Genomic DNA, 144,179 nt, shown 5'->3' on the forward strand with positions numbered 1-144,179 from the left:
GAGTGACCTTGATTTCCATATTTATGGAGACTCCAAAAGACACACATCAGAGTGTAGGAAAAAGAATTCTGAGATACATAACAGGAACTAGAGATTGTGGCATAATGTATGCAATCACGTAAAAGAAGGATTTGACTGGATACATAGATAGCGATTTTATAGGAAGTTTGGATGATAGGAAGAGCACTTCTGGTTTTGTGTCCCATCTTGGTTCATGTGTGATTTCATGCGCATCTAAGAAGCAACCCACTATGAAAAAAAATTCAGTAGAGGCAGAATATGTTGTAGCAACATGTCAAGTAGTTTGGTTGAGAAGAGTATTTGATGGAATGAAGAAGAAACAACAAGGATCAACAACAATATGTTGTGACAACATCTCAACGATTGCGCTATCCAAGAATATTGTGTTTCATCAAAAGAGCAAGAATATTGATACTAGATATCACTTTATTAGAGAACTTGTGAGCAATGGAGAAGTTCACATGAAGCCTTGTAAATCTAGTAATCAATTTGTTGATATATTTATTAAGTCATTAGAAAAATATGTGTTTGAGTTTCATAGAAGAAACTTGGGTGTTGTAAGCCTAGCTGAGACATAGACCAGCTGGCAGGTTTGAGTTGTTATGAGTCAGTTTTAGTTTAGAGGTCGTAATTAAGGGGAGGTGTTATAAGAAGATAACTACTCTTGCATGAGGAGTTGGATAAAATTAGAAAGTTGGTTAACTGAGTGTTGAGTGTTGAGTGTTGAAGCGTTGAGTCAATTCAAGTTAAGTCATAGTCAAATTAAGTGTGTGGTTGCAAGTCAGGATATTTTAGGCGAGTCGCTATTTGGAAAACGTTAAATACACTTCACCAGGTTCATTGTAATTATCACATTTTGTGTATTCAACAGAAGATGCACAGCTCATGTGTTTTGTGTGTGAATTTGTGTTTAAGCTCCTCTACCTTTCCAAGAGGTACATCTTAACCAATCCAATTTGAAAATATGTTGCATGTTCTTCTAAACCTATTCATTGACCAATTCACAGAGGAGACTTGAATGACAAAGGAATTTAATTGATTGGGTGAGATTAAAAATAAAAGGCCACCTTCTAGAAATGTACAAAAACAAAGATTGTATTATAATTTATTTTGATTTATTCCTATACATGAAAATAGAACAATTTAAGAGCACCAATTTAAGATGAAACATATAACAATGACAGAGGGCGTTGACTATCGAGGTGTGGATGGGCAGTGTTAGAAATGTGGTGGCAGAACGTTGTAAGAAAAAAAAACAACAAACTTTCACCATGGGAGAAACGTCAGAGCAGAGTCGAGGTGGAGAAGATGGCTTCGTTTTGGGGGGTGTGGTGGATGAAGAGAGATAGGAATTTAATGTTGATGAGAACAATCAGAAGCGGCAGAATGGGAAAGCAAGTGATGGGAAATCGATGAAGTAGTGAGGTGATGAGATGAGGTTGAACATAAATGGAACGGTGCGATGGTAGGTAGAGAATAGATGGCTATGATGTCATTGTAGCTACAAATGCCAAATTCCAAATTTCAAAGATAATTTGTATTTAAGTATTGAAAATTGAAAATTTTATTCAACGAAAAATATTGATGGATTACATTCCCTCACATCACTGGGATTGATTGGTCATGCTTTTTGAACTTTCATTTCAAAATTAATTTTTTAATGTTAATTAATTAATTAATTAATTCAATTAATATATATATTTTTATGAATTATTATGTCCCTACCTAGACAGTGAGATCTATGATCAATTGAAAGTTATTAGTTTTTTTGTATTGGTGTAAATTTTCAAATCTCAATAGTTAACATTAGACTTTTTGTTGAAATGTTTGATTGACATCAGCCCGTTGTCGTATTCTTAACTCCAGATTTTGAGGGTTGATGCCATCCTACCATGCACAGTAGAGCAAAAGGACTTCGATTGTATAGTGTAGGTACAGGGAAGGGTGATCCTTTGTATAGATGGGAGTTATCTTGAGCTACTCTGAGCTGTGGTAGTGTTAATTACATTTTAAGAGTGTTGGTGGAGAATTTATTATTATAGTTAATCGATTATCAAGAAGGCGATTTAAATGTTTTCGGTGTTCAAAGTGGTTGTTTTATTTTTTTCTTGGCATTGTGGCGCTCATTGAGCTTGGATTTCCTTTTTTTGTCCCTATATTTTCTATGTGGCATAACTCCTCATTGTCAAGTTTTGATTGTTACCAAGTGAGTGTTTTTTTTACCTCAAGGGATGCGACTAGTAAATTTTTTGTGCAGAACGCTGAAGGTGTTTGGTTATGTCGTAGGACATAAGTTTTCCAACCTCCTCGACAATGATTTGATGGGTAAATATTTGAAAATTATTTTCTTGTTTAATGTTCATGGTGCATAATTTGGAGTTCTAATGGTTCATTATTTCATAGAATTTGCAGGGGATACTTTAGAATTTAGAGCATAACAATTGTTTGGGTAAGCAAATTGTTGGCTTCTAACGACGGAAACCTGGTAAGTTTTTGAGTTCTCTCTATGAAAAACATTAGTTTAATGGGTGAGAAATGTTAAATGCATTGACAGCTTGAGTTTTGATGATTTGGATTAAATGTTGTAGGAATAAACCAGTATTGACTGACCACAGCTAGGTTGGAGGTCAACCCTTCTTTACATTTTCCAAAGTTCTGTGGGCAAGTTGTGGGCCCTGATTCCATATGTGTTGATTTTAAATTGTCTACTGACCCTGATTCAATGATTTTCTATAGCAATTATGACGAAGATTTCCTGGCATTCACTTTGAAACTTGCGAAGTCAGGAGAATAGGGATATTTGCATTTTTAGATAGTTGGGGGGTCAGCGTTTTATAGACATAAACATCTAGCTCGAGAAGAAAATAACTTCGACCTCATTCGATTGCGACGCATGGGCACAAATGTGTGTTAATTATTAAGTTTCTAGAATTTTCAATGTCGGAAGTTGACACATGTTTCCATTTTAGCAGACTTGTGTATGTGAGTTTTCTCATGTCTTTCAGGTTCAATCCATTTTCATAGACACATTGTTTCTATTAATTTTTTTTTCAAAACACTAAACCTATTGGAATAACAGTTATAGTTCAAGCAATAGGAGATTACAGTCTCAGATAGGTCCCAACTAGAAAAACAAAAACATAAAAGAATTGACAGAAAAATTCAAGTTTCAATATTATTGGAGAACTTTTGAAGCCAATGTTACTATTATTCTTAGTTTACAATGGTGGGATTTTTTAATGTACATTATTCCCAAATTTTATACATAGAGGAACATTTTTTAGCTACATTAAAAAAAATTCAAATTTATAATAAGGGCATCTCTCTCCATTTCAGTTTTTTGGGTTTCTTTGGATTCAGAGGAAACCCATAGTTAAGGTCAGGACCAACTTCATGGTTGGGCAAATGACGTGTCTGTGGAGAAGAATTATAAGGAAAATTTGAAGTTCTAAGACATCTTCGCAAAGGCTAGACTTCAAGCGGTCCTAAAATCACAATTGACATTTAAGTTAGATGTTTTTCACTTTTGTAATTTATGAACCATATTCACATTTTTTTTCATTTAGACGAGGCATGATGGTTTCATATCTTTTAAACATTTTAATCCTAATTTTGTTTTAATTTGTACATAGTATTTGGATTTGGTATCTTAAAATTTTAGATAGAAAGAATGATAATGTTTCTGTAAATTGCTTTAAATAAATGTCTTGTTAAAATAATTTTTTGATTTTATTTATTTGTTAATAAAAGAATAAAGTATTTTAAAATACGTTTATTAAATAATATGTTATGTGAAAAATAAAAATAATAAATTATAGACACATATATTTGTTTTGTGGGCCTTCGTAGAAACAAGTCAAAGGTTGCGTTGACTATGAGATCGAAGGTGGTAATTTTAAACTCGCATAACCATACGTACATATTTCTTTTGTGACTCGTACTGAAAGCATGTCGGAGGTCAGCCCCCACTATGAGATCAGAGGTTGGCATTGCCATTTGAATGGTATCTCTAGACACGCTCGACTACTGACACTCACCAACCAATTCGGCTCCAACTTTAATACTCCATGTGATTTTGTGCGAGGTCAAAAAAATTCAATGAAGGTTGAGATATATATTTTATTTAAATATTATTTTGATCAAAACGATTTCCGTATACATTAATATTGATGTTAGGTAAGATTGAAGTATTTTGTTGGAAATTTAGTTTTTCTTATTCAATATAAATGGAAAATACAATTTTTTGCGTTTTGTTTCTTAGAAGCTAGGTTCACTGTTTCTATTATTATTATTTCTTATAAATGACTTAAATGAGGTCTATGATTAAGTTTATCATTATTTGATATGTTATAAATTAAATCTAAAATGTCTTATAAAAATAATTTGTTGAATTTATTTCCTTGTGATAAAAGAATAAAGTATTTTAAATTACATTTATTAAATAATATGTTATGTGAAAAAAATAATAATAAATTATAGAGACATATGTTTGTTTTTTGGGCCTTCGTAGAAGCAAGACGGAGGTCATTCTGACTATGAGGTCAGAGGTGGCCCTTGTAAACACGCATAAATATACACACATATTTATTTTGTGGCTCCTACTAAAAGCAAGTTATAGGTCGGCCCCCACTATGAGATCGGAGGTTAGCATTGTCATTTGAATGGTATCCCTAGACACTCCCGACTACTAACACTCCCAAGTCAATTTAGCTCCAGCTTCAATACTTTCTTTTTTTCTTTAAAGAAGGGATAATGGGTTCCCAAATTTTAAACATTTTATCTTATAAGAATAATTTATTCAATTTATTTTTTATTGATAAAAACAAATATTTAAATTAATTTTATCAAATAATATGTTATATGAAAAACAAAATAATAAATTATAAAGAGGCAAATTATACATATATGTTTCTTTTATAGGCCTTGCCAGAAGAAAGTTGTTGGTCGGGTTGGCTATGAGATTAGAGGTTAGCATTGTATTTTGGATGGTGCTATGATATTCTGTGACCAATTGAGCTTCTTGTAAACATGACCAACTATATTTGCAGTTTTTTTGTGGTCCCTACTGAAAGAAGTCAAAATATGGGTCTGACTATTAGGTCAGAAGTCGAGCTTATTATTTAAATGGTCTTTATAGACACCCCTGACTATTGACAGAGCCCGACAAAATCATCTCTAGCTACAATACCGCATGGAAGCTAATGCGTGTGATGACAAATTTAACATAAGTTGCAATATGTGTTATATTTAAATTTTATTTTAATCAAAGCTATTCCTATATGCATTAATGTTGATATTAGGTGAGATTAAAGTGCTTTGTTGGTTTACAAGGAAATTAGTAGTAATGGTAAAATTATCTTGCTTCATGATTTTTATTGTTTATGTTGAGATTTCAAGGTAATGATACCATTTATTACCTATAAACTGTAACTTATTTGTCCGTGCATCTTTTATTTCTATTATGATACATATTTGGTTTGTAATGTACAATTTTATTCAATATAGATTGAAAAATATAATTTTTAGGTTTTGTTTTCTAGAATTTATTATTAATTTTTTGTATAAATTACTTAAATGAGATATATGATCATGTCTATCATTAGTTGGTATGTTATGAATTGAAAGTTAAATATCTAGTAGAATTGGTTGTTATTATACATTCACTGCCTAACATTTAGCGAAAAAAATGACTAAATTAAATTAATTTTTTTTTATAAATATAAATAGCCACGCAAATAGTTTTTATGTTTGAGTATTTTTTTTTCCTTTACTAAATCATTTTTTTTTAATTTGAAAATTATTTATTTAAATTACAATTTTAGACATTGGATTCTAATATATATATATATATATCTGTGTGTGTATGTGTGTGTGTGTGTGCTTGAGAATTAGCCAACCACCCCTGCGCGGGTTGTTGGGCTGCGTGGTTGCGGCAGAGGTGTTGGTGCCAAGCCACTATACCCTACCCTTGTGGCCCAACGACCGGCCTTAGTGGGGCAGGAGGGGTTGTTTGGAGTTCACTCCCGCCCCTCCCCCACGGGCCGGTTGGGCCACGGGGTTGGGTGTCGTCGATGAGCACGATCGGGCCCACCATGCCCACTGCAGATGTAGTGGCCTTCTACCTACCATGAGCCTATTGAGTAAATTTGGTTCATCTAAATTTTTAATTTCTAAAAAAAAAATTATTTCATTAAACCTATTGAATTTTAAATCTTGCACACAACAAAAGGGAAACTAACCTTTCAAATGTGATAATCTTTCGTTGAATAGGTTGTTTATAGCAATGTAGCTACTCCCCAAATTTGAAACAAGTCTTTTAACGAACCTCGAAAAACCTTGACGTGATGTGACGAATAGTGATAGTGAAATTTATGATATAGCGGAAATTACGGAATTGTTTTACCGTATGGTTAATGTGGGACTAGTTTGTTTTTATAAAATCTTTAACATGTAAATTTTGTTATGGCAATATAGGGAACTATGATAAAATGAACATTATAGAATTGTTTTGCCAGACGGTGAATGTGGGATTAATTTATTTTTATAAATACTTTAACATATAAATCTTGTTATGGCAATATAGTAAATCATGATAAAGCGAACATTACGGAGTTGTTTTACCACATGGTGAATGTGGTATTGATTTTTTTTTTTATATAAAAACTTAACATATAAATTTTCTTATGGCGATATAGCAATTTATTTTAAATGTGTGATAGAAGATTTAATAAAAATTAAAAAAACATTCAATTGTCCATTAAATGTTATATAGTTTAAGTAAAAAATTAATTTAGGTAAAAGATTTAGTTTACAATTTTAATTTAAAAATTTAGTTTAAAAGATTAATTTCATAAGAAAATTTTAGTTAAAATATTTCAATAAAGTGTAGAAGAAAATTATGGAGGAAAATACATGAAACTATTTTTTTGGAGGGAAACTTTTGAGGGAAATTTTTATTCTTTAAGATATATATTATTATTAGAGGAGAGTGAATTTGTATCACTCAACCTCTTTTGCTTGAAAGGCATGGATTCTTCTGATAGTGAACTTTCGCTTTGTGAAACATCAACATCTTCATCATGTAGAAACTCTATTCATATTGATGAATATAACGGAAATTCTTCCACTATGAATAGAGATTCAAATATTCCCCTTAGTCCTAATCCTAAGGACTATGAGAACAGCACTGATGAAAGATAGGATGAAGAATTTTAAATAAATAAAGAGTCACGGTTTCCAGTTAGTCCTAATCCTATGGATTATGAGAGCAATAGTGATGAAGAGCACGATGAAGATTTTCAAATAAATAAAGAGTCGCGATTTCCACTTACTCCTAATCCTATGGACTATGATAGCAATAGTGATGAAGAGCATGATGAAGAATTTCAAATGAATAGCGTGTCACAGTGTGCACTTAGTCCTAATCCTATGGACTATGAGAGTGGTAGTGATGAAGAGCATGATGAAGAATCTCAAATGAATAGAGTATCACAGTGTCCACTTAGTCCTAATCCTATGGACTATGAGAGTAGTAGTGATGAAAAACATGATGAATAATTTCAAAAGAATAGAGTATCACAGTGTCCACTTAGTCCTAATCCTATGGACTATGAGAGGAGTAGTGATGAATAGCATGATGAAAAATTTCAAATGAATAGAGTGTCACAGTGTCCACTTATTCCTAATCCTATAGACTATGAGACAAGCAATGATGAAGATCACGATGAATATTTTCAAATAAATAAAGAGTCACAGTTTCCACTTAATCCTAATCCCATGGACTATGAGAGTAGCATTGATGAAGGCCAGGATGAAGAATTTCCAATAAACTAAGAGTCACATTTTCCACCTAGTCCTAATCCTAAGGACTATTAGAGTAGTGGTTACGAAGGACAAGATGAAGAACTTAATCCTAATCCTAAGGACCATGAGGGCAACAGTGACAAAGGGTAGGATGAATAATTTTCAGGGAGAAAATAGTCACATCTTCAACGTAGTCCTAATATTATGGACTATGAGAGTAGCATTGACAATGCACATGATGAAAAATATCCAATAAAAATTGGGTCAAATTTTCCATTTATTCCTAATTCTAAGGACTATGAGGGTGGCACTGAATAAGGGAAATATGAAGAATATCCTTCAAGTCAGTATTTCAAAAGTACAGATGATCATAGTGAGGATAACATTCCTCATAGTGACAATGAAAATTCTTATACAAATGATGATCCAATGTTGGAGATGTTGCCAGGAAATATTGAATCGAGGAGTAGGAGAAGACCTTTTCATATCAATACAAGATGTTCTAGCTATACAAGGGGTATAACAGAATATCTAACAAGAATAAGTTCTATAAATTCTCTCATTTCAAGTGAATTTTGTCAAAAATATTACTTGAAACATATGGATTTCAAGTTTTCATTAGAGAAACGGAAGAGATATTTGTCAATGAAGAAAATCATGCCAAATTCATATTTAGTGGGGTGCATGAAATCTACATTAAGTTAGGATTATAATATTAGGGTTTTATTTATCTATAGAAAGGATTTCAAAATGTTTCATTCAATGGTTAATTTCCGTCTGTCAAGAATCCAAGAATATTTGGAAGAGGATCCCACATTTTATTCAGAAGTATGTCATAAACGATAGTTTGGGCCATTATCAAATACTGCAATGTCATGGATGAAAGATTTATTTTCAAATCATGGACAGTGTATGGAAAATAGAGAGATAATACAAATTCTAGATAAGTTCTCAAGATGAGAAATTCAAAACTTATATAAAGAATATGTAGAAGGTGCTCGGGGACATGGTTGATTTATTACATATCAATATTTTGTGAAGATATGGAAGAAAGTATTCAACAATGTCTATATTCCTAAGAAGACAAGGATGGGGATTTGTTGTACATGCACTTCTCTTAAATAAAAAATGGATAAATTTTAAGGGTCAAAAAGAGGTAAGTATTCATCACATTAACTTTTAAAATTGTATAGTCATCAACAATGAAAACATATTTCTTAATGACTTTGTTTTATGTTGTGTAGATTTCATTGTCAAAAAACTTCAAGAGCATCATAAACAACAAACAAGTGAAAGGAAAAAGTTGTACAAGCATCGAAAGAACTGTTACGATAATCCAAATAAATATTTTGGCTGGATAATTGATGGTATGGACTAGAAGAAAACTATTATACCACATTTTTTCGCACACCCAAAAATTTACAGGAGGAAAATTTTATTCAATATCACTTGGTCGGTGGTATGATCTTCAATGGGAAAATGTTGCCAAGGGTATACTTCACAACTCCAAATATTCATAATGATGAAAACCTAACAATAACCATAATTCACGATGTGCTTTCTCCTTGGTCTGGTAATCTTCCTGAAGTTTTGGATATACAATTGGACAACACTTTTGGTGAAAACAAAAATTAGACTGTTTTTGGATATCTAAACGTGTTTGTTGAATTGAGAATTTTAGAGAAAGTGAAGGTTGGTTTCCTTCTTGTTGGGCACGCTCATGACCATATTGATCAAATGTTCAGTCATTTTTCATTCACACTGGGGAGGAAGGAAGTTGGGATCTTTCCATTATTAATTGAATGTATTAAGAAATCATACATGCCAGAGCCTACTTTTGATGTGTTGGAAGAAACTATTGACATGTGAAGCTTTATTCTGGTATCACATGATGAGGAGAAATGCATTGAACAAATTAATGACATTAGCATCCAACATCGATTTCGTCTCAAAAAAATTGATGGGAAAACACTAATATGGGGCAAGAAGTATTCAACTACTACAGAATGGGCACCATCATCAGGTTTGGAATTTTTGAAGTTCATTCCAGTTCATCCAATATTTGCATAGAATATATTGTTTACAATTAGTTGTTGAAGTTCACAATGCACACAGGCAGAATAGAGATATAAATTATTTTGATTTCCTAAAAGAAATTAAAAAATGTATTAGATATACAAATGAGTACTTTGATATTGCTGATTCAGTTTGGTGGGAGTCTTTTTTCAATAATCAAAGTGAAATCATTTCAAGAACAACAAATGAATATATACCTTTGAAAAATCCATTTATTTGGCCACAAAATGTGTCAAATGAACATGAGGAAAGAAACATTGTTGAACAACAACAATCTCAAGGTATTATTAGTTATTCACAGGTAGAGGAAGGAGAAATGTATATTGGTTCCAAAATATCTCGTGCACAATGTGATGTGATGGAAGACATTTATAGGGGTTCAGTAGAGGATATTAAGGAGTGTAGCATGATCAAAGTGCTAGCAGATGAAGATCTGAATGGCTATCCATTCTGGGTTTCTAAGGTTATAAAGGTCGTTACAGAAAATGAAGATGTTGCAGGTGTTGAAGTACATTAGTATGCCACAAATACACACTCATTCAATGGTGTGTATAAGAGAGAGATGGTAGTTGATAAAAAATTGGCTGAAGGAGAAAAAGAAAGGGTACCAATATAAATCGTCACCGTACAGACCTCTTAAAATTGGAGGATGTTGACATACTTGTTTATGACTTCAATTTGACAAAGAGAGGAACTCTTCACTCCAAGATGATAGAGATTCTGAAGAGGTTGTTACCAAAAAGAACAGTGTTGAGATGGGAGTCTGTTGAAACCAGTTGTAGATCCAAAATAATTTTGAAGCATGAAATGGTGGGAATGAATGTGGAATCAGATGGGGCACTAGTTGATGAAAGAGAATAATATGGGACATCTTCATCTGCATCCAGTCGTTCATCTGAGGATGTGAATTCTGATGGTGTCCAAGAAAATATGAGTGGTTTTGAATAATTGTCTAAGATAGTTTATATAACTGATGTTTGCACCGTATCTTGAAATAAAAATTTTGATTTCCATATGGTGTTAAATTAAGTTCAGTCATTTTTATGTTTGTTGGATTATATGTTTTAATTATGATTATTTTTATTATTTAGAATATATACAATGCAGCAATAACTTAGAGGTATAATGTATGTTTGATTCAATCTAAAACTAATTTAGTCATGTAATTTTGATTAATTTAGTCATGTAATTTGTTCATAATGTCATGGATTTTTAATTTCATGGTTGAAAAATTTCCAATTTTTCCTGTATCTTCAATGTTATGGTTGAAAACAATTAGAATTTTAGCGATCTTTAGTGTCATGTTATTATATGTTTAACAAAATGGATGAAACCTGATAGAATTTTGATGTGTTTTAGATCCCATTATTTTATCTTTATCATCATTACTAAAAAAATGTTGAAATTATACCTAGGAAAGAAAAATGTTATACTACCAAAAACATTAGTGTGTTTTTTCCTCACAAACATCTACCTTTTGCACAAAAAAAATCGGTTTTTACTGCCCTTTTTAAAAAGTGTTGAAATTTGACCCTAAAAAAAAACATGTTTCCAATATACACACTTTTCGTTTTTAGCACTGTTTTTCATGTTCTTTTGGATAGAGTTCCCATTTTGAGTTTATTGTTCCTGTTTCAAATATTACATTGTTAATAATATTAATGTTTTTATGTAGCAATTATGTGTTTTTTTTCTTTTTCAAAACACGTGGAAAGTAATAAAAACACAAATGGGAACTAGAAGGAATTAAAGAACCTTACAACCTTTGTTATTTGCAATTGTGATGTTAATAATATTTAATGTATAGACACTTAGAGGCAATTATAAGGGTTTTCAAATACTTTTAGATATTTAGATTTGAAGTTTTGGGCCAACTGACATTTGGTATGATTTGAAGTACAATGTCTAATACGTTTACAATTAAACATCTTTTTCCTCATATTATTTATTGTAGTTTATACTAAAATGCCTTTAAAAAGTAGTATTATTTACATTGTTAAATCATTATTTGACTTGATGATGTACTAGATTCAAGTGATGTCTGCTAGTTTGGGTGGAATTTGTTATAGAAAACTGTTATGGAATTGTGAATGAATTTGAGTCATGAAATGTGTAGTTGTGGAATTGTCAAAGTCATTGCAAACTTAAAAAAGAGGAGGAGACTGATACTTAGAAATTACATTCTGCAAATAAAATAGAGAAGAGGAAAAACAATGAACGGTTTGAATGTAATTTTTGTGGCAAGTGGATTAGTTACAGTTATAATTGGTGCAAATGTTTGTGCTATTGCATGCAATATCTTTGTTGAAATCTAACAAACAATGAATGATTGTCAAAGGCCAAAACGCAACAATTTTTTTGTGTGATTTAAATGATAGTTTTTTGATTCACTATGTCTCAAGTGAGAAAGAATTTTCACAAAGTATAATGCTAAAATCATCATATAAAATTTTAGCTACCTAATGGACCAATCTACTAACGCTCTGTTCTGGAGAATGATAAAATTAAGAGGAATATTTATGAGCTATAGTAGAAAGGGAACATCAAGCCAAGTTCATCACCCTGTGGGAGCATGATCGTGTTGGTATAGAAGAAAGACGACACTTGGAGACTTTGTATTGACTATCTATAACTGAATAAGATCATTGTTTAGAATAGGTAATCCCACAGATTAGTGACCTTCTAAACCAGTGCAAGGGGGCCAAATATTTGAGCAAGATTGACTTGAAGTCCGGTTATCACCAGGTAGCAATTGAACCCTCTAATGTGTGGAAGATGACCTTCAAGTCGAAGGAGGGCCTTTTCAAATGGTTGGTCATGCCTTTCAGGTTGAGGAATGCTCCCACAACCTTCATGCGACTGATGGATGAAATCTTTTGTCCCTTTACCAAATCCTTCATGGTAGTGTACTTGGAAAACATCCTAATCTTCAACCGGAGTTTGGAAGAGCACATACGCTATATCTAGTAGGTCCTCCAAACCCTACAACAAAATAACTTATGAGCCAATTTGGAGAAATGCACTTTTGGTATGACCCAGGTTCAATTTCTAGGGTACATCATTAATTAGTAGGGTATGCACATGGAACCAACCAAGATACAAGTTATTCAAGATTGGTAAATCTAGACCACTCTAATAGATCTCTGCATCTTTTTGGGTCTTGCAAATTCCTATCGCAGGTTCATGTTGAGATTCTCTCATATCACAAGGCCTTTGAGTCACGTTTTGGTTTGAATCCCAACAGAAATCATTTGTTGAGTAGAAGCATTGCCTCTACTCTACACCAGTGCTCACATTACTAGAGTTGTAACAACCATTTGAAATTGATATAGACGCATCTGACTATGATATTGGTGCACTTTTTACCCCATAGGGGAATCCAGTGGAATATCATAGTGAGTCACTTTCAGATATAGTCCGAAAGTATCCCTCTTATGAAAAGGACATGTATTTTATTTTGTGGGTCTACCAACACTGGAAGCATTACATTATGGGGAAGGAAACGGTCATCCACACAAACCATTGAACCTTGCAATTCATATAGAAACAAGGGAAGTTGCAGAACGATCACCATCAGAAATGGTCCACAAATCTGCAACAATTCCATTTTAACATCAAGTACAAGAAGGGAAACACTAATAATGTTGCAGAATGTCTTAGTCGATCACCGGTTATGGCATTGACCACTGTGCTTGACTCTTGTGGACACAAGACTTCAGGATGGTCACATATTTAAAACACTGATCCAGAATTCGACAACACATATCAGATGCTCCTAGAAGGAAAACAAGTTCCATATTTTCACCTCCAGGGCACGTTATTATGCCATATGGGACACCTTTGTGTTTCTACAAGTGAGCATACCAAGATGATTTGGGAGGCACACTACAGTTGGGTCACTAGACATTTCAAAGCAGAGAAAAATGTGGTAGTGTTGCAGAGGTACTTTTATTGGATGAAACTTCAACAGGATGTTGGGAAGTACACCAAATCCTACACTTCCTTTTCCATTTCCAAAATAATAATAAAGAAGAAAGGCCTATATACTTCTCTTCCTACTCGTAGTCAGCCTTGGGAATCCATATCCATGGATTACATGTCGGGGATTCCTTCTACTAAGCATGGAAACAACCTTGTGTTCTTGGTCATTAAAATATTTTCTAATATGGTCATTTTGGTGGCCTGGAAGAAGAGTATCATAGTCGAAGCCACTCCTAAACTCTTCTTTGAACAAGTATGGGTACATTTTTGGATCCCGCAATTCGTTATCTCAAATCAGCACAGTAGGTTGTTGAGTAAATTTTTTTCAAGCCTTTGTCGATGCTTGATACGAAGCTCACTAAGTCCATGACCTTCCACCACCAAACTTATGGACAAACAGAGGTCATCGACAGAATGATCCTGCACATTTTTCAAATGTACAACTCAAAACATCCACGCGCATCAGATGAAAGTCTCCCCTATTTCTATCATAGATACAAAAAAGCACTCCATAGCTTGACTCATCACAAACCCTTTTCGGTGGGGTTGGGATTCCAGCCACTATGTCCTATTGATGTGGCCATACCTTTTGCAGCTACTCAAACATATTCTGCCCATGGATAGTTTGAAGCTGACCATGCTAACAACTTCATTAAGAACATTCAACATATCTTCGAGCAAGTCCATGACATATTGGACAGAGCCAATGCTAAGTACAAGCAACGTCATGGTTTGAATATCAATCATGGCCTAGAGATTCACCTTTTTAATAAGAAAATATCCATGTAGAAACATAAAAAAAGCATAGCTTGAACGTTAAAGAGGTTCAAGATCTTTCCATCCACGTAAACAATGTCAAAAAAGGTTGTCGAGATAAAGAAATGTTAAAATTACTAAAATATTATTATTATCTTAACACTCTATTATCACATGCAAGTTTCTAAAGCACATGCACATTTTTTGAATGCCTATTTAGTAGACAACAAGGTAGCCTCATTGGCAGTTTAGAGGTAAAGGAATGCATGTGCATTCTTGTGAGAGTGCATTTTATAATTCCCCATTTTCATTTTTTCACTCATCAAATTCATGTAAGGTATATATGACATGCCTATGAAAAATAATAAATTGGGAAGTTTCATCATTGGACCTACCTTTCCCATTCCATTAAATAATAATTTTTTCCTTATTTTGTAAGTCCTTTAAATTCACATAGAATATTACAGCATTTTGTCATGTAGAATATTCAAAAGGTATCATGTCACTTGAATTGATAGGTCAATGGTACCATTTATAAGAGACAAGAGAATCTTCAAATTCTAAGTGATATGGATTTTCTTAGCTACCAGAGTTAACCAAGATATTTTACTCCTGTGATGTTAGCATAATTGCATGTGAAAAAATACAAAAAACCACATGTGAATACTTTAAAGAAGAGGGAAAATAAAGGAAACCATCAAATAAAATAACACACACAAGTTTATAATGGAGTTCACCTAGTGTGGGTTATGTCTTCAAGCACGATGTCAACAAGACGATGATGAATACATGATGTGTTCTTCGTCAACATAAGGGAGAACTCCCTTGAATAGAGTGAGATGTGTCTCCACGAGATGCTCTTCTACAAGAACTCTCACTCATAAAATATCTCTTTTATCATGACAAAATATCTGACTGTCAGATGAGGTGGCATATAGGTATCCTCCAACAAAATGGCAAACAAGGATCTCGATAGTAAATCATTATCTGAACAAAAAATAAAAGAAGACATGGCATCAGTGCATCTTATACCTCCACTTCTGTGGATGGCCAAAAAATGCACACCTCTATTGAATAAATGAATTGCATGGTTTAATTCTTAGAAAAAAATCATGAAATCTCACTGTAAACTTGACCCATTTCTAACTCAGTGAAAGTTTGTCTCCCTGAAAATCTCAAAGATTCTCTTTGGTGGTCTAACATAAATTTGGCTAGTCATACCATGAAATCGATCAAATCATCTCGTTCCTTGTCAGAAACAAAGAAAAATGAGTATAAAGTTGGCTTGTTTCTAAAATCATCATTTTCGGGCCTCTAGGAAATCTTTCAGATTCCATGTAGATTCCTGTGTCAAGGTTCCACCTTCAGGGTTCTGCCTGCAAAATTCTGCTTCGAAAAAGCCCACTAGTCTGAACATAAAATTTATTATGCCACTAGACTCCTTGTAAAATTCTAGTTCATTTGAGTATAAACATGGCATAATTTTATCTCTAAAAAATCCGCTCCAAGGGAATCTTACAGATTCCTCAATATTCTCTTGTTCATCGTTCTGACCTCCTCGCTAGGTGTGTCTTCTTAGGATTACGCTGATGTATGCTCCTTCATCCTCCTGGTCGAATGGGAAAAATGAGTTTATATAAAATTTGGGTCAGCAGATTTACAAACGTCGACCGTTGACTCATTAGTTTAAATAAGGTGACAGTTTTTGTGGGGTTGGGGGTTCAAAACCCCTCTTGAAAGAAATTGAAGAATTGGTTTTTTTGTGTTAATTTTTTTGGCATGTGGTATTATATGTGATAGCACATGGCACCGCTGAATGGGGTGCAGCAGCCATCCAGTTGCCACAACTTCGATACCCTCTCGCCTCCATTTCTGGTTGGTCATTGGCCATATTAATATAAAACATATATATTATATGTTTAATAACTATGACCAAGGGTTGGGAAGTTCTGCCAACCCTTCCCACCCTATTTCTTTTAATATTTTTTATTTTAAAAACAATTTGGTAAAAAAATTTGCATCAAAATTTTGGGGTCACCAGAAATATTAAAGAGACAACAATTGTGCCCTTTGACACAGTTGGAAACTGTCACCATGAAGTGCCATTTTTTCTCCTCTTTAACTGCCATAAAATTTGGCGGGTTCCAAAAAATTTATGCAGGCCACCAATTTTAATTTTACTCCAAATTTAGTTTTCGCTCTGCCAAATTTAGCTGGTGGGTCTAGTTGAACAAAACATGGACTGTGAATATCTTGAGAATACAAACTCAAATTTGAGTTTCTTATATGTTGTTGGAATCGGGATGATGAGCTCTTCGATCTGGTCCTAGTCTTGACGAAATCTGAAGACTTTGATTTTTGATCTTTTCTGAGGCCACCTTTGAATTCTGAGTATTTCTCGAGCCACCTGGATCATTCCACCCCATTGGGGATATTTTGGTCCTCCAAAATCATAAAAACTATCTGCAATCTATTGTACTCCCTTGTTTGCACAACAAGTTCCCTAACATGCCACACTTCCTTCTCCTTCACTTTTGTAATTTAGAGCCATAAGTCATAAACTCACACATGTACTATATTCAAACCTGTAGTACATCTTTCAAAATACATGTCCAATTACATGACCCATCATGACCCAAGAAAACCACATACTTTCCAAGAGTTTATATTACACTCTTTGGTCATGTTTACATCAGAATCATAATGGAAACCAATACCCCAACTACCAACTAAAAGGACCAAAAATATTGTCATGTCGCTTTCATAAGTGATGGAAAACACTTCGTCACTTTTACAATCATTTCACAACATGCGATTTACAAAATGTGTCCATGCTTAACTACTTAAAAATGTTACCCATATTTTACCCAACCAAGTTTATGGGCTCTCTTGCTGTAGCTCTCGTTCTCATTGATTTTCTTAATTTCCAAGTTCATTTTTAGGTTCTTTTTGATCTTCCACTCTGAATGGAGCTCCCAACATGTCGCTCTTTGATGCCCATGCTTGCTACAATGGCTACAAAAAAAAATCTTATCTTGATCTACTTCCTAAACTAATGTGGACAAGGGTTTTCATATCTTGTCCTCTTTCTCTTTGCTACCATTCTCTTCCAACACTTGATAACCTTATGGTTATACAAGCCATAAAAAATATATGGTTTTTTATGCAATGAGTTTTGTTCATTATTACCAATTTTGTTGTAATCAAAATGACCTTTAGAATACTGAGAATTTTTATACCTTACTTTAGCTCTTTCTTTGGAATGCTAACTTCCATTTGTAAATGCCCTGCAATCACGATCACTAGAGGATTGTGATGTACTATCAATATCCTTCATTATCTCAATATTTTCACCAAAGATTCTCTTATCTCTCCCTTTCTGACATAGCCAATCCTACATGTTATGGTAGCTCCCCCAATTGGATGGGATTCACAATTCCTTTCCCATTAACTCCTAAGACCTTACCTTCATATCCCATATTCATGATTAATCTTAAATGAATGTATGTAGTGTTCTTTTCAAAAGTACCCAAATCATCATCATCATGTGAAAAGGAAATAGAAGAAATTCCAACATTGTTTATCTCTAAAGAAAGTGATGATGGCTTCGCTAATCCTTTTTTGCACTTCAACTTTTCCAAGGCCTCTTCAATGGCTTGTAATTGAAGCTGCAATATATGCTTATCCTATTTTTCTTCTTGTAGAAATCTCTTCAATTGAGAATTCTCTGCTTGAATGATTTCGTTGATCTCTTTATTTGAATTATGAGAAGAATATGAAGAAGAAGTATATTCACCTGAAGATGGAGATGGAGCATCGTCCTCTGCTCTCTCTTTCTCACATTCCTTTTTTCTCCATTTTCTCTTCATAGTCTACATATATTAATTCTGCCATGATTTCCATCTTGTAGAAGGCCTCATAGATATCTTTGTGATCCTTCAATTTACCTCTTCTTGTCGTTGAATCTTTTTTTATCATTCACACTTGCAATTTGCACTAGCAAGAAGACCGCTTTCATACCAAACATTATCTAGATTCTCTGAGCTACCAGAATTAACCAAGATCTTTTACTTTTGTGATGTTAGCATAATTTCATGTGAAAGAGTATGAAAAACCACATGTCCATACTTTAAGAAAGAGGGAACATAAAGGAAACCATCAAATCAAAGAACACACACAAGTTGATAATGGACTTCACTCAATGTGGGCTATGTCTCAAGGCTAGATGTCAAGAGTTGGGAAGTTGCTTCAATAATTGCTACAAGATGACGATGAATACATGAGGTGTTCTTTGTCAATACAAGGAAGAGCTTCCTTAATTAGAGTGGAATGTCTCTCCACGAGACAGTCTTCTATAAGAACTCACTCATAAAAGCTCTCCTTTAGCATCACAAAATATCAAACTCTCACATGAAGTGGCATACAAGGATCCTCTAACAAAATGGAAAATAATGATCTCAACATCAAATCATTATCTCGGCAAAAATAAAAAGACTACATAGCGTCAATGCATATTATACTTCCACTTCCAAGGATATCCTAAAAATATGCATCTCTGCAGAAGAAACGAACTGCATGGTTGAATTTATGGTGAAATGTTTTGAAATATGACTGTAAACTTAACCATTTTTTGACTCGGTCAAATTTGGCCTCCCCAGAAATCTCAAAGATTCATCAAAGATTCTCTTTAGAAGACTGACTGAAATTCATCTTCTCATACAAATAAACCAATTATACCATTGAGTTCCTTTCAAAAAACTAAGAAAAATGAGTACAAATTTGGCCTGCTTCTGAAATCATCATTTTCAAGCCTTCAGGGAATATTTTACTTTCCATGCATATTCCTTCATCAAGGTTACACCTTCAACATTCTTCTTCTGAAAAACCCTCCTCTCAGATGAAAAAACTAATTGCGCCATCAAACTCCTACTGAAATTCTAGTTCATTTGAGTACAAACATGGCATAATTTTGTCTCTGTCAAAAATCAGCTCCAAGGGAATGTTACAAATTCCTCAAGATTCTATTGTTCATCGTTCCACCCTCCTCAGTAGGGATGTCATCTCAGGGTTCAATTGTTGTATGCTCCTTTTCTATCTTGGTCGAATGGTAAAAATGAGTTTATATAAAATTTGGTTTAGTGGATTTACCAACACCTATCGTTGGCTCATTAGTTAAAATAAGGTGGAAATTTCTGTGGGGTTGGGGCTTCAAAACCGCGCTCAAGCAAACGTGGCAGATTGGTTTTGTTGTGTTAATTGATTTTTCACGTGCCATTATATGTGATAGCACATGGAGCCGCCGCATAAGGCGGGCCAGCCAGCCAACCGACCTCGGTTTGATCCCCATCGACCATCATTTTTGGTTATTCATTGGTCATATTAATATAACACACACACACACACACATATATATTATCTTTAACAACCCTGGCCAAGGGTTGGGTTGGTCTATTGGGCCTGCCCACCATATTTTCTTAATATTTTTTATTTTAAAAATAGTTTGGTAAAAAACTGTGAGCCAAAATTTTGGGGTCACTAGAAATTTTAAAGAGGCGACAATTTTTCCCTTTCCGATCACCAAAAACTGTGACGATGATGTTCCATTTTTTCACCTGTTTAAATACCACCAAATTTGGTGAATTCTGAAAAATTTGGCCAGTATGCCAATTTTAGTTGTACTCCAAACTTAGTTCACGCTTTGCCAAATTTAGCTAGTGGGTGTAGTTAACCAAAACTTTGAATGCGAATATATTTAGCATACAAACTCATATTTGAGTGCCATTTGTGCCCTTGGAATCAAGAAGATGAGATGTTCGATGTGGTCTTAGTTTTGAAAAAATCTGAAGAGTTTGAGTTTTAAGCTCTGCTGAGGCCATGTTTGACTTTTGAGCCTTTCTGGAGCCACCTAGAATGCTAAGGGACAGATTATGGAGTCATCTAATCTTATAAAAATGAATTCTTAGTTGTTAATTTTGGCGATAGAGTAAGTTATAGCTCCCATTTATCTAAAAATTTTGGTTAATTCATAATTGGGTAAAACATTAGAAACATTATGGAACTTTGCCAATTTCTTTTCATCAAGCAATAATGAATATAGCGATATGGACAAATAAAAATCTGAGAAGAATATTTATTTTTGATTTGAAAGAAAGCACAAATACAAGAAGTGGTGCAATCTGATGATATATTAACGCATATATAGAGAAGTAAGACATAATTACTCAATTCAAGATAAATCTATAAATAGCTTATATGACTCGTTAATTTTAGTAGCGAAACAAAATAAAATAATTATATTAAGGATATTCTAACGCATTGCCAAAAAATATGAATATTTTACAAATTGTGGTGTCCTTATAATAAGGAACCACTCCCTATAGGGGATAATAAGGGGAGAACAAGGTGGGAGGAGGACGTAGCTATTGTCACCGTAGTAAATGAATGAGCTCGACATGCCATACCACCCCTCACTCACTTGCAAGTATGTGTTCGTTTCCATCTAGCTTTAATTTTGATGGAAATTAAATTTAGTGACCTCACTCCGTTGTGTTCTGATTGCCTCATCTCGGTTCCTAATTATTCCTACATGGTACTTGGCTCTCTTCTAACTTAAATAATGATGCATACTTCCTCCATTTGTTATCCTTCTTTTACAAATATTTCTTTCCACTTATTCCTTTCCCTACTCTTTCTTTAGTAGGGGAGGAAAGATGTTTCCTTCTCATCTTCAGGTTCCTAGATTGGCTATAGTGCTAGTTCTTGGTAAGGTTTTTTATATCACTAGTTTCTTTCTCAACACAATCCCCTCTATATTATAACTATGACTAGGTATCAAGTGTAGAGACGCTCAGATAATTGAGGTTATGGTTCTAAAGGTAGTTTATGCACACAATTTAGAGTTGAATCCTTAGTATGGTTATTTCATAATCAAACTTCATTAAAGATACCACAAGAGATTAGATAATACAAGGAAGAGGTGGCTCAACAACAAGAATGTCACTCAAAATATGATGTATTTATTGAATTACTGGTATTGGTTCTAAACACTAGGCACACCAAGGGCCAAAAATATCAATATACATCATGTCAACTTTATTTGCAAATGAAGAACCTCCTTGCCAAGTTTCTCCTAGAGTGCAATGATGCTAAAAATGACATATAGTTAATTCTAGATGAAATGCAACTACAAATAAAGTTTCTTGGGAACAAGTTGGAGCATATTGAGGCCTTGGCATCAAATGCTAGTCCAAGAGTCAACAACAAAGATGATGTTACTCCCATTGAGGTGGATCACTCTATCTTTTTGTAGTGTTTAGGATGTATGGGAAACTATTGCCTTTTTCATGTTTCTTTGTGATGTTAGAATTTTAAGTGTTTAGACTCAAGAACTCTACTAACTCTTGTTTAATGTTGGACACAAATTAATTTTTGGTAAAATATTTATTACTCTACAGATAGTGTGGCTTTTTTACTAGCTAACCAAAATCCAACAATAACCCTCTACTTAACGAGGCCTAGAGGTCTATCTCCATTGTCCAAGGAATTACAATATTAACCATATTTCTCTTCAATAACGAATATTTCCTTTATAAGGTCTAGGAGCCCTAGAAACATTTTATAGAGCCAAATTCCCTTGTTTTCCTCTTACAATTATTAAGTCCCCAAAACCCATCTCTCGCATGAAAACCTACTAAGAACAAAAATATTATTACTAGAGGCGAAATATCGATTTTAACGGGACAATGTGATGGTTTGAATATCAATCATGGCCTAGAGATTCACTTTCATTTTTTTTAATAAGAAAATATCCATGTAGAAACATAAAAAATTCATACCTTCAACATTATAGAGATTCAAGATCTTTCCATCAAAGTATACAGTGCCAAAAGAGGTCATGGACATAAAAAATGGTAAAAATTAATAAAATATTATTATTATTATCTTAACACTTTATTATCATATTATTCACAGTTTGAGATTAAGGAATTCATTTGTATTCTTGCCAGAGTGCATTTTAGAATTCCACATTTTCATTTTTTCACTCATCAAATTCATGCAAGATGCCTATGACAAATAATAAATTTGGAAGGTTCATCATTGGACCTACCTTTTCCATCCCATTAAAGAATGTTTTTTTTGCCTTACTTTGTAAGTCCCTTTTCACATAGAATGTGTAAGTAGTTTGTCATGTAGAATAATAAAATAGTATCATGACACTTGAATTGATAAGTCATTTGTACCATTTATAAGAGATAAGAGAATCTTGAGATGCTAAGGGATAGATGATGGAGTCATCTAATCTTATAGAAAATTTACTTAGTTATCAATTTTGGCCATAGAGAAGCTTATAATTCTCATTGATCTAAAATTTTTGGTCAGTTCTTATTTGGGTAAAACCTTAAAAACATTATGGAACTTTGTCAATTTTATTTCATCGACCAATAATGGATATAGGTAGATGGACAAATAAAAATTGAGAAGAATATTTATTTTTTATTTGAAATCAAGCACAAATAGAAGATGCGATGCAAATGATATATTATCCTATGTATAGAGAAGTTAGACAATCACTCAATTCAAGATAAATCTATAAATAGCTTACATAACTCATTAATTTTACTAGGGAAACAAAAAATTAACTATCTTAATAATATTTTAAAGCATTGCCAAAAAAATATGCATATTTTACAAATTGTGACATCCTTATAATAAGGAAGCACTCCCCGTAGGGGGTATTAAAGGGAGAGAAAGTTGGGGGAGAGGGTCTGGCTATTGTCATCTTAGGAAATGAGTGTGCTTGACATGCCATGCCACCCCTCACACACTTGCAAGTGTGTGTTCTTTTCCCTGTAGCTCTGAATTTTGATGGCAATTAAATTAAGTGACCTCACTCCCTTGTGTTCCCATTGTGTCACCTCAGCTCCTACTTATTCCTATGTGGTACTTGGCTCTCTTCTACTTTAAATCATGATGGATACTTCCTCCACTTGTTATCCTTTATCTATAAATATTTTTTTCATCTATGTATTTCCCCACCCATTTTTTAGTAGGGGAGCATAAATGTTTCCTTCTCATCTCCGGGTTACTAGATTGGATCCAATGCTAGTTGTTGGCAAGGTTTGTAGCTCACTAGCTTCTTTCTCAACTCAATCCCCTCCTTATTACAAATATGACTAGGGATCAAGTGTAGAGATGTTGAGAAAATTGAGGTTATGGTTCTAAAGGTGGTTTATGCACACATTATAGATCCAAATCCGTAGGATGCCTATTTCATAATCAAACTTCATTAGAAATACAACAAGAGCTCATATAAGACAAGGAAGAGGTGCCTCAACACCAAGAATGTCACTCAAACTATGATGTATTTACTCAAGTAGTGGTGTTGGTTCTAAACACTAGGCACAACAAGGGACACCAATATCAATATACATTTTGTCACCTTTATTAGCAAATGAAGACCATCCTTGCCAAGGTTCTCCTAGAGCAAAATGATGCTAAGAATGACATATCGTTAACACTACGTGAAATGCAGCTATAGATAAAGGCTCTTGGGAACAAGTTGTAGCACATTGAGGTCTTGGCATCAAATGCTAGTCCAAGAGTCAACGAAAAAGATGATAAAAGATGATGTTGCTCCCCTTGAGGTGAATCCCTCTCCCTTTTTCTAGGTTTTAGGATGTATGGACAACTATTGGCCTTTTCTTTTTTCTATGTGATGTTAGAATTTTAAGTGTTTAGAATCAAGAACTCTATTAACTCTTGTTTAATGTTGGACACAAATTAATTTTTGGTAAAATATTTATTACTCTACAGATAGTGTGGTTTTTTTAGTAGCTAACCAAAAACCAACAATAACCTTCTACTTATGTAACCATCTTTTTTAAGAAAGAAGAAAAACATAAATATTGCAATTTGTGAATACAATAATGGGCGTAGTCTAACTTATAGACAAAATGACCTTTTTCACTACAAATTTTCTAGTTATTTTTAATGGAAATCAAAGAGAGATTTTTAAAAACTTGAGTTTAAGTTACTTAATAGAATTAAGCGCTCCTAAGTTTTTCACGGTGTTGAATCTATATATACATTCAAAAATACATTTGAAAAACAAAAAATCACATTATTTCTTGAAATTATTTATTTAAAACAAATTTATTCTATTTATAAATTATACTACACTTTTTTAATTGCATAAATTTAATTAAAAAAATAAAAATTAGTTTCACATAAAATTTCCATTACACCTTAAAATCTACGATTCTTATTAAATTTACAATGAAACAAATAATAATTATACCATTTAAAATTCAGCGATAATTTTTTTTGATTATTAAAAAAAATCCATTACAAATTTCGGATATAAAAATAGTCGGTCGATAGCATGCTAAATCCTAACACCTGCAGCTTCGAGTTGTAAGATATCGAGGTAGTGTGCAACATGTCCCATGATTACAACAATAGTTTCGCAAAACGAGGTGTGATGTTTCAACCCTAATATATGTTTTGTTGTGTGGAATCTGGCATTATTTTTAGCCAAATTTAAATTCGTATTAAACCCTCGTCTTGTGCACGATCAAATTGTGCGATTCCAATGTCATCCACGATATGTTTTAGCATTAGTCTAACTAGTCAGAAGAATTATCTCGAAAGTTAAGGAAATTTTAGTTATATTTAGAGAAAATCTGGCAGGGATTTTTGTAAATCTAAGTTATAATTGTTAAAATTCAAAATTTTAGGTGTGCTAGATGTTTTTGATGGTGTTGAATCTATTTCCATCATCAAAAACACTACTCAAACACTACCTCTACAAGATTTTTTGAATTTTTTTTGCTCGAATTCCCACCACTTTTCACTGTGTGGGTCATTCGTCAACCTCGGTAAACGACCCGTATGTTTTATTCGCATAACGAGGCTATGTTTCAATTGCACTCAATGTTTGGCTGCTTGGACTTTGTGTTGAGTTTTCCAGGAAATTTAAAAATGTTCTTTCAGAAATGGTGCCTGTCAGGAGACAGCCCTCATCACGCGTTTTGTGGAGGGTGCATGATTTCAGGAAACAGCCCCAACTTTCATACCTTTTCGGATGAAACTTCATGGAATAGCTGCTTGCTCGGTACTCTACGCGCCACTTACCAACCAAGTTGGCCCATGACTTGTTGTGCAAGAATTTCATCCCCTCTCTATTAAATACAAAATGGATTATCATTCAAAACCCTCTTTCTCATCGGCCTGGTCTGCGAGGTTTCATACCTCGCAGATGCTACAAGTCAGTCCACAAGTGGTCAGATTTATTCAGATCTCTTCCTCGCAGGCTCTGTATGTTTGATATTGTTGTTTGTGATCCACATCGATCGAATTTATTTTGTGTGTGTTTATATTATTACTACACCTTATGTGGTTTGATCAGAAAAGGGTTAAAAAAATAGAGGTCTATTCTAGTGTAGATCACGTTTCAGCAAAGCGTCTTTGAAATGTTTGACTGGTTGCCTTCTTTATGATGAGAAAAGAGCTCATCTCCAAACACAAGATGCTCATTGGCATGCATTTATTGATGAAGAGAGGGAAAGCCCGTGGAAGAAGCCCGAGGAATCTAGTGTTCCATCATTCCAGAGGCAAAATCGATGGAGGTTTTGGGCTCCAAGAATATGAATTTTCCTGCAGCAATAGCCCATCAAATCTCATTCCCTTACAGAGAGGCAAGAGATGTTGGAATTACTACACACTTATATGCGGACTCTTAGTTAGAGCATGGGACTACATGCAAGAGTCTTTCTACATGATTAACTCCTTGATTTGCTTCTTCTTTACCTCCACAACTGGTTAGTTCTTCTGCATGATTTACTCCCCAATTTGCTCCTTCTTTCACTCTGCAACTAGCTAGTTCTCTCTAGAACTTGTTGTAGGTGTTGAGTCTTCTCTTGATCACCACTATGGTGCCTTACCTTGAGATCTTCACCTAATAATGCTATATCATGAGCATTGTAATCTATTTTCTAATGAATCATTCTTTTGTTCTTACGATTTTCTTTTAGTGTTTTTTCTCTGCAAAGTTGTGTGTTCAACCTTTACTAGCTAGATTCATCTGTGCAGGTTTTCTAACATATTTACATGGTATCAGAACCCCCCTTTGAGGATTGGAGTGGCACTAAACCAGAGGTCACCCACTTCCATGTTTTTGGCTCCCGAGCATGGGCCATGATCCCCTCTGAAAAGAGGAAAGCTCTTGATCCACAAAGCATTGAGTGCATCTTTGTTGGATACCCTGATGGTGTAAAGGGATACCGACTCCTGATTTCCTCTACGGACAATCTCATCATTGAGTGAAGTGTCAAATTTGAGGAAAGTCTCTCGCATGCACCTCAATTGTCGCAAGCAAACACCTTTTATCTACCTCATGTCTGAGATGATGACTCAGTACACTCAGATGCAGATACAAAGAATGCAGATGTCGTGGTAGAGCATGCAGATGTAGAGACAGAGTCTTCAGATACAAATCTGATGCATGCATATGATGATCCACGTCCAAGCCCAGATCGGGCTTCCAGCAGTGAATCAACTTCCCCTGTCATAAATCATAGAAGAAGGAGCTTACGTGAGATATATGCACAAGACCACCCAGCTGCTAGAAATGGTCTTGTGGGGGATAATTCTGATCCGCGAAGGACTAGCTCAGAGTTTAATGAGCCTCCTCTTGCGCTCACTACCACTGAACCAACGCCATCCTGGCATTGTCATTTGGTTCAGTCTTCTGATCCAGAGTCTTATGCTGAGGCTGCTGGGCATCCATCTTGGGAGTTCGCCATGGAGGAGGAGTATAACTCCCTCCTCGAGAACCAGACTTGGGATCTGGTCCCCCTTCCTTTAGGAAGGAAACTTGTTCGATGCAAATGGGTCTACAGGAACAAGAGTGCTGTAGATAGGCAAATAACCAAACAGAAAGCTAGGCTAGTAGCAAAAGGCTTCCAGCAAGTGCATGGCATTGATTATGATGAGACCTTTGCTCCAGTACCAAAGATGGATTCCATACGCCTTGCGCTTGCCATTGCGGCTGCCCAGGGGTGGGAAGTACATCAGATGGATGTGAAGAATGCCTTTCTTCACGGAGACCTATCTGAGGAGATCTACATGGACCAGCCACATGGTTTCATTCAAGATTCATCTTTGGTCTGCAAACTGAAGAAATCTCTCTACAGCCTTAAGCAGGCCCCGAGAGCTTGGTATGCGAAGAGGGATTCTTTTCCGTTATTACAAAACTTTGAAAGATGTAAGTCTGATCCGAATGCTTACATGCTTAGGACACATGATTATCTTCTTATCTTAGTTTTGTATGTGGATGATCTCCTGATCACCAGCAGCTCGGCTTCAGCCATTGCTGCAGTCAAGAGGGCCTTGCATGATAGGTTCTTGATGATGGACATGGGTCCATTACACTTCTTTCTTGGTCTTGAGATTAGCCAGGATGCCAAAGTCATCAAACTCTCTCAGGCTAAGTATGCACAGGATCTCCTCGAGATATTTCACATGACTAACTGCAAGCCAACACTAACTCCTTTTTTGTGTGGGGTCCACCTTAAGGATGGAGGTGACACTCCATTAGTTGACAGTACTCTCTACCGACAACTAGTGGGGAGCTTATTGTACCTCACCCACTCCAGACCAGATCTGTCATATGTAATAGGGGCAGTTTCCAGATACAAGCAAGAGCCGCATGAGCTACACTTCAATGCTGCCAAGCACATCCTCCAATATGTGCAGGGCACCATCACCTTTGGGATTCACTATGCAATAGGTACTGCATTGAATCTCCTTGGCTTCACTGATTCTGATTGGGTGGGTGACAACATTGATCGCAAGTCCACCTCTGGATATTCACTCAGTCTAGGGTCTAGCCCTATCTATTGGTCGAGCAAGAAGCAGGCTGTTATTGCTCTCTCTTTAGCTGAGGCCGAGTACAAAGGAGTAGTCAACATCACCATTCAGGCTCTGTGGCTACAACACTTCCTCACTGAGTTGGGCATCCAATTCCACCAGCCCATTGTCATCTGGTGTGACAACCAGAGCACTCTCAAATTTTGCAGGGATCCAGTACAGCGGCAGCGGATGAAGCACATAGAGATCCATATGCACTACATCAGAGACTTAGTACATGATTAGGTCATTGATTTGCAGTTCTGTCCTTCAACGGAACAGACTGCAGACATCTTCACCAAGACATTCACTGAGCAGAAGTTTCACTTTCTACGTGATCGTCTTGGAGTGAAGGGCACAGTTGCTTAGCAACTATCTTTTCTTCCTCTTTTCTTTTGATTACATTTTATTTTGAGGGGGGGGGGGGTTTCCCATGAGGTTTTCCCTCTTTCCTCAATTTTAGTACAAGTTGCACTGTATTTTGGGTGACCTTTGGCCTTAGTTGCCAGGGCCCATTTTCTATTTTTCCCCGTAGTGGTGTTCAGGGGGGGTGTTGGAACTACTACACACCTACATGCGAACTCTTAGTTAGAGCATGCGACTAATGCAAGATTCCTTTTGCATGATTAACTCCTTGATTTTCTCCTTCTTTAAATCAGCAACTGGTTAGTTCTTCTGCATGATTTACTCCCTGATTTGCTCCTTCTTTCACTCCGCAACTGGCTAGTTCTCTCCTGAACTTATTGTTGGTGTTGAGTCTTCTCTTGATCACCACTATGGTGCATTACCTTGGGATCTTCACCCAGTAATGCTATATCATGATCATTGTAATCTATTTTCTAATGAATCATTCTTTTGTTCTTTCATTTTTTTTTAGTGTTTTTTCTCTGTAGAGCTATGTGTTCAAACTTTACTAGCTAGATTCATCTGTGTAGGTTTTCTAACACATTTACAAGAGAAAACGTCACCACCTTCCCACAAAATATTCTGCACTGTTCATGCATTCGTTTGCATCCAGTTGAAGATAAGAAGGAAGAGCTCAGTGCTTTTGTCCTTCCCCTCTTGGACTATGACAACGAATCCTTCAGCAAGAATTGCCTTGAACATAGTGATATGCCTTCCCTCGAGAAACTGATCCGCCCCTTATCTCCTCTGTCTCGAAGGATGTCGAATCCATCCGGTGAAGAAAATAACGACAATGAGGTGGATAGGTAGGCCGAAGAATTCATAGCTAAATTCTACGAACAATTGAGGTTGTAGAACCAGATGTCTTTTCGGTGATACCAAGAAATGCTTGACTGGGGTACATCTTAGCCAGTCCAACATGAAAATCTGGAATACCAGGTAAGCAAAGGTTGTCCGTAGAAATGAGGAGAATAAATTTCAAAATAAAAGCATTACATGAGGAATAACCAATTGGTGAAATATGTTGCAGGTTCTTCCAAACAAATTCACTGGAGGAATGGAATGGAGCAATTTGTAAAGGAGGCATGAATGACAAAAGAATTTAAGTGAATAAATGAGATTACAAACCAAACAGTCGGATCTTTTTCTATTATGCTGAACCAAAGAGTATTAGAATGTATTTGGCTTCATTCCATCCTTTAAACAATTAATTAAGTTGTAGAAAAAATTGTTCTCAATGGATATAGGGAGATGGAAAATTAAACATTGAGAAGAAAATTTTACACATTTAATTAAATGGTAGAAAAATTGTTCTCAATGGATATAGGGAGATGGAAAATTAAAAATAGAGAAGAAAATTTTGATTTGAAAGCAAACACAAATAGAAGATGTGGTGCATTTGATGATATGTTGATATATTGTCCTATGTATAAAGAACTAAGACATAATCACTCAACTCAAAATAAATATATGAATAACTGATGTAACTCATAAAAAAAATCTTGAGAATATTTTAAAACATTAACAAAAAAAATATGAATTATTATAAATCGTGAAATCATTATAATAAGAGAAGTGCAAGGTGGGGGGTAGACGTGGCCATTGAGCTCAAGGTTTCTTCCCACCCCTCACTCACTTCCAACTATGTGTTCTTTTCCCTTTGGCTTCTAGTTACTTTTCTCTCTTTTGCTTTAAATCATGATGGAGATTTTCTTCCTCCATTTGTTATCCTCTAGCTATAAGGTTTTATTTGCACCTTTGTCTTTCCTCTCTCATTTTTCAGCAGGAGATGATAGATGTTTCCTTCTCATCTTAGGTTTACTAGATTAGCTCCAATGCTAGTTCTTAGCAAGGTTTAATAGGCCATGAGTTTCTTCCTCAACTTAATCATCATCGTTCTCACTCCCCCTCACCCCCACCTTTGGCACAACCCCTCCTCCATATTACACTTATGACTAGGTACAAAGTGTAGAGACATTGACATAGGGGAGGCTTTTGTTCTAAAGGTGTTTTGTGCACACACTATAGAGGCAAAACCTTACCATGTTTATCTCATAATCGAACTTCCTTAGAGATACAAGAGCTTAAGTATGACAAAGAGGAGGTGGCCCAAGAGTGAGAATGTCACTAAAATTATGATGTATTTACTAAAGTAGCGACCTCGGATCCAAGGATTAGGCACACCAAGAGGCACAGAAATCAATATCTACATGTTGTAACCTTTATTGGAAAATGCAGACCCTCCTTGCCAAGGTTCTCCTAGAGAAATGATGCTAAGAACGAGATATTGTTCATGCTAGATGAAATGCAACTACAGATAAAAGCTCTCTAGAACAAATTGGAGCACATTGAGGTCTTGGCATCAAATTCTAGTCCAACAATCAACAAAAAGGATTATGTTGCTCCCGTTGAAGTGGATCCCTCAGTTTTTACCAATTATCTAGCACAGAAAAGCTCTATCATGTCACATTTTTAAGTGCTTAGACTCAAAAACTCTTCTTACTTTTCTTTAATTTTGGACTCAATTTTTTTGGTAAAAGTTTATTTCTCTACAACTAGTATGATTTTTTCAGTGGCTAACCAATGACCACCAACAACCTTCTACTTATGTAACTTAATTTAAAAAAATTATAAAATGAGAAAAAAATATATAAAATCAATACTTTTTAATTTCATAAATTTAATTAAAAAAGAAAATTATTCTCCAACAAAATTCCAATTATACATTAAAATATACCACAATCATATTAAATTTACAACCAACCTAGATCCATGTAGAGGGATCATATCTCTTTTCACTCTAAAAGAGTTTTGAGATGTGTTTTGCATCTCAGGATATTTGATCACTCTCACTACTTGGTAGATCTAGGTTGGTTTAATTTTCCCCTTTAAATAGATTATAATCCAGATCAATACCATGGTTTCTCATAAACGTGAAGCTCAAAAACTGTAGGCAATAAATTATAAAAATTAAAAAAAAAACCATTTTTATTTTTTATTTTATGTTGACTGAATTAAAATGTGTATAAGACATTACATTACAACATCTCTATTACACTAAACTATTTCTTTTTAAATTCACGAAAAAAAAGAACCTTTATCGTAAAAAATTAAATTATAATTATTTTTCTTAAATTAAAAAAAAATTACATTAATTTTTTTTTGGATATAAACATTATGTTTATAACCTCAGCTATCCTTCATCCGACTCTAAACCTCGCCCCCCAACAGCCTAGAGTTGTAAGATACCAAACTAGTCCACAACGTGTTATGATTACAGTAATAATTTCGCAAAAGGAAGCGATGTTTGAAGCCTAATATATGCCCGGTTGTCTGGACTTTGGTATAGCTTTCGAGAAAAGTTTAAATACATACTAAATCCTTGAATTGTGCACGATTTAATTGTAAAATTACAATGCTATCCATGATATGTCTTATGATTCAAATGATATCACATCACGAGGCGATGTTTGGATTCAAGTAGTGTTTTCAGTGTGATTTTTTTGGGGTTTTTTTTTGGTTATTTTTTAGGTTTTAATTTGTCTAGAATTTGATATGGTTTCATTGAAATTATCATAATTTTGACAAGTGAATTTTTCACAATCAAAATGTCTATGCCTAAGATTTTTAAAAATGTTGAATTTATGTATACAATGAAAAACCAGTTTAAACAACACAGATCAAAATTTGACAGCAAATTTTAAAGCTAATCCAACCTAAACTCAAAAATTCCACACTTAATCATTACTTCATATGAATTGCAATGATGTTTGGCTGGTTGGTCTACGTGTTGATTTTTCCATGATATTTAAAAATGTTCTTTCATACACGGTGGCTTTCAGGGCTACAACTCTCATCACGCATTTTGTGGAGGGTGAATGATTTCAAGAAACAACTCCAACTTTCTTATTTTTAAGAATGCATGATTTCGGGAAACAACTCCAACTTTCATATTTTTATGGATAAAACTTCGAGTTAAATTTTCGTGTGACACCTGCTTATTGGATACTCTACACGCCAACCACCAACCAAGTTGGCCCATGTCTTTCCATGTAAGTTTATTGACATTCCAAACCCTCTTTCTCATCGGCATAGTCTACGAGGTTTAATACGTTGCAGACGCTGCAAGCCAGTACACAATATGAAGATGACAAGGAAGAGCTCAGTGCTTTTGTTCTTCCCATGTTGGACTATGACAACGAAATAGGCAGCAAGGATTTCCCTAACAATAGCGATATGCCTTCCCTGGGGAAACTGAGTCAGTGGTTGTCTCCTCTATCTGGAATGACATCGAGCCCATCCTATGAAAATAACAACCATCACATCGACAGGCAGGCCGAAGAATTTATAGCGAAATCGATGGACAACTGAGGTTGCAGAACCCGATGTCATTTGGGTGATACTAGGAAATGGTTGATGAGGATATTGTTAAAATAAGTTAATTACATTCTCAGGAGTTCCATAAAATTAGAGAGTAAGTTAACTGAGTGTTGACTCAAGTTGAGTTAAGTCATAGTTGAATTAAAGGTGTAGTTGCATGTCAACATATTTTAGATAACTTGCTAGTTGGAAAAGGTTACATGCCCTTCACCCGGTTAATTGTAATTATAAAGTCTTGTGTAATCAATAGAAGAGCATCAACTTGTGTATTTTGTTTGTGAATTTATGTTTAATCTCTTGTGCTTTTCCAACAAATTGGCATTAGAGCTCCAATGAGAAACTGTAGTAAATCAAGTTTTGTGTAATCAATAAAAGAGCTGCAGCTGGCGCCGCAGCTAGTGTTTTGTGTGTGAATTTGTGCTTGGCCAGCTAGTGTTTTGTGTGTGAATTTGTGCTTAATCTCCTCTGCCTTTACAACACAGAGTAATCTTCAGATTTGATGTTATTTGCCGTAATGATAGAATTCCTTCGAATCATATTCTCCACCAAGATTGAACCACTCGTTTATCACAAATTTGAAACAGACAGCACCCTGCGTTTTCAACAAGATTTTGCCGTAACAGATTTTTACTGTAATTGCAGCTCGGGTAGCCATTAAATCTATTGAAAACCCTTGCTGAATCAAGGGGTTATGTTCGGAGGCAGTGTTTATTGAGATTTAGACGAAAAAGAGAATGGATAGGAAGAAAATTTCTGCAAGTCCGCGACCAAGCTTTGGCCGTCGCGTGGTGGACAGAAAACAGTGACAGGTAGATGATTGTCACAACTGTGCTTTGAATGATTGACTGGATTTCCAAATTTGAAAAACAAGCTGATCAATGTGACCACACATGTATTAAACCATGTCTATGTTGGAATGATAATTTAAACTGCCGTGGAGCAACAACAACCGCAGCGTTCTGTTTCCAGAAAACCTCCATTTGAGTTCCCTGTGATGCGATCAAGTCGCAGATCGCATATTGCACATTTCCTTGTCAACCTTCACTGCGTCCCTTCAATTGTCTGTGATTGCAATTTCGCGATGCAATCTGATCACATATCGCAAATCGCATGATTCAACGGTTATGGAAGCGGTGGCACATCTTTTCTCTTCCGCCGATGCGATGGTGCGATGTTGTGATAGGCCACGCATTAAATTCAGATAAGATATTTTCAGCCCTGTAATTAATGATATTTACCGTGGTTGGTAAATGTAGGTGAAATTTTTAATTTTATTATTTTCTATTTTACAGAAGTATGTGTTGTTCATTATATATAAAAAAAATGCAAGGGCAGACATAGCAGTGTGTAGATTTGAGAGAGAGTTTTGTAATTTCTGAAACGCACAGCAGTGCTGAGATAGTGAAATTAGTTTCTGGAACTGAAGCATTCCTGTTGTAACCCCTCTGAAGAGGAAGACTATTTTGTAACAGTTTCTTTTTGTTATGATTAAGATCCTGTATTAAAAAACAGAGTGTTGTTCTCTGTGCGATTTCTTTTGTGTTTGAAATTCCAACAAATTTCCAACATGGTATCATAGCTGGTCTAGGCACTTAGTGAGTCAAAAAACAGAGTTTGTTTTTTCACTGTAGGAGCTGTAAGAAGCTTATTGAGCAGATTTTCTCTAGCAGAGAAAGTTTTTTGCTTGTTTTTAATTATACAATTAGTATCCCTTCTTTATTTATACAGGTTAAGATGGCAGATGCTGGATCTGGTTTGAAAAATTCCCAACTGCCACAGTTTAATGGGAAAAATCACAGCTATTGGTCCATAACAATGAAAGCATTGTTTGCTTCTCAAGGAATATGGGAGCTGGTTGAAACTGGCTATGCTGAACCTGTAGATGCAACAGCATTGGCTGCTTTGACAGTAGCAGAAAGAGACCAGTTGAAGAGCAACAGGAAGAAGGATGCCAAAGCCCTCTTTTTTCTCTTCCAATCAGTACATGAAAGTGTTTTTCCACGGATTGCAGCAGCAACAAAATCCAAGGAGGCATGGGATATTCTCAAAACTGCCTATCAAGGCATGGAGAAGGTGAAGACTGCAAAGTTGCAGATGTTGAGGAGAGACTTTGAAACACTCAACATGAAGGAATCTGATACAATAGATTCATTCTTCACTCAGGTTATTGGGTTGATAACCCAGATAAGATCTCATGGTGAGATTCTTGAAGAAAGAAGGATTGTAGAGAAGATCTTGAGATGATTACCTTCAAGGTTTGAAGCTATTGTGGTAGCAATAGAAGAAACAAAGGACCTCTCACAGTTCACAGTAGATGAACTGAGTGCTTCTCTTATGTCTCATGAACACAGACTGAGTAGAGGAACATATTCCTCTTTTGAGCAAGCATTCAAGACTCAGATGTCTTTTGGCCAAGGAAAAGGTCGAGGTAGAGCAAATAATAGAGGTCGTGGAAGAAGCCGAAACAAAGGCAGAAATAATCCTACAAGCACAAGCGGAAGGAGTTGCAATCAGAACCAAGATGAAGGTTCAAGTAAACAACAAGCTCACGGACAAAGGTATGACAAATCCCCAGTCCAATGTCATTATTGTAATAAATATGGGCACTACGCCAATGAATGTAGGAAAAAACAAAATGACATGAATTGTAGGCAGAATGCTAATTTTGCAAATGAAGAAGATAAGAATCCAAATATTGTGCTGTTTACATGTAACATTGCACAAGACAAACAAGAAGATTTTTGGTTCTTAAACTTAGGTTGTAGTAATCACATGACTGGAAATATTGCAATGTTTTCCAATCTGGATGAAAATGTGGAATCTGAGGTAACAACAGGAACTAATAGTAAGATATATGTCAAGGGTAATGGTAGAGTCAGTATCCAAGCAAGAAATGGAGAACAGATGATTGTGCCAAAGGTATACTATGTACCTGGTCTGAAATGTAATCTCGTGAGCATTGGACAGCTCATTAACAAAGGTTACAATGTGTTCTTCAAAGATGATATGTGTACAATCAGAGACATACCTCCAAGTAACAAGATCATTGCATAGGTGCAGATGACCAGTAATAAAATGTTTCCTCTCAAACTCAGGGCAGATTTGAAGGAAGGAAGAACTATTGCAGCTATAACACAAGAAGTCTTTCAGGAACAAGTGAAAGATGAGAATTGGTTGTGGCACTTGAGATTTGGACATCTCAATTTCGGAGGCTTGAATCTGTTGCACAGAAAGGGAATGGTAAAGGGATTGCCATTGATCGAGAAACCGGACAGCCTTTGTGAAGGCTGCATCTTGGGCAAGCAACACAAAGAAAGCTTTCCAGCAGGAAAGAGTATAAGGGCAAAAGCACCCTTGGAAATTGTTCACTCTAATGTGTCTGGACCGATGCAAATACAATCATTTGCCGGAAATAAATATGTGTTAACTTTCATTCATGATTACACCAGAAATACATGGGTGTATATGCTAAAACAGAAGAGTGAAGTGTTTGAGAAATTCCGCCACTTCAAAACTCTTGTTGAGAAGTAGTGTGGGCATTATATCAAAGTGCTCAGAACAGATAGAGGAGGAGAGTACATCTCCAAATACTTTCTGCATTTTTGCAGAGAGAATGCCATACAAAAGCAGTTCACTGCGAGATATACACCTCAGCAAAACGGTGTTGCTGAAAGGAAGAATAGGACCATTCTTGACATGGTCAGAAGTATGCTGAAGGCAAAATAGTTGCCCCATGAGTATTGGGCAGAAGTTGTTACTTGCGCAGTTTACATCTTGAATAGATGCCCAACTAAAGTTGTCATGAACAAAATACCAGAAGAATCATGGAGTGGTCAAAAACAAACTGTCACTCACATGAGAGTATTTGGTTGTGTAGCATATGCACATGTACCGGATCAGCTAAGGAAGAAGCTTGACAGTAAGGGGGAGAAGTGTGTCTTTTTTGACTATTTTGATGAGTCAAAAGCATACAAACTCTATAATCCATCCACCAAGAAATTGATAGTAAGCAGAGATGTACAGTTCATTGAAGATGAAGCTTGAGATGGAAGCTTAGAGAAGACAGTGAATGTGAAGGCAATTGTTTCTCACGAAGAAGAAGAGGAAGGGACAACAACAAATAATCCTTCCTTGGTGGCTCCTCCTCCACCACAGAAAGTACAACAAACCACACCACAAGCTGGAATTCGAACAACCTTGAGAAGTCAAGGAACTGCTTCTCCAAGCACACCATAGGGATCAGAAATACCCTCAAGTTCGGATGGAACTCCAAGCACACCAAGAAGACCAAGATTCAGAAATCTGAATGAGATTTATGAACAAGGAGAGGTAAGTAACGATATCGGTCAGAATTCATTATTCGCTTTGTATTGTCATGTTGATGACCCAGTTCATTTTGAAGATGCTGTAAATGAAGATAAATGGATTGAAGCAATGAATGAATAAATTGGTACAATTGAGAAGAGTAGAACATGGGAGTTAGTGGACCTCCCTGAAGGCAAAATGCCATTGGAGTTAAGTGGGTCTATAAGACCAAAAGCAATGCTGAAGGCAAGATTGACAGGCACAAAGCAAGACTTGTTGTGAAAGGCTACAAGCAGCAACAAGCCAAAGACTATGATGAAACCTTTGCACCAGTAGCAAGGAAGGAAACAGTCAGAACAGTGTTGTATATTGCGGCACAACACAAATGGAAGATGTATTAGATGGATGTTAAATCTGCATTCCTAAATGGAGTGTTAAAAGAAGAGGTTTATGTTGAACAACCTCCAGGCTATGAAGTCGAAGGCCAAGAGCATAAAGTCTCCAAATTAAAGAAGGTTGTTTATGGGCTGAAGCAAGCTCCAAGAGCATGGTACAACAAAATAGATGCTTATCTGATTGAGAATGGGTTTGATAAGTGTGATGGTGAACCCACACTCTACATAAAAGAGAATGATGGTAAGATTCTTATTGTTGTTTTATATGTAGATGATTTTATTTTTACTAGCAATGATGCTTCTCTCATTGCTGATTTTAAAGCAGTCATGAAAAGTGAATTTGAAATGATTGACTTGGGCTTCTTAAGATATTTTCTTGGAATTGAAGTAGACCAAAGTGAAAATGGTGTTTTCATTTCTCAAGTTAAATATGTAGAAGAAGTGTTAAAGAGATTTAACATGCAAAACAACAAGGCAGCTGTGACTCCAACTGTAATGGGGTTGAAATTGACCAAAGAAGACAGCAGCAAGGATTTTGATCCAAAACTATACAAGAGCATAGTTGGTAGCCTTATGTACTTGACGGCATCTATGCCGGACATTATGCACGCTGTGAGTTTAATCTCCAGATTTATGGAAAGACCGAAAGAGACTCATTGGCAGGCAGCCAAGAGGATTCTAAGGTATGTGAATGGAACGAAGGGGTTTGGTATTTTATACTCCTCTTCTGAAAGTTTCATGTTGACAGGTTACACTGACAGTGATTGGGCTGGAAGTGTTGATGATAGGAAAAGCACATCGGGATATGTGTTTCATATGGGATCGGGAGCCATCTCATGGGCTTCCAAGAAGCAACCAGTTGTGTCTTTGTCAATAGCAGAGGCAGAGTATGTGGAAACAATAGAAGCAGCATGCCATGCAGTGTGGCTGAGAAGAGTTCTCAGAGATTTGGGTCATGAACAAGAAAAGGGCACAACCATTTACTGTGACAATAGCTCGGCAATAGCATTGTCTAAAAACTCTGCTTTTCATAAAAGGACAAAGCACATAGACACCAAATTTCACTTCATACGTGAATTGTTTAACAATGGTGAGATTTTTTTACAGCACTGCAGAACAGAGGATCAGTTAGCTGACATCTTGACAAAACCATTGGGAAAGAAAAGTTTTGATCATTTCAGGAAATGCCTGGGTATGCAAAAAAACCCAACAGTTGAAATTAAAGGGGAGTGTTGGAATGATAATTTAAACTGTCGTGGAGTGACAGCGACTGCAGCGTTCTGTTTCCAGAAAACCTCCATTTGAGTTCCCTGCGATGCGATCAAGTCGTAGATCGCATATCGCACATTTCCTTGTCAACCTTCACTGCGTCCCTTCGATTGTCTGCGATTGTGATTTTGCGATGCGATCTGATCGCATATCGCAAATCGCATGATTCAACGGTTATGGAAGTGGCGGCACATCTTTTCTCTTCCGCCGATGCGATGGTGTGATGTTGTGATGGGCCACGCATTAAATTCAGATAAGATATTTTCAGCCGTGTAATTAATGATATTTACCGCGGTTGGTAAATGTAGGTGAAATTTTTAATTTTATTATTTTCTATTTTACGGAAGTATGTGTTATTCATTATATATAAACAAAAATGCAAGGGCAGACACAACAGTGTGTAGAATTGAGAGAGAGTTTTGTAATTTCTGAAACGCACAGCAGTGCTGAGATAGTGAAATTAGTTTCTGGAACTGAAGCGTTCCTGTTGTAACTCCTCTGAAGAGGAAGACTATTTTGTAACAGTTATTTTTTGTTATGGTTAAGATCATGTATTAAAAACAGAGTGTTGTTCTCTGTGCAATTTCTTTTGTGTTTGAAATTCCTAGAAATTTCCAACAGTCTATTGCCTGCGTAGATCTCATTTCTCTCCTCGTCATAGAAAAGAGCAGTAATGTCTTCGAGAGGTTCTTGAATAGTGCTTCTGATGGCCAATGCATTTGGCTAATTCCCAAGACTAATCCTTACATTTGTATCATTTCCACGAATCTTAGCAAGACATTCTCCAGTTAAGATTTTGCTCATGTTTATCGAGCCCACATTTTATTTTTCATCAGATCCATCAGGATGGGCATTGCAATAAGAAATTATCAAATCCTGGTCAATAGTGATATAGATGTTATTTGTGTTGCAGTCAAGATGCCATAACAAGTGTTCTTCAAAACATGTTACAAACATTCCTCGGAAATTCCAAACAGCAACAGTCCAATTGCCGAATGTTAAAAATAATTGATTCTCATACAAGAAAATAAAGGCTGGCGGTGTCATAAACTATGTCCTACTCACTTCATCCATGTGAGAATTCCGAACATCTAGTATTTAGAGGTTCTTGCTTTCTTCTTTTACAAGGAGCTTTTCATTGAATTTCTCAAAGAAATCTAATTTTTTGTTGCGATCCAAGAAAAAATTGAAGGATTTTAAAACTGTACCATCTTCTATGGATAAGATCTTCAGAGGAACATGAACAAAAGTTCTCTCAACTATTAATAACATTATGCCTGGACTTATTTTTATTTCTTGAACTTGTTCATCAGATATTGAGTCAACATTTTATAATTCTTCAAATCAAAAACTTAAGGGCTTTTCCATTTACATCATCAAACTCTACAAAACCTGGCCACTTCAATGACTCTGACTCGAATAAAGAAAAACCTGCATCTGGTTTGCCCCTTCTAATGTATTCAATCGGTGTTGTTCTGCATTTCAGTGAACTGAAGTTATCTAAAGCATAAATCGATGGAGTGATAAGAGACTCATTGTTGTTATAAAACAGCGTGTGAATCACTTCATCTGGACTTATGTTCAGGAAGCGGACTTTTCTATTCGTCTCTCTACTAAATGCTGCACAAACACTAGATTGTGCCAACGAAAATATAATATCCCGTGCTGCAACTATTTCTATGATTTTCGATCTCTTCCTTAAGAACTACATCTCTAAAAACCAGTGTGCTTTTGGGTCATAGGTCTCAAACTCTTCCTGCAGCTGAAAATTCCAGAATTTTTCCTGTGCATTAGTGTTGTTGAAGGCCCTGTTGCCGATGGAACCGATCTCCCGTCTCTGAAAATTCTTCATGCAGTTGTGATACTCATCTACGCATCCTTGTTTTCCAGCCACCATGAGATGACCAAAACTTGGCCGCTGGCTCGCAGAAATTTTCTTGCCATCCGTTCTTGTTTTCGTCTAAATCTCAACAAACACTACCTTTGAACACAACCCCTCGATTCAGCAAGGATTTTCAATAGATTTAAAGGCTTCTCGAGTGTCAATTATAGTAGAAATATGTAACGGCAGACACTAATGAAAGGGTAGGGTAGTGTCTGTTTCAAATTTAAATTTAGGACGATTTCTTCACTATAAGAAAAAATTACGGTTTCTGAAGATTTTTTTTTTGTAGAAAGATGACTTTTTCAAATTTCCAATCTAATGTGTGGGCCTTTAATATTGCGACCACATTGCAAGATCATGATGTTTCAGATTATGTCCAGTTTGGGTTTTCAGAACCTAAAGATGAAACAAAAGAACAAGCACTCACTAATGCAAAGAGGGAACCATGGAAGAAATACAAGAAGAAGAATCCACAAATGTTGCAATTTATCCAGCAAGGAGTGGACCGAGTAGTGTTCCATAATATTATGATCACATCTTCAACGAAGGAAGCATGGGATACTTTGGTGACAAGCTATAAAGCTATGGCTAAAGTCAATATTGTTAAGTTGTAGATTACTAAGAGAGATTTTGAAAGTTTGTAGATGAAGGAGACAGAGGACATCGATTAATTCATGAATTGGGTTATGTCTATCATAAATCAATGAAAATTTATGGTGATGAAATTAAATATCAAACAATGGTTGAGAAGGTCCTCATATCTATGTCTACCAAATTTGATATTATGGAAGCAACCATAAAAGAACCCAAGGATTTGACATCCCTCTCATTTGATGAGTTGATGGGATCACTTCTATCGCTTGAGGCAACGATAGACAGAAATAAAGATTCCACTTTAGAGACCACTTTCAAAAGTCAGGTTTCTATTTCAAGAGACAAAGGTCGAGGCAGAAGTAGATCGAGAGACAGAGGATGAGGCAGAGGATATGGTGGTCAGAGAGATGGCCGAGAAGAGCATTAACAAGAATGTGGAAGCAATTGCAGAAGCTTCAATAATAATCAAAGAGTTGACAAATCAAAGGTGAGATGTTATTATTGCAATAAATTTGGTCACTATGCTCGTGATTGTAGGAAGAAAAGAGCTGATCAAGGGAACCTGAGACTTAATGTCACTAAAGAGAGTATTAAATCCATGTTCCTAGCATGTCATACCATGCATGAACCTTCAGATAATGTGTGGCTATTGGACAGTGGTTGCAGTATCCACATGACATGCAACAAGAATTTGGTTGAAAATTTGAATCAATCTGTGAAAATAGAGGTAAAGTTGGGGACTAACAAGACTATAGATATAGATGGAAAAGGAGTGGTCAACATTTTGACCAAGAAGAGGGAGACAAAGACAATCTTAGAGGTATATTATGTTCTTGGTCTCAAAAATTATTTGATAATTGATGGTCAATTGGCACACAAGGGATACAGACTCATTTTTCAAGGTCAAGAATGTGTTATATATGACAAGCCGCCAAGCAAGCAGTTGATAGAAAAGATGCAAATGACGAGGAAAAAAATCTTTCCTCTGGTTATGAATTCCAGTAACCAGGTCAATTCTTTTACAGTTGTGTGTTCTAATGATTATTGGTTATGGCACTTTCGATTTGAACACTTGCAATTTTCTGGTTTAAGATTGTTGCAATAGAAATGGATGGTGAGAGTTACCTCCCATCAGAGAACCTGCTAGTACTTGTGAGTGTCTCATCTTGGGAAAAAAACACTGTGAAATTTTTCTAAAGGGAGTTGAATACGGATCAAAGCAACCTTTTGAGCTAGTGCATACAAACTTTTGTGGACTTATGAGGACACAGTCAATTGGTGGAAGTTGTTACTTCCTCACGTTCATTGATAGTAGAAAGACTTGGGTTTACCTTTTGAAGAAGAAGTATGAAACTTTCCCAAAGTTCAAAGAATTCAAAGCCTTAGCAGAGAACCAATGTGATCGACAAATCAAGGTATTGAGGTCAGATCATGGTGGAGAATATGAATGAAAGGCTTTCCATAATTACTACAAACAACATGGAATGAGAAGACATTTTACAGCTAGATGCACATCACAACAGAATGGTGTAGCAGAGAGAAAGAACAAGACAATTATGAACATGGCAAGAAACATGTTGAAAGGAATAAACATGTCTAATGAGTATTGGGCAAAAGTAGTTGCATGTGCTATTTATTTGATCAACAAATCTCCTACAAAGAGCGTGATGAACAGAGTACTAGACCAAGCATGGTCAGGTATGTCTTGTAGCATATCTCATCTCATAGTATTTGGATGTGTAGCTTATGCACATGTGCCTAAATATCGAAGAGGAAAATTGGATGAGAAAAGTGAAAATTGCATATTTACTCGTCATAGCAAGCTGTCAAAAGCTTACAAATAGTATAACCGTATCACGAAGAAGACCATAACTAATAGAGATGTTGTGTTTAAAGAACAAGAGTCATGGAATGGGACTCTAGACAAAATATTTGATGCACAAATGCCACTAATGGAAGAAGATGATGTACCCAAAAAGGAGCAGCAAGAATCACAGGTGAAGACATCAAACAGAGACACACCAACAAGGACTCTAATAATTTTAGAGCAGCATGGATCTTCACGTAAATCAACATACCAAAATTCTCCTAACAATCAATCAAGTGATGAATCAAGCAATGGTAAGAGAAATATGAGAAGTTTGAAAGATATTTATGATGATTTGGATGTTAGTTCAATTTTTTTATTATTGTCATTACAACCTTCTTCTTTTGAAAAAGAAATCAGAGATGAAAATTGGGTGCAAGCCATGGACGAAGAAATTGAAGATATTGAAAAGAATGATACATGAGATTTGATTGATTTACCAAAGGAAAAAAATATCATTGGTGTGAAGTGGCTGTATAAGAAAAAGTTCAATGATAAGGTGAAATTGAAAGATTTAAAGCAAGACTTGTAGCAACCAGGAATAGATTTTGGACAACCATTTTCTCTTGTAGGAAGATTGGATACTGTAAGAATAGTTCTAGCCACAACAATTCAGAACAAGTGGAAAGTATATCAGATAAATGTGAAATCAGCCTTCTTGAATGGAATTATAGAATAAGAAATTTATGTGTAGCAACCTCCAGGTTATGGAGTTGAAGGTAATGAAGATATAATTTACAAGTTGAAGAAAGCGTTCTATGGACTGAAGCAAGCACCTAGAGCTTGGTATAGCATAATCGACAACTACATGACTAAGAATGGATTTTGCAGAAGCAACATTGAGCCTACCATGTACACAATGGTAAATGAGCATGGACATAATTTTGATTGTTTCTTATATGTTGATGACTTGATTTTTACAAGTGATTTTGAGTTAGATGAATTTAAAGCATCTATGGTGAAAGAATTTGAGATGATAGATATTGGTATCATGAAATATTTTCTTGGCATAGAACTTGAGAAATGTGAAAAAGGAATTCTTATTTGTCAAAATAAATATGCCAAATATTTGCTAAAATGATTCAGGATGGAAAATTTCAAACATATCCCTACACAAGTTCCAACAGGTATAACGTTAAGCAAGGATGATGAAGGATCAAATGTCAATCCAACTCTACTCAAAAGACTAGTTGGTAGCCTCATGTATCTCACATCTAAAAGATTAGATATCATGAAAGGACTGACTTTGATTTCCATATTTATGGAGACTCCAAAAGACACACATTGGAGTGCAAGAAAAATAATTTTGAGATACATAGTAGGAACTAGAGATTGTGGCATAATGTGTGAAATCACATAAAAGAAGGATTTGACTCGATATACAGATAGTGATTTTACAGGAAGTTTGGATGATAGGAAGAGCACTTCTGGTTTTGTGTCCCATCTTGGTTCATCTGTGATTTCATGGGCATCTAAGAAGCAACCCATTGCGACACTTTTGTCAGTAGAGGTAGAATATGTAGTAGCAACATCAACAGCATGTCAAGTAGTTTGGTTGAGAAGAGTATTTGATGAAATGAAGTCGAAACAACAAGGATGAACAACAATATATTGTGACAACATCTCAATGATTGCACTATCGAAGAATCAAAAGAGGAAAGCGTATTGGTACTAGATATCACTTTATTAGAGAACTTGTGAGAAATGGAGAAGTTCACTTGAAGCCTAGTAAATCTAGTAATCAATTGGCTGATATATTTATTAGGTCATTAGAAAAAGATTTGTTTCATTTTCATAGAAGAAACTTGGGTGTTGTAAGCCTAGCTGAGACATAGACCAGCGGGCATGATTTAGTTGTTATGAGTCAGTTTTAGTTTAGATGTTGTAATTAAGGGGAAGTGTTAAAATAAGATAATTACTCCTGCATGAGGAGTTGGCTAAAATTATAGATTTAGTTAACTAAGTGTTGAGTGTTGAGCGTTGAAGCATTGAGTCAAGTCAAGTTAAGTCATAGTCGAATTAAGTGTGTGGTTGCAAGTCAATATATTTTAGGTGAGTCACTAGTTGGAAAAGGTTAAATACCCTTCACGAGATTCATTGCAATTATCAAGTTTTATGTAATCAATAGAAGATGCACAACTCGTGTGTTTTGTGTGTGAATTTGTGTTTAAGCGTCTCTACCTTTCCAACAGGTACATCTTAATGAGTCCAATTTGAAAATATGTTTCATGTTCTTCTAAACCTATTCACTGACCAATTCGTAGAGGAGACCTGAATGAAAAAGGAATTTAATTGAATGGGTGAGATTAAAAATAAAATGCTACCTTCTGGAAATCTACAGAAACAAAGATTGTATTAGAATTTATTTCGCTTTATTCCTCTACATGAAAATAGAATGATGTGAGAGCACCGATTTAAAACGAAACATATAACAATGACATAGGGCATTGACTATCGAGTTGTGGATGGGGAGTGTCAAAAATGTGGTGGCAAAATGATGTAAGAAAACATAACAACAAGCTTTGGCCACAGGAGAAACATCAGAGCAGAGTCAAGGGAGAGAAAATTGCTTCATTTTGGGGGTGTGGTGGATGAAGAGAGATAAGAATTTAATGTTTATGAGAACAATCAGTAGTGGCAGAATGGGAGAGCAAGTTGTGGGAAATCAATAAAGCAGTGAGGTGATGAGATGAGGTTGAACATAAGTGGAATGGTATGATGGTAGGTAGAAAATAGATGGCTATGATGTCATTGTAGCTACAAATGCCAAATTCCAAATTTCGAAGATAATTTGTATTTAAGTATTAAAATTTGTAATTTCTATTGAACGAAAACTATTGATGGATTACATGCCCTCACATAACAAGGATTGATTGGTCATGCGTTTTGAACTTTCATTTCAATTTTTTTTTTATTTTCTTTTAGTGTCAGTTAATTAATTTATTCAATAAATATATATTTTTATGAATTATTATGTCGCTACTTAGACAATGAGATATATGATTAGTTTAAAGTTATTAGTTTGTCTGTAATGGTGTAAATTTTCAAATATCAATAGTTAACATTAGACTTTTGATTGAAATTTTTGCTTGACATCAGCTCATTGTCGTATCCTTGACTTTGGATTTCGAGAGTTGATGCCACCTTGCCATGCACGATAGAGAAAAAAGATTTCGATTGTACAGTGTAGGTACAGGGAAGGGTGATCCTTTGTATAGATGGGAGTTAATTTGAGCTACTTTGAGCTCTCGTGGTGTTCATTATGTTTTAAGAGTGTTGGTGGAGAATTTATTATTATAGTTAATGGATTATCAAGAAGTGGATTTAATTTTTTTCGTTGTTCAAAGTGGTTGTTTTATTTTTTTCTTGGTGTTGTGGCACTCATTGACATTTGACTTCCTTTTTTTGTCCTTGTATTTTCTATGTGGCATAACTCCTCGTTGTCAAGTTTTCAATGTTACCAAGTGATTTTTTTTTTTTAACTCGACGAATGTGACCAGTAAAATTATTGTGTAGAACGCTGAAGGTGTTTGGTTATGTAGCAGGACATGGGCTTTTCAACCTCCTCGACAACAATTTGATAGGTAAATGTTTGAAAAATGTTTTCTTATTTAATGGTAGTTGTGCATAATTTGGAGTTCTAATGGTTCATTGTTTCATAGAATTTGCAGGGGAGACTTTAGAATTTAGAGCATAACAATTTTTTGGGTAAGCGGATTGTTGGATTCTAACGAAGGAAACCTAGTAAGCTTTTGAGTGTTCTCTGTGAATAAAACTTTGGTTGAATGGGTCAGAAGTGTTAAATACATTGACGGCTCGAGTTTCGATGATTTTGATGAAAATTTGTAGGAATAAACGAGTATTGACCACTAGTAGAAAATGATAAATTAGTGACTAGGTGACTAATAAAGTTAGTCACCACAACTTCTCCAAGTGAAATACTACGAAAAATGAGCAATCCTAAGTGACCGAACTAAAAATGACTAAAATAAATCACTAATGTAGTCGCAGGTTAAAATATGTGACTAGCTAATAAGTAATACAACTAGAAATGACTAACATGAATGACTAATTCAATCTAAGAAAAAAAATACAACTACCTAACAAGTACTAAAATAATATGAATCAGTTTTTTATGTTAGTCATCTTAATTGTGTCAAGCAATCTAAATTTACAAGTGATAGGGGATTGAAAGGTTGTGAAACATTAGTTGATAGTTTATCCTTCCTTGAACACTTCTTCAACCTCACATGGTGTATAGGTGAGCCAACTTTGAATTATTTATCTCTAATAATTTGTAATTTTAAAAATATAATTTTTAATTAAAAAAATCTTTTTATGCATATTTTAAAAATCTATTCATTCAATCTAATTGGATCTATTTCCAATTTGAAGGGAAATTTTATTTTTTAAGACTATAATATCAAACAAAAACTACTTTAATTTCATATTAACTGACCTAGATCCATCTTAAACTCGGATCTATCAAGTACCGAGAGGGGTCCAATCCCTTGAGGTGCAAAAAATTTTTTCTACTGCAAAACTTGAGGAAATGTTTGCACCTCGAGAGATTGGATATCTCTCGGCACTTGATAGTTATACGGTTAATATTGATCTAGGTTATATATATATATATATATATATATATATATATATATATATATATATATATATATATATATATATATATATATATATATATATATATATATATATAGAGAGAGAGAGAGAGAGAGAGAGAGATATTTGTGTCTCTTTGTTATTCCCTCTCTCTATCTCACCCCCCAAACATACACACACTCTCTCTCCCTCTCTTCCCCTTATCTCCCTCTCTGTCTATATCCTTCTCTCTATTCCCTCCTTCTCTCATCTCTCCCTCATTCTCTCTCCATGACTCGCTTTTCACCCCCTATCTCTCTCCACCTTTCTCCCTCTATATTTTTTGTGTTCCCTCCCTCTCCTACACCCTCCATTTCCATCTCTCTCTCCTCATCTCTATCTTCTCTCCCCCCAAATCACCCTCCCTCTCTATCTCTCTTCCTTCCAAATCTATCACTATCTCCTCCCATCCATGTCCTTATCCATCTCCATGTGTCCATCTCTCTCCCTTCCCCTTCTCTCCCTATCTCTATCCTCTCCTTTTCTTTCTTTTCCCTCCTCTCCTTTCTCCCTCACTCTTTCTCCATTTCTCCCTTCTCACTCCTCTCTCTCTCCACCTTTATCTCTCTATGTCTTTTTTCTTTCCTGCCTCTCTCCCCCACTCAAACTCCATTTATCTCTCTCTCTCTCCCCTCTCTTCCTTCCTCTCACTCCCTCTCTCCCACCTCACTCTCTCTCTTCCCCATCACTCTCTCTTTCTCTCTCTCTCTCCCTCCTTCTCTCCTTCCCCTCCCCAACTCTCTCTTAAATTTGATCACATTGTATTGTGTTTAAGAAATTATCTAAATTAAAAAAAACTTAATTGGTTGTAAAATATTAAACATATATTTTGGATCAATCATGTCAAAGAAAATAAAATAATGAAAAACTTTAAAAAGTCATGCACTATATTTAATCTATTATAATTAGCCAATTTTCTTGCTTTTGCTTATTCTCATCCCATGGATCGTTAGCTAAGACATATATATATATATATATATATATATATATATATATATATATATATATATATATATATATATATATATATATATATATATATATATATATATATATATATATAGATCCATCTTAGCTTAATTTTATTAAAACCTTAATTTAATTTCTATGGGAATATTTTTAGTAGTCATGAGAATAGAGTGTTTAGATATATCTCAAATTGTAACATTTTCCCTTTTAGATTCAATTAAAAAAATATTGTAAAATTAAATTAAAATAAAATATTTTTACTATGAAATAAGTTATGGTTTTTTGGCATGTGGTATTGATAAGCCATGGTATTGGCCCATGGTATTAATATCCATCGTAAAGTGAGGGTGAATATCAATGGTTAACAATCTTGTCATATTGTTATAAAATATTTTGATTGTGAAATAATTTGTGTTTTGGGCATGTGGTATTGATAATCCATGGTATTTACACATGGTATTGTAACAATTGCTATTTTTTACAAGTTAATAATATATACCGTAATGTGGGGGTGAATATCCATGGTTAAGAATCTTGTCATATTGTTATAAAATATTTTGGTTGTGAAATAGGTTGTGGTTTTTGGACTTGTAGTATTGATAAGTCATGGTATTGGCCCATGGTATTGTAACAAAACCTATTCACAAGTTAATAACAAGATCAAAATATAACAAATTGAATTTTATTATTTTTATTAATTTAACTTTTTATTATTAATTGAGGTCATATTTAAATGTTTACACTCATCCCAATATCATTTTTAACTTATTCTTCTTCTTTTTAACTTAGCGTCTTATGCAAAAATAACAAATTCTTATTAAAAATAAATCATTTAACCCAATTTCAATTTATATATTTTATTTTATATTATAAATATTTCTTTTATTTTTTCCATTATAAATATTTATTTTCTTTTTCATTTCCAGTTTAGCTTTGGGTTCAAATAAAATATTCACAAATTACAACATCACATTGTAGCACTGCATTTTTCTCTGCCTTGTCTATATGTGCGTGGAAATTCTAGAAGAAGGAATACGATCTATGGATTTCATGGGATTCAAACCCCAAATGGAGTTTGCATGGGAAACACCTGAGGAGAGCATCAATGATTAGATGGAGGAAGGGCAAGGTCATTCGGCATGGAGATTTTAGTCATTTTTACATGGGTATGAATTTGGACTCTGGAGAGTTCTCCCTTTTTAAAGATGATTTTTGTTCTTATGGGTAAACAATTTTGAGGGTTTATATGATCAAAGCATAAATTTTATCTAGAGTTGAGGGTTTAATGATTATGATAAATCTTGAAAATTTTGGTAATTTTTATATGGGTATGAATTCAGACATTGGAGAGTTCTTCCTTTTACTAAAGATGATTTTTGTTCTTATGGGTAAACAATTTCAAGGGTTTATATCATCAAAGCATAAATTTTATCTAGAGTTGAGGGTTTAATGATTATCATAATGCGGATCTTGAAAATTTTTGTAATTTCTACATGGGTATGAATTTGGATAATGGAGAGTTCTTCCTTTTTACTAAAGATGAATTTTGTTCTTATGGGTAAACAATTTGGATGGTTAATATGATCAAAGCATAAATTTTATGTAAATTTGAGGGTTTAATGATTATGATAAGGCAGATCTTGAAAATTTTGGCAATTTCTACATGAGTATGAATTTGGACTCTTGAGAGTTCTTCCTTTTTACTAAATATGATTTTTGTTCTTATGGTTAAACAATTTCGAGGGTTTATATGATCAAAGCATAAATTTTATCTATATGTGAGCGTTTAATTATTATGATAATGCAGATCTTATTTGGGGCCAACAATTCATGAAAAGACAATGCACAAGTAAGCATTTTGCGTGTCCTTATTGAGATTTTGGTAATTTTTACATGGGTATGAATTTGGACAATGGAGAGCTCTTCCTTTTTAATAAAGATGGTTTTTGTTCTTATAGGTAAACAATTTCGAGGGTTTATATGATCAAAGCATAAATTTTATCTAGAGTTGAGGGTTTAATGATTATGATAATGCAGATCTTGATTGCGGCCAACAATTCATCAAAAGACAATGCACAAGTAAGCATTTTGCATGTCCTTATTGTACAAAGTGTTTAATGATTATGATAATGTATATCTTGATTGTGGCCAACAATTCATCAAATCACAATGGACAAGTAAGCATTTCGCATCTCCTTATTGTACATATTAGTTCGCTCCTCCCTAACTTTTCTAGGTTCAGAATGCATGAAATTTTATTTTTTCTTTTCACCTTCTTTTAGTGTTCGATTATTTGTGTAATGGAATATACCATGCCCAAATTCAGAGGGCTCGAGTGATGCAAACAAATGTTCTGGTAGGATGAAAATGCTAGACCTTCCTCAAACCTTGTTACATGAAATTAAAATTTCTTGTCATAATGAACATAAAATATTTTATGTTTCATCGTTAGATTCTAATATCAATGCCTACACTTTTAAACCATATTACTATATTTTAAGTAGAATATACTTATATCCATTAAAACTTACAACTCTCTAAGTCTTAGGTTAATTTCAGCTAAAAAGAATGAACCTCAATGGCTTTTACAGTCTAGATTCAATGCTTAAAGACAATGATCAAAAATGAAAGAACCCAAATGGTATGATAACTTTTACTCACCCATCAATTTCCAAGACCTTTCCTATTATTATGAACCTAAACATAGGGATTAGAAGAAGAAGAGCAGCTTGGATGAGATGGATCCTAACCTTCTTGATACTTTTCAAAAGTTTGGCATGCCCTTGACGAGAAGAAGAGATTGGCCAATGTTGTTGTAGATGTTGATTTTACAGTGTTTTCATTGCTACCATCCATAGGTAGACTGTATAGGTAGTTGATGTTATCTTTTGTTTGTTATAAGAGGTAATTCGAGAGTACCTTTGTGTAGTTAAGAAGTAGCTTGGTAGAGTTGTTCCTCCTACTAATAACTACTATGCTGCATTGTATTTTTTTGTTTCTAGGGATAGTTCCTTCTATTAAATCCCCAAGCACACTTTGTCACCCATGGAAATATCGACTTATTTCAGGATGAATGAGATGGAGACCAAGAAGTTTTAGAGGAATCTTATTATTGTAGATGAGAGGAGTTTTGTGAGGTGATAGGAAATCTGTGACATATATTGAAGGATGCAGTGCACCATTTTATGACAGCAATCATGTCCACGCCACAGTGGTGGATCTCCATTGCACCAAGGGAGCAACGATAAAGTATTACTATGTAAATAATTGGTATGTCAGGGACGAGGAATGCAGACGCATGATTTATAATTTTATTACAAAAAGAGTTTTGTGTGATGGAGACAAATCCTATAGGTAAATCATATCATAAATTTCTATGAAATATTGAAATGTGTTCAATACGGAAATATGTATGTACTCTTGAATTTATCTATGTTGTAATAAGATCAAGAATAAAGTTTTCATTGCAAATAATTGGGATCTACCATGTAAGTTTACTTTACTACATGGAATTCTTGATTTGTTAGATCCTCACTAGTTAGGGTTGAATTCATTTTTGTTGTAATCAGATTAAGAATAAAGTTGTTATTTTAATCACTGAAATATACCATGTAAAATTTAATGTATACAAGAAATTTTATATTTTTTAGAGCCTAACTTATTAGGATTATGAAGAGTCCTCTTTCATGACAATATTTATGAATGCTCTATTCTTGCTCAAAGAATTACATATTACAGAAAGGTGCAAAATAAATGAGATGCAATTGAATGGTTTATGTTCTAAAATGTGTGGAGGGAGTATAAAATCATTTTCAGTTGAATTCAAATATTTTGGAGCACCCACTAAAGTGGTTCAATTTCCTCCTAGTTAATTCCATTTCTATTACCCCAATGCTTCTAGAAGTTCTTGTCCAAATTGATCTCTTAACTATCTTGGAGGGAAATTGATTACTTGATTGGAACCCACAGATTACAATTTAATTAGGAGTAAGGGATGAGAAAGCTTCATATTCTTCAATATATTCTGCAAGTTAAAAGCATATTGAACGATTGCCTTTTTGTTTAATTGATACGACAATCACTCGACAATTTGTTAGGATTTTGAGACCTTTTTCAATGATTTTTATTTTTTGAAAGTTATGTTCTCAATTAAAGAAATTAAAGAAAAGGTGAAAATGATGCAATGGAAGGATTTTCTGTTTTAGTGCCTAAGAATGCCTTGCTAATGTGAAGGGCTTGGTATTTTCTTGAATCAAGGTTGGTTGCATTTGACTTCCTATCATTTCTTTTAATTTCACTTTTGTTGTGTTTATATTTCTATCCTTGAAGTTGGTGATCTACTGTGTGTGTAATAGGAAGTATTAAATACTAAACACTCTCAAAGGTGATATTGATGGATGACTAACTTTAAATGACCCTACTTGACACTTTAGTATTACATGATCATGGAAAGAAATTATTAATCAATATTAAAGGGAAGATGATTAATGTCTAATGTTTCTTGGCTTGTCATATAATTACTGCATTTTGGCCCCCAATAATATATTTGAGGCTACATTTTTGGTTGTTACTTGTGGAGCTTCCCTTTGCCTCAGAAATCATCGAGGATAAATGTCCACTGCATTGACATTGGACATCATCAAAGAGGAATTTGCCAAAATCAGTAGAGGACATGGGAGCAATTAGTACAGTGAGAGGATAACGCTAGAGAAACATCGAGGCACCATAATTTCTTGTGTATTTAGATTAACTTGAAATTAACTAGTCACAAAAAGAACCTTCTTTTCTGAATATTATCATGTATACATAAATACTAAAAACGCAATTTCAGAATAATTATTAAAACTAATAATTATCTAATAGTCATAATTTATAATTAAATATTATAATATGATTAATATTATCGTACACAACTATAGGGTCTAACAGTGAGGGGCATTGTGACAATATATGTACACTTCTCATTGTATTAGACAATCATCTCTTAGAGTGTGATATCCATCCAATGAAATGTACTCCAAGATACCATTATGGGATTGAAATTTTTTCCTTCAGTGGAAAAGTGGTGATATATTTTCTTAGGCCTTAGTGTTCTGCTTCCCTAAGGTTTTGAAACTACTCATAGCTAGCACCTTCATTCAACCAAGTCAGGTACTCATCTTGGAAAGTTGAATCATTTGGTCTCCACAATCCAATATGATGTTGGACCAATCTAATGATCCTAAAAACATAGGTCATACTAGCGATGAACTTTTACTGCGGGAAAAATAATATCCAAATTTAAGGAACATGACTCTTTTGAACAAGAAATAAGGATATTTTTTACATTGATATATTTTTCTTCCATCGTTTTTCACAAGTTATCTATTGTGTGATATTTTTAACATCTAACTTAGTTGGTATGATTGTGCCTAAGGTTTTGTTGAAGGTTGAATACTAAGTTCCTATGGTGTTATTTTCTATGGTGATGTTTTATTTGTTTTTTTTATACAGGTTATCTAGCCGCATAGTGGCCACTATCGAATGTTGAGGTATATGCTGTATAAATATTTTATAGTCTCCTTTATTTTATATTCAAGTATTCATCGTATTTCATGTCTTATACTCTGCATTGTATGCTCTTTCATTTTCAGGAGAGGAACTCAATATTGATGGTAAGAAGCAGAAATTGAAGAAAGAGGAGTAAAATAACACTCAAGTGACAAACGAAAAATGAGAGAGAGAAGAGAATTTTTTTAGTGATACCATTAGGGCCAATATCTTGCATAAGACACACTCATAGAGACTGATGGTCAATCCTTCAGAGTTGATGAATTCACTTGCAATGCTTTGGCGACACAACGATAATGTTTTGAAATGATAAAACAATTTCTCATGTGTAAATTGTAGCCCAAACGATATTAAGTTGGAAACTGATATTGTAATACTTAATATTTTATATAATAAAATTTATACGGTTGAAATTATTTTTATTTACACTTGATATTATTTAGTCTTGTAATTAACATATGTAACTTTGTGTTACCATATTAGATAAACATGCACATTGTATGACAATTTTTTTTTTAATTTAGTCACAAAATCATACTAATTAATTTATGTTGATTAATAATAAACACATAAAATCAATCCAAAACTACTAAATTAGTAGTTTATATTAATTAATGATGAACATGAATAAAATGAATATATGATTGAATTATTCGTTTATAATGATTACAAATGAAATTAAATAAAATGAATAGAAGCTACTAAATCATTCGTTTATATAATGAATATGAAAATACCCAAAAAATATAGATGACTACTGCAAATGATAAATTTTTATTAAAATGAAGACTAAATTTTTCATATATACGACTATTAGTAGTTAATTTATAGTATCTTATAATATGAATAAAATTTAGTCATATTTCTTTGTTCATTAATTAGTTTTAAATGATGACTGAATTTTGCATATATATGACTACTAGTAGCTAATTTACAATATTTCATAGCAAGACCAACATTTTGGTCATATTTATTTGGTCATTAATTTGTTTTCTCAAGGATTCATACAGTAATATATTTTGTTGTATACTTGGTCATTAATTGCGACAATTAATGACTAAACTAATGAAAAATTAATGACCAAATTTATGACTAAATATACTACTAGATGGTAAAATTGAAGAAACCAATTAATGACTAAGCTAAAAATGACTAAAAGTTGGTCACGTTATAAGATACTATAAATTAGCTACTATTGGTCACCGACTGAAAAATGATCGTTTATATGAAAATTTTAGTTGTTTTTTTAGTAACTAATTGGTCATTTTGTACTAGTGGACTGACCACAGCTAGGTTGGAGGTTGACCCATCTTTGCATTTGCAAAAGTATTGTGGGAAAGGTGCAGAACATAATTCCATATGTGCTAGTTTTAGATTATCTATCAACCCTGATTCCATGATTTTCTATAGCCGTCATGATGAAGATCTCCTGGAATTCACTTTGAAACATGCGAAGTCGGGAGTATAGGGATATTTTCATTTTTAGAAGTCTCGTGAGCAAGGTTGGGGCTCTGACTGTATATCGTGTTGTTTCAAATAGCAAGGGGGAATAGTTCTATAGACATAAACATCTAGCTCGGGATGAAAATAACTTCGACCTCAGTCGAGTGCGATGCATAGACACAAATGTGTGTTAATTATTAAGTTTCTAGAATTTTCAATGTCGGAAGTTGACGCATGTTTCGGTTTTAGCAGGCTTGTCTATGTGAGTTTTCTCATGTATTTTACGTTCAGTCCATTGTCATAAGACACGTTGTTTTTATTATTAATTTTTTTTCAAAACACTAAATTTATTGCAATAAAAGTTTTAGTTCAACCATGGGAGATTACAATCTCAGATAGGTGCCAACTAGAAAAACAAAAACATAAAAGAATCGACAGAAAAATTCAAGCTTCAACAGTATTGGAGAACATTTGAAACCAATGTTACTAGTATTCTCAATTTACAATGGTGGGATTTTTTAATGTACATTATTGATTATTCCTAAATTTTATTCATAGAGGAACATTTTTTAGCCACATTTAAAAAAAAATCAAATTTATAATAAGGGCATCTCTCTCCATTTTAATTTTTTGGGTTTCTTTGGATTCAGAGGAAACCCATAGTTAAGGTCGGGAATGACTTCGTGGTTGGGTAGATGATGTGTTTGTGGAGAAGAGTCATAAGGAAAAGTTTGAGCTCTGAGCCATCTTGGCAAAGGCTAAACTTCAAGCGGTCTTGAAGTTGCAATTGATGTTTAAGTTAGTTGTTTTTTACTTCTGTAATTTATGAACCATATTCACATTATTTTTTGCTTTAGACGAGGCATGATGGGTTCATATCTTTTAAACATTTTAATCCTAATTTTGTTTTAATTTGTACGTAGATTTTGATTTGGTATCTTAAACATTTAGATAGAAAAAATAGTAATCTTTCTATAAATTGCTTTAACTAAATGTCTTGTAAAAATAACATTTTGATTTTATTTCTTTGTTGATAAAAGAATAAAGTATTTTAAATTGCATTTATTAAATAATTTGTTATGTGAAAAAATAAAATAATAAATTATAGACACATATATTTGTTTTGGGGGCCTTCGTAGAAACAAGTCAGAGGTTGGGCTGACTATAAGATCAAAGGTGGTCATTGTAAACTTGCATAACTATACATACATATTTCTTTTGTGAATCCTACTGAAACCAAGTCGGAGGTCAGCCCCCACTATGATATCAGAGGTTCACATTGTCGCTTGAATGGTATCTCTAGACACACTCGACTACTGACACTCCCCAACCAATTCGGCTCCAACTTTAATACTCCATGTGATTTTGTGCGAGGTTAAAAAAATTCAAAGAAGGTTGAGATATCTGTTTTATTTAAATATTATTTTGATCAAAATGATTTCTGTATACATTAATATTGATATTAGGTAAGATTGAAGTATTTTGTTGGTAATTTAGTTTTTTTTTTATTCAATATAAATTGAAAATATATTTTTTTTGAATTTTGTTTCCTAGAATCTAAGTTCTCTGTTGTTATTATTATTTATTCTTATAAACAACTTAAATAAGGTCGTCGATTAAGTTTATCATTAGTTGATATGTTATAAATTAAATCTAAACTATCTTCTAAAAATAATTTGTTGAATTTATTTCTTTGCGATAAAAGAATAAAGTATTTTAAATCACATTTATTAAATAATATGTTATGTGAAAAAAAAAATAATAAATTATAGACACATATGTTTGTTTCATGGGCCTTCGTAGAAGCAAGTTGGAGGTTTTGCTGACTATGAGGTCAGAGGTGGCCCTTGTAAACACACATAACTATACACACATATTTATTTTGTGGCTCCTACTAAAAGCAAGTCGAAGGTTAGCCCCCACTATGAGATCGGAGGTCAGCATTGTCATTTGAATTTTATATCTAGACTCTCCCAACTACTAACACTCCCACACCAATTTAGCTCCAGGTTCAATATTTTCTTTTTTTTCTTTAAAGAAGTGATAACAGTTCCCATATATTAAACATTTTATCTTATAAGGATAATTTATTCAATTTATTTTTTTATTGATAAAAGTAAATATTTAAATTAGTTTTATCAAATAATATGTTATATGAAAACCAAGTAATAAACTATAAAGAGGCCAATTATACATATATGTTTCTTTTGTATGCCTTGCAAGAAGAAATTTGGTGGTCGGGCTAGCTATGAGATCGGAGGTCAGAATTGTCTTTTGGATGGTGCTATGACATTCTGTGACCAATTGAGCTTCCTGTAAACATGACCTACTATATTTGCATATTTTTTTGTGGTTCCTACTGAAATAATTCTAAAGATGGGTCCAACTATGAGGTCGGAAGTTGGCCTTATCATTTAAATGGTCTCTATAGACACCCCCGACTATTAACAGTCCCTGACCAAATCATCTCTAGCTACAAAACTGCATGGACGCTGGTGTGTGCACTGAAAAATTTAACATTATTTGTGATATGTGTTATATTTAAATATTATTTTAATCAAATTTATTCACATATGCTTTAATGTTGATATTAGGTGAAATTAAAGTGCTTTGTTGTTTTACGAGGAAATGAGTAGTAATGGTAACATTATCTTGTTTCATGGTTTTTATTGTTTGCGTTGATATTTCAGAGTAATGATACCATTTATTACCTATAAATTATAACTTATTTGATCGTGCATGTTTTATTTCTATTACGATGCATATTTCGTTTGTAATGTACAATTTTATTCAATATAGATTGAAAATATAATTTTTAGGTTTTGTTTTCTAGAATTATTATTATTATTTTTTGTGAACGACTTAAATGAGGTCTATTATCAGGTATATCATTAGTTAGTATGTTATGAATTGAAAGTTAAATATCTAGTACAATTAGTTGTTATTATACATTCACTTCCTAACGTTTAGCAAAAAAATGATTAAATTTAATTTAATTTTTTTTATAAATATAAATAGGCAAGAAAATAGTTTTTATGTTTGAGTTCTTTTTTCTTTCCTAAATCATTCTTTTTTAAATTTGAAAATTATTTATTTGAATTACAATTTTAGACAATGGATTCTAATATATATAAGGCTGATTCTCGAACATAAACTAATATGTATGTATATATATATATATATATATATATATATATATATATATATATATATATATATATATATATATATATATATATATATATATAGATATATATATATATATATAGACATCAAAATTAACCATTTAATGAAACATTTTGAAATCCTTTTTATAGATAAATAAAAACCCAATATGTTAATCGTAACCTGACAATGTAGATTGTATGTGCCCCACTAAATATGAATTTTGCATGATTTCATTGACAAATATCTCTTCCTTTTCTCTAATGAAAACTTGAAATCCATATGTTCCAAGCAATATTTTTGACAACACTCGTTTGAAATGAGAGCACGGATAGAACTTCTTCTCATTAGATATTTTGTTATACCCCTTGTATAACTAGAACATCTTCGATTGATATGAAACAATCTGCTCCTACTCCTTGATACAGTATTTCTTGGACACATCTCCATCATTGGATCATCATTTGTATAAGCATTTTCATGAAGATTATGAGGAATGTTATCCTCACTATAATCATCTATGTTTTCGAAATACTGACTTGGAGGATATTCTTCATATTTCCCTTATTCAGTGCCACTGTCATAGTCCTTAGAATTAGGGCTAAATGGAAAATTTGACTCTATGTTTATTGTATGTTCTTCATCATGTGCATTGTCAGTGCTGCTCTCATAGTTCATGGGATTAGGACTACGTCGAAAATGTGACTCTTTACTCACTAAAAATTATTCATCCTACCCTTCATCACTATTTCTCTCATAGTCCTTAGGATTAGGACTAAGTGCTTCATCTTTTCCTTCATCACTACTGCTCTCATAGTCATTAGGATTAGGACTAGGTTGAAAATGTGACTCTCGATTTATTGGAAATTCTTCATCTTGACCTTCATCACTGCTACTCTCATAGTCCATGGGATTAGGATTAAGTCGAAACTCTGACTCTTTATTTATTTGAAAATCTTCATCATGATCTTCATCATTGCTTCTCTCGTAGTCCATAGGATTAGGACTAAGTGGACACCGTGACACTCTATTCATTTGAAATGAGTCATCACATTCTTCATCACTACTACTATCATAGTCCATAGGATTAGGACTAAGTGGACACCGTGACACTCTATTCTTTTGAAATTCTTCATCATGTTCTTCATCACTATTGCTCTCACAGTCCATAGGATTAGGACTAAGTGCACACTATGACACTCTATTCGTTTTAAATTCTTCATCATTCTCTTCAGCACTGCTACTCTCATAGTCGATAGGATTAGGACTAAGTGGACACCGTGACGCTCTATTCATTTGAAATTCTTCATCATTCTCTTCATCACTATTGCTCTCATTGTCCATAGGATTAGGACTAAGTGGAAACTGTGACTCTTTATTTATTTGAAAATCTTCATCACGCTCTTCATCATTGCTTCTCTCATAGTCCATAAGATTAGGACTAAGTGGAAACCGTGACACTTTATTTATTTAAAATTCTTCATCCTATTTTATATCAGTGATGTTCTCATAGTCCTTGGGATTAGGACTAAGTAGAATATTTGACTCTCTAATCATAGTGGAAGAATTTCTGTTATATTCATATATATGAATAGAGTTGTTAGGCGATGAAGATGTTGATGCTTCACAAAGTGAAACTTCACTATCAAAAGAATCCATGCCTTTAAAGCAAAAGAGCTTGAGTGATACAAATTCACTCTCTCCTAATAATAATATATGTCTTAAAGAATGAAAATTTCCCTCCAAAGTTTCCCTCCAAAAATTTTCGTAGAATTTTTTCCCTCCAAAAAATTTGTTTCATGTATTTTCCTCCATAATTTTCTTCTATAATTTATCGAAATATTTTAACTAAAATTTTCTTATGAAATTAATCGTTTAAGCTAAATCTTTACATTAAAACTATAAACGAAATATTTTCGCTAAATTAATTTTTTACTTAAACTATATAACATTTACTAGCCAATTAGATGCTTTTTTTTTTTAATTTTTAATAAATCTTCTATCACACATTTAAAATAAATTGCTATATCACCATAACATGATTTATATGTTAAGCTTTTATATATATCTAAAAAATTAATACCACATTCACGATGCAGTAAAACAATTCTGTAATGCTCGCTTTCTCATAATTTAGTATATCGCCATAACAAGATTTATATGTTAAAGTCTTTATAAAAACAAATTAATCCCACATCCACCGTGCAGTAAAACAATTCTGTAATGTTTGTTTTATCATAGTTCCCTATATTTCCACAACAAAATTTACATGTTAACTTTTTTATAAAAACAAATTAATACCACATTAACCATGGGGTTAAACAATTCCGTAATTTCCGCTATATCATAAATTTCATTATGACAATACCTCAAATCACATCAAGGATTTTCGAGGTTCGTTAAAAGACTTGGAGAAAATTTGTGGAGCAACTACATTGCTATCAACAACCTATTCAACGGAAGATTATCGCATTTGAAATGTTAGTTTCCCTTTTTCTGTGTGCAAGTTTTAAAATTCAATAGGTTTAATGATTTATTCTTTTAGAAATTTAAAATTTAGATGAGCCAAATTTATGCAACAGGCTCATGGTAGGAATAAGGCCACTACGTCCGTAGTGAGCATAGTGGGCTCGATCATGCTCACTGATGGCACCCAACCCCATAGCCCAATGGGCCCGTGGGGGAGGACGGGAAGGAGCTATACGTAGCCCCTCCCACCCTACTATGGCAAGCCGTTGGGCCATGATGGTGGGGCGGAGGGGCTGGGCGATAGCCCCTCTGCCCCAACCGGGTGGCCCAACGGCCCGCTGAGGGTGGCAGGATATATATATATATATCTATATATATATATATATATATATATATATATATATATATATATATATATATATAGTGGCGAGTTGATTCTGAAACATAAACTAATATATATGTATATCTATCTATATATATATATATATATATATATATATATATATATATATATATATATATATATATATATATATATATATATATATATATATATATATATATATATATATATATATATATATATATATATTAGTTTATGTTTCAGAATCAACCTGCCACCCTCAGCGGGCCGTTGGGCCACGCGGTTGGGGCAAAGGGGCTATCGCCCAGCTCCTCCGCCCCACTGTCGTGGCCCAATGGCTTGCCGTAGTGGGGTGGGAGGGGCTACGTATAGCTCCTCCCCGTCCTCCCCCACGGGCCCATTGGGCCGCAGGGTTGGGTGCCATCGGCGAGCATGATCGGGCCCACTATGCCCACTGCAGACGTAGTGGCCTTCTTCATACCATGAGCCTGTCACATAAATTTCGCTCATCTAAATTTTAAACTTCTAAAAGAATAAATCATTAAACCTATTGAATTTTAAAACTTGCATACAAAAAAAGGGAAACTAACATTTCAAATGCAATAATCTTTCATTGAATAGGTTGTTGATAGCAATGTAGTTGCTCCACAAATTTGCTCCAAGTCTTTTAACGAACCTCGAAAAACCTTGATGTGATATGAGGTATTGTGATAATGAAATTTATGATATAGCAGAAATTACGGAATTGTTCAACCGCATGGTTAATGTGGTATTAATTTGTTTTTATAAAAAATTTAACATGTAAATTTTGTTGTGGAAATATATGGAACTATGATATAACAAACATTAAAGAATTGTTTTACCGCACAGTGGATGTGGGATTAATTTGTTTTTATAAAGACTTTAACATATAAATCTTGTTATGACGATATACTAAATTATGATAAAGCGAGCATTATAGAATTATTTTACCGCATGGTGAATGTGGTATTATATATATATATATATATATATATATAAGCTTAACATATAAATCATGTTATGGCGATATAGCAATTTATTTTAAATGTGTGATAGAAGATTTATTAAAAATTAAAAAAAAAACATCCAATTGGCTAGTAAATGTTATATAGTTTAAGTAAAAAATTAATTCAGCGAAAAGATTTAGTTTACAGTTTTAATTTAAATATTTAGTTTAAAAGATTAATTTCATAAGAAAATTTTAGTTAAAATATTTCAATAAATTATAGAAGAAAATTATGGAGGAAAATATATGAAACAAAACTTTTGGAGGGAAAAAATTTGATGAGAATTTTTGGAGGGAAACTTTGGAGGGAAATTTTCATTCTTTAATATATATATTATTATTATTAGGAGAGAGTGAATTTGTATCACTCAACCTCCTTTGTTTTAAAGGCATGGATTCTTTTGATAGTGAAGTTTCACTTTGTGAAGCATCAACATCTTCATCACCTAACAACTCTATTCATATATATGAATATAATGGAAATTCTTCCACTATGATTAGAGAGTCAAATATTCCACTTATTCCTAATCCTAAGAACTATGAGAACATCACTGATAAAAGATAGGATGAATAATTTTAAATAAATAAAGAGTCACGGTTTCCACCTAGTCCTAATCTTATGGACTATGAGAGAAGCAATGATGAAGAGCATGATGAAGATTTTCAAATAAATAAAGAGTCATAGTTTCCACTTAGTCCTAATCCTATGGACTATGAGAGCGGCAGTGATGAAGAGCATGATGAAGAATTTTAAATGAATAGAGTGTCACGGTGTCCACTTAGTCCTAATCCTATCGACTATGAGAGCAGCAGTGATGAAGAATTTCGAATGAATAGAGTGTCATAGTGTGCACTTAGTCCTAATCCTATGGACAGTGAGAGCAATAGTGATGAAGAACATGATGAAGAATTTCAAAAGAATAGAGTGTCACGGTGTCCACTTAGTCCTAATCCTATGGACTATGATAGTAGTAGTGATGAAGAATGTGATGACTCATTTCAAATGAATAGAGTGTCACGGTGTCCACTTAGTCCTAATCCTATGGACTACGACAGAAGCAATGATGAAGATCATGATGAAGATTTTCAAATAAATAAAGAGTTAGAGTTTCGACTTAATCCTAATCCCATGGACTATGAGAGTAGCAGTGATGAAGGTCAAGATGAAGAATTTCCAATAAATCGAGAGTCACATTTTCAACCTAGTCCTAATCCTAATGACTAGGAGAGCTGTAGTGATGAAGGAAAGGATGAAGCACTTAGCCCTAATCCTAAGGACTATGAGAGAAATAGTGATGAAGGGTAGGATGAATAATTTCTAGTGAGTAAAGAGCCACATTTTCGACGTATTCCTAATCCTATGGACTATGAGAGCAGCACTTACAATGCACATGATGAAGAACATCCAATAAACATAGAGTCAAATTTTCCATTTAGTCCTAATTATAAGGACTATGAGGGTGGCACTGAATAAGGGAAATATGAAGAATATCCTCCAAGTCAATATTTCAAAAGCACAGATGATCATAGTGAGGATAACCTTCCTCATAATGTTCATGAAATTTTTTATACAAACGATGATCCAACGATGGAGATGTTTCCAGGAAATATTGTGTCAAGGAGTAGGAGTAGACCTTTTCATATTAATCCAAGATGTTCTAGTTATACAAGCGGTATAACAGAATATCTAACGAGAAGAAGTTCTATCAGTGCTCTCATTTCAAATGAGTGTTGCCAAAAATATTGCTTGAAACATATGGATTTCAAATTTTCATTAGAGAAAAGGAAGAGATATTTGTCAATGAATAAAATCATGCAAATTTCATATTTGGTGGGGTGCATACAATATAAATTGTCAGGTTACGATTAACATATTGGGTTTTTATTTATCTATAAAAAGGATTTCAAAATGTTTCATTCAATGGTTAATTTTCTTCTTTCAAGAATCCAAGAAAAATTGGAAAAGGATACCACATTTTATTCAGAAGTACGTCATAAACGACAATTTGGGCCATTATCAAATACTGCAATGTCATGGATGAAAGATTTATTTTCAAATCACGGAGAGTGTATTCCAAATAGAGAGACAATCCATATTCCAGATAAGCTCTCAAGACGAGGAATCTAAAACCTATATAAAGAATATGCAGAAGGTGCTCAGGGACATGGTCAATTTATTACATATCAATATTTTGTGAAGCTATGGAAGGAAGAATTCAACAACATTTGTATCGCTAAGAATACAAGGATGGGGATTTGCAGTACATGTGCATCTCTTAAATAAAAGAGGGATAAATGTGTAGGGTCAAAAAGAGGTAAGCATTCATAACTTTAACTTTTAAAATTGTATAGTCATCAACTATGAAAATGTATTTCTTAATGAATTTCTTTTATGTTGTGTAGATTCGATTATCAAAGCACTTTAAGAGCAATGCGAACAACAAACAATTGAAAGGAAAAAGTTGTACAAGCATCAAAAGAAGTGTTATGATAATCCGAATAAATATTTTGGCTTGATAATTGATGGTATGTACCAAAAGAAAACACTTCTACCACATTTTGTTCACAAACCGAAAAATTTACAGGAGGAAAATTTTATTCAATATCACTTGGTCAGTTGTATGGTCTTCAATGGGAAAATGTTTCCAAGGGTATACTTCAGAACTCCAAATATTCATAATGATGTAAATCTGACAATAACCATAATTCATGATGTGCTTTCTCATTGATCTGGTAATCTTCCTAAAGTTTTGTATCTACAATTGGACAACAGTTTTCATGAAAAAAAAAATCAAACTGTTTTTGGATATCTAAACATGCTTGTTGAATTGAGAATTTCTCATAAGGTAAAGGTTGATTTCCTTCTTGCTGGGCACGCTCATGACCATATTGATCAAATGTTTAATAGTTTGTCATTCACATTCAAGAGGAAGGATGTTGGGAGCTTCCATCCTTAATTGAATGTATTAATAAATCATACATCCCAGAGCCTACTTTTGATATGTTGGAAGAAACTGTTGACATGTGAAGCTTTATTCTGGGATCGCATGGTGAGGATAAATGCATTGAAAAACTTAATGACATTAGCATCCAACATCAATTTCGTCTCAAAAAATTGATGGGAAAACATTAATATGGGGAAAGAGTATTCAACTACTACATAATGGGCACCATCATTAGGTTTTCCATTTTTGAAGTTCATTCCAGATCATCCAATATTTGCATCCAATATATTGTTATTACAATTAGTTGTTGAAGTTCACAATGCACACAGGAAAAATAGAGATATAAATTATTCCGATTTCCTAGAAGAAATTAAAAAATGTATTAAATATCCATATGAGTACTTTGATATTGCTGATTTAGTTTGGTGGGAGTCTTTTTTCATCAATCAGAGTGATATCATTTCAAGAACAACAAATGAATATATACCTTTGAAAAATCCATTTATTTGGCCACAAAATGTGTCAAATGAACATGAGGAAAGAAACATTGTTGAACAACAACAATCTCAAGGTATCATTAATTCTTCACACGTAGAGGAAAGAGAAATGTATATTGGTTCCAAAATATCTTGCGCACAATGTGAAGCCATGGAAGACCTTTATAGGGGTTCAGTAGAGGATATTAAGGAGGGTTGCATGATCACAGTGCTAGCAGATGGAGATACCAAGGGATATCCATTTTGGGTTGCTAAGGTTATAAAGGTCATTACAAAAAATGAAGATGTTCCAGGTGTTGAAGTACATTGGTATGCCACAAATACACACCCATTCAATGGTGTCTATAAGCCAGAGATGGAAGTTAATAAAAAATTGGTGGAAAGAGAAAAAGAAAGGGTACAAATATAAATCGTTGTCGCACAAACCTCTTAAAATTGGATGATGTTGACATACTTGTTTATGACTTCAATTTAAAAAATAGAGGAAATCTTCACTTCAAGATGATAGATATTTTGAAGTGGTTGTTAAGAAAAGGAAGAGTGTTAAGATGGGAGTCTATTGAAACCATTCATAGATCTAGAAGAATTTTGAAGCATGAAATGGTGGGAATGCACATGGAATCAGATGGGGCACTAGAGTATGAAAGAGAATAATATGGAACATCTTCATCTACATCTAGTCATTCATCTGAAGATGTGAACTCTGATGGTGTGCAAGAAAATATGAGTGATCTTGAATAATTGTCTAAGACAGTTTATATAACTGATGTTTGCATCATAACTTGAAATAAAAAATTTCATTTCCATATGGTGTTAAATTAAGTTATGAGTCATTTTTATGTTTGTTGGATTATATGTTTTAATTATGATGATTTTTATTTTTTAGAATATCTACAACGAGAAATAGCTTAGAGGTATAATGTATGTTTGATTCAATCTACAAGTAATTTAGTCATTTAATTTGTTCATGATGTCATGGTTTTTAAATTTTATGGTTGAAAATTTTCCAATTTTTTTTGTATCTTTAATGTTATGGTTGAAAAAAATTAGAGTTTTAGCAATCTTTATTGTCATGTTATTATATGTTTAACAACATGGATGAAAACTGATGGAATTTTAATGTGTTTCAGATCCCATTTTTTAATCCTTATCATCATTACTAAAAAATCTTGAAATTATATCTAGGAAAGAAAACAGTTATTCTACCAAAAACATTAGTGTGTTTTTTCCTCAAAACAACTACTTTTTGCACCAAAAAAATTGTTTTTACTGCCATATTTTTAAAATGCTGAAAATTGACCCGAAAAGAAAACCATCATTCTAGTATACACACTTTTCATTTTTAGTATTGTTTTTCATGTTTTTTTTGGGTTTTTTTGTTGGAAATAATACTAAGAGGGGGGGGGGGAATCAATATTAGAAAATCAATAATTTTTCATTACCATAATCAGCTTCATATATGCTACTTTAGTTAAGGGAACTCGTGTGTACATGCAACTGTGTTTAATGAAACTAGCATATATCCAACAATCTTATGATTCAGTTAATTCATCATATGTTGATCTTTAATCAGTGCATCAAAACTTCATTAACCACATGAATAGTAACCAGGTGCAATAAAACATAACAGATCATCACACATAAGAAACACACATGAAGGCCAAGATATAAGGTGGAAACCCAATGCAGGACAAAAACCATCTGTTGTTGTTTTCTTTAATATAAGAAAAACTTGTTTACAGTCTTGTAATGGCGCAGACTCATACCAGTATGTAGGCACCCACCTGTAGAAGGCAACAACCTTCTCTCATTCTCCATCTTCTACTGGAAGGGAGCTACAACCCCCTAGCTCTTGTACAAGCCGATATATTTACTAGTATGTAGGTGACGACCTATAGAAGGCTACGAGCTTCTCTTTTCTTCCAGGGACAACTTTTCATAAATTTTCAGACTAGATCCATCAATAACATCAAAGCACAAAATTAATCACCTCTGCAATACAACCATTAACTATATCTACATCATCAATCTCTGAATCACCCAGCAACTGAATCACTGAAACCATGTTATCGAAACACAGTCACCAGAACACAGAGCAGAACCAAGAACTCGGCAACAAACACTTGAACCAAAAAAAACCTCAAATGTCAATTCTCATAATGTATACGCTACTTGGTTGTGTCAAACCAGTGTGTATACGCCCTTTCACCAGAGGGAACCAGCGTATAGATCTGAAAATAATTACTTATACCTTCACTACAATTTACTACTTCATATATACCCAAATCATCAGATATAAAGGATAAGATATGTGTCAGTATTCAAATATGAACTAATCATGATCATACCATATAATGATAATGCATTTTAGTCTTCATGATCCTGGTCCATCAACCTTCATTCACCACATAGGTGCATCCTTAGCAAAGCATCACATACCCATAACCTACATAATAGATCTCTCACTTCATCAGATATTCATCACTTGCGTGCCTTAGCCTAATGATCTTCTCCTCCTTTTATAGTCTTAGGCCTTGCTCAATACCATGGACCAAAACCACTTAGGATCAATACATGTGATCTAAAACATGGGGTCAATACCTCAGACCCGATACCTTGGACCAATACCATAGATCAAATACTTCGGACCAAAAACTTAGTTTTCCAAGGTATACATGCTTTTCCTCTTGTGAAAGTGCATGTGTACGTATATGCAACTTTGTATATAGTGAACCTGTGTGTATACGTGACTTGGTCAATGGTGAACCTACATATACCTTGTTCGTATACGCAACTTTGTATACAATGAACCTCCGTGTATATGTGGCTTGGTCAATGGTGAACCTGCGTATACCTTTATTTCTTCATTCTTTGTTGATTACCTGCTATACTATGATCTTTCATTTGAAGAGAGTTTCAATCAAGGACAAAACCTGTGTCATAATGCCAGCAATCTTCCCCTTTGGACTTGATGGAAACAACCACACCAAGTCACTCTCCCCCTTTGACATCAAGGGCAAAGATTCATGCTCCCCCTGAGTGCATGCTGAATTCTCTGATATGCTAAGATGTACTAATTCATCCATGCTCCCCCTGAGCACGTGCAGAGTCTGCAAAAATATTTTTCAAAAGAATAACATGACTCTACAACTCAACTAAGTGAGTATGACATTCGTATCACCAATGACTCATCATCTCCCAACCAAGTGGGGGTACACCATTTTGACCCATCCACCCAACCAAGTGGGGATATACCAAATGTTTATACATGACTGAGGTAGAAATTATTACATCATATGACTCATGGGTATTTTAAAAGATATATATGACCTTTAGACCAAAGACCTAAACAAGACCATGATAGTCATCAGCTACTATCATACACCATATATGATCTGCACCATAAGCATCTATTACCGCATCCAGACTTGTAACCTGCAATACCATTCTCTTGACCAACCAACAATAAGTAGCAAGATGTATCATTCAGCCATATAACCATCACCACCAAAGACTTCTAGCCATAATGCCAAAAATTCATTATTCGAAGCATATGCTCCCCCTGAACCTGTGCCATACCATAACCAAACAGAGTAGATAAGTGGCTGAACCATGTCAGACTCCTTTGCCGTAGTCTAAACCACTGATTTTTCCTCATAACACCATATATGTGACTGTGCAACGTCTACCTTGCATATATACATGACTTCTCTTCATAATAGGTGCGTATGTAAATTGGAATACTGAAGTTTTACACTTTCAGCTTCCCCTGGGTCTGTTATGTCTGCTAACTGAGTTATGCCACATCTTTCTGACAATAATTTTGTCTTCTTCAATACTTGGGATTGGGATGATGTATGGTCCTTTTGCTTCGGTGTCCGAATTTTTCTCCTACATTGCTTTACTTTATGTCCAAACTTGTTACACGCATAACATCTTACATGTTTCATATTCCTTTTATTGCAATCAATAGCTTTGTGACCAAACATATTGCAAGCAAAACAATATCCCTTAAAGTACCTGGAATTTGATGATTTTTCTGTGTGATGGTCTTGAACCATTCTACTTCTACACTTGGCTGCAACATGTCCAAAATTATGGCATATAAAACATTCAACATCATTCTTTGAAGAAAATAACCGACTATTACTTCCACAGTTAGGAGTAAAAGATTTTCTTTGAAGAATTTCTTTCCTTGGTAGTTGATGGGGTTGTCCTCTCATCTCCTTGTTGAGCATTTCAGATTTCTCATTAGAGTTCCTTGCCTCACCTTGTGAGCTAGATTCCCCTTCAATAGATTCATGAAAACCAAGACCAGTTTTGATGGTAGGAGACCTTTGACTACTAAGAATATTATCCAAAATCTTAGTACTGTCTTGTAATCGTAACAGTTTATCCTTTTCTTCTAACTTATCTTTTAAGATATTTACCTCAACCTGATGTTGTTCTTCCTTTTCCAGATATTGCTTCTTTATGTTTTCTTCATCTTTTCTTCCTTTTTCCACTTGTTGCCTTAATTCGAGAACTTCATGATCTTGTTCTTCAAGAGCTTCTTCATTCTGCTTCTTTGATGCTTCAGGATCTTCCTTTAGAGAGAGGGTCTTAGATTCAAGTATTTGGATTGTTATGCTCTAAGCATTTATTTCATTTCTTAATGATATCACTACATCTTGCAATTGCTCCCTTACTCTGGTTACTGTCTCCAGCTGATCTTTTAATCTGGTAACTTCTTCTTTTTCTACGTCATTATTTTCATATGCCATGAGAAGTTTAATTTCCTGATTATCTTCATCACTATTGGACAAGCCATCACTATTATCATGAGTATAATAACTTATATTACCTTCTATAGAAATCTTTCCTTTGTTATGAGGTCATCTAGCACCATAATGACCAACTCTACCATAAGAAAAGCATTTGAAAGTTAGCTTACCTTTGAACCTTCCGGAACCCTATTGAAGCTTCTTGACAAAATTTACCTCATATTCTTCTTCTGAAATGTATCCTGATTCATTGAGTTTTTATTTTTCCTTTGTTGATACTTTAAATGCGGCTTCTCTCATATCTGATGGTCCTCCTTTTCTCATTTCAAAAGCAATTAAGATTCTGTGAAGCTGCGTCATAGTGATATTCTGGAGATCCTGCTTTTCTTCTATGGCAGACAATTTGAGTTCAAATTTAGCAGACAAGGATCTCAAAACTTTCTCAACTAACTCAACTTCCTTAATTTATTCACGTAGATTCTTCATGCAATTGACAACCTCAACTATACATAAGAAGTAACTAGGCATGGTTTCATCACTATGCATCCTAAGAGTTTCATATTATATTCTGAGAGTTTGAAGCTTAGCACGTCTTACCTAAGAGTCTCCTTCATAGCTTAGAATGATTTTGTCCCATATTTCTTTGGTTGATTTGAGCTACATGACCTTGAAAAACTCTAATTTTGACAAACTTACCAATAAAGTAGTAACATCTTTGGCATTGGTTTCATATTTCTTTCTACCTACCATATCTGTAGGAATTGCTGATGGAAATGTATATCCTCCTTCCACAATTTCCCAAATATCTGTTCCAAGCGATTGTAGATAGGTTGTGGTTCTTATCTTCCAGTAAACAAAATTGTTCCCATCAAAGATTAGTCTTCAGATGGATACCTCTTTTTCTTGATTACTCATGGTGATGGATCTTCCTTCAAGCGATCAAGCTTCTTCTGAAGTACCTATTCTGATACTAATTGTTGGAAGTAATAATGAGAGGGGGGTGAATCAGTATTAGAAAATCAATAAATTTTCATTACCATAATTAGATTTATATATGCTACTTTAGTTAAGGGAACTCGTGTGTACATGTAATTGTGTTTAATGAAACTAGCGTATATCCATCAATCTTATGATTCAGTTAATTCATCATATGTTGATCTTTAATCAGTGCATCAGAACTTCATTAACCATATAAACAGTAACCCGGTACAGTAAAATATAACTAATAATCACACATAAGAAGCACACATGAACACCAAGATATAAGGTGGAAACCCAATGCGGGACAAAAACCACCTGCTGCTGTTTTTTTAATATAAGAAAAAGCTGTTTACAATCTTGTACTGGCGCAAATTCATACCAGTATGCAGGCACCCACCTGTAGAAGGCTACAACCTTCTTTCATTCTCCAGCTTCTACTGGAGGGGAGCTACAACCCCACAGCTCTTGTACTATCAGATATATTTACTAGTACGTAGGTGCTGACCTACAGAAGGCTACGACCTTCTCTTTTCTTCCAGGGACCACGTTTCATAAATTTTCAAACTGGATCTATCAATAACATCAAAGCATGAAATCAATCACCACTGCAATACAACCATCAACTATATCTGCATCATCAATCTCTGAATCACCCAACAACTAAATTACTGAAACCCTGTTATCAAAACATAGTCACTAGAACACAGAGTAGAACCCAGAACTCTGCAACAACCACTTGAACCAACAACAACCTCAAATATCAAATCTCATAATGTGTACGCTACTTGGCTATGTGAAACAACTGTGTATACACACTTTCACCAAAGGGAACCAGCGTACAGATCTAAAAATAATCACTTATACCTTTGCTACAATTTACTACTTCAGATATACCCAGATCATCAGATATAAAGGATAAGATATGTGTCAGTATTCAAATATGAACTAATCATGATCATACCATATAATGATAATGCATTTTAGTCTTCATGATCCCGATCCATCAACCTTCATTCGCCACATAGGTGCACCCTTAGCAAAGCATTACATACCCATAACTTGCATACTAGATCTCTCACTTCATCAGATATTCATCACTTGCGTGCCTTGGCCTAATGATCTTCTCCTCCTTTTATAGTCTTAGGCCTTTCTCAATACCATCGACCAAAACCACTTAGGATCAATACCTTGGATCTAATACCTTGGATCAATACCTCGGACCCAATACCTTGGACCAATACCATGTATCAAAATAACATGGATTAAATACTTCGGACCAAAAACTTAGTTTTCCAAGGTATATGTGCTTTTCCTCTTGTGAAAGTGCGTGTGTACATATACATGAATTTGTATATAGTGAACCTGCATGTATATGCGACTTGGTCAATGGTGAACCTTCTTATACCTTGTTCGTATAGGTGACTTTGTATACAGTGAATCTGCATGTATACGCAGATTGGTCAGTGGTGAACCTGCATATACCTTTCTTTCTTCATTCTTTACTGATTACCTACTATACTGTGATCTCTCATCTGAGAGAGTTGCCATCAAGGACAACACCTGTGTCATAATGCCAACATTCTTTGCTAGAGTTCCCATTTTGAGTTTATAGTTCCCATTTCAAAGTTTACATTGTTAATAATATTAATGTTTTTATGTAGCAATTATGTGTTTTTTTTTTCAAAACAAATGGAAAGCAATAAAGACACAAATGGGAACTAGAATGAATTAAAGAACCTTAGAACATTTGTTATTTGCAATTGTGGTGTTTAATAGTATTTAATGTATAAAAACTCAAAGGCAATTATAAGGGTTTTCAAATACTTTTAGATACTTAGATTTGAATTTTTGGGCCAATTGACATCTGGTATGATTTGAAGTACAATGTCTAATACGTTTATAGTTAAACATCTTTAACTAACAAAATTAGCTTTTAGAACACTTTTTCCTCGTATTATTTATTGTAGTTGATACTAAAATACCTTTAAAAAGTAGTATTATTTACATTGTTAAATCATTATTTGACTTGATGATGTACTAGATTCAAGTGATGTATGCTAGTTCGGGTGGAATCTGTTATATAATAGTGCTATGCAATTGTGAATGATTTTGAGTCATGGAATGTGTAGTTGTGGAATTGTCAAAGTCATTGCAACAAATCGAAAAAGAGGATGATACTGATAATCAAAATTTACATTCTGTAAATAAAACAGAGAAGAGAAAAAAAAATGAGCAGTTCGAATGCAATTTTTGTGGCAGGTGGATTACTTGCAGTTATAATTGGTGAAAATGTTTGTGCTATTGCATGAAATATCTTTGTTGAAATCCAACAACCAGTGAATTATTGTCAAAGGCCAACATGCAAACAGTTTTTTTGTGTGATTTAAATGATAAATTTTTTGATTCACTATGTCTCAAGTGAGAAAGAATTTTCACAAACTATTATGTTAAAATCATCATATAAAATTTTAGTTACCTAATGGACCGATCTACTGACGCTCTGTTCTGGAGAATGATAAAATTAAGAAAAATATTTAAGAGCTATCATAGAAAGGGCACATCAAGCCAAGTTCATCACCCTGTGGGAGTATGATCATGTTGGTATAGAAGAAAGATGACACTTGGAGACTCTGTATTGACTATCAAGAATTGAATAAGATCATTGTTTGGAATAGGTATCCAATCCCACAGATTGATGATCTTCTAGACCAGCTCAAGGGGCTAAATATTTCAGCAAGATTGACTTGAAGTCCGGCTATCACCAGGTACCAATTGAACCCTCTAATGTGCGGAAGATGACTTTCAAGTCCAATTGGGGCCTTTTCGAATGGTTGGTCATGCCTTTCAGGTTGAGGAATGCCCCCATAACCTTCATGCAGTAGATGGATGACATATTTTGTCCCTTTACCAACTCGTTCATGATAGTGTACTTGAACAACATCCTAATCTTCAATCAGATTTGGGAAGAGCACATACAATATATCTGGTAGGTCCTCCAAACCCTACAACAACATAACTTATGTGCCAATATGGAGAAATGCACTTTTGCTATGACCCAGGTTCAATTTTTGGGGTGCATCATTAATGAACATGATATGCACGTGGACCCAAACAAAATATAGCTTATTTGAGATTGGTCAATACTGACCACTCTAATATAGCTCTGCAGCTTTTTGTGTCTTGAAAATTTCTATCCCAAGTTCGTGTTGGGATTGTCTCATATCTCTTGGGCTTTGAGTCACATTTTGGTGTGAAACCCAACCAAAGTCATTTGTTGAGCAGAAGCATCGCCTCTACTCTACACCAATGCTCACATTACCAGACTTGTAGCAACTATTTGAAATTGAGATAGACACCTATGACTACGGTATTGGTGCAGTTTTTACTCCATAGGGGAAACGAGTGGAATATCACAGTGAGTCACTTTCAGATACAGTGTGAAAGTATCCCTCTTATGAAAAAGAGATGTATTTTATTTCGTGGGTTTGCTAACAATGGAACATTATGGGGAAGAAAACTGTCATCCACACAAACCGCCGACCCCTGCAATTCATACAAGCACAAGGGAAGTTGCAGAATGATCAGCATCAGAAATGGTCCACAAATCTACAACAATTCCATTTGAACATCAAGTACAAGAAGGGAAACACTAATAATGTTACAAAATGTCTTAGTCAACCACCGTGATGGCGTTGACCACTGTGCTTGACTCTTGTGGACATGAGACATTGGGGTGGTCACATCTTTACAAGAGTGATGCAGAATTCGGCAACACATATAAGATGCTCCTAGAAGGCAAACAAGTTCCATATTTTCACCTCCAGGGAACATTATTATGCCATATGGGACACCTTTGTGTTTCTATAAGTGAGCATGCCAATATTATTTGGGAGGCACACTACAGTTGGGTCACTAGACATTTCAAAGTAGAGAAAATGGTGGTAGTGTTGCAACAATACTTTTATTGGCCGAAACTTCAACAAGATGTTAGGAAGTACATCAAATCCTACACTGCCTGTGTCATTTCCAAACCAAAAATAAAGAAGTTGTTGGAAATAATACTAAGAGGGGGGTGAATAAATATTATCAAATCAAGAATTTGTCTTTTTCATAATTAGATTTATATACGCTACTTCAGAGAGAAGAACTAGCATGTACATGCAACTGCCTTTAAGGAAACCAACATTTATGCAGTAAACTTATGATTCAGTTAATTCATCATATGTTGATATTTAATCAGTGCATCAATACTTCATCAATCATTAAATAGTAACCGTGTGTAGTATAAACATAAAAAATCATTACACATAAGCCACACACATGAAAACCAAGATTTAAGGTGGAAACCCAATGTGGGTGAAAACCACCTGCTGATGTCGTCTCTGTCTTCTTTTAATAATAAGAAAATATGTCTACAATCTTGTACTGGTGCATACTCATACCAGTACGCAGGCTTCTACTTGCAGAAGGTTACAACCTTCTCTCATTCTCTAGCTTCTACTAGAAGGGAGCTACAACCCCCTAGCTCTTGTACTAGCCAATATGTTTACTAGTACGTAGGTGCCAGCCTATAGAAAACTCCACTCTTCCACCAGGGACCACGTTTCATGAATTTTCAGACTGGATGCTCCTGGCACATATCAAGACATATGAAGACCTTGACTCATTAATAACCCATCAAAAATTTAGAAACTCAAACTTCATCAACCAACATGCAGTTAATATGAAACAATCAGATCACTGTCATCAGAACACTGTGTTGAACCCAAAAACCTGTATCAACATTCAAAACCAACTGAAACCTCAAAAATTCATGTGTCAGACTATATATGTTACTTTAATGAAGACAACCTGTGTGTATACGCTACTTCCTTCAGCCCAACCTATGTATACCTCTAAATATTTTGAATCATAAAGTCTATGAATCACAAATAATACCAACCAACAATGTACTGGACATCTAATGTTAACTTACAAAACTTTACACAAGCAGGAAATAGAAGACACTTCTTCTCACTTATATAATCAATCAAATATAAACCTCCTTATGCATTCAGATTTACATTCAGATCTAAGAAGACTTCATTGACAGACAACAGTAAAATAGTAGGAGCAATAAATCAGCAATACTGATCTGATAGATCAATCATCTCTAAACATCAAGCCTTTATTTTATAAACGCTACTTCAAATAATAGAACCTGTGTGTATACGCTCTTTTGCCAAGGTGAATGTGCGTATAGATTTGCAAATATTGACTCAAAACTTTGTTGCAATTCCAGATTTCAGACAAACCCAGATCATGATAGATAACAAATAAAGAAGATTCAAAACATGATATCCAGCCTCAACCAATATCAGATCATTCAAGAATAAGTTATTTTAGGTCTCATGATCCTGATCCAATATTGAACTCAAGGTGCACATAAATATTTCAGATCTACTCCCAAACATAACACTGTAACATAAAATATACTTCATATAGAAGTATTCCTTAGGATCTTATTTAATTCCACATTTGGCCTTTCGATCATGTCTTCCTTATATAGTTTTTGGCCTTTCTCAATACCATTAACTGAATCCACTTAGGACCAATATCTTCGATCAAATACCATTGACCGAATACCTCAAACTAAATACCTAGGGTCAATATCATGGTCCAAAGATAGCTTGGACTAAATACCTTAGACCAAAACCATGGTTTTCGACATGTATGCGCTTTGCCTTCTGTGGGAGTGCATGTGTACGTTATACACTATTTCTATTCCAAGTACCTGTGTGTATACGCTGCTTGGACTAAGTGAACCCGTGTGTATCTCTGAAACTGCTCTTACATCATCTTCTTCCTTCAACTTGTTTATTTTGATCAATAGACCTTAGTTCCATCTTCCTGATCCTCACTACCACTACGCTATTGCCTCTAAATATTCCTGTTAGCCTCTTATCAAAACTAAGTTGACCTATAGAGTTTCCATCAAGGACAATACTTGTATAATAATGCCAACAGTGTCCCCCTTTAGACTTGATGGCAACCATGATGGTCTTGACTACTGCAAGCTGTAAAGACTGTTAGAGATACCATACAACACCAAAATACCAAAATACTCTCCCCGTTTGACATCAAGGGAAAAGGGCAGACCACTCTACTCTCTGCCTTTGAATGATGCTATCCATCCTCCCCCTGAGTACATGACGAATCTGTAGGGAGATGATTCAATATAATAACATGACACTATAGCTTAATAGAGTGAGTATGACCTCCCTATGGCCATGAACTCATGCATACATCAATCACCCAACCAATTGGCGATATACTAAAGTTTATACATGACAAAAATACAACAATTCTTACATCATCCATTCCAAGGATATTACGGAAATAAATTACATCATATTACCAATACAACTGATTGAAATATAGACCATGACAGAAGAAGTTATGTCACACTAATGATTGATGCAACTAAGAAATAGCTGAGTTCAACAACCATAATTCCAACAATGTGGAATGTGAACGCTCCCCCTAAACCTGTGCTACCACTGTTTTTTTTTGTTAGAAAAACATATATGTGGTTTCAACCAAGGAAACCCACGTGTACCCGTACATATACTTCACGAAACCAGCGTGTAGTAAACTTCCTCTGAAAGAACTAGATTAAACAACAGGATGATACAACAAAAACTCCCAACTTTTGTCTGAGATATTGAAATGTTTCCCTGGGCAATGGTTTAGTAAATATCAGCAACCTGTTCTTTGGAGGGGACATAGTCCAATTTGACCTTTTGTTCAAGCACTTGTTCTCGTAGAAAATGGCACTTGATGGGTATGTGCTTGGTCTTGGAGTGCATGACTAGATTCTTTGAAATACTAATGGCACTTGTATTATCACATACAATGGAGATAGGTGGAGTACATGTGATCTAAATGTCTTGTAAAGTTTACATCATCCAAAGTAGTTGTGTGCAGCAAGATGCAGTAGCTACGTATTCTGCTTTAGCTGTAGATAAAGCAATTGAACCTTGTTTCTTGCTGAACCAAGATACTAACCTAGAACCCATATAGAATGCACCACCACTAGTGCTTTTTCTATCATCAACACTTCTTGCCCAATTTGCATCTGTATATGCATGAAGAGAAAGATTTGCATCTCTAGGATACCATAGTCCAACGTCCTGAGTTCCTTGAAGATATTTGAAAATTCTTTTGACTGCCTAAAGGTGTGATTCCTTTAAATTTTCTTGGAATCTTCCAGCTATTCCTACTGCATGCATGATGTCAGGTCAGGTACCTGTTAGATAAATTAGACTGCCAATCATGGATCTATAAGTTGGTTGATGTACTACTACTGATTCATCATTTGAGCTAAGACCGCATCCATCTTTAGTTTGTTGAACTTGTAGACCAAGAAAATAGGTAAGTTCATGAAGCAAGGACATTTCAAATTCTTGTTGCATTACTGAAGCAAAATTCTGACTCATGGATTCTTCATTGCTACCAAAAATGATATCATCAACATAAAAAATAATAATTAGCAATTTATCATTTTCAATATTTGCATATAAATTGCTATCCGTAGAACCTTTTGTAAAACCTTGTTGTTGTAGATATTTGTCAAGGCAGTAATACCAAGGCCTTGCAGCTTGTTGCATACCATAGAGAGCCTTTTTGAGTCTGCATACAAGTTTTGCATCATTTACAAGAATGAATCCTTCTAGCTGTATAATATAAACTTCTTCTTCTAAATCTCCATTAAGGAAGGCTGATTTTACATTAATTTGGTATACTTTGAATTTCCGAAAACTAGAACGAGCAAGAAACATTCTTATGGCTTCAAGTCTAGCAACAGGTGCAAAAGTTTCTTCAAAATCTATACCTTCCTATTGAGCATACCCTTTACAAACAAGTCCGGCCTTGTTTCTAATGACTTCTCCATTTTCATTCAGCTTGTTCTTGATCCATTTAGTTCCTATAATATCTTTATCATGAGGTCTAGGAACTAATTGCCAAGTGTCATTCTTTTCAATTTTCTCAAGTTCTTCATCCATGGCCTTGACCCAACATTCATCTTTGCATGCTTCATTTAAATTTTGAGGTTCAGTGGAGGATAGTAATGCTAGATAGCTTGGCGTCCCTGTAATAGTTCTCCTTGTCTATACACTAGCCTCCCTTTCTCCTAAAAGTTGAGTTTTTGGATGACTTTTCTAAACATACTTGGACAAAGTCTTTTCTTCTACCATTATATCTTATTCTAGTGCTTCATTGGTTTCTTCTTCAATATAATTTCGATTTGTTGTGGGAATGTAATCCCCATCTTCCTCATTGTCATAATCTTCTATTGATTTTATTTGTTTTGGATATCTGCATGCTTCATCAACTACAACATCAATGCTTTCAACAATTTTCCCAATTCTTTTATTATAACGTTTATATCCTTTACTTCTGGAAGAATAACCAAGAAGAATCCCTTCATCTGCTCTGGGTTCAAACTTACCAAGTTTTCATCAATCCTTTTGATAAAACATTTGCTTCCAAAAACTTTAAAGTATTTTACAGTAGGAGTCTTACCATACCAAAGTTCATGTGGAATTTGAGTGCTATTTACCCAAAAAAATTCTTTGTTGAGAACAATCACAACAACAAATGCAGCTTCACCCCAGAAGGTTGCGGGACTTCCAGATTCATATAGCATGGCTTGAGCCATTTGTCGAACTGTTCTGTTCATCCTTTCTACTACACCATTTTGCTGAGGTGTTCTTAAAGTGGAGATTTCCATTTTTATTCCATGTTGTTCACAAAAGTCAAAGAATTCATCCGATATAAATTCCCCTCCTTGATCAAATCCGAGGCATTTGATTTTTCAATCTGATTCATTTTCAACCAAAGCTTTGAAGGCTTGGAAATTTTCAAATGCTTCATCTTTATGCTTTAGAATACCTATCCAAAACATTATGGAAAAATCATCAATGAACAAAATAAAGTACTCTTCTCCATGATGTGACTTTTTCCTTGTTGGTCCACATAAATCAGTATGGATAAGTTCAGGAGGCATACTAGCTGACCCTTCTTTTTCCATGAAGTGAACTCTGGTTTGCTTACCGATTTGACATGGTTTGCATATTGTATTTTCTGGGATGCTGATATCTGGAAGATCATGAATAGCCTTGACTCTACATGCTTTTCTTATTTGAGAAATGCTTAGATGTCTCAATCTTCTATGCCATAGCCAGTTTTCATTATTTTTCTTCAATAGCACTGTTTTTGTCCTCCTTTGAGTATGTATAAGTTTTTTGGAATTATTTTACCTTTCATCATGGTATCTCATGTATCAAGCTCACGAAAAACACATCTGTTTGATCGAAACACCACTTCATTTTCTTGATCACACATTGACTGACACTCAACAGGTTATGCTTTAAGCCATCTACATACATAACATTTCTAGCTTTAACCTTTTCTTTGAAGAAAACAAAACCTTTACCTTTTATGGCAGCTGGAGTTTCATTTCCAAATGAGACATTCTTTTCCTTTTCTAAGGCATTATGTGAGTGAAGTTTCTCTTTGTCACCTACCATATGTTTGGAGCATCCACTATCGATGTACCACTAATTTCCTTCTCCTTCTACATACAAGGCTATACTACATCTTTCTGTTTGAGAGTCTTTCCTTCTCCATATCTTGGGATTTAATGGTGTTTTCTTCTTCTGAGGTGTTTGCTGAAATTTTCTCCTGCATTCAGATTATTCATGACCAAAGTTGTTACAAATTGAGAATTCTATTTCATTTTCAAGAGGAGAAAAGTTATTATAGAAACTTCTCTTGATCCCTATTACATTCTTTTCATTTCATGCTTCTCTAGTCATGATGGTTTTGTAAGAAACACATTGAGCATCTTTGTGCCGAAAATTATGACATGAAAAACATTGCCCATTAAAGAAGTTTCTATGACTATCAAATCTATTTACCTGTTCATTGTAGTTTCTATTGATACCCATATTTGGAGCAAATTGAGTATGATTTGCCTGAGGTTGGTTGTGGCTTCTGTTTATATTCATCCTTCAAGAAAATTGAGTATGATTTACCTGGTGATCAGCTTTATGCCTTTGTTGACGATTGTCATACTGTTCACTAGTCTTTGCTGCATCAAGATAGCTTTGGGTGGAGGTTGATAGCTTCTGTGATTGAGATGCTTCTTCAGTATATCCAAGATCTATGTTTATCAAGGGAGAACAGTGAACTTTGATAATTTCATTTAGAGTTTCTGATCCTTTAGCAAATCTAAGATTTAGAGATTTTGTTTTCTCAAGATATTTTCTTAGACCCACAATTTCACATTCTAGTTTTTCATTATGTTTTTCTTTTTCAGCAAGTTGGTATGTCAAGGTATCTATGATCATATTCTTTTCTTGTAAACAAATTTTGAGTTTAGAGATTTCTTCATGAAATTTTTGCTCTTCTAAAGCATCCCAAAAATCATCATTGTCATAAGCCATGAGAATTCTATAATCATCACTATTAGATAAACCATCGCTATCCTCTTCTAAACTATCCCAAAAATCATCGCTCTCATAAGCCATGAGAAGTCTGTAATCTTGACTACTTTCATCTTCATCACTAATAGATAAACCATTGCTATCTTCATGAGTATACTAACTCCTATTCACAACTTGTTTCCTATTCCATTTTCCATATTTCTTTCCTTTTTCATATTTATCTTTATGAGGACATCTGGTAGCATAATGACTGACTCTAGCACAAGCAAAGCATTTGAAAGGTAGCTTACCTCTAAACCTTCCAGAACCCCACTGAAGCTAATTGACAAAATTTACCTCATCTTCTTCTTTTAAAATGTGTCCTGATTCATTATGTTCTTCCTTTTCTTTTCCTTTTGTTGAAGCTTTAAATGCAGCTTCTCTCATATCTGATGGACCTCCTTTTCTCATCTCAAAAGCAGTTAGGATTCTGTGAAGCTATGTCATAGTGATATTCTTCAAATCCTATTTTTCTTCTCTGGCAAACACTTTTGATTCAAATTTAATAGAAAAGGATATCAAAATTTTCTCAACTAAGGTAACTTCCTTTATTTCTTCACCCAGATTCTTCATACAATTAACAACCTCATCTATACGTAAGAAGTAAGTAGCTATATTCTCATCACTATGCATCTTAAGAGTTTCATATTGAATTCTGAGAGTTTGAAGCTTAGCACGTTTTACCTAAGAGTCTCCTTCGTAGCTCTGAATGGTTTGTCCGATATCTTCTTGGCTGATTTGAGTTGCATGACTTTGACAAACTCTGATTGTGACAAACTTCCAAATAAAGTATTGACAACTTTGGAATTGGTATCATATTGCTTTTTACCTGTCGTGTCTGTAGGAATTGTTGTTGGAAATTTATATCCTCCTTCCACAATTTCCCAGATGTTTGTTCCAAGAGATTGTAGATAGGTTGTGGTTCTTATTTTCCAATAAACAAAGTTGCTCCCATCAAAGATTGGCAGTCTGATGGATCCCATGCTTTCGTGATTATTCATCTTGATGGATCTTCTTCAACCGATCAAGCTTCTTCTGAAGAACTTGCCTTTGAAACCAATTGTTGGAAATAATACTGAGATGGGGTGTGAATCAATATTATCAGATCAAGAATTTTTCTTTTTCATAATTAGATTTATATACACTACTTCAGAGAGGGGAACTAGTGTGTACATGCAACTGCCTTTAAGGCAACCAACGTTTATGCAGTAAAACTATGATTCAGTTAATTGATCATATGTTGATCTCTAATCAGTGCATCAGTACTTCATCAATCATTAAATAGTAACCATGTGGAGTATAAACATAATAAACCAATACACATAAGCAACACATATGAACACCAAGAATTAAGGTGGAAACCCAATGTGGGTGGAAACAACCTCCTGTTGTCGTGTCTGTCTTCTTTTAATAATAAGAAAATCTATCTACAATCTTGTAATCATGCAGACTCATACCAATACACGGGATTCTACCTGCAGAAGGTTACAACCTTCTCTCATTCTCCATCTTCTACTAGAAGGGAGCTACAACACTCTAGCTCTTCTACTAGCCAATATGTTTACTAGTACGTAGGTGCCAACCTACAAAAAACTCCACTCTTCCACGAGGGACCACGTTTCATGAATTTTTAGACTGGATGCTCCTAGCACATATCAAGACATATGAAGACCTTGAATCATCAATAACCCATCAAAAATTTAGAAACTCAAACTTCATCAACCAACATGTAGTTAATTTGAAACAATCAGACCACTGTCATCAAAACATTGTACTGAACCGAGAAACCCGTATCAACATTCAGAACCAACTGAAACCTTAAAAATTCATGTGTCAGATTGTATACGCTACTTCAATGAAGAAAACCTGCGTCTATATGCTACTTCCTTTAGCCCAACCTATGTATACCTCTAAAGATTATGAATCATAAAATCTATGAATCACAAACTGTACCAACTAGTAGTGTATTCAACATCTACTGTCAACATATAGAACTTTACACAGGAAGGCAACAGAAAACACTTCTTCTCACTTATATAATCAATCAAATATCAACCTCCTTATGCATTCAGATTTACATTGAGATCTAAGAAGACTTCATTGACAAAAAACAATAAAATAACAGCAGTAATAAATCGGCAATACTGATCTGATAGATCAGTCATCTCTGAACATCAACCCTTTCTTTTGTATACGCTACTTGAAAGAATAGAACCTGCGTGTATACGCTCTTTTGCCGAGACGAACCTGCGTACAGATCTGCAAATATTGACTCAGAACTTTGTTGCAATTCCAGACTTCAGACAAACCCAGATCATGATAGATAACGAATAAAACAGACGCAAAACATCAGATCTAGCCTCAACCAATATCAGATCATACAAGAATAAGTCATTTCAGGTCTCATGACCCTGATCCAATATTGAACTCAAGGTGCACATAAATATTTCAGATGTAGTCCCAAACATGACCCTGCAACAAAAAATATACTTCTGGCCTGATGATCCTCTCTTCTTTATATAGTTTTTGGCCTTTCTCAATACCATGGACGGAATCCACTTAGGACCAATACCTTGGATCAAATACCACAGACTGAATACCTCAGACTAAATACCTAGGTTCAATATCATGGTCCAAAGATACCTTGGACCAAATACCTCAAACCAAAACCATGGTTTTCAACATGTACCTGCTTTTCGTTCTATGGGAGTGTGTGTGTACGTTATACGCTATTTCTGTTCTAAGTGCATGCGTGTATACGCTGCTTGGACTAAGTGAACCTATGTGTATCTATTAAACTGCTCTTACATCATCTTTTTCCTTAAACGTGTTTATTCTCATCAATAGACCTTAGTTCCATCTTCTTGATCCTCTGTACCACTGCCCTATTGCCTCTGAATATGCCTGTTAGCCTCCTATCAAAACTGAGTTGACATGTAGAGTTACCATCAAAGAAAATACTTGTATCATAATGCCAAAAAAAGCAAGGCCTATATACTCCTCTGCCTACTCATATTCAGCCTTGGGAATCCATATCCATGGATTAGATGTCAAGCCTTCCTTCTACTAAGCATGGAGAGGACTTTGTGTTCGTGGTCATTAAAATATTTTTCAATATGGACATTTTGGTGGCCTACAAGAAGAGTATCATAGCAGAAGCCACTCTTAAGCTCTTCTTTGAACAAGTGTGGGTACATTTTTGGATCCCACAGTTCATTATCTCAAAGCGGCACAGTAGGTTCCTAAGTACATTCTTTTCGAGCCTTTGTTGATGCTTGATACCAAGCTCACTAAGTCCATGACCTTCAACCCCAAAACTAATGGCCAAACAGAGGTCATCGACTGGATGATTGTGCAATTTTTTGAAATGTACAACTTGAAGCATCCATGCACATTGGATGAAAGTCTCCCGTATGTCTATCATAGATAAAAAAATGCTCTCCATAGCTCGACTGACCACAAACCATTTCAAGTGGGGTTGGGATTCCTACCACTATGCCCTATTGATGTGGACATACCATTTGTAGCTACTCAATCATATTCGGCTCATGTCCAGTCTAAAGCTGACCAGGCTAACAAATTCATTAAGCACATTCAGCAGATCTTCCGAAAGGTCCATGACATATTGGATAGAGCCAATGCTAAGTACAAGCAGCGTCATGATCAACATCGAGTGTCGCATAAGCTACAGGTGGGAAACAAATTTTGGTTACATTTACCAAAGGAGTGCCTCACTGGGCCATAGTGAAAGCTTCCCCTGCTTTGATATGGGTCGTACACAATCACTAAGGCTATAAAGGACAATTCCTTCGAGCTCAACATTCCATCGTTTATTCGTTTGCACCAAATATTCAATGTGGACTGGTTGTGACCATACTTTCCTCGATTATTAGACACATCTGATTTTGTCGAGCAATTGACACCAACAGAGCTTAACCCAAGCTTCATAGAGAAATCCAAAACTAACGAGATCATGGACACATAGAGCAAAAACACTCTCTAGCAGAGGATCTAGCTATATCGAGTTGTGAAAGCAAGCTAACTCTTGCACGAGGGCAAGTGGTTCATGAGGGACCAGGTTCAACAAAAATTTCCTCACCTCATTGAGGCTCCGCATGCAATGGGGACCATTTTTTCCTAGGGGGGCGGACTGGTCCAGGTGGATATTGGTGGCCACCTACCTATTCCAGCTAGACCTCTAGTCTATTTCATCTGTTTCCTTGATTATATCAACATTTACTATTTTTAGTAGTTTTTGAAATCCTAAACTTCCAGAGTTGTTTTAACCCCCTAAACAGTGTTTTTTTTAGGTTTGTGGCAAGCTATGTGGCATGTGGAAATTGTTATGGTAATCAGAGAGATATTTCCAACAAGGTATCAAACACGCCAAACAAAGATCATATGACCAAGTTACTACCCCAAGACGTTGGCTACCCAACTAACCCTAACAGGGCCCACAAACTCTTGGTGTTTCATCTCTTAGGGTTAGGGTTTTAGTTGTTTATGATTTTCCTTTGTTGTTCAATAATAAAAAATTTCTTGAGACTCATTGTAACACAATTCAAAGGCACATAGTCTCGACATCTCTTCTCACAGATAAGCTACCATTTCCCAAGCTAGTTTATTTCCATTATGTATGTAAGAATATTTTAGTTCTTTGATATTAATGAAATGGATTTTTATTTTCACCGCATCTCTATGTTTATGTTTATATCCGTATCTTTTTGCATTCCTACATAAGTCCATATTATTTTCCTCTTACAATTTTTAAGTCCCCAAAACCCATCTCTCACATGAAAAACCATGTAACAACACAATTATTATTACTAGAGGCCAAATATCCATTGTAGAGGGACTATGTGATGGTTTGAATATCAATCATGGCCTAGAGATTCACTTTTTTTAGTAAGAAGATATCCATGTAGAAACATAAATAAGGCATAGCTTGAACATTACAGAGGTTCAAGATCTTTCCATCAAAGTAAACAATGTCAAAAAAGGTCATCGAGATAAATAAATGGTAAAAGTACTAAAATATTATTATTAGCTTAACACTCTATTATTACATGCAAGTTTCTAAAGCACATGCACATTTTTTGAATGCCTATTTAGTGGACAACAAGGTAGCCTCGTTGGCCGTTTAGAGGTAAAGGAATGCACGTGCATTCTTGTGAGAGTGCATTTTAGAAATCCCCATTTTCATTTTTTCAATCATCAAATTCATGCAAGGTATCTATGGCGCGCCTATGAAAAATAATAACTTGGGATGTTTCATCATTGGTCCTACCTTTTCCATCCCAGTAAAGAATGTTTTTATTCCTTATTTTATAATTCCTTTAAATTCACATAGAATATGTAAGTATTTTCTCATGTAGAATATTCAAAAAGTATCATGAAACTTGAATTGATAGGTGATTGGTACCATTTATAAGAGACAAGAGCATCTACAAATGCTAAGTGCTCTAGATTCTCTTAGCTACCAGAATTAACCAAGATCTTTTATTCCTGTGATGTTAGTAGAATTGCATGTGAAAGAATACGAAAATACACATTTGAATACTTTAAATTATATGGAACATAAAGGAAACCATCAAATAAAATAAGACACACAAGTTGGTAATAGAGTTCACCCGGTGTGGGTTATGTCTTTGGGTACGATGTTAACAGTGGGGAGCTTTCTTCATTAATTGCTACAAGATGATGGTCAATACATGATGTGTTCTTCTTCAATACAAGGAAGAACTCCCTTGACTAGAGTGACATGTCTCTCCATGAGACGCTCTTCTATAAGAACTCTCACTCATAAAATTTCTCCTTTAGCATGATAAAATATCTAACTCTCACATGAAGTGGTACACAAGTATCCTCCAAAAAAATGGCAAACAAGGATCTCAACAGTAGATCATCATCTCAACAAAAAATAAAAGAAGACATGGAATCAATGTATCTTATACCTCCACTTCTGGGGATGGACAGAAAATGCACACCTCTACTGAATAAATGAATTGCACGGTTTAATTCTTACCAAAAAATCATGAAATCTAACTGTAAACTTGACCCATTTCTAACTCAATCAAATTTGGGCTCCAGGGGAATCTCAAAGATTCTTTTCTGTGGGCTAGTAGAAATTTGGCTACTCAGATCACAAAATTGATCACATCATCATGTTCCTTGTCAAAGACTGAGAAAAATGAGTATATAGTTGGGTTGTTTATGAAATCGTCATTTTCAAGCCTCTAGGGAATCTTTTAGATTCCATGTAGATTCCTATGCCAAGGTTCCACTTTCATGGGTCTGCCTTCAAAATTTTTCTTCTAAAAACCCCACTGCTCTTAACTTCATTTGAGTATAAACATGGCATAATTTTATCTCTAAAAAATCTACTCCAAGGGAATCTTACAGATTCCTCAATATTCTCCTGTTCATCATTCTGCCCTCCTTGATAGGCATGTTTTGTTAGGATTTCACTGATGCATGCTCCTTCATCCTCCTAGTTGAATGGGAAAAATGAGTTTATATAAAATTTGGGTCAATGGATTTACCAACGTTGACTGTTGGCTCATTGGTTTAAATAAGGTGGTAGTTTTTGTGGGGTTGGGGGTTCAAAACCCCTCCTAACCGAAATTGGAGCGTTGGCTTTTTTGTGTTAATTTTTTTGCCATGTGCTGCTACATGTGATAGCACATGGGGCTACCACATGGGGTGGTCTGGCAACCTAGTTGACACAACTTCGATACCCTCCAACCTCCATTTTTGGTTGGTCGTCGGCGATATTAATATAAAACATATATAGTATATGTTTAACAACTGTGACCAGGGGTCGGCCATGTCTGCCAGCATTGCTCGCCCTATTTCATTTAATATTTTTTATTTTAAAAACAATTTGGTAAAAAAAAGTGAGTCGAAATTTTGGGTTCACCAAAAATCTTAAAGAGGTAACAATTGCGCCCTTTTCCACTATCAGAAACTGTCACCGTGAAGTGCCATTTTTCTGCCGATTTAACTGCGACAAAATTTGGCGGGTTCTGCCAATTTATCTAGTCCACCAATTTTACTTTTACTCCAAATTTAGTTGACACTTTGCCAAATTTAGCTGGTGGGCCTAGTTGACCAAAACGTTGACTATGATTATCTTGAGCATACGAACTCAAATTTGAATTTCGTATACATCGTTGGAATGAGGACGATGAGTTGTTCGATCTGGTCCCAGTCCTCACGAAATCTGAAGACTTTTATTTTTGAGATTTTCTGACACCACCTTTGAATTTTGAGTCTTTCTCAAGCCACCTAGAACATTACTCCCCATTGAGGAGATTTTGGTCCTCCAAAAGCGTGAACACTATCTGCAACTTGTTGTACTCCCTTGTCTGCACAACAAGTTCTCTAATGTGCCATGCTTCCTTGTTGGGTCCCTATAATACTAGTGATTACCCCATTACTATTGTAGTTATACCCCCTATTTATATTGTTGTGCCCCTATTATCTCCATATTGTTATTTCTGTGCCCCATAGAATCCCTCTATTGTTATTTTTGTGGCTTTATATTATTATTGTTAGGTCGGCTGGATTATATTGTGACTCCTTAGACTACTATATATAGAAAGGAGGTTTTTTCATTTGTATAATCCAAGAATTGTCCATTTATGTAATGTAAAGGAGGTTGCCCCCTCGAAGAGGCTGAATTCTAAGGCGTGGATCTCTCTTTTCTATCTTTTTGTGAGCTGGTTTCATAACATTTGGTATCAGAGCTTTGGATTCTAGGGTTTCGCTGCTCCAAACAGGTCATCGTGGCATTTTTGATATAACTTTTTTTCTGTGACGTTTCAGAAGTCGCAAAAAAAACCCATTTGAGAAGAATTGGTGCTGAACCTTGGGTCCGAATTTCAGAGATTTTCGCGTGATATGTTCGGAGATATAGTCTGAGGAAGTTGGCCTTTTTGCAGACTTCTGAATTACATTCAAAACAGGTGACTTGGGGAAAATCGTCATAACTCTCTCTCTGAGGATCGGATTGAAATTTCGTCAGACGTTACAGAAAGAGGACGGACTTTAGTTTCTTTTGTGTGTGTTTTAGATTCAAAGTTTGAAACAGGGACTCGTGGCACATCGTACAAGTTCGCTCTACTGAACCAGTCTAAAAGCAAGTCACTGTGGGAGATTTCACATAACTCTTCCTTGGAGAATCCAATTTGGCTCAGACTTGTGGCATTGGAAAGAGGACGCAGAAGGCTACTACAGGTAGCAATTTCAGAATTGGATGATCTGATATTACAAAGATACATCAGATTCAATATCAGGCTTCTCTACAGTGAAAAAAAAGGTGTGTAGTTTTTTTTTTATTTTTGTGTAAGCTTGGTTTAACGGAATTCAAAGGGCATAGTAAAGCATTATTATTGGTAACTGATGCCCCGAGGAAAGAAAATGCAAACACCTAGTAAGGAACCTGAAAGCTCTAGCATGACTCATGAAGAAGAGGAAGAAATGCTACATGATATATCAAAATTACAAGAACAAGTGCAACAAATGTCACGCTCACAAAAGCTAACAGAAGCTAAGGTAAATTGCGTGGAATCTAAGATAAAGGGTATGGAAGCTAAGATGGAGGATTCGATGGCAAATTTGAAGATAGATTTGAAGACAGACATGGAAGAATTGAAGAAGTTGCTACAAGAAAGGGTCACTAATGGTGAAAAGGTAGTAAAGGAAACTCATGATGAGAACAAAAGAAATGTTAATCATGATTCCATAGACTCTAATGTTGGATCGAAGACTCACCATGTTCCAAAAATCGATATGAGGAAGTTTGATGGCAAGGATCCCGCCACATGGATATTACAGATGGAGCAATTCTTCGATCTCAATAATGTGCAAAACACACAAAAGGTACGTATGGCAACTTTATATTTGGAACCAAATCAGTTTGTATGGTATCAATGGCTTTGTTCTCGTAAACAATTTATCACTTGGGCAATTTTTACGGAAGAATTGATAGCACATTATGAGGATACAAAAAGCAACACTTTTTTTAGCCAATTGATAAGTCTCAAACAAAAGGGTTCAATAATGGAGCACATTGAGGAGTTCCAAAAATTGAACATAAGGGTAAAAGATATTCCAGAGGAGCATAGGATTGATGTGTTCATAGGGTCTTTAAAGGATAATATCCAACATGATGTGCGCCTTTGGGAACCTGATTCATTAGAGAAGGCATTCAGGTTAGCAAGAAAAATGGAAAGCAAAATTATGGCAACTAGGAAGCATACCATTCACAACTATAAAGACGGAAGTGTTGTTGCCCATAGTCTTCCACAACCTACAAGGTTGACACCACAACAATTGGAAGAAAAAAGAGCAAAAGGGCTTTGTTACAATTGTGATAGCAAATACACAAAAGGTCATAAGTGTGCTGAGAAGAAATTATTCTACATAGATTGTGAAGAGGAAGAAGAAAAGGAGCAAGAAAGGTCAAAAGAAGAGGATATATTCCAGGAACAAAGCCTAGATGAAGAACAAATAAATCCGACCATATCTTGTAATGCATTGGCGGGAATTACCACTCCTCAAACCATCAAGATAGAAGGACAAATCAAGAAGAAAAAGGTAATAGTGTTGATTGATTCAGGAAGCACCCACAATTTTATTCATTGTAGGGTAGCAAAAGAATTGAATTGCTTCCTATATCCAGCACCAGAGTGTCAAGTGATGATTGCAAATGGAGGAACAATAAATTGTTCTGGAAAGTGCCATAATATCAAGCTATCCATGGGAGAATATGTATTGACTAGCCCAATGCTTTCCATTCCAATGGGAGGTTGATGTTGTACTAGGAGTCCAATGGCTACAATCCTTGGGTACAATAGCTTTTAATTTTCAAGAACTTTTCATGAAATTTTCTGTGGAAGGAAAGGAAGTTGAATTAAGGGGTATTGCAGGGAAACCAGGAAAGATAATCAGCTCTAATGGCATGACAAAGCTTCTAAAAAAGGAGCAAAGAGGTGTAATTGCACAATTATGTTCGCTAGATGTTTCCACATTGGAATCATCTATTTCTCCAGATCTCCAAAAAGTCCTGGACAATCATTCCAAGGTATTTGAGACTCCCAAAGGTCTCCCACCTATGCGTGATCATGATCATGCTATTCATCTGATTCCAGGAAGTGTTCCTCCAAACATCAGGCGTACAGATATCCATATGTCCAAAAAAGTGAAATTGAACGTATGGTTGCAGAAATGCTAGAGGCTGGTATAATTCAACCAAGTCAAAGTTCTTTCTCAGCTCCAGTAGTATTGGTGCACAAGAAGGATGGATCATGGCGCATGTGTCCAGATTATAGGGAGCTCAACAAGCTCACTATTAAAGATAAGTTCCCCATTCCTGTTATTGATGAATTACTGGATGAATTGCATGGATCAATTTACTTCACCAAGTTGGATCTTCGTTCGGGATATCATCAAATCAGAATGAAGATTGAAGACATTTCGAAAACGGCATTTAGAACTCATGAGGGTCATTATGAATTTTTGGTCATGCCTTTTGGCCTTACCAATGCACCTTCAACATTTCAAGGTTTGATGAATTCAATTTTCAAACCATTCCTTAGAAAATTTGTGTTAGTATTTTTTGATGATATACTAATCTACAGCAAGTCTTGGAAGGATCATGTTGAACATGTTGACAGGGTGTTACAACTATTGGAGGAGAAACAATTATATGCAAAAAGATCCAAATGTTTCTTTGGAGTCCAGGAGGTGGAATATTTGGGTCATATTGTATCTCATGAAGGAGTTAAGGTAGACCCTAGCAAAATTAAAGCCATTAAGGAATGGAAAATCCCCACATCCATAAAGCATCTGCGAGGATTTCTTGGGTTGACAGGGTATTATCGCAAGTTTGTTAAGAATTATGGGAGAATAGCAGCACCTCTAACAACATTATTGAAGAAAGATTCATTTTCATGGACTTCGGAAGCAACAAAGGCCTTTGAACATCTTAAAGAGGCAATGTGCCAAGCACCGGTCTTAGCTACACCGGACTTCACAAAAACCTTTATTGTGGAATGTGATGCTTCAGGAAATGGAATTGGTGCTGTTCTAATGCAAGATGAAAGACCCATTGCTTTTGAAAGTCGTCCAATCAAGGGAAAGTTTTTAAGCAAAGCTATTTATGAGAAGGAAATGTTGGCAATACTCCATGCACTTAAGAAATGGCGACCCTACCTAATGGGAAGACACTTCAAGGTAAAAACGGATCATGATAGCCTTAAATACTTTTTAGAACAAAGATTATCCTCTGAAGAGCAACAAAAGTGGGTCACAAAGATGTTGGGTTATGACTTTGAAATCATCTACAAAAAAGGGAAGCAAAATGTGGTGGCAGATGCACTCTCAAGAAAGGATGAGGATGTGGAAGCATTGTTGTGTGCCATTTCTATTATCCAACCAGATTGGATAAACGAAGCAAAGGAGGAATGGAAGAATGACGAAGAAGTGTGGGCACTTATTCAAAAGCTACAACAAGATTCCAGTACTTCTGATACATTTAGCTGGCAAAATGATTCGTTATGGTACAAAGATCGCTTATACCTCTGTAAGAATTCCCAGCTAAAACAAAAGATTCTTATGGAATTGCACACTTCTCCCTTAGGAGGGCACTCAGGATTTTTAAAAACTTACCACAGGGTTAAGAAGGAATTTTTTTGGGATGGCCTTAAATCAGATATTCAAAAGTTTGTGGCGGAATGTTTGGTTTGCCAGCAAAATAAAGTTGAAACAATTAAGACACCAGGTCTATTACAACCTTTATCCATTCCAAGCCAACGTTGGGAGGAGGTTTCAATGGATTTTATCACAGGTTTACCCAAGTCTGAGGGAAAGAGTGTCATCATGGTGGTAGTTGACAGACTTACCAAGTATGCACACTTTTGTGCATTATCACATCCATTTAAAGCCAGTACAGTTTCTACTGCATTTATGGAAACAGTTCAAAAGCTACATGGAAACCAAAAGATTATTGTAAGTGACAGAGATCCCATTTTCACTGGAAATTTTTGGACAGAATTATTTTCTTGTCTTGGTACTCAGTTAGCTCATAGCTCATCTTATCATCCTCAATCTGATGGGAAAACTGAGATAGTAAACAAATGTTTGGAAGGATATCTTCGTTGCTTTGTATCTGATAAACAGACACAATGGGTCAAATGGTTGCCTCTGGCTGAATGGTGGTATAACACTTCCTTCCATACAGCAACAAAAATGACCCCATTTATGGCACTTTATGGGTATCAACCACCATCCATCACATCATATTTAAGAGAAAATTCTAAGGTTCAGGCAGTGGAACATCACATCGAACATCAACAACAAGTCCTCCAACTCTTAAAGGATAACCTTGTGTTGGCACAAAATAGAATGAAACAACAGGCAGATCAACATCGCAGTGAAAGAAATTTTGATGTAGGTGATTGGGTATTCCTACGGCTACAACCATATAAGCAAATGTCCCTAAAGCAAGCTAAGAAGGATAATAAATTATCACCAAAGTATTATGGTCCGTACAAGGTGTTGGAAAAGATTGGTACTATGGCATACAAATTGGAGCTTCCTGCAGCTTCTCGATTGCACCCAATTTTCCATGTTTCATGTTTAAAGAAGGTTATAGGTGACAAGCTCCCAATTCAAACAATATTGCCAGAACTTGACGAGGAAGGAAAAATTATATTGGAACCGGAAGCAATCACAGAAACAAGAACTCGACAGCTACGAAATCGATCAATTTCAAAGTATCTTATCAAGTGGAAGAACTTATCCGCTGAAGATTCCACATGGGAGGATGAGAATTTTATGCAGAAGTATCCAGAACTGCTCAAGCGTTGAGGACAACACTTTTTTGAAGGAGAGGGGCATGTTGGGTCCCTATAATACTAGTGATTACCCCATTACTATTGTAGTTATACCCCCTATTTATATTTTTGTGCCCCTATTACCCCCATATTGTTATTTCTGTGCCCCATAGAATCCCTCTATTGTTATTTTTGTGGCTTTATATTATTATTGTTAGGTCGGCTGGATTATATTGTGACTCCTTAGACTCCTATATATAGAAAGGAGGTTTTGTCATTTGTATCATCCAAGAATTGTCCATTTATGTAATGTAAAGGAGGTTGCCCCCTCGAAGAGGCTGAATTCTAAGGCGTGGATCTCTCTTTTCTATCTTTTTGTGAGCTGGTTTCATAACATTCCTTCTCCTTCACTTTTGTAATTTAGGGTCATAAGTCATGAACTGACACTTGTACTCTATGCAAACTTGTAGTACATCTTGCAAAATACATGTCCAATTACGTGACCTATCATGACCCAAGCAAACCCCTTATATTGGACACCTAATCCTCAATGGGTTAGTGTGGAAGCCGAATCGACAAAAGGATTGCCAGAGACCTTGGGATGTGGAACCCAATGGTCAAACCATGTACTATAAATCTATATCATTTGTTAATAAAAATGTATTCTCATGTTTTATCTTTCAGATTATGTTGCTGCCCATGTGTGTTTAACATGGTATTAAAGCAGGCATAGTCCTGCCCTACATAATTTCTTTGAGCCATTTGTTTTATGGTCTTTATGAGAAGGTCCTATTTTTAGTATTCCTGCCTTTGTAACTCCTTGTATCAGTCTTTCTACCATATTTTCTCTCTGCGCCCTCTGATCTCCGTGGGTTGTGCATAATTTTCCTTTTTGCGGTCTCTGGGCTCTCTTCATAACCATTGCATGCATGACTTAATGCTCCACTAATTTGGCCTCTGTCAGAAACACATTTTCTCATTTTTTGGCATTGTCTGCAATTGTCAGTGCTCTTTCTTTGTAAAATCCATTTTTCGTTTGGCCATTTCATTAATTATAACCCTTGTCCCGATTTTCTGTGCATTGAATGCTCTATTGCAATTGTTGGTTCGACTGAACAGTGCTGGCTTGCTGCTAGGCAATCTGCTGCAACTGTACTATGTACATTTTTGTGGCCTTACAACCACTGAATTTAAAAGCACTATCGAGCTATAATGACACTAGGATATAAGCCAAAAACCCGTGTGGTGCATTGAATGCTCACCGTTCACTATTTTCTGATCAAGGACTGTCGTTCCGATTTGTGGACTGAATTTGGCTTTGCCTCCCGTTCAGTGTGAGCATTTCTTTCGAGAATTTCAAGTGCGACCCCAACGAAGCTATTATTTGTTCACCCGTGCAACTCTCCTCATTCACCCGTGCTTGCTTTGACCCTATCCATTTGCCTATAATTGATTTCTGCGTTGATATTCGCTTCGCTACTTCTGGCCGACCTGTGCAATTTCTAATTTAGGCACAGGGCTTTCCATATTCTTTCCTTGTTCCGCGCATGATTCTTGGGTGTAATCAAAGCTATTATCCAGTCTCTCCATCGCCTGTTATTACCTTTCACTGAAGCAACATTACAAGGCAGCAATTGATAGAATGGTGGAGGCTCGTTGGAACAGAGAGTGAAACACTGATCATTGTTGCATTGTTCATAAATTTTATGAATTATGAATTAATCATTGCTGCTTTTGCAATGAACCTAAACCTGAGCTAAGTCATTCTGTTAATATTTGAAGGTCAAAAGCGTCAATATGGAATTGAAATCAAGTCTCAGAGGAGCAAGCCATGATCGACGAAGAATTTTCACCTCTTCTGTTGTAGCCCGATAAACATCCACACCACCCATCTCTTGCAGTGGCTTCAGCCCACCTGTGGCGACCCTAGCATTGGTGAAAATCTTGCATATGTTGTACGCAAGAACTCTCTCCACGCTGATATATATCACGCTACTCCCTCCATGTATATATATGCTACTCCATAACGCTATCCTGGTATATATCACGTTGCTCCATATATATATGTATATATATATATATATATATATATATATATATATATATATATATATATATATATATATATCTATATATATATATATATATATATCTATATATATATATATATATATATATTTATATATATACGCTGCTCCATTCTTGTATTACGTAAAAGAATTTACGCTGTCCCATATTTTGTTTAACACTATCACTTCTCTTACTTTGTCCCTTTGCATTTTATCAACACATTTTCTATTGAATAATCTCTGCACTGGTCCTTTTACACTGAACGTCGTACTTTATATGCTACGTTGGTTCATATATATCTGTACATGCGTTAAAATGCATTGAAGCCATTTCCTATCTTGTGAATATTATTGAACAATGCGTTTGGATAGTTCTGTTGATTAGGCACATCACCACATTATGTTGTTTGCCCTGATTCGCATCGCCCTATTATGTAATGAAATTATATAACACCGTTCACTGCATCTGGTTGGAATTTTATGTCAAGTGGACTGTCAGTAATTAAATCCACTTAGCGCTCTAAAGTTGGTCTTACCTACAATGAAGTCTTGCTTTTAGTTGTGACTCTGTTTCTATTTCCATATCAATGATGTAATTATATGAGCCCGAGAGGTGAGAGAACCATCACCCACACAAAATGACTACAATGACGAAATCAGGCACGCAATATGGATCCTGCAGCAAGAGAGGTGGATTATAGCTGGTGTTTTGCAAAAGGGTACACTGAGTTTTGTCATTCGGATTTTCAATTGTTGCATACTTGTTTTGTGTATTCTATCATCTATTTTTGGCATAGTCCATGGTTGTTTGAAGCAGGAGATGCAGTCTCTCTTGGTTTTTAAAGGCGGTTTACATGATCCTGCCGGGCGTTGAAATGTCCATGGAGACCATGCTAGTTGTGCATTAAAATTTCTTCAAGAGCTGTGCTAGATGGTCCATTGGAATGCTACATTGAATGATGAGATGAGTTTTGGGCATGAGTGATTGATGAAGTCACCAATGAATGAACTTCAACAATATTGCATGGCTTTTCTGAACATGGTCACTATTTCAGAAGAGGATGTGTTGGTTATACTGAGGTGCGGATATATGTTGAAGAGGTAGCCAATGCTGAAGCAAACCGTGAGTTAATGCCATCATAGACAGTGCATATATATATATATATATATATATATATATATATATATATATATATATATATATATATATATATATATATATATATAGATATATATATATATATATATATATATATATATATATATATATATATATATATATATATATATATATATATATATATATATATATATCAGATTTTGTTTGTGTACTAGCTCTCCCCTTTATCTATTAAAATAGTTAAATGGTTGCTAGCATCTACAACACGATTGTGTAAATTGTGAACATGTATTTCAATGAAGAGTGAAGAAGTTTGCAGTTGTTGCTGCCCCAGTGTGGCATTGTATTTAAAACTCATTATAATGCATTGATTCCTTGATTCGATTGTTGCATAAGAGTATGGTGGGCTGCATAAAGGCTGTGATTGTTTTGACAAATAAAAGTAATCTTTTGTGGAGAAAAGTTTAGTCGGTTGTATTATCAGAACATAGTGCTGGTCATTTTTATATAATGGATTGTAATTGGTGCTTGCTGGTTGTACACTGATCATTTGCTGCACATTTATAAAGGATATTGTTATGTACTATGAGTGATATTACTTTTCTGCATTGAGTAGTAGTTGTGTTCAATTTTTTAAGGTGTAATTCTGACATTGAAGAAAAAAAAATGGCCAGAATCAATGAAGCATTAGAGTTCCTCAAAAATCTCATATTGTCTACTACTCATGATACATTAAAAATCAGCAAAGTTTCCCTCACAGACATTCAAGTCTGTCTACAAAATGCACAAAAGAAAATTGATTTTTTTCTCCTCGAATCTTAGCTACATCAAGAAGAGTTAAAATAGAGGAGTCATTCTGAACATGTTTCTATTCAGAACATTGAGACTGCAACCCATAAAAAGCAAGTCAATAATGTTACAGTTGTTTCAGATTTAGTACCCAATAAAGCAGTAGTTGTACATGCAGATGCAGAAACTCAGTCTGCACTTCCTAAGCCCATCATCAGACCTTGGGTATAGCTTGTCCAAAAGAAGCACAGAACTGGTCTTGGATATGACAAGGACTTGTTCTTCATATTTCAGACTACTCAAAGCCCATTTAGTTTCAGAGTGCTGGATTCATTCATGACATTTCACCTACTCCTCATGACAGTTCACCTCCAGCTGTTCCAGATTCTGCCCCTCATCAACAACCACCGGAACAGATTGTGAAATGCCAACACTGTGATTGAGTTGGTCATTTGAAAGATCATTGTTTTGATCTTCATCCATGTAAGCACTGTCATAAAACCACCCGTTCTTCATACAGATGCTTCAAAAACAAACGCCCTGCAAGAACAAAGATTCATCTTGGATGGATCACTTCTTGGTAGTGGGCATCAACAGCCAGGAAAATATTCCAATCACATGTCAGAACTTGCTCCAGAGTAGTGAACAGTCTTGTAGTTGAGTTTTCTCCATCATCTCACCTTGTATCTGACAGGGGTGGAAATGATGGTCATCTACAAGCTTCAAAGCCACATCAAGCAAGCCTGAGCCACAACCTATCACACTAGATTTAGAGTTGTAGCCAGAGACAAAGATGCCCCTAAGCATGCCTTCAGTTGGTAATCTGGGACATTACCTCTAGTAGAAGACTTCAGCTTCTTTCCAGTTTCGGAAGAGTTCCAGGAATATAATTAGGGACACTTCCTCTAGCAGAAGACTCCAACTTCTTGCAAGTTTTGGAAGAGTTCTAGGAATTACATTAAGCATTCCAGAGCTGTTGGTCATCCTTAAACCATCACAGTTTGAGACTTCCCTTTTCAGGTTGAATTTCTCCCTTTTATGCGGGGTGAGACCTCCCTTTCATGGTTGAAGGTTTCCCTCTTCAAAACAATAGGAGCACTTACTCTAGCAGAAGACTTCAGCTTCTTGCCAATTTTGGAAGAGTTCCAGTGTCGGTGGTCATCCTTAAACCACCATCCTTTATACCAATATTTCAGAGAGCACATTCAACCTAGCGCTGCCATGCATTTTTGCACATTTTGTATTACAACTCTCTTCTTGGACTCATACATAACCCTTCAAATTAAGGGGAGAATGTTGGACACCTAGTCCTCAATGGGTTAGTGTGGAAGCCCAATAGACAAAAGGAGTCCAAGAGACCTTGGGATGTGGAACCCAACAGTCAAACCATGTACTATAAATGTATATCATTTGTTAATAAAAATGTATTCTCATGTTTTATCCTTCAGATTATGTTACTTCCCATGTGTGTTTAACACCATACTTTCCAAGAGTTTATAACACACTCTTTGGCCATGTTTACATCAGAATCATAATAGAAACCAATACCCCAACTACCAACTAAAAGGGCCAAAAATATCGTCATGTCACTTTCATAAGTGATGGAAAACACTTCATCACCTTTACAATCATTTCACAACATACTATTTACAAAATGTTTCTATACTCAACTACTTAAAAATTATACTCATCTCTTACCCAACTAAGTTGATGGGATCTCTTCCTGTAGCTCACTTTCTCATTGATTTTCTTCACTAACAAGTTCATTTCAGGTTCTTTCTAATCTTCCACTCTAAATAAAGCTCACAACATGTGGCTCTCTGATGCCCATGCTTGTTACAATGGCTGGAAAAAAAAATTCTTCTTCCATACCATCTTGATCTTCTTCCTGCACTGATGTGGAGAAGGGTTTTCATGTCTTGTCTTCTTTCTCTTTACTGTCATTCTCTTTGAACACTTGGTAACCTCATGTTTATACAAGCCATAAAAACAGCATGGCTTTTATTCCATAAGTTTTGTTCATTATTACCAATTTTCTTGTAATCAAAATGACCTTTAGAATACTGATAATTTTTATACCTTACCTTATCCCTCTCTTTCGAATGCTAACTTCCATTTGTAAATTCCTACAATCGCGATCAATAGAGGATTGTGATGTACTATCAACATCCTTCATTATCTCAAACTTGTCCCCTAAAGATCATCCTATCTCTTCCTTTCTGACATAGCCCAATCCTCCAAGTCATGGTAATTCCCCCAATTAGATGGGATTCACAATTCCTTTCCCATTAGCTCATAATACCTTACCTTCATATCCCATCTTCATCATTAATATTGAACGAATGTATGTAGTGTGATTTTCAAATGTACCCAAATCATCATCATCATGTGAAAATGAAACAGAAGAATTACCAATATTGTTTACCTCTGAAGCAAGTGATGATGGCTTCACTAATCCTTTGTTGCACTTCAACTTTTCCAAGGCCTATTTCATGGCTTTTAATTGAAGCTGCAATATCTGCTTCTCCTATTGTTCTTGTTGTAGAAGTCTCTTCAATTCAGAATTCTCCACTTTAAGGCTTTCGTTAATCTCTTTATTTGAAGGATGAGAAGAATATGAAGAAGAAGAAGTATATTCACCTGAAGATGGAGATGAAGCATCACCCTCTACTCTCTCTTTCTCTTGTTCCTTTTTTTCCATTTTCTCTTCATAATCTACATATATTATATCTACCATCCTTTCCATCTTGTAGAAGGCCTCGTAGATATCTTGTGATCCTTCAATTTACCTCTTATTTCATGTTCAATCTCTTGTTATCATTCACACTCGCAATTCGCATTAGAGAGCAGACCTCTTTGATACCAAACTTTGTATGGATTCTCTCAGCCACCAGAATTAACCAAGATTTTTTACTCTTGTGATGTTAGCATAATTTCATGTGAAAGAGTATGAAAAACCACATGTTCGTACTTAAAGAAAGAGGGACCATAAAGGAAACCATCAAATCAGAGAACACACACAAGTTGATAATGGAGTTCACTCCATGTGGGTTATGTCTCAAGGCCAGATGTCAAGAGTGGGGAGGCTGCTTCAATAATTGCTACAAGATGACGATGAATACACGAGGTGTTCTTTGTCAATACAAGGAATAACTTCCTTAACTAGAGTGGAATGTCTCTCCATGAGACACTGTTGTATAAGAACTCTCACTCATAAAAGCTCTCCGTTAACATGACAAAATATCAAACTCTGACATGAAGTGGCATCAGTGCATATTATACTTCCACTTCTAGGGATATCCTAAAAATGCACATCTCTGTAGAAGAAATGGACTGCATGGTTGAATTTATGGTGAAATTTTTTGAAATATGACTGTAAACTTAACCCTTTTTTGACTCGGTCAAATTTGGTCTCCCCAGGAATCTCAAAGATTCATCAAAGATTCTCTTTAGTATGCTGAGTGAAATTCAACTACTCAAACAAATAAACCAATCAAACCATTGAGTTCCTTGCAAAAGCTAAGAAAAATTAGCACAAAGTCGGCCGACTTTTGAAATCATCATTTTCAGGCCTTTATGGAATCTTTTAAACTCCATGCATATTCCTCCATCAAGGTTCCACCTTCAACATTCTTCTTTTGAAGAACCCTCTTCTCAGATCGAAAAACTAATTGTGCCATCAAATTCCTAGTGAAATTCTAGTTCATTTGAGTATAAACATGGCATAATTCTGCCTCTGTCAAAAATTAGCTCCAAGGGAATCTTACAAATTCCTCAAGATTCTATTGTTCATCATTCTACCCTCCTCGATAGCCATGTCTTCTCAAGGTTCGATTGTTGCATGCTCCTTTTACCTCTCGGTTGAATGGGAAAAATGAGTTTATATAAAATTTGTGTCAGTGGATTTACCAACACCTATCGTTGGCTCATTGGTTAAAATAATGTGGAAATTTTTGTGGGGTTGGGGATTCAAAACCCTTCCCAACTAAACGTGGCGCATTGGTTTTGTTGTGTTAATTGATTTTGCGCATGCCATTATATGTGATAGCACATGGGGCAGGCTAGCCACCCAGCCAATGTGGGTTTGTTACCCGTCGGCCGTCATTTTTGGTTAGTCGTTGGCCATATTAATATAACACATATGTATATATATTATATCTTTAACAAATTTGGCCAAGGGTTGGGTTGGTCTGTCAGGCCCAGCCCACCATATTGTTTTAATATTTTTTATTTTAAAAACAATTTGGTAAAAAACTGTGAGCCAAAATTTTGGGGACACCAAAATTTTTAAAGAGGTGACAATTTCTCCCTTTCCTATCACCAAAAAACATCACCATGAAGTTCCATTTTATTTACTATTTAAATACCACCAAATTTGGTGGATTCTGAAAAATTTTGCAAGTCTGCCAATTTTAGTTGTACTCCAAACTTAGTTTGCGCTTTGCCAAATCTAGCTAGTGGGCCTAGTTAACCAAAACTTTAAATACGAATATCTTTAGCATACGAACTCAAATTTGAGTGGCATTTGTGTCATTGGAATCAGGATGATGAGATGTTCGATCTAGTATTAGTTTTGAAAAAATCCGAAGAGTTTGAGTTTTAAGCTTTTCTAAGGCCACCTTTGACTTCTGAGCCTTTCTAGAGCCACCTAGAACACTAAGGGATAGATGATGGAGTCATCTAATATTATAAAAGTAAATCCTTAGTTGTTAATTTTGGTGATAGAGAAAGTTATAGTTCCCATTGATCTAAAAATTTTGGTAAATTCATAATTGGGTAAAATATTAGAAACATTATGGAACTTTGTCAATTTGTTTTCATCAAGCAATAATGGATATATGGATATGGACAAATAAAAATTTGAGAGGAATATTTATTTTTGATTTGAAAGAAATCACAAATACAAGAAGTGGTGCAATCTGATGATATATTAACATATGTATAGAGAAGTAAGTCATAATTACTCAATTCGAGATAAATCTATAAATAGCTTACATAACTCGTTAATTTTACTAGTGAAACAAAAGAAAACAATTATGTTAAGCATGTTTTAAAGCATTGCCAAAAAATATGAATAGTTTACAAATTGCGACATCGTTATAATAAGGAACCACTCCCTATAAGGGATCATAAGGGGAGAACAAGGTGGGGGGAGGACGTAGCTACTGTCAGCCTAGTAAATGAATGAGCTCTACATGTCATGCCACCCCTCACTCACTTGCAACCATGTGTTCTTTTCCATCTAGTTTTGATTTTGATGGAAATTAAATTGGGTGACCTCACTCCCTTGTGTTCCCATTGCCTCATCTCGGCTCCTAATTATTCCTACATGGTACTTGGCTCTCTTCTACTTTATATAATGATGGATACTTCCGCCATTTCTTATCCTTTTTCTACAAAGATTTTTTTCCACTTATTCCTTTCCCTACTCTTTTTTTACTAGGGTAGAAAAGATGTTTCGTTCTCATCTTCGGGTTACTAGATTGGCTCTAATGCTAGTTCTTGGTAAGGTTTTTTTTATCACTATTTTCTTTCTCAACTCAATCCCCTCCGTATTATAACTATGACTAGGTATCAAGTGAGATATTTGAGGTTATGGTTCTAAAGGTACTTTATGCACAAAATATAGAGTTGAATCATTAGTATGGTTATTTTATAATCAAAATTCAGCAGAGATACCACAAGAGCTTAGATAATACAAGGAAGAGGTGGCTCAACAACAAGAATGTCACTCAAACTATGATGTATTTATTGAAGTAGTGGTTTTGGTTCTAAACACTAGGCACACCAAGGGCCACAAATATCAATATACATCATGTCACCTTTATTTGCAAATGAAGACCCTCCTTGCTAAGGTTCTCCTAGATTGAAATGATCCTAAAATGACATATAGTTAATGCTAGATGAAATGAAACTACAAATAAAGGCTATCGGGAACAAGTTGAAGCATATTGAGGTCTTGGCATCAAATGCTAGTCAAGTGTCAAGAACAAAGATGATGTTTCTCTCCTTGAGGTGGGATCCCTCTATCTTTTTCTAGCTTTTAGGATGTATGGGAAACTATTGGCTTTTTCGTTTTTCTCTGTCATGTTAGATTTTTAAGTGCTTACTCAAGAACTCTACTTACTCTTGTTTAATGTTGGACATAAATTAATTTTTGTTAAAATATTTATTACTCTACCGATAGTGTGGTTTCTTTACTAGCTAACCAAAAGCCAACAATAACCTTCTACTTATCTAACTTATATATATATATATATATATATATATATATATATATATATATATATATATAAGAAAGAAGAAAAACATCAATATTGCAATGTGTGAATACAATAATTGGTGTAGTAATGGTCCTTTTCACGACAAAACTTCTGTAGAATTTGAGTGTTCCTAGGGTTTTTCACGGCGTTGAATCCATTTATGCATTCAAAAATGCATTTTAAAGAATAGAAAACCACATTTTTTTCTTTAATCACATTTTTCCTTAAATTGTTTCACGATGAAAAATTTTATTTCATCTATCCATTTGTGCATTCAAAAATACATTTTAAAGAATAGAAAATCACATTTTTCTTTAATCACATTTTTTCGTTAAATTGTTTCACCTTATTCTGGTGAAAAATTCTATTTCATCTATAAATTAGACTAGACATTTTTAATTACATAAATTTAATTAAAAAAATAAAAAAATTATTATCCAATAAAATTTCCATTACACCTTAAAATCTAGGATTCCTATTAAATTTAATAATCCTTTTACCATTTAAAATTCAGCTACAATATTTTTTATTATTAAAGAAATTCCATTACAAATTTCGGATATAAAAATAGTGGGTCGATAGCATGCTAAATCCCGACACTAACAGCCTCGAGTTGTAAGATACCGTGGTAGTCCACATCATATGCTATGATTACAACAATAATTTCGCAAAATGATGTGATATTTCAATCCTAAAATATGTTTTCTGTTGTATGGAATCTGGGGTAATTTTTGAGGAAAATTTAAATCGTTATAAACCCTCGAATTGTGCACGATCTAACTGTGAGATGTCAATGTCGTTCACGCTATGTTTTACGATTCTAATGATTTCGCATCACGAGGCTATGTTTCAATTGCACTCAATGTTTGGCTGCTTGGACTTTGCGTCGAATTTTCCGGGAAATTTAAAAACGTTCTTTCAGAAAAGGTTCCTGTCAGGAGACAGCCCTTATCACGCGTTTTGTGGAGGGTGCATGATTTCAGGAAACAGCCGCAACTTTCATACTTTTCAGGATGAATCTTCGAGTTAAATTTTCCTGGAACACCTGCTTGCTCGGTACTCTACGCGCCACTTACCCATGACTTGCTCTGCAAGTATTTCATCCCCTCACTATTAAATACAAAATGGATTATCATTCAAAACCCTCTCTCTCATAGGCCTGGTCGGCGAGGTTTCATACCTCACAGACGCTGCAAGTCAGTCCAGAAGTGGTCAGATTTCTTCATATTTCTTCCTCCCAGGTTCTGTATGTTTGATATTGTTGTTTCTGATCCGCATCGATCGAATTCATTTTGTGTGTGTGTTTATATTATTGCTACACCTTGTGTGGTTTGATCAAAAAAAGTTAAAAAAATGGAGGTCCATTCTGGTGTAGATAACGTTTCAGCAGAGCGTCTTTGGAACGTTTTACGAGTTGCCTTCTTTATGATGAGAAAAGGGCTCATCTCCAAACGCAAGATGCTCATTGGCATGCATTATTTGATGAAGAGAGGGAAAGTCTGTGCAAGAAGCCTGAGGAATCTAGTATTCCAACATTCCAGAGGCAAAATCGATGAAGGTTTTGGGCTCCACGAATATGAATTCTCCTGCAGCAACAGCCCAGCAAATCCCGTTCCCTTACAGATAGGCAAGAGAAAACGTCACCACCTTCCCAAAAATATTCTGCACTGTTCATGCATTCGTCCGCATCCAGATGAAGATGACAGGGAAGAGCCCACTGCTTTTGTCCTTCCCCTGTTGCACTACGACAGCGAAACCTTCAGCAAGAATTTCCTTGAACATAGTGATATGCCTTCCCTCGAGAAACTAAGCCGCCACTTATCTCCTCCGTCTCGAAGGACGTCGAACCCATCCGATGAAAAAAATAACGAGCATGAGGTGGACAGGCAAGCCGAAGAATTCATAGCTAAATTCTACGAACAATTGAGGTTGCAGAATCAGATGTCTTTTCGGCAATACCAAGAAATGCTTGACCGGGGTACATCTTAGCCAGCCCCCCACGAAAATCTTCAATACCAGGTAAGCAAAGGTTGTGCGTAGAAATGAGCGGAAGAAATTTCCAAACAAAAGCATTACATGAGGAATAACCAAGGCCAAATATGCTGCAGGTTCTTCTAAACAAATTTACTGGAGGAACGGAATGGAGCAATTTGTAAAGGAGGCATGAATGACAGGAATTTTAAGTGAATGAATGAGACTACAAAGTAAACAGTGGCGTTTTTTTTTAATGTACGAAACCTAAGAGTGTATTAGAATTTATTTGGCTTTATTCCTGTACACGGATTTTTAATGTACCGAGAATTTATTTGGCTTCCTATAAACGGAAATAGAATGATGAAGGAGCGCCCAGTGAAAGTGGAACTTATAACTATGTTAATAATCCGGCAAAAAAATATAATAATCCAGTCGAGTTTTTTTTCAAGTTAATTTTATTATTGTTACTGTTATTTTATTTTTCAAACCAAGCTTGTTTATAGCCATTTTTAATTTGAAAGTTTTTAGAATTTTAATTTGAAAGTTCGTAGAATCTGGTAATTAAGATTATGAGAAACTTTCTCGCCAGTATTTCTTCGAAATAAAATGTTACATGAAAATTCTGATTAATATTAGGTTTATTTTTTTCGAGTAGAGAAAAACATTTCATTTCCGAGGAGGTACAAATATCATGTATTTTAGTATTTTTGTTGTTCTCTACCCATCTCATTTACAAAAATATAATTCTACAAAATAAACCAATTCTTCCTGTACCATTATCTTCTGCTACTATTTTTACCATTATTCTCATAGTCTCCCAGTATTATGGTAGATGGGTTGTTCTCTACCCATTCATTTACAAAAATATAATTCTACAAAATAAACCAAATCCTTTTGTACCATTCTCTTCTGTGCTACTCGACTTTTACCAGGTTTTATGGTATATGTTTCCCAGTTTTATGGTATATGGCCCTTTTTTCCAAGTATACTTTCCAATCAAAAGTTTATAAATTAACTCCTCATATGCTAGTCTAAATAAATAGAGTACTTCAAAAAAATATATTACAAAAAAACTTGTCCATGACATGACATCTACGGGAAATGATCAAAGCTTGTAATTTCACAGAAATTTATGTAGTCTTCCCTGATCTTAACATGGTTTTCAAAAACTGCATATAAGATCTTACTAGGTTCCACCTTCAAACCTCTTTTGCATAGGAGGTCAGTCGTTGTATTTTGTTCCCTGAATAAATGTTCAAAATGGATGTGATGGAAGTAATTTACTATATGCGATTTGAAAACATTGTGATCCTTGAGCCAATCGATGATGTTTTTTCCATCTCCATATACTTGTAGTTTCTCAATTCCCAACCACTTTGCAACAAATAACACACCCATAACGCAATAATCACTAGAAATGATAGTAGAAAATTGGTCTGATTTTAATGAAAACCCCATATCCACATTTCCTCTTCTTGCAGGCACCATCAAAGAAACCCACTAGGAAAACCCTCCATATATTTTTGGATTTGACCTATCTATGTTTCACCTTTCTTTTTATATGGTCAACCTCATTGAAAAATGCCATTGTTAATGATGTCCCTATGTACAAAAATTGTTTTCTGTTCAAATAATCTTGCATTCTTGCTTCTCCAAATCGACCAGAAAATATAGATTGGGAGAAAATGATATTTATTGTGGTTCTTGTACCAATAAAGTAAACAAGATCTCACTGTAATATAACTTCGATAGGGGAGATTATATTTACCAATAACTCCTTTCTAGATAGCGAGGGCATGTGTACATAATAGGAATAAGTGTTCCACATCCTCCGATTCATTTTGGCATAGAATGCAAAAGCTCGGGCAAACAAAACCCTGTTTTTGTAAATTATACCATGTCAGTATCTAGTCATTAAGTACCAACCAACTAAATACCTTTAATTTGTTTGGCAAATCCCCTTTCTAGGTTACTTGAAACCAAATGTTTTCATCAATCACCTTCTCATACCTGGGGATTCTACGATAAATTTCCTTTACCTGTGGTTGCCCCTTCATAAAAGTTCCATCCCATACCATACGATCCTCCCCAGTGGTGATCACAATACCTACTTGTCTAATTTGAAGTAGATATTGGTCCCATTCTGCTGCATATGGCCCATCAATTTCCAGCATATGGCCCATCAATTTCAAACATATCTTTGATTACCACCCTTGTAATGCAAATCTATTGCTCTGATCATCGATACACTGATGGAGAGTATAAATTCCCTTTTGGTGGATGATTTCCAGTAAATGAAACGATAAGGAATGGTTCCCTATCATCCCCTTCAGGGCATCTAGTCCCACCTCAATTTGGGTTCCATTTCCAACTTCCCATCTCATGAATAAAAAACCAGTACCAATTTTTCCTCATGCTGCCCCAAATAGCCAACTTATTTGTCAAGATTTTTGGCTCCATTACTAATCCAAGAAGAAAGTGTTAGACCACACATATATTTTTCTCTCATGATGGCAGACCAAAGGCTTGAACTAGTCAACACCCTCCACATGTTCTTTATTACTAGCGATTTGTTGAAAGAGCCCATATCTAATATGCCCCAACCACCCTCCTCGATTGTCCTTGCCAGAATTGGCCATCTTACCAAGTGGAGCTTTCTCATTTGTTTGTTGCCTGACCACAAGAAGTTTTCCATGATAATTTCTAACCTATGCAAAACCTCCCTCAATAGTATGAATAGCTGCATCCAGTAGACTGATATGCTTTGTAGTATTGATTTCAGCAGTGTCAACTTGCCCCCCTTCGTAAGCCACCTGTGATACTAGCCCAAAAGTCTTTTTTCCATTCTCTTAACTAGTGAGTCTCAATATTTGTTTTTATAACTATTGGACTTTATTTTATGTTGTAGTGGCTACAAGCACCGTCCAAAATTTTTCCTTAGCTTCATTTTGGAGCCTCCCTACCGACCATCCTTTGAAGCATGTCTTTCATTGTCACGTACATCAAGTTCAGTTGTTTCATAAAGTCTTGTTAGCCCGTGCATGCAAGTTTGTTCCACCTCCTTCACAGGATGCTTTCCAGACTTAGTGTCAGTTGCTAGTTGAGAAACTCCCTCTAGGAATTACACAATTATGCAGGGGAACCAATCTTCACTGTGGAAATTGTGCAAACCCAGATGGGCTCCAGAATTGCGAATTATTTGTGACAGTATTCCTCTCAAAAATTTCGCAATTCATCCGAGGAAGGTTTCTCAGCCCAAAAATCATGTAATTCTCGACAGTAGTCACCTACTACTCCCAGAAATTGTGCAATCCCTTTGGGATAGCAAATTGTGCAAATCAACGAGGTACCCTGTTGGGCTCAGAAATTATGCAATATAGTCAGAGAGGCTTCCTTCTGAAAATTGCGCAGTCTGACCCAAGACAGCTTCTCAGCCCACAAATTGTGAAATCCTAGGAGACAGTCACATGTTCCTCCTAAAAATTGCGCAATACCTCTAGGACAACCATCTTTTCTCAACCCATAAACTGTGCAAATCCCTCTCCCTAGCTCACAGACCAATGCATGTGCCTTCAAGTTGACCGGTTCCCTCCGGGACTGAGCAAACCTGATTTTCATGCATGGAATATTTTTCCCAAGGCACCATGCAAAGACATCCCTAGTTTTAGGGATCTGTTTTTGTTAGCTAGAGGTTACATAAAAAGATCATTTCAGAAACCTCTTGCCAAGTGTCGTTTTTCCTAGATTTGTGGCATGCGTGTCATAACATCGATTTTATCAAAACATACAAAACAGACACTGTATAGCTCATTTTGCACATCGATCTTGTAGTTCTGACATCCCACATCACATCTAGGAGTTGTTGGCACATTCAGTTCAGTTGTTTCGGGGTAAGCTCGCTTTGCATGTCTTGCACTGTGTTTATGTCGCTTTTTGTGTTTCTACTTGCGTGAGTGTTGTCTGATTGATTTCAGTGAGTGCTTGCTGTAGTTTTGATGTATGTTAGCTTTTAGAAGCATCATTTCCTTTTTCATTCGCATCTTATTGTTGTCACATGCATGACACTTTTTTTGCACTGACAGTTGTTATTGCGGCGACTTGCTTCACACACATGGATGCTTTCCCATTTTTTGAATCCTACACTTGTTGTTTTCATGGATGACCATTCACTCTTGTTTAAACTCAGTATCACCATGCATTCATACTTCTCATGTTTTCAGTCGCCCATCATCGGGTCTAGGCTACCTTGGCCCGGACCTTGTCCTACCCAACTAGCATTGCGCATTTCCAGAAACGAAGGCTTTACTTTCCCCCCAAAAATTGCACAACTCTAGCCTAGCACCAACCTCTAGGCATTCATTGCACAATTCTTAGAGCCAGTGTCGTGTTGGCCCCAGAAAATGCATATTCCAACAATTAGTCAACCTCCTGATAGCTCGGACTATGCCTTGCACAATTTTGGTACTTAGTCTCCAGCCTCCTGGTGAAAATTGCGCAATCTTCACAGACAACCACATAAGTATGTTGCATGTCAATCCTCTAGTTTGTTTTGGTTTTCGACCGACAATTTTCTTACCATGAGTGTTGTTATTTCTCTAGGTATCACAGGTGTTCATCTGCCTCTGAGTAGTACAATTACAATGGATTCCAGGAGAGCAAAGTCGAAGACACCGTTCGGAGCACAACTGGGGATGTAATCGATCATGTGTATATGAACTTGCCTATCTATGAAGACATCAAGTTGTTCATGGACAAGGCTATCAAGATGAAATGGTGGCAATGCCATACCGAGTAGAACGATCAGCAGTAATAGAAGGTAGCAAATCTGCATGCGACAAGTGTAAGAGGAAGGTTTTTAACAGCACAGAGGCGGAACAAAGTTGCTAGCTCAAGCAGATCCACTTGTGATGAAAGAAACTTTGGAGACTGAGACTATGAGGTGACCACTCGACAAGAGGATCGCACAAAGGAAAAGAGAGAGAAATGGAGAAGGAGTTGTAGGTTTTTAAGTGACAACTGAACGAAAAACATGAGGTGCACAGATAAGAGAAGGAGTTGCAGTGGGAACAGGCACAATAAGAGGCGCAACATACACAGACCGATGAAACTAAGCCCATACACATTATGGACCCATCCAGCAATTGGCATGGAGAAGACAGTGTGAGAAGTGATGTTGATCACATGCAAGGGTATTTAGGAGCATGGATGTCATTATGCACACACATGTTATCCCACCCTTTTGGTACACTCACTGAGGTGAAGAAAACAAGCAAGTCCGAGTGGAGCTGAAAATGTATGTTGACAAGTTAATCTACATGGTCACCAACACACACTTGGAGATCAACACAGACACTATGCATCAGTACGTTTCTAGTCTAGCTGCACTCACGATAGTGACGCACATATTATCAAACATGTTTGACAGAGGAGCCATATCAATGTACCCAGATGCAACGGAGGCAAGAGTTCACTTTCAACAAGATGTCACCATTGAGCGCATGGAGACCATCACGGATGACCAAGCTTGGCATCAGTTTGCCACTATCAACCATAACGAGGATGTTGAAGAGTTGGTCTGACCACAACAATCTGAGTATTAGTGAAGTATTGCATGGATTTCTCAAGCCATTTTGTCTCACATCAGCACAGGTGCAGATTGTATGTAATGTCTTGTCAAGTGGAAGGTCAAGTGTCATAGTTGAATGTAATAGTCATAGAGTAGTTGAAGAGTCATAAGGGTAGATGAACAGTCACAAAGGGGAATGTTAAGGGTCACCCCACCCTCTCCTATTTATAGTACCTCATAACTCATTGTAAATTCTTTTGGTCAGCCCAACTTCTGATAGGAGTATCTTAGAGAAATCTTGGACAGAATTGTAACAAGCCTTGGCTTCAGCACTGTGCATAGCTAGTATATCTCTTTGGAGGAGTAGGTGGAAGTGACTCTAACATTCCGTTGTCAGAACTAGTGCTTGGTCATGGTTATATTGTATAACTGGAACTTTGACTTCTTAGTGTAATAGAGCCAACATGTTTCATGCATATGTCGTATTGTATTATAGCTATCTTGTTTACTCTAAATTATATATGTGTATGTTTTCTTATGCATGCATGTGTAGCTATTTTCAGTATATGTATGTAGGAATCTTACTGAAATGTGTTGTTGGTTTAATCACTTTGGATTGTTATCCTACTTTCCTTCCATGTTGTGATGCATCTTTGCTCATGTGTTCCCTTCTTAACTTCGTGCTTTCACAAGTTTCCAAGGGGCGCACTCACCTCACCCTTCGTGTGTTAGAACCACTCGTGCACCTTCCTTGACTTGCTACAAATGTCACACCCTTGGTACCAAAAGGGACATCTTACTTGCCTCTGTTGGAAATTGTGGTCTAGGTGATATGGTATGACCCACTGTTGGGATTCCTACACCAAAAAATCTGAGGTCTAGTTGGGACTTCTTACTTGGGAGATCCCCTGACATGTTGGCAGGTCCAGTACCATCAACATTTTGGTGCTAGAAGGAGGTCCAGATGAAAAGATGAGTCCTCATAATATGTTTTTTAATCTCCGCATATCTATCATGACTAACTACAGAGTTTCTCTTCTGAATTGTATGTCTTATGTAAATGACTTCGTTATCTCGAAAAAACTCTCGAATAACTTGTCACATAAAACATACGATGGTGGAGGCCACATAGCCTTGGTTAGGCACGTGGTCGGAATTGCAGGCTCATGCGCAAGACATAGAATCTTCGAAGAATACATGACCTACGTGTTGTTCGTCTACACGCTTTGAGGGCACCCCATGCGCTGGTGTGCCATCCCACCTAAAAAATATATTCATTCTCTCTCTCATCTGGTCACAGAGATAGACCATGCCTTCAATCACTTAGACTGTAAAGCACTCAACAAAGAAATTATGGAATTACGAAAAGTGCCTGATGAATCCGTTGAATAGTTTCACACACGTTTTTTTAATATTACATACCGATTTCCTGAAGATGAAATTGATTGGGAATTTCTCGATGGAATATTTGAGAATCTTCTTCACATATCTAAAAATCCGCAATTCTTGAAATCATCTAAACCCCACCCAAAACACTTCATTGATGGATTTTTGCAATCACATGCAGGCACAGTTGCTGCCACAAGTGATTGTCCACCTTCACCTCATTAAGCAGCTCCACCACCGCATATTGTTGTGGGAGATTATGCACACACATCTATTGAACATGTCACATCCTCCCACCCCACCTGCTCTTGATATCTGCAAATATTTGGCTTGCAAGCCTATTCATTGTCATGTGGATTTATTCCCTCAACCTCTATCACCTCAATTTGTTGATCCTCTGGATTGTGTTGTCTTGCGTTCTTCCATTCCGGACTCCTGACCTGTTGTGAATGAGGATCAAGTTGTTGATGGAGTTAGTGTTGTGCAACCAACCTGAACCATCATTCATGATGAGTATGTGGACGAATATAAAGAATAAATCACGGTGAAGGATGAATCCCTTCCAACCATGCCTCATCTGCTTTACCCTGATATCCCTTATGATTCTGCCACAGCTGATTTCCCCTGTGAAAACTCATTTATGAATGTCTCTAATTCCAATCATTCATAGGACACATCAGATGTCAGTCTGTCATTAAAATTGCGAAGATAACACATCTTCCTCAGAAAATTCGTCCATTCTGTCATCTGTCATTTTTGAAAACATAGAGGGTGAACATGATTTCTTCTCATCTACCCCTCTACATGATTCATCAAATCATAAGTATGACAATGAACATCCTTGATTTTATGATATTGGTTGTTATGGTCTCTTTACTTAATCATATGATCGCGATGTTCATTCACTCGTTGTTAACCCATTTAAGCCACTGGTCTATGATGATATATATGTTGACAAAGTCAAAACACCGCAGACTGTCGAGGCACATCAGCCCGAGATGGTGGTTATGTGAGGCCCTCGCTGTCCTGAGGTTGGCTTCACTTCTGATCAGGAAACTGTTATAACATGCAAGGCTCTTCATCACACTTTTCTTTTCATTCAAGATCAATCTAACACTCAGATTTTACTTCCTCCACTCGAACTACATGATCCCATCACTCATGCATTGAAGGAATATTACACAACAAGCACACTTGCACAACATAAGTGGTCTACCTTTCTCACAATTTCTTGTATGTCACAGTCAATAGAATGCATACACTTAACATCTGCATTGAGTGTAGGACACCACCATGGCAAGTCCATAGAGTGCATGTCATGTGCTTTCACTCTTGTTTTGTGGATGCTTGTAATCTCAAAGTGTGTACGTCTTCATTGTTATATCTTTCATGCTTGGTGGTTTGTGCAACTACGACTTTTGCAAACCATGACTTCACCAACACGGGTCAACCAATGTGTCGGTGGTTGCATTGGAAGTATCACTTCACATGAGACAACCCATGTACTTTTAGCTTATGAGTAGGAGTAGTTGTTTCTTTGAGTTGTTTTCTTGCATGCATGTTTGCTTCTTTCTTTGTGTGTTTGCTTACTTGCTTGCTTGTTTGCTTACTTTCTTTACATACATGTATTCTTCTACTTCTTTCTTTGAATTTTGTTTTGTTTTTGTGTTTTTGGTCGTAGGTTAGTTTCGCATGGCCCGTGTGCAACTCTTGAAACAAGCCTGAGTAAAGTACAAGAGGACTTGTACAACTATTAAAATTTGGTTATTTGTTGTCCACTCTCTCATGGAGAACTTATTAATTTCAGTCAATGATAAATCAATGGAAAATACCTAATTTTTGAAGTGAACCTTGGTGAAAAAACAACACTTTCATGCGAACTAGTATCACCTACTCTAGTCGGTTGTTTTTGGGTTAAGCCTTGTCAGCTCAGTCAAGTAGAGTAAGGTGAGTGGGAAAACCTTAACAAGCACGTCAGGGGTATATATAAACTACCTCTCTGAAGGAAAAACCTCTTCTACTCTCAATAAGTTGGGATCCCTCTTCTACCTCTGAAATGAATAAGTGTTATGCATAGTTATGAAAAAATAAAATAAAAATGTGAAAATGTGAAAAAAATTAGAAAGAAATGAAAAATTATTAAGGCAAAAGAAGATAAATGCTTCCTACGCAGAGAGGTGATAAAAGTAACTCTATCAAGCTACTAACGAGGCTTGCTGAAAGTGGAGCGATGCTTGTGTTCGTGAATGAATCCGTCGGGGTATTGTCTAGGCCTGCTGGCAGTGGAGCAACACTAGAAATGAAACTTAAAATCTAACGACCAATATGCTTGTGCACCAACATACCCCTCATCCCCAATCAAAACACCTACGTTGGCTTGGCTTAGAATGTGTGTCAATCAACCAAGAGCTTGGCTGATGATACATCTTACAACCAATAAAGTGTGAAAATCAAGATGAAAAGAGAACTGAGCAATACTTCTAGAGGTGTTAGAATTGTTTTTCACGAACAAGGTCCATTTAGAGAGATGGCACTCTACCATTGTGTTGCCAAGTGTTGTAGCGACTACAAGCACCCTCCAAATTTTTTCCTTAGCTTTGTTTTGGAGCCTCCCTACTGACCATCCTCAACAGCATGTATTGCACTATCAAACACATTAGCTTTAATTGTTTCACAAAGTCTTGTTGGCATGTGCATGCAAGTTTATTCCACATCCTTCACAGGCTACTTTCCATACTTAGTTTCAAATTTTGGTTGATAAGTTCCCTCTGGGAATTACACAATTATGGAGGGGAACTAGCCTTCCCTCCATAAATTATGCAAACCCAGCTAGACACCTAGCCGGGCTTGAGAGTTGCACAATTCATCCCAGGACAGCGGCTCAACCCAAAAATTACACAATTCTGGGTAGTAGTTAACTGCTACTCCTAGAAATTGTGCAATCCCTTTGGCACAGCTAGTCTAATAGCTAACGAAAATTTCAAAATCAGCTAGGCAGCCTGTTGGGCTTAGAAATTGCACAATGCAGTAGATAGGCTTCCTTGAGAAAATTGTGTAGTCTGACCCAGGACAATTGCTCAGCCAATAAATTATGTAGTCCTCGGACACAGTCACCTGTTCCACCTAGAAATTACACAATCCCTATAGGACAACCATCCCTTCTCAGCCTAGAAACTGTGGAAATCCATCTCCCTGGCTCGTAGACGGATCCCTGTGCCTTCAAGTTGACTAGTTCCCTTTGGGACCGAGAAAAACAGATTTGCATGCATGGACTCCTTTTCCCAAGGAAACATATAAAGGCATCCCTAGATTTAGGTATCTATTTTTAGCATTTGAAGGTTACATGCAAGGATCATTTCAGAAACCTCCCGCCAACTGTCACTTTTCCTAAACTTGTGGCATGCACGTCATAACCTCGATTTTATCAAAAGATACGAACTAGACTTTGTAGATCTCATTCATCACATTGATCTTGTAGCTCTAACATCCCTAATTGCATCTCGGAGTCGTCAGCACATTCAGCTCAATTGTTTTAGGGTAAGCCCACTTTGCATGTCTTACGTTGCGTTTTTGCCACTTTTTGTGATTAATCTTGTGTGAGTGTTTTCATTTAGATTTTAGTGAGTGCTTGTTTTCATTTTTGATGTATGTTATCTTGTAGAAGCATCCTTTTAGTTTTCGATCGCATCTCACTGTTGTCGCATGCATGATAGTGTTTTTGCACTCATAGTCATTGTTGCGGCGACTTGCTTCACACACATGCATGCTTTCTCATTTTCTAAATCCTACACTTCCTATTTGCATCGATGATCATTCACTCTTGTTTACATTTAGTATCGCCATGCATTCAGACTTCTTATGCTTTTAGTCGCCTGTCATTGGGTCTAGGTTGCCCTTGCCTGGACCTTGTCCTACCCAGCTAGCACTGTGCATTTCCGTGTGTGAAGGCTCTACCTTCCCCAAAAATTTGTGCAAGTCTGGCCCAACACTAACCTCCAGGCTTGCATTTATCAATTCTTGGAGGCAGTGTCTTGCTGGCCTTGGAAACTATGAAATACAGTTTGTTGGTTACATGTCAGTGCTGACTGAAATTTCGCATTGCGTAATTTTAGTCCTCAGCAAGCTAGGCTGGATCGTGCATTGTGTATTTTCAGTAGTGAGTCATCCTCCCAACAACATGCACTATTCCTTGCGTAGTTTTGGCAGTCAGTCTCCAGCGCCCCGGTGAAAATTTCACAATCTTCACAGACAACCACACAAGTATGTTGCATGTCAATCCTCCAGTTTTTTTTCGTTTTGACTGACAGATTGCTTGTCATGAGTGTTGTTTTGTCTCCAAATATCAGAGATGTTCATCTGCCTCTCAGCAGCATAGGTACAATGGATTCCAGGAGAGAAGAGTCGAAGACACCATTCAGAGCACAATTTGGGATGTTGTTGATCAAGTTTCTATGTATCACACTGAGCAGCACCATCAACAGCAGTAGAAGGTAGCACACCTGCATGCGACAAGTGTAAGAGGAAGGTTGTTCATATCAAAGAGGCAGAAAAAAGTTGCAAGCTCAAGAAGATCCACTTGTGCTGAAAGCAACTTTGGAGAATGAGGCTATGAGGCGACATCGCGACAAGAGGATTGTGCGAAGGCAAAGAGAGTGAAATGAAGAAGAAGTTGCAAGTGCTTAAGTGACAACTCAAGGAAGAACATGATTTGGCTAGACAAGAAAAGGAATTGCAGTGGGAACAGACACACTGGGAGGAGCAACATACACAGAATGATGATACTGCATCCATACAGTTTGTGGACCCATCTAACTGCTTGCATGGAGCAGATAGGGTGAGCAGTGTTGTTGATCGCATGTATGGGTATTCAGGAGCATGGATGTCATTATGCACACACATGCTATCCCACCCTTTTTTCACACTGACCGAGGTGAAGACAAGAAGCAAGTCCGAATCGATCTGAACATGTATGTTGACAAGTTGATGGGCATGGTCACCAACACACACATGAAGATCAACACAGATACTATACATCGGTATGTTACTAGTCCAGTTGCAATCAAGACAGTGATGCACCTATTATGAAATGAGTTGGAGAAAGGTGCCATATCAATGTACGCAGATGAAATGGAGGCAAGAGTTCACTTTAAGCAAGATGTCACCATTGAGCACATAGACACCATCACAGATGACAAAGCTTGGCATTAGTTCGCCACTGTCGACCATTATGAGGATGTCAAAGAGTTGGTCTCACCACAACGATCTGAGTGTTAGTAATGTCTTGCTCCACTTTCTCAAGCCATTTTGTCTCACATGGGTACGTGTGCAGATTGTATGTAACGTCTTGTCAAGTGGAATTTCAAGAGTCGATAGTTGAATTTAACAGTCGTAGAGTAGTTGAAGAGTCATGATGGTAGATGAACAGTCACAAAGGGGAATGGAAAGGGTCACCCCACCCTTTTCTATTTATACTCCCTCGTAACTCATTGAAAAGGATTTTCGTCAGCCAAGCTTCTAATAGGAGTATCTTAAAGAAATATTGGAGAATATTGTAATGAGCCTTGGCTTCTCCACTATGCGGAGCTAGTATATCTCTTTGTTGGAGCAAGCGACAGTGACTATAACGTTCCACTATCAAAACTAGTGGTTGGTCATGGTTGTATTGTATGACTCGAACTTTCACTTCCTAATATAATAGAGCCAACATGTTTCATGCATATGTAATATTGTATTTCAACTATCTTGTTTACTCTAAATGATATATGTATTTTTTTTCTTACGCATGTATGTGTAGCTATTTTATGTATATGTATGTATGAATCTTACTAAAATGTGTTGTTGGTTTCACCGTCACTTTGGATTTCTAGCTTACTTGCCTTCCATGTTGTGATGCATATTTGCTTATGTGTTCCCTTCTTAACTCTGTGCTTTCATAGGTTTCCAAGGGGCACACTCACCTCACCCTTTGTGTGTTAGAACCACTCATGCACCTTCCTTGACTTTTTGCATATGCCACACCCTTGCTACCAATAAGGACATCTTACCTGCCTCTGTGCGAAACTGTGGACCGTGGTCAAGGCAATATCGTACGACTCACTATTGAGACTCCTACACCAAATGGTCTAAGGTCTAGTTAGGACTTCTTACTGGAGAGATCCCCTGACATATTGTCGAGTCGAGTACCATTAATAATTTAAACCAAGATAATCAAAACTCACTTCATATTTCTGTTTGTAACATTAAGAAGACAATAAATGTATTTGATTATTGGATCTCACTATTCACATAAATAAATATTTATATATAGATACAACGCTTGCAATATATATTACAATTTTCGTATTATAATTACATATTAAACGCCCATTTTGATTTTTATAATGTTTCAAGTGAATGCGTTTTTAAACTGTTTTTTCTCCCTGAACCGTTTGTATCGTTTTAGTGTTTTAAATTAAGTGGAAGGGGAATTATATATTTTGTGCATGTGTCTAAATAATTTCAGTGTTTTAAATTAGAAAGTGGTGGAATTATATATGTTTATGTAGGTAAAATTTGTTTTAAAATTTGTCAAAATTTGTTGTGAGACATTAATTTTAAGTTGTAGAATGGTGATTTTATAAAAGTGAGTTTAAGTTTTTAAATTAGGTCATTATTTCCTTGAAAAATATAAATCTTATTGCTTTTTTTTTAATTTGATAATAAAATTGTACATGAAATTGTAATTATTTTTTATTTATTTTTTATCTAAAATGTATTTTTATAGTGTACAAATAAATTCACACTTTCAAATTTTTTTAAGACAATTATAAATTTCATAATTTAAACAATTTATCTAAATTTCTTAATAAATTTCAATACATAAACAGGAGAAAAAAAACAAACAAAACATTTAAACTTCACTCAATTCAATTCAACCCTTTACATATTTAATTAAATAGTAGGAAATTTTATTTTCAATGGATATAAGGAGATGGAAAATTAAAAATTGTGAAGAAAATTTTGATTGGAAAGAAAACACATATAAAAGACATGTTACATCCTGATAAATTGTTCTATCTATAGAGAAGTAAGACAAAATCAATCAATTCAACATAAATATATGAATAACTGAGAAATAACTCATAAAGTTACTAGTAAAAAAATATCTTAAGAATATTTTAAAACTTTAGCAAGAAAATATGAATATATTATAAATTTTGAAATCCTTAAAGTAAAAGAAGTTCAAGGTGGGGGCCATTGTCTCCTTTTGGCTAGTACTTATTCCCACATGGTGATTTCGTCTCGGTTGCTTTAAATCATGATGGAGACTTCCTTCCTCCATTTGTTATCTTCTATCTATAAGGATTTTTTTGCACCTCTGTCTTTCCTGACATTTTTTTTAGTAGGGGAGGATAGATGTTTCCTTCTCATCTCATGTTTATTAAATTTTTTCTAATGATAGTTTTTCTCCAATGCTAGTTCTTAGCAAGTTTTAATAGATCACTAATTTCTTCCTCACCCCCCCCCCCGCTCACACCACCTTTGTCATGTCACCTCCTCCCTATTACAGTTATGGCTAGGTCAAAGTGTAGAGACGTTGACATAGGGGGGGATTTCATTCTAAAGGTGGCTTGTGCACACACTATAGAGAAAAACCCTCACCCTATTTATTTCACAATCAAGCTTCTTTAGCGATACAAAAAGAGATCATGTAAGACAAAGAGGGGGTGGTCTAGGAATCTAAACATTAGGCACACCAAGGGGCATGAAAATCAATATCTACATGTCATAACCTTTATTGGAAAATGCAGATCCTCCTTGCTAAGGCTCTCCTAGAGTGAAATGATGCTAACAATGAGATATTGTTGATGCTAGATGAAATGAAACTACAGATAAGGGTTCTCCGGAAAAGAAAAAAAATGGAGCACATTGAGGTCTTGGAATCAAATACTAGTCCAACAATCAACAACAAAGATGATTTTGCTCCCATTGAGGTGGATTCCTACACCTCTTTTGAGCTTTTAAGATGTATGGGCGGCTATTGGTTTTTTTTCTTTTTCAATTTTTACCAGTTATCCAGCACATGAAAGCTCTATCATGTCACATTTTTAAGTGTTTAGACTCTAAAACTCTAATTACTTTTGCTTAATTTTGGACTCAATCCTTTTTGGTGAAAGGTTTATTGCTTTACGAATAGTGTGGTTTCTCTAGTGGCTCAACAAAAACCTTCTACTTATGTAACTAAATTAAAACTAAATTAATTAAAAAAAAATAAGAGAGAAAAAAAAACACCAGTATTACAATTTGTGAATCTCAATAATTTTTAATTTCATAAATTTAATTCCAAAGATAAAAATTTATTTTTTATTTTCATAAATTTAATTAAAAAAAATAAGATTATTCTCCAACAAAATACCAATTATATCTTAAAATCTACCACAATCTTATTAAATTTACAACCAACTTAGATCCATGTAGAAGGATCATATCTCTTTTCACTCTAAAGAGTTTTGCATCTCAAGATATTTCATCGCTTGTGTTGCTTGGTAGATACAAAGTTAAGATGGATCTAGGCGGGGTTAATTTTCCCCTTTAAGTAGACTATAATCCACATGAATAGCATTCTTTCTCATAACCCTGAAGCTCAAAAACCATAGGTAATAAATTATAAAAAAAATAAAAATAGTAATTCATTTTTATTTTTTATTTTATCTTGACCGAATTAAAATGTTTACAAGACATTGCATTACATTACATTATGTACAGCATATCCATCATAATGAACTAGATAGTGATTCTTAGGCTCATGAAAAACTGAACTTTTATCATCTAAAATTCAATTATAATTTATTTTTTAAATTAAAGAATATTACATCAAAAAATTTTGAATGTAAAAATTTTGTTTATAAACTCAGTTGTCAGTGGATCCAACCCTAAACATCAACCCTCTCATGAGGGATTTACTCAATGAACCTCTAACATACTACATGTGTTCGTAGCATACTAAACAATACCTTTAATTTGACTACATATTGGAAAATACCTTTAAAAATCACATTATTTAACTCCCTACCAATATAAATCCCATACACCTTCCCAATTTAAAAAATCCTTATTTTCACTAAATATTGTAGGTATCCATTTTTCATTAACATTTTTCATACCCTTTTATATTTTTTCATTAATTTTGAGCTCAATTTTTTATACCTACCAATATAAAAACCTTTTGCCCCCTATTATATGCTCAATATATTATGTCATTTTTTTCTCAATACATATCCCAAATATGAATGTTCAGTTTTTTATTAATGCATATGGCCTAATATGAATGCACATGGTATGATGTTACTCCCTCAATGAATCCCCATAGCCCCCCTACAACCTAGATACCAAATTAGTCCACATGTTATGATTACAACAATACTTTTACAAAACAAGGAAATGTTTGAAGCCTAATATATGCCCAGTTGTGTGGACTATCGTATAGCTTTTGAGAAAAAATTAAATTCGTACTAAACCCTTGAATTGTGCACAATTTTATTGTGAGATTCCAATGTCGTCCACTATATGTTTTATGATTCAAATGATTTTGCATCACCAGGCTATGCTTTGATTCACGTAATTTTTTAGGTGTGATTTTTGGAAAGTTTTTTGGTTTATCTCCGCTCTAATTTGTCTAGAATTTCACATGGATTCATTGAAATCATAAGTTCGATAGGTGAATTTTTCACAATTGAAATGCTCTGATCCACGAGTTTTTGAGAGCGTTAAATACATGCTAGATTCTAACCATAAATCCAAAGTAAACTCCTCCAAAATGTAGCACTTAAACATTACTCTGTTTGAATTGCAGTGATATTTGGCTGGTTAGACATTGCATTGATTTTCCTGTGAAATTTAAAAACATTCTTTCAGAAGAGGTGGCAGGGGCCCAGATCTCATCACGCGTTTTGTGGAGGGCGCATGATTTCAAGAAACAACTCCAACTTTCTTATTTTCAAGAATGCATGATTTTTTTTTTTCTTAAGCAAGAGTGAGTCCTCATAATAAATTAAAGCTGAAAATAGGTTACATAAAATACAACAAAGTCAGAGGAGAAGAGCGCCATAAAGCACCTATCACCTTGAGCTTTGGGAACTGAGCCGACGGCTCTAGAACTGGGCCAAGGGCCCACCCATCACAAAACACCACCTAAACCTTTCGAGCCGGCTTTCGAACACAAAAGGAAGAGGAAAAAAGCAGAAAGAAAACAAGTGACCTCTAAAAGTTAAAAGGCGGACCCGACAAGGAAATAGAGACCGCATAAACAAAAGTGAAATCCGCCAGGGGGTAACCTTCAAGCAAGTAGTCCACCCAAGCTCCTCTGAACCCAACCCTAAGGAGAAACTAGTGAGGAAGTTAACCCAACTTGCATAAAGAACCCTAGCCGTTGATCTGCTTCCATAATATCCGACGGCTATAATGAATATCAGGCGGAAAAGAAGTATGAGGCTTACCCGCCCGATGAGGGTGGTATTCTCACTCCTTTGAGATCCATGTGTTGCATGCTTAATGGCATCGGGCACATTCCTATAAAACTGCTTTGGGTTTTGAGGGCTTCTAAAAACCACTTTACCTGTAGCCACACTCATATTACCGTGGTTTGTCTTTACCCAATGCCAGCCTGCCAGCTGCAAGACCCACCTGTGTAAATTGCCACGCTGCTTTGCTAAGAAATTTATGGCATTCCTCGTGCTATCAGTCCCCCCTCACCTGAGCCTTCTGGGTTTGTAGTGTTTTGGGCCGTGATCCCTGGTCTGCTTTTTCATGTGGACTGAAAAGCCACTCTTTCCCCAATTCTGTGCTCTGTCAGGAACCCCTGTTCTGATAGAGCTCACAGTCCTCGTTCGCCTGTTTGAGACAGACCTCCCTCAATCTACCTTGGGGGACCTCTATCCAATTATATTTACCATTGTTAACAACACAGTGTGCTCCTTCATTAGCTAAGATGTCTGCTAATTTATTGGCTGTCCGGCCCACATGCGTGAATCGAATGGTTCTCATATTCTACAGGTGGGATTGGATCCTGTGATACACTTGAATAAGCCTCCAATGCCTCGAAACCTTTTCTGGAGCAGAGCCATAGCTGATTTTCTTGACCGAATTGATCACCAACTCCGAGTCTGCCTCTATAATAATGTTATGAAAATTTGAATCTCTTAGGATTTCTAAGCATTGCTCAAGGGCCATGAGCTCCACCATGTTGTTAGTGGCTTTCCCCAAATTGCTATGGAAAATGATTTCTATGCAACCCTTCTCATCCCTTATCACTCCACCATAACCAGCCATGCCTGGGTTCCCTTTTGAGGCTCCATCTATGTTGCATTTCCTAAAACCTTGAGGGGGAGGATGCCAGAAGTCTTTAACAGCAGAAATTTGATGAGACTTTTTGATATTGCCCTGAGGAATGAGCCCCTGCAGACCCAGCTTTAGTAGTATCTGAACATCAGTATCTGAAGGGTTATTCGCAGGGGGTGATTTGATGAGGGTTCTGATTGTCTCCTTGATCTGTTTTAAAATCTGATCCATGATGCCCTGGGTAGAACCTTTCCTATTATTGAAAATTCTGTTGTTGCGTTCTTTCCAGACATCCCAGATAAGGAAGCTTGGAGCTAAAGCCCAAGCTTTGTTGACTGTTTCATAATCAGAGAAATTTTTCCTCCATTTCTTTAAGGTGCTGGTTATGCTGCCCATGTCCCTATCTATTTGTCTGAATATTGAAGCAATCCCACTCCACAATGTGGAGGTAAAAGGGCAAAGGTTGAGAAGATGCTCCATAGTTTCTTCTTGTGATTCACATAGCTAGCACTTGGAAGGACCCGAAACCCCTCTTTTCCATAGGTTGTCCCAGGTGAGAATTTTCTTATGCTGCACAAGCCACATGAAAAGTTTGATCTTCATCCAGACTTGGTTCTGCCATAGGTCCTTCCAAACCTGATCAGGGTTTGTGAAGTCAAGCCCAAGGGCTATACATTTAGCCTCTTTAAGGTTAAAGGTGCCCTCATTGTTATTACCCCATCTCAGCTGGTCAGAATCTTTTGATACCATGATTTTCCTTTATTCCAGGATATTTGTTACAATTTTTGCCTATGCCTTCAAGGTGGACTTACCCCTATAAACCAGTTTCTTCCATATCCTCCATTTTCCTCCATTGTTTGCATGATCCCAGAATTCATTTACTCTGAGTAACCCTTTGTTGTCCGTATCATTCTTTAGATATGCCAATTCTTCTCTTGACAACTTAGGTTCCTATTGCCACTTATCTTCCCAAAACCAGGCAAGGTTTCCATCTCTTATTTCCCAGAAACTATGTTTCTGAACAATGGTTCTGTTTTCCCAAGCTTTATTCCAGATGTGGGAGCCTTTGATAATCCCAGACATTCTAATGTGATCCCTATCTTGCCAATTATTTGCATATTTCTATTTCCAAATTTGTGCCCAAGGGGAAGCCGAGTCTTTTATCCATCTCCACCATAATTTTTCCCCCAAAACTTTGATTAGTACTGCAGGATCATCCAGTCCCAAACCTCCATGTGATTTAGGTTTGCAGATCTTTTCCTAGGCTACCAAGGCCCATTTTTTCTTCTCTTCACCTTTACCCCAAGAAAATCTCTTTGGATATTTCTACATATTTGCAAGACTCCTTTAGGGGTTGGAAGGGCTGAAAACAAAAAGATGGGTATAGTTTGAAGTACAACTTTAGTGAGCACTAGCCGTCCTGCTAAGTTCAGAGACCTACTTGTCCATTTCTGAGTTTTTTCCTGCAACTTATTAATCACCGGCTCCCAGATTGTCTTGCTCAGAGGTTTGTCTATTAGCAGAACTCCCAAATATTTGGAAGGTAGCATTTCTCTTTGGAAGCCAAGAATTCTGGATATATTTCTTTGAATAGCAATATTAGTATTGAAAAAGAAAATCTTTGATTTGGAGAGGCTTACCTTTGTGCCTGCTGCCATTGCAAAGTCTTTTAGGATTTGTTTGTATGCTAGAGCTTCCTTGACTGTAGGTATGCCCTGTAGCATAGTGTCATCCACAAACTGTTGATGGGTTAAAGCATTACCATTCCTGGTTAATCTGAGTCCCTGGATTTTTCCTTCTGCTTTGGCAGCTTTGATAGCTAGGCCTAGACCTTCCATCATGAGTATGAAGAGGAAGGGAGAGAGGGGATCTCCTTGCCTGAGACCTCTCGAAGGATTAAAGGTCTTGGATGGTGAACCATTTAACAGGATTGAAAAACTGGAGGAAGTGACAAGGGCCATTACCCATCTTACCCAGTTATGATCAAAACCATAAGCTAAAAGGACTTTCCTTATGTAGGCCCAATTAAGCTTATCATAAGCCTTTTCAAGGTCAAGTTGCATGATCATACCTGCTTGCCTATTGCTTATAAGAGAGTGAACCACCTCATGAGCTTGTATGATATTGTTGAGAATTTGTCTACCTTCCACATACCCTGTTTGCTCCTCAGAAACAAGGGTTGGTAGAAGGGGTTTAAGCATGTTTGCTATTATTTTGGATATAATTTTATACACCACATTGCATAATGCTATAGGCTTGAATCTGTCTGGTGTCATAGCATTATCCTGTTTTGGTATTAAGGATAAGAAAGATGTGTTGAGCACTTTCAAAACAGTTCTGTTTTTCCTGGAATCCTCCACCACATCAAGGATATCCTACTTGACTATGCCCCAACATGCTTTAAAGAAGTCCACATTGAAACCATCCGGACTTGGCGCCTTACCATTTTGCATTTCTTTGATAACTTCGCTAACCTCCTCTTCATTCACAGGCCTATTTAGATTGTAGTTATCATCTCTTGTCACAAGCTTAGGAATGTGCTTAGTGAAGTCATTAATGAATTGTGATCTGTCTAAGAGAGGTTCCTCTGCTATGCCCTGGAAATGTTGAACTAGAGTTGTTTCTATATCTTTGTGGGTATTGAGTTGATTTCCATGTTGATCCTTGATTTTTGAGATCCTATTATGGGACCTGTGATCCATGGTTGATTTATGAAAAAACCTTGTATTCCTTTCCCCTTCTTTCAACCATTGTACCCTTGATTTCTGTTTCCAGAATATTTCCTCCTGTTTGCATAATTCTTCCCATTCCTGTTGATGGTTGTTGGCTTGTTCCTTACTTCCTTCATTGAAGCCATCTGTGATGAGGATCTAATTAATTTCCTATAGCTTCCTTTCCACTACTTTTTTGGCTTCAAAAATATTGCCAAACTCATTCTTATTCCAATCTTTGAGCCTGATTTTGACATGTTTCAATCTCTTATGCAGGAGGAACATTTTCGTCCCCTGAACCTGTATATCCTCATTCCACCATTTTTCTATATTGCTGTTAAATTTCGGATGGGTGAGCCAGATATTTTCAAACCTGAAAGGTTTGTTTTTTGGAGTGCCTATATAGGATGCTTCAAGTTGCACAGGCCAATGATCTGAACCACCAAAAGGGAGTATCATTGCTGACATTTCTAGGCCTGTGAGGATAAGGTCCTCCAAGAGAATGAATCTGTCAAGCTTTGATGCCACCTGAGACTCTCCTCCCCTTTTGTTATTCCAGGTAAAGATGCCATTACTTGTCTCTGTATCTACTAGCCTCATATTGTTTATAAAATTCTGAAATGCTATGGACTCTCTACCAAGTGATCTGGTTCCACCTTTTTTTCTAACAGGGACCTGATCATGTTAAAGTCCCCTCCCAGAATCCATGGGACACCCATATGTCTGTCTCTTAAATCCTCCAATGAAGTAAGCAATCTAAGCTTGTCTTCAGGCTTCTGTGGGCCATAAACATTTGTGATTAAATAAACTTCCTTATCCCCCAACGGTTGAATAACCACTGATAAGTAGTTCCTAGATGCTTCAGCATCCAAGATACCTAGTTTCTGAGGGTTCCAAAGCGTGAGTATACCCCCAGCTATTTTGTTTGCTTTGACTTCTAGATATTCATACCTACTTAGCCATTTATTGTGAATTTCCCTTATTTTTTCTACCGAACATTTTGTTTCCTAGATGAAAATCATGTCTAGTTTTTCTTCCTTCATTCTGTTGCTAAGATTCCTTTGTTTTCTTTTACTCCCTAGACCCCTTATATTCCATGTTGTGAGCTTCATTAAGAAAGATTTGTAAATGAGTAACTAGTTAGATCTTTCATCTTACCTGAATTTATCATCAGTTTTCCACATTCTATCAGCAACTCATTCTGTTTTTTCCTACCCCTTTTCCTGCCTGGGTTCCGAGGAGCTAGTCCCGATGTGGCCTTCAAAGTTGTTACCCCTTCGTTATCCTGACTATCATGGTTTCTTTTGACTCCCAACCCTTTTTCCTGAGTTCTCCATAGAAACAGTTGTTGCACTCTATTGAACTCCTCTTGTGGTAGCGAGTCCATTCCTTTGGTGTTTCCCTGCTCTAGGAATTTTTCTAGATCTAGATGCTCCCTATCAAGAATATCCTGTAGTTCATGATCCTCTGTTTCCACCTCGCTCAGGGTCATCTCTTGGTCCCTATCGAGGTCCATGGTATTCAACAGATCCTCCTTGTGTTGGGTGTTGTTATGGTTAACCTCCATGCTTTCTTCCTTATCCTTCTCTCTGGCATTGCCCTCCATAGTTTGATTTGTTTTATCTAGCTCCTCATCTTCTTCTAGAACCTTGTACCTATTTTGATTTATCTGCTTTTCCTCATTGTTTTTTTTCTGATACTTTTTCCCTCCTTTGCCTCTATTTTCCACTTTGTTAAAGCTATTGGTATCTTTCCCTGAGGTAGCTTTAGTTTTGCTTTCCATTTTGTTTAAGGGGCAATCCCTGAATAGATTCCCATGTTCATGGCATCTGCGACATCTAAAAGGAACATGCTCATAATCCACTGCTTGTACCCATTCTTCATCTAAAACTTCCAGGATGACTTCATCTAGTAGAGCTCCCGAGAGATCCATCTCTATGCATATGTGGGCAAAGGATGTGTACTTTCCCCGCCTAGTGGCCTCTGATATTTTTACAAAGTGCCCTAGTTTGTTTCCTATTGTTGTTAATGATTTTGGTTGCCAATAATCCAAAGGTAAGGAGTAAAGTCTTACCCAAACTAGGACCGAGGTGAATGTCTCATGCTTCGAGACAAAATTCATCACCCAAGGCCGCATATAGAGGCCCACCGCAACATAGAAGTAGGGCCCTCCTTCAAACACCTTGTCTTTATCCTCAATGTTATTGAAGACCACAATGAAGAAACCCTTTGAACCAAGGTGTAGGTCTATACCCCCTTTAGGTTTCCAGTGATTCTTTATCCATGCCTGTAAAGCTCTCTTCATGGGCCATAACCCCATAAATTTACAAATGACTACATACGTCACCATGTGTTCCCTATGTGCCTGTAGCACTGGATCACTTAACACCACTCTGGGTGTGATAGTCATCCTAGGCTTACACGGTCCTGTTCGATTTCTGTCGTCTACCTTCTGGTTTTCTTCTTCTGTTCTTTTTTCTCTTCTGACTTCTTCCCGCTTGTCTTCCTATTCCTGTGAACCTATGTTGTTCTGTTTCCCTCCACTTAAAATACCTGTTTCAGCCTCCAGAGGTTTCTTGCTTCGATTGGAGACTTCCTGACTGTAGGAGGGAGTGGAACTCCCCCCCTTACTCCCCTCCATGGTGCCCAATGCTTAACTCCTTTTTCAAAACCTATCTCTGCTTCTCAGTATTTTCTCCAACTCCCTCAATTAGCAAGAATGCATGATTTCAGAAAACAACTCTAACGTTCATATTTTTATGAATGAAACTTCGAGTTAAATTTTCCTGTGACACCTACTTGCTGTATACGCTACGTGCTAGCCACCAACCAAGATGGCCCATCGCTTACCATGCAAGATTCTCATCATCATCTAATATGTTCTTCATCTCTCCTCTATTAAATTGAAACTAAATTGACATTCCAAACCCTCTTTCTCATCATCCTTGTCTACGAGGTATAAAACCTCACAGATGTTGCAAGGGAGTCCACAAGTTGAAGATGACAAGGAAGAGCTCAATGCTTTTGTTCTTCCCATGTTGGACTAGGACAATGGATCCAGCAACACATATTTCTTTGAAAATCGCGATATGTCTTATGTGGAGAAACTGGAACAGTTGTTGTATACTCTGTCCCGAATGACACCGATCCCATCCGATGAAGAAAATAACTACAACGAGGTTAACAAGTAGGGCCAAGAATTCATAGCTAAATTGTATGGACAACTGAGGTTGCAGAACTAGATGGCTTCTTGGTGACACAAGGAAATGCTTTACCAGGGTACATCTTAACCAATCCAATATGAAAAATATGTTGCATGTTCCTCTAAACTTATTCACTGGAAGAGGAATGGACCAATTTGCGGAGGATACTTGAATGGCAAAGGAATTGAATTGAATGGGTGAGATTGAAAACCAAAGATTGTGTTTTGGCAATGTACAGAAAGAAAAAGTGTATTAGAATCTATGTCGCTTTATTGCTATACATGAAAATAGAATGATGAAGGAGTACCGATTTAAAATTAAACATATAATTATGTTAGGTCATCAAGTTCAAGAATTTTTAGTTATTTTTATTAATGTAATTGTTTATCTTTTGAAGCTAGCTTACTTGGAGCCAATCTTAATTTGAAAGTTAGTTTAGTAGGAGTTACTCTTAAATTGAATGACAATATTCTATATATTTTTTTTCGAGAGAAAAAATAAAAGCAAACTGCTTTCATTAATAAAAACAAAAGAAATTTACATATAGTACTAGATTCCTAATAACATGGACGCATCCATTGAAAGCTAATAACTGATATATGACCTACAAAAACCAGAAAGGAATAACTGATATATGACCAAGCCTACCCTTGCATCTCTGGAATCTCTCCTCGCCAAAAGCCATCGGAAATGCAATTGGGAAATTTTACTGCATGTGCCCAGAAACAGAGGAATATGCCAGAACCACCTATGCACGCATCTGTGTGGAAATGGATTTCAGCGCCGGATTCCCAGCTGAAATAAACCTAACAAATAAAGACTATGTGTGGAACCAGAAGCTTGATTATGAAAGTGTCCTCTTCAGATGTCGATCGTGCTTTGAGACGGGGCATCTAGCCAAAAATTGCCCAAAAGCCTCTGAGAAAAATTTTGCTAGAAAAAACCACCACAGATCTACATGGTGGGAAGGAGCAAAAAAAGAACACTACACTATCATCAAAGAAGAAGAATATTCTAGAGAAAATGAGTCACAAGAAATCAAGGAAGAAGGAAGCAACTCTCAAAACAAGCAAGGAGAAAGCCCGCCCCAACAAATCAACAGTTATGAGGATTTGAATACCGCAAAAAATAAATCTTCATTTAACAACAAAGCAGATCTCCTAAACCAAACTTCTTCTCCGACTATTTTCAAAAGAACGAACACAATAGATCGCGAAGCTAAGACACCAATGTCCGAAGAACCAGAAGAGATGAAGGAGATGCAAGACAAAGGAAGTTGGAAGACCGTAGAGAAAAGAAAGAAAGCTACAACACCAATCTCGCCAAGAAAGACGAGGAGCCAGACAAGTAAAAATTAAGAAAATTGTAGGTCCGATAGACCAATTTGGTCTGAGTGGACGTTAACCAACCATCATCATCATCAGAACATGAAATACATATACAGTCGCCATAATGAACATACATCTCTATTTGATTTGGAATCCATCCATCTTTAACCTCTCCACAATCAAGATCTCTCCCTTACCATATTAATGTTCAGAAATACACAATGCATGGCAAAAAACAACCCAGAACCAGGATGTAAAGAAGAAAGCATCAATGCTCCAGCAACATAGTTCTTCAGGTTAACAGATAGAGACAAGAACATAATACAAAACATTGAGAAAGATCAAAGGCACCTATGTTGATGACTGATCCCTGGACCAGGAGTTCGTACTGAAACTTCCCTTACAACACTAAAATCCTGGGCTTGGATAGTTGATCCGCCAAAGAATGAAATATGTGGCAAAAATATATAGAATGGAAAATTTCCTTCAATGTAGTGATTTTCTCCATTCGGTGGGATAGAGACAGAACAAAAAGAGAGTTTTTTCCCATGGCCCATTCAATGACCACTTTTGAATCCCGTGTGATGACAAGGAAATCTATCTATTACAAATCCCCTCATTACCCATGATCTATCTTCTAGTAGCAAAGCTGCTGCATGAGAAGGCACATGTTTATGGTACCACTTTTTAGAAATCAGGGTCGTTACTGAGAGGGGGTGAACCAGTAGTGATAGAAAATACACAACTTTAAAAAATCACCAATATCTTTTATAAATAATAATCCAATATATAGGCACTAAATCTAATCATGCAACTTCATAAAGGATCAACACATAAGATCCATAATGCATAAAAAAATCATGCACAATGAGACAGAAATCACAATACACAAGGACCTTGTATGTTAAGTGGAAAACCCAACTCAAAAAAACCACCATGTTGTTGTTTCTTCGCTGCTCTTCTTTTATTAATTCTTGAATCAATTTTATTTTCAACATTGATCTGGTATATGTTAGCTATGAACCACAACCTCTTCTACGATTTTTGTAGCAACAAATGCCAAATTGTAGAGACATTTTATATTTAAGTATTAAAACTTGTAATTTTCATTGAACAAAAATGATTGATGGATTACATTCCCTCACTTGATGTGTTAAATAGGCATTGACTAATCATGAGCGGTTGATTGTTCATGCAGTTTGACCTTTCTTGTCATAATCAATTTTACTAATATTAATTAATTAATTATTGTATTATTATATTATTTTTTCATTTAATTCATATATATTTTTTTTGAATTATTTATTCATAACATTGTCTCTCCTTTTAAAAATGATTTTTCCTCAAAGTAGAGGTAGCAAGCAGTATATCTATTGAAACTTTTCCGTCTCCCGTGATGAATCTTCTTTTGGAAGTTTTTCCCATTTTATGAGGTATTCCCTAATAGCTCTGGGACATAATATCATCTCCCTGGTAGTGATCATTTCTTCAAGTTCTAAAAGGATCCTTCCTTCTTCATCAAATTCTGGTATCTCTATTTGAGTTGATTGGTTTTTTCCTAGCATCTTTTGAGACGAGATACATGGAATACATTGTGAATTCGATAATGATTTCATAGTTTCAACCTATAACCTACATCATTGATCATCCTGATTATTTGAAAAAGCCCATAATATTTCTGAGGGAACTCGTTCTTTCCTAATTTCTTTAGAGATGATTTCTTGTAAGATTGAAGTCATGCGAAAATCCAATCACCTTGTTCAAATTCTTGTTTTGTACAATGGTGGTTGGATTGTTGTTTCATTTGGTTGCTAGCTACTTTTAAATTTTCCTTCAATATTCTAATGTTTTTTTACTTTCATCGAAATGAGTCTTTACTTGTTAATCTTTAGATTCTCTTAATGCAAAATCGTTACATTTTAAAAGCTCATAACCATACAACGCTTGGAATTGGGTCATTTTAGCTGAGGTGTGATAGGTGTTGTTGTACCACCACTCTGCTAAGTGTAACTACTACGACAATTTGTTTTTCTTATTAGTTAAGAAGCATCGAAGACATGCTTCCAAACATCTTTTCTTTATTTCTATTTAAACATTCGTTTGTGGATGATAGGCTGAACTCATGTTAAGGTTTATTCTAGCTTGATTGAAAAAGTCCTTCCAGAAATTTTATTTAAACATTATGTCTCCATCAATAACGATGAATTTTGGGAGACCATGTAACTTGTAGATGCTTTTGTAAAAGAATTATAAAATTTTCTTAGTCTACCTTTTTTTTCTTGATTGCCATGAAATGTGCATATTTAATGAGTCTATCCACTACAACATATATTTTCTTCTTACCGTCACACATAGGTAACCCTTTGATGAAATCCATTGAGATTTTTTGCCATTTATGATTTCGAATATTTAAAGGGTGTAGTAATCCAGGGGTTAAGGCATTCTCACTTTTATTTCTCTAACAGATGACACATTTGGCCATGTACCGATGGGACTCTAAATTACACATAAATTAAGGCCCATCCCTATAAATTAAACATAAATCAAGGTCGATCTAACCATCCTTCAGCATATTAAACCTCGCTTCTGGCATTAGATAATATATTTTTTACTTTAATATATTCATTGGGGAGTTTTATGAATAATTGCATATTTGTGCCTAATATTATTTATTTTTTTGGAATATTATGAGAATATTGGGCAGATTATGAAGATTTGGAGGAAGAGATAATTTAGGGACTTGCTCCCTACTACAGGAGGGTCAATCATAAATAATAAATCAACAGGATATTATGGAATTATGGCACAGATTATGGAACTCCAACGATTAAGAAAATCTAGGAATGTGTTCCCTGCCATTTAATGCATATTCCTAGTATTGGGGACCAGATCCACTAATCAATGGATTTTGGTTCGGAAAGCTTCCTCTTTTCATGGGGAATAATTCCTAATAATTTTTTATATGTACAAAATCAAATTTTCCTCAAGATATGGATTTTCATTAGTGTTTTTGTGGAGAAAACTCGTATTTCTGCAGCTCCATTGTATTTTCCTGCAGGGATGTAATTGTATTGAAGAAAATATTGAAGATTGGTATCACGTTAAGCTTCTAAATCTTGTTCTCCTCCATATGCATCTGATTTTCCTTGGTCTTAGCCATCCCATGAGCCTCAGAACCCTTTTGTATCATTTTCTTCCCTTCTTTTCACTTCTTATTCACATGCATCTCTTGTTTTTATTTCTTTCTACTTCTACATTTAGTATTAACGATTTATTGTTGTAGGATTGGGTTAAATGGTTGATGAAAATTATTTTGCATTATCAAAAGCACCATTTCATCATTGGAAAATATTTCTAAGGTCATAGTAATCATTGAGCTACTTGGATTAGTCTTCTTATTTCCAAATCTAGATTTCTAGAACTCCTTTGTGGCAACTAGCAGTAAATTTATGTTATTTTTCAAAGCATCATAAAAAGCCTAAATCAAGTTGATTCGACTTGAATTAGATCATAAAACAATTATATGTAATACCAAAATTTACCCCATTGAATTTTCACTTGATTAAGTTAGAAATTTTATAGAATTACTAACTCACTAGTTCTCGAATTTCTATATTTTCGACTAGTAATTTTCTGCTTTTTTTAGCATGGGTTAATAGAAGTATTTTTAAGTGATTCCACTTGGAATGGGGACCTAAGACATCCTAGTCAATAAAAAAATTGTTCCATACAATTTGGATTTGATTTTCTTGGTCATTCTATTAATTATTATTTCGTATATTAAATTTGTAACATCATGTAGTAAATCAGAGGATCCTATACGAGAACTAGGGGATCCTATAGTAGAACTAGTATATCCTATAGGAAATCCTCTAGTGGCCTATTTTGAGCTTGAATTGAGAAAAGTCATCATTGAAGCTGGGATTAGGCCTCTACTTGACCTCCAAGCCATCAAAATCATTGTACCCCTCTCCCTCCACACATTTCTCCCCTACCAAAGAACAAGGAAAGATTAACATTTCCATTTGTAAAGCAAAAAGATTTAAAAAATGAGTTCTTTTATATTCACATGCACATAGAAGTTAGTACTCTCTACATCAAATTTCATACTTAGGTCAGTTAAAACATCACATGTGAAAAATAAGGTTAAAATAGAGTTCTTTTGCAAGCAAAGTGTGTTAATAAGTAGATAGAGGATTTCATGTTATTTTACAAGAATTTTTAAATTCAGTATTTCATTCCTGCAAATAAGCAGCATTTCATTTCTCCCATGACAACAAAGGAAGGGCACACTGTATGTTGCACATAAAGTGTCGATACCTCTTAAGTTTGTATGAACCCCGAGTTGATAATTAAAGTCAATAGCCTTGGGAGTTGTAGCATTCTTGTTGCAATACTAGGGCTCATAACTTTTTGGCACCCTTGTGAGGGACGTGTCAAAGTATGGATTGTTTTCTTCCCTAGTTGATTCATTTATTTTTACTTTTTGCAAAAATGAAAAGATCATTACATTAGGCATATTTCATTTCCAAAATAGAAAATTGCATTGCATTAGCGTTTTCATTCAATCATGAAAACAAAAAGAATCTCCAACACTAACTCAACCCCCATTTGATCACGTGGTGAAGTAAGAGACACATCACCATTTACTTTTGTAGGTAGAAGAAGAGATGGAAAGGAATGTACAAGAAATGGATGGAGAAGATAACAATGAGGAAGATCCTCTCAAATTCCCCATTCAAGATACTGATATCAATGTGCACATGAAGAACATCCCTCCATCTTTTCTTCCAATATTTCATGGTCTAAGGTCAGAGTATCCGGAAATATTTGCCTCTGAATTTGAAATTGTTTGTATATCTTATGGTTATTTATTAAAAACTCAAAAACTGAGATTATTTCCGGCAACATTGTAGGATAGAGCTCTTAAATGGTTCATGAGTTTAGGGACTAATTCAATAAGATCATGGAATGATATGAAAAATATATTTCTAGAAAAATATAAAGATCATGATCTTAAGGAAGAAATATTTAGAATGAATCAAAGAGAAGACAAGATCCTTGAGGATCTAATAGAGATGTTCATGTATAATGTTAAGAGGGAAAAAATACATCATTTAGGATCTAACACACTAAAAAAACTCTTACTTAGAACAATTAGGGATGAATGGATTGATCTCCTTGATCTCATGAGTAGAGATGATTAATACCAATTATCATTTGAATAAATTTCTGAAACATGCAAACACATATCAAGAGGAAGGTCAAGAGTAGGTTAATCAACATCAAGATCAGTAAGTCAAGCTAAACTTGGAAATTTGTATGATGATTTTAAAACAGTAATTCTTAGTAACCTAACCAAAGTAGAAATGTTACGAATGCAAGATGAAGAAAAATAAGATGTTGATATTTTTTTTTCCATGCAGAATTAGATGATGTTAAACATTGTCCATCATTAGCAATGTTGAAGGAAGTTCACCAAGGGGGAAATGGAGTAATTCAATTGCCAATGCAACTATGTTATGTAGCCCCAAGAGGACCATGGCACCCTAGTCAACCTAGTATGAAGGAAGAGTCTAATTCACAATTTCAAGGTTATGCATATCCACCTCAAAGTAATTGGAACACACCCTTTCCTTGGCAACATTGGTCATCTCAACCCCAAAACCAATCTTGGAAACAAGGTTGGCAAGTAACTTATGGGAGCCATCTATAATATCCTCAATATTTTCCTCAATATGCTCCATATGAAAATCCATGTTATCCCTACCATTCATATCCACCACAACCACAACCCCAACCACATCAATTTCAAATATCCACTCCCACTCAACTACCTGTACCACCATTTCCAAACCCACACATTGAAGTAGCTCAGCCCAATTACAATGCTGGGGTACAACACTTCCAAACATATTCTCTTTAAATCAATGGTATTCACCATAGCTTAGGAATAGTATTGCAAAAAAGTGGTTCTCTTGATATCATTGAAGGACCACATCCAGAAGAAGAATATTCAAATAAGAATACAAAAGTGCCATGGGCTGCATTTGATGAAGAGAAGATAAAAAAAATCAGAGAACAGTTAACAAAAAGAGGAAAATTTGAAGATCATGGTAGAAGAAGACATGAAGAATGATCCAGATGAGCAATAAAACCAAGGGAATGAAAGTTATATTGAGGTTTGGTTCCAGACAGTCACTAAGTTTCAACAACACTCTCTTCTTCATTTACGTTTGATATCATCAAAGTCAAAGCATTTGATCACTCAAATTTAGGTACATGTCAAAGCATACATTTCAAGCCTCCACATAATTTTTTCTGTCATATTGATGTGCACATGGCTCCATTGGAAGTATTCTTATACTTGAAAGTGATTTTGTTTTCCAGGTAGGGCAGGGTAGAAAAAATAATAATAATAATTTAAGAAAAAAAAATAAAACTATCAGGTGAAAACCTCCTTGGAGGTGCCTCAGATTGGCTCATTGATTGAAAACCTCCATAAGATAGTCAATGGGATGGGAAAAAAGAGAAGATCCTAGGTGAAAACCTCCTTTGAGGCACCTAAGCAGACCTACTAGTTGAAAACCTCCTTGAGGCAGCTAGTAGGCATAGAAGAAAAAAAGGGAAAAAATAAAAAATCCTTACTACATGTATCCCTTCAATGAATGTACCTTTGATGAATGTAGGTGCTCTCCAACATCTACAAAGAAAAAAAACAAGTTTCCACCAAAGAAAGAAAAAATAGGTCAAACCTAATCAAAAGAAGTCAAATTTTGACTTTCTCATCCTTTGCTCAAATGCTCCAACAAGGCCAAGGCCATGCCAATCCATCACCATCATCTGCTTCCACCATCCACCCATCATTTGCAAGCTTTTCCCATTTAGTTTTCTTGTTGTCCTTAAAAACTATAGGAATGCTCTGTTTTACTTCAGGAAACAAAATACATAGAGTAGAAATAGATTTTTTCCATAACTTAAAAACCATGCATCCATTTAAAACGATGTTTCATGGGGAGATGCATATGGATTGTGCTAACATGCCCACTCAATTTCAGCAAATTCCAGTGCATGTTTTCCAAGAAATTGACCTCCATCACTTTAAGCCGTTTTTAGTATTTCTCAAGTTCCGTGCATCCATTGACCATATTTTTTGTATGGAGAGGTGCATAATGATGATGGGAACATGCTCAGAATGTTCTAGGTCAAGCCATTTTACCCTTTGGGAGATATGGACAAAACAAGTCTGCTACAAGAGGTTGTCGCGAATTACTACATGAGTTTCCTGTAGTACTATAGGAAGTTTTGAAAATCTATAGGAAGGCCGAGAAGAAGCTACAAGAGGAAATATGATGGAGAAATGAGTCAAATATTCTTTAGGAAGTTTGACTTAGGTCCCCCAACACCTGCACATCAACATCAGCTCAACAACATCATGCATGTCTCTACAACAACCATCAGGTAGGTACAGGTATGCCATATTCTTGACATCCTCCATTGAGCATATTATAGTTAGAATTTTTTTTTCAATGCATGAGAGATGAGGTTTCATAAGCTAAGGGTGGGTCAGTAGTCTTAGCCACCTTCAACTAGTTAATTGTAGCTCACTCCTTCACTCATGCAGTGTTGAAAAGTCAAATTATGAAGGGTGATGATTTCAAGGAATGAGGAAAACAATTAAAAGAAGAATTTTTTGCAAAGGCCAAGTCACCATAGCACTCCAAGCCCTCCATCCACTTCATATTCACTATCTATTCATCATTAATCCATCCCATTCCATTCTTGAAAAAAAAAACAAAGAGAACATCATCTCCATTTTTACAAACCTACACTACTCTCTCTGAGCCCTAACATCATCATACAATCCCTCTTCATCATTTCTCATCACTCTCATACAGTTAGAAGACCCTGAAAGAGGAGGAATGACTACTAAATGAAGGAAGAATGTTGCTACAAGAAGGAATAAATGAATAAAATATGCTAAACCCCAAGATGGTAGAGCTTAAGAGAGACCTAATCAAAACAGAGAAGTCCAAGGCCATTAGGTAGTTGTCTAGGCCACAAGAGAGAAGAAGAAGGCAACAAAAGGAAATGAGGAATTCACCATCAAAGCAAAACTCAAACTATAGTGATGAAAATATGTTTTCCAAGAGGTCTCCAGTCTCTTTCTATCTTTTGTCTAAGGCCTAAAAATGGGAAAAAGGCATGGGAGTCAAGTTGAGGCCTCTTCTAGGCTCAAAATATCGTTTATGCTAAAAAAGGATTTGTTGTAGTTTTAAAAGGGTTTCTTGTAGGTTTCCTATACTTTTGATAGGAATTATTACAACATGTTCTAGTTCTCATCTAAAGACATTTTGAATGTTTTAGAGGTTTCAAAATGGTGGAACAAGGTAGTAGAAGGTTGATAAGGATGTGGAAGACCTTACCAAATTGAAAAGTATTCAAGAACCCATCTTGAATAAAAGGAAGAAGGCAAGCTAATGGACTCAAGAAACAATGATTTTTCTTTGCACAAATATGTTTTTGGGCTTGTCCTTGCAGAACTTATAGCCAAGATTCTTAATGCATGGGAGAGAGGCCACCAGGGCCATGAATGAGGCACAATGAGGCCACTAATTTGTTGAGAGGATGAGTAACACTTTCAGCAGGGGGGTATGATGGGTCTCTAAATTAGACATAAATTAAGGCCCATGCCTATATATTAAACATAAATTAAGGTCCATCTAACCATCCTTCGTCATATTAAACCTCTCTTCTTTCATTAGATAATGTATTATTAACTTCAATATTTTCATTAGGAAGGTTTATGAATAATTGCATATTTTTGCGTAATGTTATTTATTTTTGTAGAATATTATGATAATATTTCACAGATTATGAAGATTTGGAGGAGGAGGAGACAATTTAGGGAATTTCTCCCTGCTACAGGAGGATCAATAATAAATAATATATCAATAAGGTATTATGGAATTATGGCACAGATTGCGGAATTCCAATGATTGAGAAAATCTAGGAATGTGTTTCATGCCATTTAATATAGATTCCTAGTATTGGGGACGAGAACCACTAATCAAGAGATTTTGATAGGAAAGCTTCCTTCGTTTGTGGGGAATGATTCCTAATCATTTTATATAAGTACCAAGTTTAATTTTCCTCTAGCTATGGATTTTCATTAGAGTTCATGTTGAGATAACTCGTATTCATGCAGCTCCATTGCATTTTCTTTTAGGGATGTACTTGTATTGATGAAAATAATGAAGATTGGTGTCATGTTCAGCTTCTAAATCTTGTTCTCCTCCTTAGGTCTCTAAGTTTTCTTGGGCTTGTCCATCACAGGAGCCTAAGAGTCCTTTTGCATCATTTTCCTTCCTTCTTTTCACTTCTTATTCACATGCATCTCTTGTTTTTATTTTTTTCTACTTCTACATTTAGTATTAATGATTTTTTGTTGTAGAATTGGGTTAAATGGTTGATGTAAATTCTTTTTCAGGATTAAAAACATCATTTCATCCTTGAAAAAGAATTGGAAGGTCATAGTAATCATTGAGCTACTTGGATTACTCTTCTTATTCCCAAATCTAGATTTCTGGTACTCCTTTGTGGCAACTAGCAGTAAATTTCTGATATTTTTTAGAGAATTCTAACGAGCTTCAATCAAGTTGATTCCACTTGCATTAGATCAAAAAAAAATTCTATTTAATAACAGAATTTATCCCATTCCATTTTCACTTGATTAGGTTAGGAATTTTATATATTTACTAGCTCACGAATTCTCTAATTTCTAGAATTTCGACAAGTAATTTTTTGTTATTTTTTAGCATGGGTTAACAGAAGTATTTTTAAGTGATTCCACTTGGAATGGGGACCTAATACATCCTACTGAATAAAAAAATTTGTCCCGTCCAATTTTGATTTTATTTGTTTGGTCATTCGATGAATTATATTTTCATAGAGTAAATCTGTAACATCCTGTAGTAAATCAAGGGATCTTATAGGAAAACTAGGGGATGTTGTAGGAGAACTAGTACATCATGTAAGAAATGCTATAGAAACCTATTTTGAGCCTGAATTTAGAAATATCATCATTGAAACTGGGATTATGCCCCTACTTGACCTCCAAGACATCAAAATCATTGTACCCCTCTTCCTCCACACCTTTCTCACTTACCAAAGAACAAGTAAGATTAACATTTTCATTTATACAACAAAAAGATTTAAAAAATGAGTTCTTTTATATTTACACATGCACACAACAGTTAGTACTCTATAAATAAGATTTCATTCTTAGATTAATTAAAACATCACATGTGAAAAATAGGGTTAAAATAGGGTTCTTTTGCAAGAAAAGTGTGTTAATAAGTAGACTGAGGATTTCATGTTATTTTACAACCATTTTTAAATTCAGTCTTTCATTCCCGCAAATAGGCATCATTTCTTTTCTCTCGTGACAGCAAATGCAGGACACATTGTATGTTGCAAATATAGTGCCGATACCTCTTATGTTTGTACGAACACCCATTCAATAATTAAAGTCGGTAGCCTTGGGAGTTGCAGCATTCTTGTTGCAGCATTCTTTATTAATTCCTTTACAATATAATGATTGACATGT

At 35.5% G+C, this 144,179-nt stretch overlaps 1 protein-coding gene and 1 pseudogene across 1 annotated transcript; one reads left to right on the forward strand and one right to left on the reverse strand.

Moving 5' to 3' along the window:
• Positions 1-34,205: 34,205 nt before the first annotated feature.
• On the reverse strand, positions 34,206-97,435 carry LOC149199846 (uncharacterized; annotated as a pseudogene).
• Positions 97,436-107,439: 10,004 nt separating this feature from the next.
• On the forward strand, positions 107,440-108,075 carry LOC149199847 (uncharacterized). Its single transcript, XM_089400737.1, has one exon. It carries the CDS (start codon positions 107,440-107,442, stop codon positions 108,073-108,075), a length of 636 nt encoding a protein of 211 aa, XP_089256863.1.
• Positions 108,076-144,179: the final 36,104 nt, after the last annotated feature.

The sequence above is a fragment of the Pinus tabuliformis genome, chromosome 2_1, assembly GCF_031772625.1.
Source record: "Pinus tabuliformis cultivar Carrire ecotype Pingquan chromosome 2_1, CPIR1, whole genome shotgun sequence".
Lineage (NCBI taxonomy): Eukaryota > Viridiplantae > Streptophyta > Pinopsida > Pinales > Pinaceae > Pinus > Pinus tabuliformis.

Excerpts from the sequence above, each read along its gene's own strand:
- LOC149199847 (XM_089400737.1), top strand. The coding sequence starts at position 107,440 with ATGGAGGTCCATTCTGGTGTAGATAACGTTTCAGCAGAGCGTCTTTGG.